This window comes from Loxodonta africana, chromosome X, assembly GCF_030014295.1.
Source record: "Loxodonta africana isolate mLoxAfr1 chromosome X, mLoxAfr1.hap2, whole genome shotgun sequence".
In the NCBI taxonomy this organism is placed as follows: Eukaryota; Metazoa; Chordata; class Mammalia; order Proboscidea; family Elephantidae; genus Loxodonta; species Loxodonta africana.
In genome coordinates, this window is record NC_087369.1 from 126,990,920 (window position 1) to 127,126,498 (window position 135,579).

The following is a 135,579-nucleotide window of genomic DNA, read 5'->3' on the forward strand; positions in this document are numbered from 1 at the left end:
TGATAGGAAGTATTTTCATTCTCGTTGCATTCTATGAATTTCCTTATTCCATCCTCGATGTCTTCTATAACCCAGTCTTTTTTCAGGAGGATATTGTTCAGTTTCCAAGTATTTGATTTCTTTTCCCTAGTTTTTCTGTTATTGATTTCTACTTTTATTGCCTTGTGGTCTGAGAAGATGCTTTGTAATATTTCGATGTTTTGGATTCTGCAAAGGTTTGTTTTATGACCTAGTATGTGGTCTATTCTAGAGAAAGTTCCATGTGCGCTAGAAAAAAAAGTATACTTTGCAGCAGTTGGGCGGAGAGTTCTGTATAAGTCAATGAGGTCAAGTTGGTTGATTGTTGTAATTAGGTCTTCCGTGTCTCTATTGAGCTTCTTACTGGATGTCCTGTCCTTCTCCGAAAGTGGTGTGTTGAAGTCTCCTACTATAATTGTGGAGCTGTCTATTTCACTTTTCAGTTCTGTTAAAGTTTGTTTTATGTATCTTCCAGTCCTGTCATTGGGTGCATAAATATTTAATATGGTTATGTCTTCCTGATCAATTGTCCCTTTTATCATTATGTAGTGTCCTTCTTTATCCTTTGTGGTGGATTTAAGTCTAAAGTCTATTTTCTCAGAAATTAATATTGCTACTCCTCTTCTTTTTTGCTTATTGTTTGCTTGATATATTTTTTTCCATCCTTTGAGTTTTAGTTTGTTTGTGTCTCTAAGTCTAAGGTGTGTCTCTTGTAGGCAGCATATAGACGGATCGTGTTTCTTTATCCAGTCTGAGACTCTCTGTCTCTTTATTGGTGCATTTAGTCCATTTACATTCAGCGTAATTATAGATATAAATGTTTAGTGTTGTCATTTTGATGCCTTTTTTGTGTGTTGTTGACAATTTCATTTTTCCACATACTTTTTTGTGCTGAGACGTTTTTCTTAGTAAATTGTGAGATTCTCATTTTCGTAGCGTTTGACTTTATGTTTGTTGAGTCGTTATGTTTTTCTTAGCTTTTATCTTGAGTTATGGAGTTGTTATACCTCTTTGTGGTTACCTTATTATTTACCCCTATTTTTCTAAGTAAAAACCTAACTTGTATTGTTCTCTATCACCTTGTATCACTCTCCATATGGCGGTTCTATGCCACCTGTATTTAGTCCCTCTTTTTGATTATTGTGATCTTTTACATATTGACTTCAATGATTCCCTGTTATGAGCGTTTTTTTAAATTAATCTTAATTTGTTTTTGTGATTTCCCTATTTGAGTTGATATCAGGATGTTCTGTTTTGTGACCTTGTGTTGTGCTGGTATCTGATATTATTGGTTTTCTGACCAAACAGTATCCTTTAGTATTTCTTGTAGCTTTGGTTTGGTTTTTGCAAATTCTCTAAACTTGTGTTTATCTGTAAATATCTTAATTTCACCTTCATATTTGAGAGAGAGTTTTGCTGGATATATGGTCCTTGGCTGGCAGTTTTTCTCCTTCAGTGTTCTGTATATGTTGTCCCATTCCCTTCTTGCCTGCATGGTTTCTGCTGAGTAGTCTGAACTTATTCTTATTGATTCTCCCTTGAAGGAGACCTTTCTTTTCTCCCTGGCTGGTTTTAAAATTTTCTCTTTATCTTTGGTTTTGGCAAGTTTGATGATAATATGTCTTGGTGTTTTTCTTTTTGGATCAATCTTATATGGGGTTCGATGAGCATCTTGGATAGATATCCTTTCGTCTTTCATGATGTCAGGGAAGTTTTCTGTCAGGAGATCTTCAACTATTTTCTCTGTGTTTTCTGTCCTCCCTCCCTGTTCTGGGACTCCAATCACACGCAAGTTATCCTTCTTAATAGAGTCCCACATGATTCTTAGGGTTTCTTCATTTTTTTTAATTCTTTTATCTGATTTTTTTTTCAGCTATGTTGGTGTTAATTCCCTGGTCCTCCAGATTTCCCAGTTTGCATTCTAATTGCTCGAGTCTGCTCCTCTGACTTTCTATTGCGTTGTCTAATTCTGTAATTTTATTGTTAATCTTTTGGATTTCTACATGCTGTCTCTCTATGGATTCTTGCAACTTATTAATTTTTCCACTATGTCCTTGAATAATCTTTTTGAGTTCTTCAACTGTTTTATCAGTGTGTTCCTTGGCTTTTTCTGCAGTTTCCCTTATTTCGTTTCTGATGTCTTGAAGCATTCTGTAAATTAGTTTTTTATATTCTGTATCTGATAATTCCAGGATAGTATCTTCATTTGGGAAAGATTTTGATTCTTTTGTTTGGGGGGTTGTAGAAGCTGTCATGGTCTGCTTCTTTATGTGGTTTGATATGGACTGCTGTCTCCAAGCCATCACTGGGAAACTAGTTTTTCCAGAAAATCCGCTGACTGGGACGCTGGCTCCAGGCTCAGAAAACAGTCGCTGCTTCCTCTTATTTGTTCGTTTTCCGTCTCTAAATCTGTGTTTGTTGTTCAGGGTTCGTAGATTGTTATGTATGTGATCGATTCACTTGTTTTTCCGAGTCTTTGTTGCAAGAGGGATCCGAGGTAGCGTCTACCTAGTCCGCCATCTTGGCCCCACCCCCTCACAAGCTTTTAAGATCCCAGATTCTACTCATCAAAGTAGGATGCAGAGTTTTGCCTTTATGAACTCTGTTGTGCCAACTGACATAGATGTCCCCTGAGTCTATGGGCCTTTGCCTTTGAGCCTAGGAACTTCATCCTGTGAGATGTTTGATTATGTCTAAGAAGTTGCCCTGACGGTGGCCCTTGTGTGCTCTATTGTCTATATTAATATACAAACAGCACCTATAGTTGTGTATGTAGAAATATCCATCACCAAACCTATATCTGAAGCTGGGTGTGTTCCCTTACACCCTCTCACACCTCTTAGCAGATCTATCTGCCTGTTTATGCATTTGTAAATTATTGTTTGTTAATACTATTGTTGCAGGATTGTCTAAGCTATAGTAGCTACTGTAGTTGCACTTTATTCTTGCATTCTTCTCAGAGTCCTCCCATGCTTGGCCATGTTTTCTGACTTCCCCCATATTGTCTATTGCCTTTCCCTTCACCAATATTAACATTTCTCTTCTATTTGTTAATTTTTCCCTCCCTCTCACTCCCATCTCTAGTAACCATTGGAGAGTCTTTTTTCCTGTGTATAAACCTTTTCTTGTTTCTTTGTAATAGTGATCTTATACAATATTTGTCCTTTTGTGATTGACTTATTGCACGCAGCGTAATGTTCTCCAAATTCATCCATGTTGTGAGATGTTCCACGGATTTGTCACTATTCTTTAATCATCGCATAGCATTCCATTGTGTGTATGTACCACAGTTTGTTAATCCATTCATCTGTTGATGGGCAGTTAGGTTATTTCCATCTTTTTGTTATTGTTAATAATGCTGCTGTGAACATGGGTGTGAATATATCTATTTGTGTCACAGCTCTTATTTTTTTAGAGTATATACCTAGGAGTGGAATTGCTGGATCATACGGTATTTCTATTTCTAGCATTTTAGGGAAGTGCCAAGCTGTTTTCCATAGTATTTGTACCATTTTACAATCCCACTAGCAGTGTATGAGACTTCCAATCTCCCCCAACCTCTCCAACGTTTTTTTTTGTTTTATTTATTTTTTATTAGTTCCAGTAATGTCAGGGTGAAATGGTACCTCATTGTAGTTTTGATTTGCATCTCTTTTTAATGGCTAATGATCATGAGCATTTCTTGATGTGTTTACTAGCTGTCTGAATGTCTTCTTTAGTCAAGTGTCTGTTCATATCTTTTTCCCATTTTTTTAATTGGATTGTTTGTCTTTTTTTTGTTGAGGTATTGATGTTTCCTACAAATTTTAGAGATTAGAACTTTATTGGATATGTCATAGCCAAATTTTTTTTCCCAGTTTGTAGGTTCCCTTTTTTTTATTCTTTTGGAGAAATGTTTTGATAAGCATAAGTGTTTAATTTTTGACAGGTCCCATTTATCCAGTTCATCTTCTGTTGTTTGTGCATTTTTAGTTACGTTTAACATACTATTTTTTGCCATACATTGGGGCCCTTAGCATTGATATTATTTTTTCTTCCATGATCTTTATAGTTTTAGGTTTTATATTTAGGTCTTTAATCCATGTTGAGTTAGTTTATGTGTATCATGTGAGGTATGGGTCCTGTTTTTTTTTTTTTTAACACATGGACATCCAGTTTCGCCAACACCATTTTTTAAAGAAACTACCTTTTCCCCATTTAGTGCACTTTGGCCATTTGCCAAAGATCAGCTCTCCATATGTGGATGGATTTATGTCTGGGTTCTTGATTCTGTTCCATTGGTCTATGTGTCCGTCATTGTACCAGTACCAGGCTATTTTGACTACTGTGGCTGTATAGTAGGTTCTGAGATCACGTAGTGTGAGGTCTCCTACTTTGTTCTTTTTCTTCAGTAATGCTTCGCTTGTCCAGGGCCTTGTTCCTTCCTATGTAAAGTTGGTGATTAGTTTTTCCATCTTGTTAGAGAATGCTGGAATTTGGATCAGGAATGCATTATACCTGTAGATCACTATGGGTAGTATTGACATTTTCACAATATTGAATCTTCCTATCCACGAACATGGTATGTTTTCCCATTTACGTAGGTATCCTGCAGTAGTATTTTATAGTTTTCTTTGTATAGGTCCTATACGTCCCGGGTTAGATTTATTCCTAAGTATTTTATCATTTCTAAAAAAAAAAAAAAAAAATTTTTTTTTAATTTTATCATTTCGGAGGCTACTGTAAATGTTATCATTTTCCTGATTTCCTTTTTGAAGTTCTCTTTGTTGGTATAGAGGAATCCAACTGATTTTTGTATGCTGATCTTGTTTCCTGCTACTTTGCTAATTCCTTCTATTAGTTCCAGTAGCTTTCTTGTGGAATCTTTGGGGTTTTCTATGCATAGGATCATAGCATCTGTGAATAGTGATAGTTTTACTTCTTCTTTACCAATTTGGATACGCTTTGTTTCTTTTTCTTGCCTTGTTGCTCCAGCTAGGACTTCCAGTACAATGCTGAATAAGAGTGGTGATAAAGGTCATCCTTGTCTGGTTCTTGTTTTCAAGGAGAATGTTTTCAGTGTCTCTGCATTGAAAATAATGTTGGCTGTTGGTTTTGTATAAACGTCCTTTATTATGTTGAGAAATTTCCCTTCTATTCTTATTTTGCTGAGAGTTTTTATCAGGAATGGTTGTTGGAATTTATCAAATGCCTTTTCAGTGTTGATCGAAATGATCATGTGATTCTTTTCTTTTGTTTTATTTATGTAGTGGATTACATTGATTGATTTTCTAATGTTGAACTATTCCTTGCATAAACCAAAACCACTGCTGTGTAGTTGATTCCGACTCATAGTGACCCTACAGGACAGAGTAAAACTACTCAATAGAGTTTCCAAGGAGCCCCTGGCAGATTTGAACTGCTGACCTCTTGGTTAGCAGCTGTAACACTTAACCACTACGCCATCAGCGTTTCCATTCCTTGCATACCTGGTATGATTGTTAAGGTTGTGTGTCCACTACACTGGCCCATGAATCTCAGTGGTTTGGCAGTTATGATGTAGTTTGGTAGTCGTATAATGATGTAATCACCTCCATGATGGGATCTGCTGTGAGTAGCCAATCAGTTAAAAAGTATTTTCCTTGGGAGTATGGCCTGCATTCAATGAAGGTGGACTTTCTGGCAAAGATTGTAGGCTTTTTCTCACTCTTATTTTTGCAGCTGGCTCCTGTTCATCTGACCTCTGGTTCTTGGAACTTGAGCTAGCAGCTTACCTGCTGATCTTGTAATTCATCAGCCTCTGCAGTCTGTAAGCCAGTTGTCTGACCTGCCGATCTTGGGTTCACCAGCCTCTGCAGCTACGTGAGTCAGGAGAAGCTTCCAGCTTGACCCACGGACTTGGGACTTTCCAGCCTCTACAACTGTGTGAGCCATTTCCTTGTTATAAATCTCTCTCTTTGTCTCTGTGTCTCTATGTTGTTGCTGTTGTCAGGTGCCATTGAGTTGGTTCCAACTTACAGCAACCGTATGTACAACAGAAGAAAACACTGCCCAGTCCTGTGCCATCCTCACAATTGTTATGCTTGAGCGCATTGTTGCAGCCACTGTGTCAGTTCATGTCGTTAAGAGTCTTCCTCTTTTTCGCTGGCCCTCTACTTTACCAAGCATGATGTTCTTCACCAGGGACTGATCCCTCCTGATAACATGTCCAAAGTATGTGAGACAGAGTCTCACCAACCTTGTTTCTAAGGAGCATTCTAGTTGTACTTCTTCCAAGACAGTTTTATTCATTCTTTTGGCAGTCCATGGTATATTCAATATTCTTCACCACCACCACAATTCAAAGGCGTCAGTTCTTCTTCGGTCTTCCTTATTCATTGTCCAGCTTTCATATGCATATGAGGCAATTGAAAACACCATGACTTGGGTCAGGCGCACCTTAGTCTTCAAGGTAACATCTTTCTTTTCAACACTTTAAAGAGGTCTTTTGAAGCAGATTTGTGCAATCCAATGCATCTTTTGATTCCTTGACTGCTGCTTCTATGGGTGTTGATTGTGGATCCAAGTAAAATGAAATCCTTGACAACTTCAATCTTTTCTCCGTTTATCATGATGTTGCTTATTGGTCCAGTTGTGAGGAATTTTTTTTATGTTGAGTTGTAATCTATACTGAGGGCTGTGGTCTTTGACCTTCATCAGTAAGTGCTTCACTTTCACTTTCAACAAGCAAGGTTGTGTCATCTGCATACCACAAGTTGTTAATGAGCCTTCCTCCAGTCCTGATGTCCCGTTCTTCATATAGTCCAGCTTTTCAGATTATTTTCTCAGCATACAGATTGAGTAAGTATGGTGAGATGATACAACCCTGACACACACCTTTCCTGACTTCAAACCACGCAGTATTCCCTTGTTCCATTCAAATGACTGTCTCTTGACCTATGTACAGGTTCCTCATGAGCACAATTAAGTGTTCTGGAATTCCCATTATTGGCAATGTTATCCATAATTTGTTATGATCCACACAGTCGAATGTCTTTGCATAGTCAATAAAACACAGGTTTTTTATATATATGTACTTATAAACAAAAAAAACAAACCTTTTGCCCTTGAATCAATTCTGACTCATAGTGGCCCTACAGGACAGAGTAGAACTGCCTCATAGTGTTTCCAAGGAGTGGCTGGTGAATATAAACTGCTGACCATTTTGATTAGCAGCCATAGCTCACCAAAGCTCTTAACCACTGCACCATCAGGGCTCCTGTATACATACATGTACACCAGAAGCCCTGGTGGAACAGTGGTTAAGAGAAGCTTCTAGAGAAGCAAAAGCAGTGAAGCATCTATCTATCTATCTATCTATCTATCTATCTATCTATCTATCTATCTATCTATCTATCTATCTATCTATCTATCTATCTATCTATCTATAATACATATGTATGTGTATATATGTGTGTATGTACGTGTGTGTATATATAGACACTTCTCTGCTTTTGCTTCTCTAAAGAACTCAGCTTAAGACACCTGATACGAATCCCACTTGGTCATCCTGTATTATTTTTTTAATATGCTGTTGAATTCTATTGGCTAGAATTTTGTTGGGAATTTTTGCGTCCATATTCATGAGGGATATAGGTCTGTAAATTTCTTTTTCTGTGGTGTTTTTGTCTGACTTTTGTATCAAAGTTATGTTGACTTCATAGAATGAATTCAGTATTCCTCCTTGTCTATACTCTGAAATAGTTTGAGTAGTATTGGTGTGAGCTCTTCTCTAAATATTTGGTAGAGTTCTCCAGTGAAGCCATGTGGGCCAGGGCTTTTTTCGGGGGGGGGGAGTTTTTTTTGTTTTGTTTTGTTTTTACCTTTTCAGGCTCTTATTTTGTTATGGGTCTGTTAGTTTTTCTACCTCAGTTTGTGTTAGTGTATGTAGGTAGTGTGTTTCTAGAAATTTGTCCATTTCCTCTAAATTTTCAAATTTGTTGGAGTACAATTTTTCATAGCATTCTGTTATGATCCTTTTAATTTCAGTTGGTTCTGTTGTAATGTTCCCCATCTCATTTCTTATTCAGGTTATTTGCTTCCTCTCCTGGTTTTCTTTTATCAGTTTGACTGATGGTTTTTCAATTTTATTGATCTTTTCAAAGAAATTACTTCTGGTCTTGTTGATTTTTTTCTGTATTCTATTTCATGTATTTCTGCCCTAATCTTTATTGTTTCCTTTCTTCTGGTGATTGTGGGCTTCTTTTGCTGTTCTCTTTCTATTAGTTTGAATTGTAGAGTTAATATTTTGATTTTGGCCCTTTCTTCTTTTTTAGATGTGCTTGTTTATTGCTATAAATTGACCTCTGAGTACTGCATTTGCTGCATCCCAAAGTTTGGGTAAGATGTGTCCTTATTCTCTTTTGATTCTGGGAATTCTTTTTATTCCATCTTTGATTTCTTCTATTACTCAGTGGTTTTTATGCAAGGTGTTATTCTATTTCCATGTGTTTGATTTTTTTTTTCCTTGCTATTCTTGTTATTGATCTCTACATTTATGGCATTTTGATCAGAGAAAATGTTTTGTGTTGTTTTGATGTTTTGGGCTTCGTTAAGGCTTGCCTTGTGGCCTAAAATTTGGTCTCGTCTGGAGAATGTTCCATGTGCATTGAAAAAGAATGTATACTTTGCTGCTGTTGGTTGAAGTGTTCTGTATAAGTCTATGAAATCGAGTTGGTTGATTGTGGCATTTAGACCTTCTGTATCTTTGGTGAGTTTCTTTCTAGATGTTCCATCCTTCCCTGAAAGTGGTGTGTTGAAGTCTTCTACTATTATTGTGGAACTCTGTATTTCTCTTTTCAATGCTGTTAGAGTTTGTTTTGTGTATTTTGGAGCCCTGTCATTGGGTGTGTATATATTTGTTATAGTTATGTCCTCCTGGTGGATTGACCCTTTAATCATTATATAGTGTCCTTCTTTATCTTTTATGGTGGATTTTGCCTTCAAGTCTATTTTATCAAAGATTAATATTGCCACTCCTGCACTTTTTTGGTTATTGTTTGCTTGATATATTTTTTCCATCCTTTGAGTTTTAGTTTTTTTTGTCTTCGTGTCCAAGGTGTGTCTCTTGCAGACAGCATATTGATGGGTCTTTTTTGTTTGTTTGTTTTTAATCCATTCTGCTACTCTCTGTCTCTTTACTGGTGCATTTAGTCCATTTACATTCAGTGTGCTTATCAATAATTATGAGTTTACTGCTGTCGTTTTGTTGTACTTTTTTTGTGATGTTGACAGTTTCTTTGTTCCATTTTAATTTTCTATGCTGAGTTCTTTTTGGTTGTGGATTTCCTTTTCATTTCTTCCATTGTTGATTTTGTGCTTGAGTCTTTGTGTTTTTCTTCTTTTTTTATTTTGATGAATTGGTTTGTTAACTTTCTTTGTGGTTAGCTTGAAATTTATCTTTAACTTCCTGAGTTTAAACCAGTCTTTTATTTCTTGATATCACCTTGATGTCCCATGTATATGAAAGTTCTATAACCAAACCATTTATTCACTCTTTTTTGTTTTGTTGCTGTTGTCATTTACCGATTGACATTTCTGAATTCCCTGTTTTCAGTCCTTTAGCTTTGTTCTTGTCTTGTTTTATTTGTTTTCTGTTTTTGTTGGTATTGGCTGGGGCTTCCCTTCTTCCTAATCTCAGGTTGTTGTCTGATGTTGTAGTTTCTCTATCCGAAGGACTGCCTTTAATATTTCTTATAAGTTTGGTCTGGATTTTACAAATTCCTTTAATTTCCATTTAATTTCTGGAAATGTCCTAATTTCACCATCATATTTGAGGGACAGTTTTGCTGGATATATAATTCATGGTTCGTAATTTTTTTTCATTCAAGGTTTTATATATGTCATCCCACTGCCTTCTAGCCTGCTTGGTTTCTGCCAAGTAATCAGAGCTTTGTCTTATTGGTTCCCCTTCGTAGGTAACTTTTGTTTTTCCCAAGATGCTCTCAGGATTCTTTCTTTGTCTTTGTTTTTTGCAAAGTTTGATTATAATATGTCTTGGTCACTTCTTTGGAGTCTATCCTGTATGGAGTTTGTTGAGATTCTTGGATGGATATCTTCTCACCTTTCATGATGTTAGAGGAGTTTTCTGCCAGCAAATCTCTGACAATTCTGTGTTTTCCATTGCCTCTCCCTGGTCTGGAACACCAACCACATGCAAATTTTTCTCTTGATATTGTCCCACATAATTTTTGGGCTTTCTTCATTCTTTTTTCTAGTTTTCCCTCAAATTGGTATCAGGGGATTTGTCTTCAAATTTGTTGGTTCTGTCTTTCATTTTTTTCAAATTTGCTCCTTAAACCTTCTGTTGAATTGTCCGTTTCTGAAATTTTGCTGTTTATCTTTTGGATTTCTAGTTGCTGTTTTGGTATGGTTTTTAATTGTCTATTTTGTTGTTTTGTTCTTGTATTGTTTTCCTGAATACTTCTATTGCTTTGTCTGTATTTTTCTTGATTTTATCTATGTTTTCCTTGGTTTTGTCTGTGTTTTCCCTGATCTCCTTCTTGATCTCTTGGAGACCCCTGTATATTAGCCTTTTGAATTTTTATCAGGTAGTTGCATTGATATTTCTTCCTCCAGAAGGTGTTCTGGTTCTTTATTTTGGTCACTTGCTGGAGACATTTTATCCTGCTTCTTTATGTGATTTGATATTGTCTGCTGTCTCCGAGGCATCAAGAAGTTATTATTTTTTTATTTATTGTGTATTTCTTTGCTGCATCCTGAATTTTTGTTTTGTTCTAATACATTCAAGTAGGCTGGGCTTGTGTGCTACTCTGGTTGCTAATCTGGCCTCATTGAAGTTCTCACCTCTTGTCTCTGGGTGGGTAGGGCAATGACTGGGTCTCTTTTCACCAGTCTTGTGAGGCTGCTGAGGATGTAGCTGGTGTTTCTGGTGAGGTGATGTATTTGTCCAGCTGGTCACCTGGCCATGGGTGCAGGAAGTGTTCTCCCAAGTTACCGGGTTGGGTGTTGTGTGTGCACCCTGACGATTGCTGGGTGGTCGAGCAAAGGTGTGCAGATCATTGGTCACCAGCTGAGTGGTACAGAAGCTCTCACCAATGGGCCCAGGGAGGCAGGGATGCATGGGGGTGTTCAAAGTGGGCACAAGCCTCCAGTTGCAAGGGAGGGGTGATGCAGGGCCATGGCAGGGGGGATGCCACCTGTCCTTGGATGCCTGGTGGGAAAGTGGCATGCCCCTATTCACTAGAGCACATTGCAGGGGAGGTTATGCAACCAGTTCTCTGATCCCCACTGTAGGTGGCTATAGGGAATAGGAGGCACTGCTGGTCCTCAGGTCTCTGGCACAGGTGGCTGGAGGGAGTGAGAGGCACCACCAGCCCTCAGGGCCCCATTTCAGGTGGCCAGAGGAGTTGGAGGCACCGCCGGCCTTCAGGCCCCTGACGCAGGTGGCCAGAGGGAGTAGGAGGCACCATCAGCCCTCAGGCCCTCAGGACGGGTGGCTGGAGGGAGTGGGATGCACTGCTGGCCCTCAGGCACCCAGCACAGGTGGCTGAAAGGAGTAGGAGGTGCTGTAGGTGCATGGGCCCACAGTGCAAGTGGCTGAGCAAAGGAGTGTGCACCTCCAGTCCATGGGCTCCTGGCTTAGGGGGTGAGGCAGTGGTGAATGCCACCGGACTGCAATCATGTGTAGGGAAGGGGGATAGGTGAGGATGGTGGGGGGACCCCACAGGCCCTTGGGCCTCCAGCACAGGGGGTTGGGGTGGGCATAGTGGGTGGAGTATGTGTACTTGACTTTCACAGCATAGGAAGCACTCCTGCCTGGCTCTGGACGTGAGTGCCGAGTCACTCTTGCTTGGTTGCACCAGGTGATGGGAATTTTGGCTGGGAACACTGCTTGCTTTGTATCCATATGGCCGTGCTATGCATGTTTGGCTAACAGGGCATCAGTGATCCATAATTTTCCGTGTCCACTGTTTTTATACTGTCTCTACTTCCACTTGGCACTCAGTCTGATTCTTCAGCCTTGCCTTTGATGCACAGGTTTCCAAAGCTGTCATCGCTATCTGATTCACTTGTTTTCTCAGGTGTTTGTTGTGAGACAGATGTTATGAAACGTCTGACTACTACACCATCTTGGACTGCCTCTCTGAATTCTTCTCTTTCTTTTTGCAGTTCTGTCAGTTTTTGCTTCATATATTTTGACACTCGACTGTTAGGCACATACACATTAAGGACTGCTATGTCTTCATTTAGAATTTACCCCTTTATCATTATGTAGTGACCTTCTTTGTCCTTGATAATTTTTCTTGCTCTGAAGTCTGCTTTGTTTGAAATTAATATAGCTAATCTAGCTTACTTTAAAAAAAAATTTTTTTTAGCTTACTTTTGGTTGGAGTTACTGTGGTATATCATTCTCCATCCTTTCACTTTTCATCTCTTTGTGTTATATTTAAAGTGGATTTATTATAGACAACTTATACACTTATAGTCTCTGTCTTTTAATTTGTGTATGTAGACCATTCACATATAAAGTGATTATTGATATAACTGGATTTATATCTACCATATTTGTAACTGTAAGGTTAAACCCCAAGCCCTCAATGATCTGACTTTGCACACTGGAGCAGGTCCCAAGGGATAGCTGGGTCATAGTTGCAGAAATGCTCACAGGGAAAAAGAAAGTGTTCTTATCTAGGATTTCCACAGTGAAGCTCTGGTTGAATGTAAAGTCAGTATTTTAGGAAGACATCTTATAGAGAGTGGCATTTTGTTGGGGGGAATGGCAGGTGGTTACTTTGCCTTCAGAGCTATTAGTTGGTATACAATTAGTTGTAGCATGAAGCCCAAGTATCAAGAAAACCAGATAGAGGAACAGTAGCATTTTGCAAGGAAAGTAATCAATAAAAGATGAGGTGAGAGAATCATTGGGGGAGCTTAGCTGGATGAAACACTCTCTGAGTCAGAAACACATAATAATATCCATCGTGATTAATAAAATAATAGCAAATGTTTGATGGTGTGCTCACTAAGGGCTGGGTGGAGGCCTCTCACCCCTGACAAACTGATGACACATGTAATGGATTCAGGGAGTATAAGTGGCTTGCCAAGGCAACAGAAATAATGCCATGGACTCTCTTTCATATATAATAGTGACATTATGAAAAGCTGTGAGAAATTGAATTTAAGGAAATTGAATTACATTTTTTATTTGAATCAGAGGAAGCCTTTCTGAGAGATAGGAATTCTTCTTCTGCATACATTATTCTTTGTAGACTAGAATTTTGGATTGTGTGTTTTTTAAATTTATTTGGCATTTTTAAGAAAAAATTATAATATTTGAGATAAGAGAACGTCTGTACTTCCTTTGCTTAAATTTTTTTTTCATGAAATATGTGTAATTTTAATGGAAGGGTGGTAGTTTATGGAGCCATTTATAAGGTTAATACCTAAAATCCATGCATTTCTGCAATGCATGGATGCCAGAGGATTATTTCCAAACACAAAATGTAACTGTCTGCATTTTAGATATTTCTTAATATCAGTATCATCTAAACAGTCATTTGTAAATTGTAAGGCATCTTAACACTATTATTCTTACACCAATGCACGTTATTTTTAAATTATTAGAGAGGGACCACAAAGATATGGTGTAAGATGCTCTGAGCCTGGAAGAGTGGAAGGCAACAGAATAAAGTGGTCATCTGTGAAATCCCCAATGACGGTGGCCATATACAGATTCCACATGAGCACAATTAAGTGTTCTGTAATTTCCATTCTTCATAATGTTATCTATAATTTATTACAATCTACACGGTTTAATACTTTCACATAGTCGACAAAAACACAGGTAAACATCTTTCTGGTATTTTCTGATTTTGGCCAAGATCCATCTGACATCAGCAATGTTATCTCTCATTTTGCATCCTCTTCTGAATCTGGCTTGAACTTCTGGGAGTTCCCTTTCTATGTATGGCTGCAATCGTTTTTTCATTATTTTCAGAAAATTTTTTCTAACATGTAATATTAATGATATTGCTTGATAATTTGGGCATTCCATTTGATTGCCTTTCTTCAGAATTGGCACAAATATGCATCTCCTCCAGTCAGTTAGCTAGGTAGTTGTCTTCTAAATTCCTTGACATAGATGAGTGAGCGCTTCCAGCATTGCATTTGTTTGTTGAGGGACCTCAACTTGTTTTCTATCATTTCCTGGAGGTTTGTTTTTCACCGCTGTCATCAGTGCAACTTGAACTTCTCCCTTCAGCACCAGCAATTCTTGATCATATGCTACCTCCTGAAATGGTTGAATATTGACCAATTATTTTGGGTACAGTGACTGTCTATATTCCTTCCATCTTCTTTAAATATTTCTTTATTCTTGTAAAAATGCTTGTAACACAATATTTGCCAATTCAGTAATTTCCAGGTGTACAACTTAGTGATACCAATTACTTTAATCATTCTGTGCAACCATAACCCATAATCATTGCCAAATTTCCCATCACCATAAACAGAAATTCACTGCTTCCTAAAAAATGATTCCTCCTTTCCTAGTCCCTCCCAGCCCTAAAAAAAAAAAACCTGTTGCTGTAGAGTCGATTCCCACTCATAGCGACCCTACTATAGGGCAGAATAGAACTGCACCATAGGGTTTCCAAGCAGTGCCTGGTGGATTCGAACTGCCGACCTTTTTGGTTAGCAGCTGTAGCTCTTAACCACTATGCCACCAAGGTTTCCTTCCCACCCTGGTCACCACTAATAAATGTTCTCTATACATTTGTCTATTCTTGTTATTTCTGTGTCATTGAATTTTTTTCCCCTAGTAACCTTCAGTACTTGAGGTTTGAATTTTCTCTTCAGTTCTTTCAGCTTGGGAAGTGCTGATCATGTGTTTCCCTTTTAGTTTTCTAACTCCAGATCTTTGTACATTCTATACAATACTTTGTCTTCTCGAGCCATCCTTTGAAATCTTCTGCTCAGCTCTTTTACTTCATCATTTCCTTTAGCTACTCTGCATTTAAGAGCAAATTTCAGACTCTCTTCTGAAATCCATTTTGGTCTTTTCCTTCTTTCCTGTTTTTTAATGACCTTTTTCTGGTCTGCAGTCATTAGTGTTCAGTGTGTCAAATCTATTCTTGAGATGGTTTCTAAATTCTGGAGTGATGCATTTATGGTTGCACTTTGGTTCTTGTGTACTTGCTTTAGTTTTCTTCAGCTTCATTTGAACTTGCACATGAGCAATTGATGATCTGTTTGTTCCACAGTAAGCCCCTGGCTTTGTCTTGACTGATGATATTGAGCTTCTCCATCATCTCTTTCCGCAGTTGTAATCGATTTGATTCCTGTGTAATCTATCAGTCAAGGTCCAAGGGGATAGTCATCGACTGTGTTGTTGAAAAAAGTATTTACAATGAATAAGTTGTTGGTCTTGCAGAATTCTATCATGTGATCTCCAGTGTTGTTTCTATCAAGGCCATATTTTCCAACTACGATCCTTCTTTATTTCCAGCTTTCATATTCCAATCATCAATAATTAATGCATCTTGATTTCGCACTCAATTTCAGATTGCAACAGTTCATAAAAATCTTTAGTTTCTTCATCTTTGCCACTCATGCTTGGTGCATAAATTTGAATAACGGTGGCATTAACTGGTCTTCTTTGTAGGCATGTAGATATTAACCTATCACTGACAGCATTGTATTTCAGGACAGATTTTGAAAGGTTCTTTTTAATGATGAATGCAGTGCCAAACCAAACCCAGTGCCGTGGAGTCTATTCCGACTCATAGCGACCCTATAGGACAGAGTAGAACTGCTCCATAGAGTTTCCAAGGAGCGCCTGGCAGATTCAAACTGCTGACCCTTTGGTTAGCAGCCATAGCACTTAACCATCACGCCACCAGGGTTTCAGAATGTAGTGCATTCCTGTTTAATTTGTCATTCCCGGTATAGTACAGCATATGATTTTTGGACTCAAAATGGCTAATACCAGCCCATTTCAGCTCACTAACACCCAGGATATTGATCTTCAAGTGTTCCCTTTCATTTTTGATAACTTCCAATTTTCCTTGATTCATACTTCTTATATCCCATCTTCTAATTACTAATGGATGTTTGAAGCAGTTACTTCTTATTTTGAGTACTGCCATAGCAGCAAATGAATTTCCCAAAGGCTTTACTCCATCCATGTCATTAAAGTCAGCTCTACTTTGAGGAGGAAGCTCTTCCCCAGCCATATTTTGAGTGTCTTCCAACTTGAGAGTCTCATCTTCCAGCGTTATATCAGACAATGTTCTGTTGTTATCCATAAGGTTTTCATTGATGAATTTTCAAAAGTAGATTGCTTTTCTTCCTTTTGTAGAAATTATTTATCCATTGGCTTGGAGGAGATGAATCAAAGGTAGCTTCTAACTCTAGACTTCTAATGCTGTATACATATATGTCTGCTTAGTGGGAAAACCATTCTATCCCATGGTCCCTAAAATCCCCTGTATTATGCCCTGGGTCACATCACTCCAAAAGAGGATGCAAAAGATGCCAAGGAGGGTGGAATCAAAATTCCATTCATACATCATTAACTGCGTACCAACAATGTGCAAAAAACCTGTGTGAGAAAAGAGCACTGGACTCAGTCAGAGATCTGAGTTCAATCTTGGCTCTGCCACCTTCTAACCCTAGTAGAAGTTGTAAGAACAATAGCAGCAGCAGCTACTCCTGCTGATTATTTACCATATGTAGGGTATGATGCAAAACATCTTGTTCCAAATACTTCAGGACTACATTTAGGATGTGCATGTGTTAAGTTTGTGCTCAGTGGTGGAGGCAAAGGGCATACTTTGGGTTAATCCTAGAAGCTGTCCATGGTGAGACTTGGATGTTCAGACTTTACCCTGAGAGTGTTGGGAGCCATTGGGGGATTTTAACAAGGCAGTGACTAGATAAAGGGTGATTATTCTGTGACATTGTTTCTTCTCAAGTAAACATAGACTGAGCTACTGTGTGAAAGGCACCACACTCAGCACTGAGGTTTCAGAGGCGAGTCATAAATATCATTCCTGAACCCATGAGATCTTTCTAACCACCTGGAACCCACTACGTCATTTGAATAGGAAAGGCCACACCTCACATAAAGGATGGTCACTGGTGTACGTGTCACATAGCAAGTCAGTGGCAAGCTCAGGTCTCCCAACTATGAGACCAGCCCATATCCATTCCTGGTAATGCAACACACAGTCGGTTCTCCCAGCTACAGCAAGTTTTTGCAGAAATAGGAAAAGGTCATCATAAAATTTCCAAACTTGTGCCCTCTGGTGGCATTGTCAGATAATTATACAGCCTTGTTTTCTGCACATCTAATTCATCTGGGGAAACCCTGGTGGCACAGTGGTTTAAAGCTACGGCCGCTAACCAAAAGGTTGGCAGTTAGAATCCACCAGGTGCTCCTTGGAAACCATATGAAGCAGTTCTACTCTGTTCTACAGGGTCGCTACAAGTCAAAATTGACTTGATGGCAATGGGTTTGGTTTTTGGTTTTTCAATTCATCTGGGCTTTGCTGTTGCTTTTGTTAGGAGCCATTGAGTCGATTTTCAACTCATAGCGACCCCTTGTGATGGAGTAGAACTGCTCCATAGGGTTTTCCAGGCTGCAAAGGCATACCTTGGAGATATTGCAGGTTTGGTTCCAGACCACCAAAATAAAGTGACTATCACAATAAAGCAAGTCACACAAATTTTTCTGGTTTCCCAGTTCATATAAAAGTTGTTTATACTATACTGTAGTCTATTAAGTGTGCAATAGCATTATGTCTACAAAAGCAATGAATGTACATACCTTAATTGAGAAATACTTTATTGCTAAAAAATGCTAGGCACCATCTGAGCCTTCAGCAAGTTGTAATCTTTTTCTTGGTGGAAGGTCTTTCCTTGATGTGGATGGCTGCTGACTGATCAGGATGGTGGTTGCTGAAGGTTGGGGTGGCTGTGGCAATTTCTTAAAATAAGACAACAATGAAGTTTGCTGTATTGATTGACTCTTCCTTTCACAAAAGATTTCTCTGTGGCATGAGATGCTGTTTGATAGTATTTTACCTACAGAACTTCTTTCAAAATTGGAGTCAATCCTCTCAAACCTTGCTGCTGCTTTATCAGATAAATTTATGTAATATATACTAAATCCTTTGTTGTCATTTCAACAATTTTCACAGCATCTTCACCAGGAGTAGATTCCATCACAAGAAACCACTTTCCTTGCTCATCTATAAGAAGCATCTCCTCATCCGTTAAAGTTCTATCATGAAATTGTAGCAATTCAGTCACGTCTTCAGGGTCCACTTCCACTTCTAGTTCTCTTGCTATTTCCACCACATTTTCAGTTACTTCCTCCACTAAACCCCTCAAAGTCATTCATGAGGGTTGGAATCAACTTCTTCCAAACTCCTGTCAATGTTGATATTTTGACCTCCTGCCATGAAACCCTGGTGGTGTAGTGTTAAGTGCTAAGGCTGCTAACTAAAGGGCCGGCAGGTGGAATCTGCCAGGCGCTCCTTGGAAACTCTATGGGGTAGTTCTGCCCTGTCCTATAGGGTCGCTATGAGTCGGAATCGACTCGACGGCACTGGGTTTGTTTTTTTTTGTTGTTGTTGTTTTTACCATGAATCACAAATGTTCTTAACGGCACCTAGAATGGCGAATTCTTTCCAGAAGGTTTTCAATTTACTTTGCCCAATCCATCAAAGGAATCACTAAGTGTGGCAGCTATAGCCTTACAAAATGTATTTCTTAAATAATAAGACTTATAAGCTGAAATTCCTCCTTGATTCATGGGCTGCAGAATGGATGTTGTGTTAACAGGCATGAAAACAACATTAATCTTGTACGTCTCCATCAGAGCTCTTGGGTGACCAGGTGCATTGTCAATGAGCAGTAATATTTTGAAAGGAATCTTTTTTTTCCTCAGCAGTAGGTCTCAGCAGTGAGCTTAAATAATCAGTAAACCATGTCGTAAACAGATGTGCTGTCATCCAGGCTTTGTTGTTCCATTTATAGAGCACAGGCAGAGTAGATTTAGCATAATTCTTAAGGGCTCTAGAATTTTTGGAATGGTAAATGAGCATTGGCTTCAACTTAAAGTCACCAGCTGCATTAGCCCCTAACAAGACAGTCAGCCTGTCCTTTGAAGCTTTGAAGCCAGACATTGACTTCTCTCTAGCTTTGAAAGTCCTAGATGGCATCTTCTTTGAATATAAGGCCGTTTCGTCTACATTGAAAATCTGTTGTTTAGTGTAGTCACCTTCATCGACTATCTTAACTAGATCTTCTGGATAACTTTCTGCAGCTTCTACATCAGCACTTGTTGCTTCATTTGCACTTTTATGTTATGGAGACTGCTTCTTTCCTTAAACCTCTTGAATCAACCTCCCCTAGCTTCAAACTTTTCTTCTGCAGCTTCTTCACCTCTCTTGGCCTTCATAGAATTGAAGAGAGCTAGGGCTTTGCTCTGGATTAGGCTTTGGCATGAGGGAATGTTGTGGCTGGTTTGATCTTCTATCCAGACCACTAAAACTTTCTCCTCATCAGCAATAGGGCTGTTTCACTTTGTTATCATTTGTGTGTTCACTGGAGTAGCACTTTTCATTTCCTTCAAGAACTTTTCCTTTGCATTCACAACTTGGCTAAGTGCTTGGCACAAGAGGCCTAGCTTTCAGCCTATCTCAGGTTTTGACATGCCTTCCTCCTAAGCTTAATCGTTCCTAGCTTTTGATTTAAATTGAGAGAAGTGTGACTCTTCCTCTCACTTGAACATTTAGAGGCCATTGTAGGGTTATTAACTGGCTTAATTTCAATATTGTTTTGTCTCAGGGAATAGGGAAGTTTGAGGAGAGGGAGAGAGATGGGGGAATAGCCGGTCAATGGAGCAGTCAGGACACACATAACATTTATCGATTAAGCTCACTGTCTTTTATGGGTGTGGTTTGTGGCACCCCAAAATAATTACAATGGTAATATCAAGGATCACTGATCACAGAGTACCATAACAGATGTGATAATAATGAAAAGGTATGAAATAGTACGAGAATTACCAAAATGTGACACAGAGACAGAAAGTGAGCACATGCTGTTGGAAAAAAATGGCGCCGATAGACTTGCTTGATGCAGGGTTGTCACTAACTTTCAATTTGTAAAAAGCACAATATCTGCGAAGTGCAATAAAGTGAAAAATCAGATTGGAGGCTTGCCTTTGTTTTGTCTCCACATTCCCTCCTCCCGAACTCCCTCAGGGCGGAAGGAGCCACCTAGGCAGTGTTGGTTAAAAGTATTTAAAGGCATGTACTACCCACAGCCACGTGGCGCAAGGGATGGTGGTTAGGGTAAGCAGAAGACAGGCCAAAAAGCCTGGGAAATAGGAGACTAGAGAGGAAGATACACAGGGGATTAAGGACTCTGAAGCACTTACACATACTCTGTGGAATCTGGAGGGCCACGTACATGCCCAGGACTGGAAGCGTGCTCAGAAAACACCTGAGAAGACCATAGGCTTGTACCTCTGGCTGATCTTTGGGCTCCAAATAAGCAGGAGCGAAAGGCTGAGGCAGAGTTGCAGGTGGCCTGGCTAAGCATTAAAGGAGAGCCCTACTCAGAGCCAATATGCAATGACCAGAAGAGTATTATGAGGTGTGTGTGCGTGTGTGTTTTCTTTTTCACTCCAAGCATTTAAGATAATCTATGTCAGACTGGAGAAACCCTGAGAATATGGCCCCCAGACACACCTTCAGCTCAGTAAGTCATTCCTGAGGTTTACCCTTCAGCCAAAGATTGGCCCATAAAACAGAATGACACTAAAGGGGCACACCAGCCCTGGGGCAAGGACTAGAAGGCAGGAGGGGACAGGAAAGCTGGTAATAGGGAACCCCAGGTTGAGAAGGGAGAGTGTTGACATGTCATGGGGTTGTTAACCAAAGTCATAAAACAATATGTGTACTAATTGTTTATTGAGAGGTAGTTTGTGCTGTAAACTTTCATCTAAAGTACAATAAAAAAAGATAATCTCTGTCATGTCACTGGATGAACACTGAGATAACAGAACAGAGACTTCAGTAACCACACAAAAAGAAATATAGTTTTTGAAAAAATAGCTTGGGAAGTACTCTGAACACACAAATGACTGTACTGCACTCCAAAACAAGCAACAACAGAAGATACTTTGGAAAGGAGAAAATTTAACTTACAAAGTTATGACATTATGATATTCAACATGTCCAGCTTTCAACAAAAAAGAATTAGATATGAAAAGAAACAGGAAAACGAGGCCCATTCACAGAAAAATAAAATAAATAGAAACAATTTCTGAGGAAGCCCAGACATTGGACTTAACAAACACAGACATTAAATCAGCTATGTTAAATATGCTCAGAGAGGTAACGCATTCATGGACAAAGAACCTAAAAACAAACACACACACACACACAAACCAGGAGAATGAAGTCTCGATAGAGAATATCAATAAAGAGGTAGAAATTATAGAAAGAAAACAAATAGAAAAATTAACTAGAGGTGTTGGTTAGCTTGTTTGCGCGGTAGAAGAAATAATGAGTGGACTTGAAGGTAGGTCAAATGAAATTATCTAGTCTGAGAAGTAGAGAAAAAGAAGAATGAATAAAAATGAACAGGGCTTAAGACACCAAAAAAGAGCTGACTGTCACCATCAAGTGCAGCAATATATTCATTATGAGAGTCCCAGAAGGAAAGAAGAGGGAAAAGAGGCTGAAAACTTCCTGAATTTGATGAAAGACATGAATCTACATGTCCAAGAAGTTCATCAAATTCCAAACAGGATAACTCCAAGATCTCCACAATGAGACACATTATAATCAACCTGTTGAAAGACAAAGACAATATTGAAAGCAACAACACGGAAGTGATTCAGCTTGTGCATGGGGTCCTCAATCAGATTAACAATTAACTTATCAGAAACCATGGAGACCAGACATATTTAAAGTGCCAAAAGGAAAAAAAAAACTTTCAATGAGAAATTTTTATCCAGCAAAACTATCCTTTTAAAAATGAAAGTGAAATTAAGCATTCCCAGTAAACAAAAAAGAAGAGGATTAGTCACTAGTAAACCTTCTGTAGGAGCCCTGGTGGTGCAGTGGTTAAGAGTTTGACTGTTAACTAAAAAGGGCAGCAGTTCAAATCCACCAGCTTATCCTTGGAAACCCTATGGGGCAGTTCTACTCTGTACTATAGGATAATTATGAGTTAGAATCGACTTGACGGCAACAGGTTAAACCTTCTCTACAAGAAATACTAAATTGAGTCCTTCAGGATAAAATATATGGACATTAGACAGTAATTTGAAATCATATGAAGAAATAAAAAACATTGATAAAGTTAACTAAATAGGTAAATATAAAAGCTGGTATTGAATTGTAGCTAATATATATTTTCTATATAATTTAAAAGACTCATACACAAAACAATAATTATAAATCCATGTTAATTGGTATGCAATGTATAAAGATGTAATTTGTGATAATAATGACATAAAGGAGGGAATAAAGATATATATTAAAGTCAAAACCAAACCAAACCTACTGCCGTCGAGTTGATTCCGACTCATAGCAACCATAGAGGACAGAGTAGAACTGCCCCATAGAGTTTCCAAGGAGCGCCTGGTGGATTCGAACTGCCGACCTTTTGGTTAGCAGCCATAGTACTTAACCACTATGCCACCAGGGTTTCCATATTGAAGTCAAGTTGGTATCAATTTAATCTAGATTGCTAGAAATTTAGGACGTTAATTATAATCACCAGAATAAACACTAAGAAAATAATTTAAAAATATGTGTAAAACAAAATGAAGGAATCTAAACGATACACTAAAAAAATCATTTAAACTCAAAGGAAGGCAGTAATGGAAAAATTGAGTAACAAAAAAAGATACAGTGAAAACTGTGAGAGCCAGAATTCGACAGTTTTTCCGGTCTCACAAGTTTTCCATCTTTGACAGGGTACAGTCACCACTTTTCTATTGCTCTCTATTTAGTGGAAAATATTTGCATTTTCCTTCTCTGACAGGTTTCCACTTTACACAGGTTCCAGCTTTGGCAGATTTTACTGTATAAGATATACAGAAAACAAATAACAAAATAGCAGAAGTTCTTTCTTATCAATAATCACTTTTAATGAAAATGGATAAAACTCTTCAATTAAAAGGCAGAATATGCAAAAACATATGCTGTCTAAAAGAGACTCACTTTAGAGCCAAAAACACAAATAGGTTGAAAATGAAAGGATGGAAAAAAAATTCCATGCAAATAATAACCAAAAAAGAGCTGAGATGGCTATACCAATATCAGATAAAAGATACTTTAAGTTAAAAATTGTTATAATACACAAAGAAGGACACTACATATTGATAAAAGGGTAAATTCATCAAGAAGATATAACAATTATGAAATATATGCACATAGCAACAAAGCCCCAAAATATAGGAAGCAAAAACTGACAGAATAATAAGAAAAATAGACAGTTATACAATATAGTTAGAGATATCAGTACCCCAATATCATAATGGATAATACAACTGGAAGAAGGTTAGAAAGGAGTTAGGGAACAAGAATAACACTATAAACCAACTAGACCTTAGAGATAGACACAGAACACACCACTCAACAGCAGAATACACACTCTTCCCCAGTGCACATGGAACATTCTCCAGGATAAACCATAAGTTAGGCCATGAAACAAGTCTGAATAAATTTTAAAATACTGAAATTATCCAGTTTTCTCCAACCACAATGTAATAAAACTCAAGATCAATAACAGAAGGAAAAAAACGTAAAATTCACAAATATGTGCAAACTAAACAGCACATTCATGGGTCAAAGGAGAAATTACATGGAATACTAGAAAATACTTTTGATACAAGTGAAAATGAGACAAAATATACCAAACATGTGGAATACAGCTAAGCAGTACTCAGAGGGAAATTTAGAGCTATAAATGCCTACATTAAAATAGAAGAGCTAAACCAATAACTTTACAGCTTAAGGAACTAGAAAAGCAAGAGAAAACTAAACCCAAAGCTAGTAGAAAAGAGGAAATAATGAAGATTAGAGCTAAGATAAACAAAATAGGGGAGAGAAAAGCAAAGGGTATAATCAAAGAAAGCAAAAGTTGGTTCTTTTAGAAGAGCAACAAAATTGACAAACCACTAGCTAGACTAAGACAACAAGACACAAATAACTAAAATGAGAAATTAAAATGGGAACATTATAACCAGTCTTACAGAAATAAAAGGGATTATAAGAAAATATTATAAACGACCGTATGCCAACAAATCAGATAATCCAGATAAAATGGACACATCCCTAGAAATTCACAAATTACTAAAACTAACTCAGGAAAAAATAGAAAATCTGAATAGACCTACAACAAATAAAGATACTGAATTAGTACTCAAAAACCTCCTAACAAAGAAAATCCCAGGACCAGATGGCTTCACTGATAAATTCTACCAAATGTTTAAAGAAGAATTAACACCAATCGTTCTCAAAATCTTGCAAAACAAACAAAGAGGAGAGAGCACTTCCTAACTCATTCCATTACCAAACTTTGCCCTGATACCAAAGCCAGACAGAAACATCACAAGAAGACCACCTAACAATATCCCTTGTGAATATAGATGCAAAAATCCTCAAGAAAATACTAGCAAGTTAAATCTAACAGCATACTAAAAGGATTATACACCACAACCAAGTGGGATTTATCCTAGGAATGGGAAAGTGGTTCAATTATACAAAATCAAATATGTAATAACCCCACATTAGTAGAATGAAGAAGACAAATGACATCAATTTATACAAAAAAAGAAAGAAAAAAAAAGCAATTGGCAAAATCCAACACTATTTCATGATTTAAAAAAGAAAAACAAAAACACTCAGCAAACTAGGAATATATGAGAACTTTCTGAACCTGATAAAGGACCATTAGAAAACACACACACGCATCTAACATCACACTCAGTGGTGAAAGACTGAAAGTTTTCTCTCTAAGATCAGAAATAGACAGGAAGTTCGCTTTCACCAATCCTAATCAACATTGTTCTGAATGTTCTAGGCAGAGGAATTAGGCAAGAAAAATAAATAAAAAGCATCCATATTGGAAAGGAAGAAGTAAAAAAATATCTCTGTTTCCAGAGGACGTGATCCAATATAGAGGAAAATCCTAGAGAACCCTCAAAAAACTATTAGATTTAATGAAAAAAAAAATCAGCCAAGTTGCAGGGCACCAAATCGTCACAAAGGAATCAGCTTTTTTTTTTTTTTTTACACTCTAGCAATGAACAATCCAAATATAAAATTAAGAAAAAAATTCCATTTACAATGGCATCAATAAGAATAAAATATTTAGGAATAAATTTATCCAAGGGGATGCAAAACTCAGACTATAAACTACAAAACATTGCTAAAAAGATTTTTAAAAGAACTAAATAAATGAAAAGATATCCTGTGTTCATGGATTGGAATATTTAATATTGTTAAGATGTAAATACTGCCCAAAGCAATCTACAGATTCAATGCAATCCCTATCAAAATCCCAAAAGTGTTCTTTGCAGAAATAGAAAAGTTGTTCCTAAAATTCATATGGAATTGCAAGGGACCCTGAATAGCCAAAACAATCTTGAAGAAGTAGAATAAAGTCAGAGGACTAATATTTCCCAATTTAAAAGCTTACGACAAAGCTACAGTATTCAAAATAGTTGCAGGATAGGTATATAAACCAATCCAACAGAATTTGAAATCCAGGTTTAAACCCATACATCTATGGCCAAATGGTTTTCAGCAAAGGTACCAAGATCATTCAATGCAGAAAGATGAGGCTCTTCATCAAATGATGCTGGGACAACTGGAAATCCTTATGTAAAATAATTAAGTTGGACTTTTAACTCATCGAATACATAAAAATTAACTCAAAATAAATAATAGACATAAATATAAGAGCTAAAACCATGAAACTCTTGGAAGAAAACAAAGTAATAAATCTTCATGACCTTGCATTTGGCAATGGAGTCTTAGATATGACACCAAAACCACAAGCAACAAAGGAAAAAATACATAAATTGGACTTCATAAAAATTAAAAACGTTTATTCATCAAAGGACATTATCAAGGGAGTGGAAAGACAACTCACAGAATGGGAGCAAATATTTGCACATCATATATCTGAAAAGGGTCTAGCATTTCAGAACACACAAAAAACGCATACAACAAACAACCCAATTAAAAGATGGAGGAAAGACTTGAATAGATATTTCTCCGAAGAAGACATACAAATGGTGAACAAGACATGAAAGGATGTGGTATTTCTGTTATACCACCACTACGAAGCTAAAACACCATTGCTTCTGCAAAAGTTTAAATTTACTGTTGTGGTTCTTGTTAGGTTGTTGTTAGGTGCCGTCGAGTCGGTTCCGACTCATAGCGACCCTATGCACAACAGAACGAAACACTGCCCAGTCCTGCGCCATCCCTAAAATTGTTGTTATGCTTGAGCCCATTGTTGCAGCCACTGTGTCAATCCACCTCGTTGAGGGTCTTCCTCTTTTCCGCTGACCCTGTACTCTGCCAAGCATGATGTCCTTCTCCAGGGACTGATCCCTCCTGACAACATGTCCAAAGTATGTAAGACGCAGTTTCGCCATCCTTGCTTCTAAGGAGCATTCTGGTTGTACTTCTTCTAAGACAGTTTTGTTCATTCTCTTGGCAGTCCATGGTATATTCAATATTCTTTGCCAACGCCACAATTCAAAGGTGTCAATTCTTCTTTGGTCTTCCTTATTCGTTGTCCAGCTTTCACATGCATATGATGCAATTGAAAATACCATGGCTTGGGTCAGACGCACCTTTAGTCTTCAAGGTGACATCTTTGCTTTTCAAAACTTTAAAGAGGTCCTTTGCAGCAGATTTACCCAACGCGGTGCATCGTTTGATTTCTTGACTGCTGCTTCCATGGCTGTTGATTGTGGATCCAAGTAAAATGAAATCCTTGACAACTTCAATCTTTTCTCCGTTTATCATGATGTTGCTCGTTGGTCCAGTTGTGAGGATTTTTGTTTTCTTTCTGTTGAGGTGCAATCCAAACTGAAGGCTGTGGTCTTTGATCTTCATTAGTAAGTGCTTCAGGTCCTCTTCACTTTCAGCAAGCAAGGTTGTGTCATCTGCATAATGCAGGTTGTTAATGAGTCTTCCTCCAATCTTGATGCCCTGTTCTTCTTCATATAGTCCAGCTTCTCGTGTTATTTGTTCAGCATACAGATTGAATAGGTGTGGTGAAAGAATACAACCCTGACGCACACCTTTCCTGACTTGAAACCAATCAGTATCCCCTTGTTCTGTATGAACAAACACCTCTTGATTTATGTAAAGGTTCCCGATGAGCACAGTTAAGTGTTCTGGAATTCCCATTCTTCGCAATGTTATCCAAAGTTTGTTATGATCCACACAGTCGAATGCCTTTGCATAGTCAATAAAACACAGGTAAACATCCTTCTGGTATTCTCTGTTTCAGCCAGGATCCATCTGACATCAGCAATGATATCCCTGGTTCCACGTCCTCTTCTGAAAAAAAAAAAAACCGGCCTGAATTTCTGGCAGTTCCCTGTCGATATACTGCTGCAGCCATTTTTCAATGACCTTCAGCAGAATTTTGCTTGCTTGTGATATTAATGATATTGTTCTATAATTTCCACATTTGGTTGGCTCATCTTTCTTGGGAATAGGCATAAATATGGATCTCTTCCAGTCAGTTGGCCAGGTAGCTGTCTTCCATATTTCTTGGCATAGACGAGAGAACACCTCCAGTGCTACATCTGTTTGTTGAAACATCTCAGTTGATATTCCACCAGTTCCTGAAGCCTTATTTTTCGCCAATGCCTTCAGAGCAGCTTGGACTTCTTCCTTCAGTACCATTGGTTCCTGATCATATGCCACCTCTTGAAATGGTTGAACATTGACTAATTCTTTTTGGTATAATGACTCTGTGTATTCCTTCCATCTTCTTTTGATGCTTCCTGCGTAATTTAATATTTTCTCCATGGAATCCTTCACTATTGCAACTCGAGGCTTGAATTTTTTCTTCAGTTCTTTCAGCTGGAGAAACGCCGAGTGTGTTCTTCCATTTTGGTTTTCCATCTCCAGCTCTTTGCACGTCATTATAACATTTTACTTTGTCTTCTTGAGACGCCCTTTCAAATCTTCTGTTCCGTTCTTTTATTTCATCAATTCTTCCCTTTGCTTTAGCTGCTCGATGTTCAAGAGCAAATTTCAGAGTCTCCTCTGACATCCATCTTTGTCTTTTCTTTCTTTCCTGTCTTTTCAATGACCTCTTGCTTTCTTCATGTATGACGTCCTTAATGTCATTCCACAACTTGTCTGGTCTTCGGTCACTAGTGTTCAATGCGTCAAATATGTTCCTCAGATGGTCTCTAAATTCAGGTGGGATATACTCAAGGTCATGTTTTGGCTCTCGTGGACTTGCTCTGATTTTCTTCAGTTTCAGCTTGAACGTGCATATGAGCAATTGATGGTCTGTTCCACAGTCGGCCCCTGACCTTGTTCTGACTGATGATATTGAGCTTTTCCATGGTCTCTTTCCACAGATGTAGTCAATTTGATTTCTGTGTGTTCCATCTGGCAAGGTCCATGTGTATAGTCGCCGTTTATGTTGGTGAAAGAAGGTATTTGCAGTGAAGACTTCGCTGGTCTTGCAAAATTCTATCATTTGATCTCCGGCATTGTTTCTATCACCAAGGCCATATTTTCCAACTACTGATCCTTCTTCTTTGTTTCCAACTTTCGCATTCCAATCACCAGTAGTTATCAATGCATCTTGATTGTATGTTCGATCAATTTCAGACTGCAGCAGCTGATAAAAATCTTCTATTTCTTCATCTTTGGCCCTAGTGGTTGGTGCGTAAATCTGGATAACAGTCGTATTAACTGGTCTTCCTTGTAGGTGTATGGATATTATCCTATCACTGACAGCGTTATACCTCAGGATACATCTTGAAACGTTCTTTTTGACGATGAATGCAACACCATTCCCTTTCAAGCTGTCATTCCCAGCATAGTAGACTGTACAATTGTCTGATTCAAAATGGCCAATACCAGTCCATTTCAGCTCACTAATGCCTAGGATATTGGTGTTTATGCGTTCCATTTCATTTTTGATGATTTCCTATTTTCCTAGATTCATACTTTGTACATTCCAGGTTCCGATTATTAATGGATGTTTGCAGCTGTTTCTTCTCATTTTGAGTCGTGCCACATCAGCAAATGAAGGCCCCGAAAGCTTTACTCCATCCATCTCATTAAGGTCGACTCTACTTTGAGGAGGCAGCTCTTCCCCAGTCATCTTTTGAGTGCCTTCCAACCTGGGGGGCTCATCTTCCAGCACTATATCAGACAATGTTCCCCTGCTATTCATAAGGTTTTCACTGGCTAATGCTTTTCAGAAGTAGACTGCCGGGCCCTTCTTCCTAGCCTGTCTTAGTCTGGAAGCTCAGATGAAACCTGTCCTCCATGGGTGACCGTGCTGGTGTCTGAATACCAGTGGCATAGCTTCCAGCTTCACAGCAACACACAAGCCCCTGCAGTACAACAAACTGACAGACACGTGGGGATTGTTGTTGTTAGGTGCCTTCAAGTCAATTCTGACTCATAGCAACCCTATGCACAACAGAAAAAAAAGCACTGTCCAGTCCTGTGCTATCCTCACAATCATTGCTACGTTTGAGCCCATCATTGCAGCCAATGTGGCAATCCATCTCATTGAGGGTCTTCCTCTTTTTCCCTGACCCTCTGTCTTAGGCTGGGTTCTCTAGAGAAGCAAAACCAGTAAAGCATATAAATACATATATAGAGAGAGAGATTTATATCAAGAAAATGGCTCACGCAGTTGTAGAGGCTGCAATGTCCCAAGTCCATGGGTCAGGAAAGAGGCTTCTCCAGATTCACGTAGCTGCAGGGTCTGGCAAACCCAAGATCGGCAGGTCAGAGAGCAGGGCTGTTGTTCCTACACGCTGTGAAGATCAACAAATCCCAAAATTGGCAGGCAAGACTGCAGGTAAGCTGTTAGCTCAAGTCCCAAGAACCAGAGGTCAGACAAACAGGAGCCAGCAAAAGCCCCCCACAAACTCTGCCTGAATGCCTACCCTGGCAACTCCTCTTCAACTAATTGGCTAGTCACAGCAGATCCATTATGGGAGTGATCACATATCAAATCTCAACAGGGAAGTGATCACAACATTATAGCACTGCCAAAACACTGAGAATCATGGCCCAGCCAAGCTGACATGCAGTCTTAACCATCACACCCTCTATTTTACCAGGCATGATGTCCTTCTCCAGGGACTGGTCCCTCTTGATAACACATCCAAAGTATGTGAGATGAAGTTGCCCCATTCTTGCTTCTAATGAGCATTCAGGCTGTACTACTTTAAAGACAGATTTTTTTTTTGGTTCTTCTAGCAGTACATGGTATATTCAATATTCCTCACCAACACCATAATTCAAAGACATCAATTCTTCTTCAGTCTTCCTTATGCATTGTCCAGCTTTTGCATGTTTATGCGGCTATTTTAAACACCAAGGCTTGGGTCAGGTGCAGCTTAATCCTCAAGGTGACATCTGTGATTTTTAAGACTTTAATGAGACCCCTTGCAGCAGATTTGCCCATTGAAATGCATAGTCTGATTTCTTGACTGTTTCTTCCATGGGTGTTGATTATGGATCCAAATAAAAAGAAATCCTTGACAGCTTCAATCTTTTCTGTTTATCAAGATGTTGCTTATTGGTCCAGTTGTGAGGATTTTTGTTTTATTTATGCTGAGATGTAATCCATACTAAAGCCTGTGGTCTTTGATCTTCATCAGTTAGTGCTTCAAGTCCTCTTCACTTTCAGCAAGCAAGGTCGTGTCATCTGCATAACCAAGGTTGTTAATGAGCCTTACTCCAATCCCGATGCCCTGTTCTTCTTCATATAGTAGTCTCTCCGATTATTTGCTTAGCATACAGATTGAATAAGTATGGTGAAAGATACAACCTGAAGCACACTTTTCCTTATATTAAACCACACGGTATTCCCTTATTCTGTTCGAATGACTGCCTCATGGTCTAAATACAGGTTCCTCATGAGTACAATTAAGTGTTCTGGAATTCCCATTCTTTGCAATGTTATCCATAATTTGTTAAAGTCCACAGAGTTGAATGACTTTGCGTAGTTAATAAAACACAGGTAAACATCTTTCTGGTATTCTCTGCTTTCAGCCGGGGTCCATCTGACACTAGCAATGATATCCCTTGTTCCATGTCGTCTTCTGAATCTGGCTTGAATTTCTGGCAGTTCCCTGTCAATGTACTGTTGTAACATCTTACTTGTTTGTGATTTTAATATTGTTGGATAGTGTCTGCATTCTGTTGGATCTCCTTTGGAATGGGTACAAATATAGATCTCTTCCAGTTGGCTGGCTAGGTAGCTGTCTTCCAAATTTCTTGGCATAGACGAGTGAATGCTTCCAGGGATGCATCCGTTTGTTGAAACATCTTAGTTGGTATTCTGTCATTTCCTGGAGCCTTGTTTTTCACCAAAGCCTTCGGTGCAGCTTGGACTTCTTTCAGTACAATTGATTCTTGGTCATATGCCATCTCCTGAAATGGTTGAACGTCAACCAATTCTTTTTGGTACAGTGACTCTGTGTATTCCTTTCACCTTATTTTGATGCTTCCTGGGTCATTTAGTATTTTCCCTGTAGAATCCTTCAGTATTGCAATTCTAGGCTTGATTTTTTTTCTTCAGTTCTTTCAGCTTGAAAAATGCTGAGTGTGTTCTTCCCTTTTGGTTTTCTATCTCCAGGTCTTTGCACATTTCATTATGCTACTTTACTTTGTCTTCTCAAGCCACCCTTTAAAATCTTCTGTTCAGCTCTTTTACTTCATCATTTCTTGCCTTCGCTTTAACTACTCTTACGTTCAAGAGCAACTTTCTGAGTCTTTTCTGACATCTATTTTGGTCTTTTCTTTCTTTCTTGTCTTTTTAATGACCTCTTGCTTTCCTCACATATGATGTCCTTGATGTCATTCTACAACTCGTCTGGTCTTTGATCATTTGTGTTCAATGTGTCAAATCTATTCTTGAGATGGTCTCTAAATTCAGGTGGGATACAGTCAAGGTCATACTTTGGCTCTCGTGGACTTCTAATTTTCTTCAACTTGAACTTGCATATGAGCAATTGATGGTCTGTTCCACGGTTTCTCCTGGCCTTTTTCTGACAGATGATATTGAGATTTTCCAATGTCTCTTTCCACAGATGTAGTCAATTTGATTCCTGTGTATTCTGTCTGGTGAGGTCCATACGTGTAGTCGCTGTTTATGTTGTTAAAGAAAGGCATTTGCAACGAAGTCATTGGCCTGGCAAAATTCTATCATGCAATCTCCAGCATCGTTTCTGTCACCAAGGCCATGTTTTCCAACTATCAATCCTTCTTTATTTCCAACTTTTCCAATCACCAGTAGTTATCAGTACATCCTGAGAGCATATTTGATTAATTTCAGATTGCAGAAGTTGGTAAAAATCTTCAATTTCTTCATCTTTGGCCTTAGTGGTTGGTGTGTAAATTTGAATAATAGTCCTATTAACTGGTTTTCCTTGTAGGTGTATGGATATTATCTTACCACTGACAGCATTGTACTTCAGGATAGATCTTGAAATGTTCTTTTTGACGATGAATGCAACGCCATTCCTCTTCATATTGTCATTTCCAGCACAGTAGACTATATGATTCAAAATGGCTAACACCAGTCCATTTCAGCTCACTAATGCCTGGGACACTGATGTTTATGCATTCCATTTCATTTTTTACGACTTCTAGTTTTCCTAGATTCATACTTTGTACGTTCCACATTCAATTACTAATGGATATTTGCAGCTGTTTCTTCTCATTTTGAGTGTTGCCACATCAGCAAACGAAGGTTTCAAAAGCTTAACTCCATCCAAGTCATTAAGGCTGACTCTACTTTGAGGAGGCAGCTCTTCCCTAGTGTTATTTTGAGTGCCTTCCAACCTAAGGGGTTCATCTTCTGGCACTATATCAGACAATGTTCTGCTGCTATTAATAAGGTTTTCACTGGCTGATTCTTTTCAGAAGTAAAATCTCCGGGTCCTTCTTCCTAGTCTTTCTTAGTCAGTGGGAATTCCTAGCTCTGAACCAATCAAGGGCTCGAATGGGCTACCTTGTTTTTGGTTTACCCAGGCAGCAACTCTCACAGCAGCAGCCCCTCTAAAAGTGTTTAAACTGTAGAGCAGGATCTACAAACTCGATTCACATTCCAGACTCCCCAAGTACTCAGAATCCCCTTCTCCACATTGCTGCATTCCCATAAGCATTTAAAGAAAATACCTTTAAAGAGAATTAGGAGGCCTTTTGATAGTTTCTGTATCATTAGTTTTTGTACTTCAAATATGGTTATATTTTAGTTATAGTTGTAGACGTAGTTGTAATTTTATAGTTATCGTTATCATTATTGTTACCATATTTATAGTTAAAGTTATGGTTAGTTATAGTTAGATATGGTCTATACAGTTATAGTGACTAACTAGTTGTATCTACTAGTAATATTTATGGTTAATTCTAGTTATGTATAGTTAACATTGACAGCTATCTTTTATTACCAGTTATGGCTACTAGCTAACTGTGGTAACCAATGATGACTACTAACCGATCATGATTACTAGTCATCATTACTAACTAGTTGTGGTAACTAGTTATGGCTACTGACTAGTCATTGTTTCTGGTCATGACTATTAACTAACTATGGTTACTGGCCATGGCTGCAAACCAGTTGTTACTAGTTGTGACTATAAACTAAATGTGATTACTAGTTATGATTGGTTGTAGCTGTGGTTACTGCTTATAGTCTATTTTAATTGTGATTAGTTTTAATTATGGTTATTTTTAGTTGGTGTCTTAGTTTCTTCGTGCTGCTATAACAGAAATATCAGAAGTGGGTGGCTTTAATGAACCAAATTTATTTTCTCACAGTTTAGGAGGCTTGAAGTGCAAATTTAGGGCACTGGCTATAGGAAAAGGTTTTCTCTCAGTCGGCTCTGGGGGGAAAATCCTTGTCTTAGCTTCTGTAGTCAGCCATCCTTGGAATTCCTGGGCTTGTAGGCTGTTTTGCCACCCTCGTCTTTAGCTTCTATCGGTCTTTTCCCATGTCTGATTTCTTCCATTCCCAATCTGCTCTTCAATATCTCAGAAGAGATTGGTTTAAGACATACTCTACACTAATATGGCCTCATTAACATAACAAAGAAAACTCTGTTCCCAAATGGGATTACATCTACAGATATAGGGATTAGGATTTATAACACATATTTTGGGAGGACACAATTCAATCCGTAACAGTTGGCTACAAGTATAGTTAAGAATAGGCACAAGTAGTTACAGGTAGTTATAGAGTGAGAGTGTTAGAGTTATAGTTCTTTGATCTGGAATGTAATCTACTCACAGTCTTATCTTCATATCTTCCAAAGCATTTATGACACCTACCTACTGGTCAATATGCATTTGATGTTTTATTTAATTACATTCATTTCACTCATTGTTACAAAAAACCTAAGGTGTAATTTCTCTTAACACAAATTCATGTATATTAGCTATTGTGGTGGTTGGATATGGTTCCCAATTATTTTAGATTACAAATTGTGACTACTAACTAGTTTTACTTGCTAGTTGTGGTTTGTAGTTATGGATGATAACTAGTCATAGTTACTCTAATGAATTGAAGCGTGTCCCCCCAAAATATGAGTTGTAAATCCTAACTTCTTTGTCTGTGGTTATAATCCCATTTGAGAATAAGTTATCTTTGTTATGTTAATGAGACAGGATTAGTGTAGGGAGTGTCTTGAGTCAATCTCTTACAAGATATAAAAAAAAAACAGATTAGACAAACAGAGATAGAGAAGAGAGATGCCAAGCCATATGAAGATAGTCCATGAGCAGAAGTTCAGAAGAGATAAGGACCTTCCTCCAGAGCCGACAAAGACAGAAAGCCTTCCCTTGGAGCTGGCACCTTGAATTCAGACTTCTAGCCTCCTAAATTGTGAGAAAATAAATTTCTGATTGTTAAAGCTCCCCACTTGTGGTATTTCTGTTATAGCAGCACTAGATAACTAGGATAGAATTTGGTACCAGGAGTGTGGTGCTGCTCTACCAGATACCTAAACTGTGGATATGGTTTTGGAATTGGGTAATGGGTAGAGACTGGAAGAGATTTAAGGTGCCTAGTAGTAAAAAAAAAAAAAAAATTTTTTTTTTTTTTTAGTAGTAAAAGCCTAGATTGCCTTGAAGAGACTGTTGATAGAATTGTGGACATCAAAGGCAATTCTGGTGAGGGCTCAGAAGAAAGTGAAGAGAGCTATAAAAAAAGTCTCTATTGTCTTAGAGAATACATATTGGTGCCAGCAAGAAAATGTTGCTAGAAATGTGTATGTTAAATGTGCTTCTAGTGAAAAAAGGAAATGATGAACATGTGCTTGGACAATGGAGAAAAGGTGATGCTTTTTATGCAGTGGCAAAGAACTTGTTTGAATTATGTTTAAATGTTTGGTGGAAGGTAGAACTTGTAAGTAACAAACTTGGATATTTGGCTGAGAAAATTTCTATGCAAGATCTTAAAGGGGATGCATGGTTTCTTCTTGCTGTTTATAGTAAAACACGAGAGGGAAGAGATGGACTTAAAAATGAACTGTGCAAAATGAAAACAAAACAAAGAATTAGAAAATTCTGTTGTACAAACTAAGGACAAATGTCCTAGAATGTTCACCAAGGATGTACACAATCCTTTTGTTAAAGAGATTAAGACTGTGAATGATGGATTTAACCAGCTACCACAGCAGAAAACCCATTAGTTTAGACTGAAGGGGACAGAGAAAGAGCGAAAAGAAAGAACACTATATGCCTCTTGGAATTTTACAGGCAGGAAACAAGCCAAAGGAGGTACATCTGTTTTTCTCCAAGAAAAGAAAAGGCCCATCCCTGGAGCAGCTCAGAGATCATCAGAACTGTTGGAAAGAGCATGGGAAGCTGGCCTGCGTCAGTTTCAAAGGGTGGAATCACAGCCTCCTAAGTTTAAAAGAGTCAGATCTTCACCAACTTGGTACCAGAGGGCATGGCCAACCCCGAGTCTGGAGGGTGGAGCCATTACCCAGACGGTCTCAGAAAACAGAGGATTATTTTCAAGACTTGAGAGCTGTTATAATTTGTTCTGCTGGGTTTTGGACTTGCTTGGTACCCGTTATCCCTTCTTTCCCTCCAATTTTTCCCATCTGTAATGGAAATGTCTACCTTTTGCCTATTCCACCATTGTCCCTTAGAAACAGATAACTCTTATTCTAGATTTTGCACGTTCACAAATGAAGAGGAATTTTGCCCCAGTGTGGAGTACACTTAAATTCTCACCCACATTTGATTTATATGATTCAGAAGATGAGATTTTAAACTGGGAGTTGATTTAATTTGGGGATGATGCGATGGGGTGAATGTGTTTTGCATGTGGCAAGGACATGAATTTTGGGGGCCAAAGGGTGGAATTTTATGGATTTTGTCCTAAAAAAAATACGTGTTGTAAATCCTAAGCTCTATGTCTGTAGTTAAACCCTGGTGATACAGTGGTTAAGAGCTACAGCTGCTAACCAAAAGGTCAGCAGCTTGAATCCACCAGGAACTCCTTGGAAACTCTATGGGGCAGTTCTACTCTGTCCTATAGTGTCACTATGAGTCAGAATAGACTCGACAGCAACGGGTTTATTTGTTTTTTGGGTTTTTTTTTTGGTATGCCTATTGTTATAACCCCATTTGGGAATAGGTTGTCTTTGTTATGTTAATGAGACAGGATTAGTGTAGGGTTTCTCTTGAGTCAGTCCCTTATAGAATATAAAAAGATCAGATTAGACAAGTACAGATGGGATAAGATAGATGTCAAGACACATGGAGATCTCCAAGGAACCAGGAAGCAGAAGCTGAAGAGACAAGGGCCTTCTGAGCCAACAGAAAATGCCTTTGGCCCTCTGGATTCAGACTTCTTGCCTCCTAAACTGTGAGAAAATAAATTTCTGTTTGTTAAAGCCACTCATTTACGGTATTTCTGTTATAGTAGCACTAGATAACTAAAGAGTTACTATGTATGGTTAGTTGTAGTTACGGTTAGTGTGATGGTTATTTTTATGTGTCAACTTGGTTAGGCTATGTTGTTTGACCAAACACTAGTCTAAGTGCTACTGTACGAGTATTTTGTAGATGAGGTTAAATTTACAATCAGATGACTTTAAGAAAAGGAGATTACCCTCAATAATGTGGATCAGCCTCAACCAATCAGTTGAAGATCTTAAGGACAAACAGTGTGGTTTCCTGGAGAAGAAGGAATTCTTCCTCAAGTCTGAAATGTAGAAATCCTGTTTGAGTTTCAAGCCTGCCAACCAAATTGCACTACAGATTTCAGGTTTCGGACTTGCTTGTCCCCACAATCACATTTATATATATATATATATATGTATGTATGTATGTATATCCTTCCATCCTATTGGTTCTGTTTCTTTGGAGAACCCTGACTGATATAGTTATTTATAATTTATAATTATGGTTGCTTATGATACGTAAATACTTGTGGTTTTTAGTCATGACTTATAACTTGTGATTATTCGTTATGACTACTTACTAACTTGGTTACTCACTATCTTAGTTATCTAGTACTTTTATAACAGAAATATAACAAATGAATGGCTTTACCAAACAGACATTTATTCTCTCACAGTCTAGGAGGCTAGAAGTCTGAATTCAGGGCACCAGCTCTGGTGAAAGCTTTCTCTCTGTGTTGGCTCTGGGAGAAGGTCCTTGTCTTCTTTCAAAATCTGTGGGCCTGGCATTCCTTGGAGATCTTCATGTGTCTTGGCATCAATCTTCCCCTGGGTCTAAGAGGTTCTCAGCACAGTGACCTCGGGACCAAAGGATGGACTCCACTCCTGGCTTTTCTTTCTTGGGGATAGTCAAGTCCCTCTTTCTCTGCTCGCTTCCCTCTCCTTTCATCTCTTGTAAGATAAAAGATGTGACTCAAATAAGGGTGGTGACTTGAATAAGGGGATGACTTAAGTAAGGGTGGTGAAAGCAAAGTGGTGACTCAAGATACATCCCACCCTAATCCTGCCTCATTAACACATAGTCAGGATTTACAATACATCACAAAATGTAGGCCTAACCAAGTTGACACATATTTTGGTGGGACACAATTCAATCCATGACACTCACTATGGATACCAACTATTTATGATACTGGTTACTGTTGTTTATTGGCTATAATTGATCGTTGTGGCTACTAACTAGTTATACTTATTAGATATGACTACTGTTATGGGTTGAATTATGTCCTCTAATAAGATATGTTGAATTCCTAATCTCCAATATCTGTCAATGCAACTTTATTTGGAAATAGGGTCTTTGTAGATGTAATCAAGTTAAAATGAGGTCATTAGGGTAAGGCCTAGTCACTGTACATGTGGTGTTCTTATAATAAGAGAAGATACATGGACAGTCACAGGGGGAAGACAGACATATGAAGACAGAGACAGAGACTGGAGTTTTACTCCCATAAACCAAGGAATGCCTGGGGCCACCAGAAGCTAAGAAAGAGGCATGGATAAGATTCTCCTTCAGAGTCCTCAGAAGGAATCAACACTGCTGACACCCTGATTTTGGACTTCTCATCTCCAGAACTGTGAGAGAATAAATTTATGTTGTTTTAAGCTACGCAGTTTGTGGTATTTTGTTATGACAGTCCTAGGAAACTATGTATGGTTAGTTGTAATTATGGATAGTTACGGTTGTGGTTGGTTATGGTTTCTGACTACTGGTAGTTGCTAGCACAACTACTAGCTTGTTCTGGTTAGTAGTTGTGACTGCTACCCAGTTGTGGTTACTAGCCATGACTACTAAATAGTTTTGATTAATACTTATTGCTAGCCATAACTATGGCTAGTCATCATTATAATTATAGTCAGTTATAGGGTCACTATGAGCTGGAAACAACTCAACATCAGTGGATTTGGTTTTTGCATTTATAGGTACAGTTAACTACAGTAGTTATAGCTATGGAGCCCTGGTGGCATAGTGGTTAAGAGCTTGGCTGCTAATCAAAAGGTTGGCAGTTCGAATTCACCAGCAGCTCCTTGGAAAACCTATGGGGCAGTTCTACTCTGTCCTATAGCATCACTGTGAGTTGGAATTGACTCATCAGCAATGTTTTTTTTTTGATAGTGTTATAGAGCATTAGAATGTTAGAGTTAGAATTAATAACTCCAGAACATAGAATGTAATCTACTTACAGACTTATCTTCAGGTATTCCAAAACTTTCATGATCCGTACTCACTGGGCAACATGTTTTTACTATTTAATTCTACTGCATTCATTTGACTATTTGTTACATACGAAGAACCTAAGATGTAATGTCTTCTAACACAGTCATGTATGTAAACTCTAGAGGTATTCCTTGCCCTCGTTCACCCTGTATGTTATGCTCAGACTCCAAGAGGCACCTGACAAGGGAAATGTCATCACCTGTGCAATCTTTATTCCCAGAAAGACCTCTTGCCCAGAATCCTCAGCTCCTGTCCAATCGCAAAGCCACATGAGCTGGAAAACTATCTTAGTTATCTAGTGCTGCTATAACAGAAATACCACAAGTGGATGGCTTTAAAAAAGATAAATTTATTCTTTCACAGTCTAGGAGGCTAGAAGTCCGAGTTCATGGTGCCAGCTCCAGGGGAAGGCTTTCTCTCTCTGTCAGCTATGGAGGAAGGTCCTTGTTATCAATCTTTCCCTGATCTAGGAGCATCTCAGTGCAGGGACCCCAGGTCCAAAGGACCCACTCTGCTCCTGGCACTACTTTCTTGGTGGTATGATGTCCCCACATCTCTCTGCTTGCTTCTCTCTTTTATATCTTAAAAGAGGCTGATTTAAGACACAACTTAATCTTGTAGATTGAGTCCTGACTCATTAACATAACTGCCTCTAATCCTGCCTCACTAACATCATAGAGGTAGGATTTATAACACATAGGAAAATCACTTCAGATGACAAAATGGTGGACAATCACACAATAATGGGAATCATAGCCTAGCCAAACTGATGCATATTTTTGGCACAATTCAATCCATAACAAAAACCTACAAAAAAAGCTGAAGATCCCATTTCCAATCCTTCTGAACCATCCCTGCCTGAGCATCTAGCCTAATGCTTTCTCTGTTAGGGACCTTTCCATGTCTCTTAAATTCAGAGCTACTAAAGCCCAATCTGGAGATCATGGCAGGAATGCAGGGAGGTAGAAGGCATTTTATGCTTTTTTTTCATTCACTAAGTCCAACTTGAGGTTGTCAGTCTTCTGTGGGAAGATCATATCCTAAATGTAATCTTTGCCCTGAGTAATTTTATTTAACTGAAAAATTTTACAGGGTGCCACACCATTATTCTAATTTTCCCCCTGAGACAATTTAGTAAGTTGAAACTATTTAATGGGCATTTGTCCCTTAAAATCTCCCTCTCTTTTTTTTTCCTTCAGGTTTTTGGTACGGCAATATTCTACTCCCAGAACCAGTTTCTGTATCAACCAGGATAGATTAGACTAGGCTATGGAATCAAACTGGATGGCAACAAACGGTACCACCATGTCAGTAGATAAACGCAACAAAAGCATATTTTTGACTTACAAATTACACTGTGGATTTAGACAACTCTCCTAGATACTGTGTAATAAGGCTGCTTCAAATTGAAGTCCCATCATTTCAACACAAGGCCTCCTCAGTTGCTACAGCTAAAGAACTGGCAAGAGAGTTGCACATTAGCAATGCAATGCTTCAACATGGAAAGGAAACACATCACTTCTGTTTACAACCCCTTGTCTAGAACTAGTAAAATGGCCCTGACTAATTACAAGGCATCTGGGAGTTATAGCTTTTCAGTACACATAAAATGGAGAGGAGCCAGATATTGTTGAACTCTAGTAATGTATGTCTCAGATACTATCAGAGGTAGTATAATCCATTGCCATTGAGTTGATTCCGACTTAAAGCAACCCTATAGGACAGAGTAGAACTGCCCCCATAGAGTCTCAAAGGAGCACCTGGTGGATCTGGACTGCCAACCTTTTGGTTAGTAGCCATAGCACTTGCTACGGGTAAAGAACGTATCTGGAGTCAAACAATCCCTGGACTCTGTCACTTGCTACCTGGCAAGTGGCTTAAAACCTAAACTTGGTTTAAAGTACAGGTAAATTGTTACCCAGAAATTACTTCCTGCCTAATTGGGTAGTTATTGGTGTTAAATGGTATTGTGCCTATACAATGTTTAGTATAGCTCCTAGCACACAGGAAGCATTCAATTAATGATTTGATATTATCATAGTGAATAAAGACATTGTGATCCACTCGGTTGTGATCATGACCAGTAAAAGTTGCCACAGACAATCTCAGGGACATCGAGGCAGTACCACTTGTAACATACACATTATGACGGTTCTCATTTACCAGTCTTTAACAGACTGGAAAAATTTGACACTGTTATGGTCTCCACGATAAATTAGAGGGAAGACCATGGTGATAGCCATGTGTTGACAAGAAGAAAATTGCTGTGACAGAGGTTATTTCGTGTTTCTAAAATATCATAAATTTTGTAGAACAATGGTCATTTACTATAATCAGGAGCTACTCCAAAGCTGCATGCTGAAATTGAAATTTGAAAAGTAAATGCACAGCAAGAGAAAGTAAATTACCCCAACAGAGCCTCTCAAAAGACCTGTTATAACATCCTCTTATTTGGTTTTCTGCAAACACTATTACAACACACCCTGATAAGTAATTTGAGTCAGAATCAACTCAACGGCAATGGGCTTCGGCTTAGCTATTATCAATGAGGATTTTTTTAATAAATAAAATTTCATAATTTCTATTATTGATTAATGTTTTGGCCCTTTTAAGGAAAGCAGTGTGCATTACCTAGTGAGATTTTTCTGTGAGAGAACTCATAAGTTAAAAATATTTATTATGTTTATAACACTACATATTCAGAGTTTATGCAATGTGTTATTTTTCCTATTTTTCGGTAATAAGTTTATTAAAAGTTTTAAACTTAAATGATGATAATAGACAATTTTTTCTAACTGATGTATCCATATTAAGCATAAGATTTTCTAATTTGTATATTTTTAAAACCTGCAATCAGAGTTATAAAATTAACATGTGTTAATTACAAGCAATGGAATTAAATAATACAATGTTATTATAAAAAATTATAATTTCACATCACACATACCCTTTCCCTCCTTACCTCCAAACTCCAGGCTATACGAATAATAATCATACTTTTCTCCATATTCATTCTGTATGTATATATTTAACAATACATCATTAACATCCCTTTAAGTCAATAATATAGATATAACTCACCCTTTCTCTAATAGCTGAAGAAAATGGCCCATTATGAATGTACCACAATTTATTCAAGCAGCCACCTATGTGTGAACAATCAGTTGGTTTCCAGTTTTTTGCCATCATAGACAATGCTTTGATAAGCATCCTTATGCTAATGGAGTATACCAGTAAAACATGAAACTCTCCTTGAAAGAAGGAGAGGGAGAAAGAGAGAAAGGCTTACATTTCCACTGGTATAGAGTCTTAAATAAAAAATATTTGGAATAATACATACAAAACTGTTTATAGAGACTATTTTGGAAAGGGACCTAGCAGTGGGATGACAGGGCAATTAAATCCTGTTTTACAAATTTCCCAAACTATTTGCTTATCTAAAACACACACAACTTGTCTAGGCAGAAAAATGAAATTTAAATTTTGAAGACATGCAGAAATTATTCTTTTAAAAGTGATTCACACAATAATGATATAGACAGTGTGAGCATGGAAGGATGTGAAACATACTGTTACGTTTAAAGGAAAAATGACTGAAATTGTTTATAAAAATGTATGAGTAGAGGGGGGTTATTACTTATGGAGTACTGAGTTTCGGTTTACAGCTATGAAAAAAATCACACTGATTAAGTGTAGGATTGCACATCCAATTACTATAATTGATGTCAATAAGTTGTACATCTGTAAAAAGTTGAATTGACAAAAGTTGTGTGATAGATATATTTACAACAAGAAGAAAAATAAGAGTAGCTGCTGAGCCTGCTTATGTACAACTATCTTAGTTATCTAGTGCTGCTATAACAGAAATACCACAAGTGGATGGCTTTAACAAACAGAATTTTATTCTGTCACAGTTTAGTAGGCTAGAAGTCCGAATTCAGGGTGCTAGCTCAAGGGGAAGGCTTCCTCTCTCTGTCGGCTCAGGAAGAAGGTCCTTGTCATCAATCTTTCCTGGTTGAGGAGCTTCTGAGTGCAGGGACCCCAGGTCCAAAGGACGAACTGTTCTCCTGGCTCTCGTTTCTAATTGGTATGAGGTCCTCCGGTCTCTCTGCTCACTTCTCTCTTTTATATCTCAAAAGAGATTGACTTAAGACACGACCTCATCTTGTAGATTGAGTCCTGCCTCATTAACATAACTGACGCTAATTCCAACTCATCAACATCATAGAGATCAGATTTACAACACAGGAAAATCACATCAGATGACAAAATGGTGGGAATCACACAATACTAGGAATCATGGCTAGCCACATTGACAGACATTTTGGGGGGATACAATTCAATCCATGCAAACGACCAAAAGCTTCACAGGACTTGGGTCCTTTTTTTGGAGGTTTAGGGTCATGGTTTCATGGGACATCCCAGTTAACTGGCCTGATAATGTATTTAGTGCTTCTGTTCTATCTCCTAGTTTATTGCATAGTGCCTGGGGGCTTAAAAGTTTGCAAGTGGCCATCCAAGGCACAGCAATTGGTCTCCATTCACCTGGAGCAACAGAGGAAGAAGAAGCATCAAGAATAGAAGGAGGAAATCAGAACATGTGGCTAATTGCCTCCATGAACAACTGCCTCCTTTGCCATGAGACCAGAAGAACTGGATGGTGCCCAGCTACCATTACTGAACATTTTGATCAAAGATTCTATAGTAGAATCCTGATCAAAAGGGGAGAAATGTAGAGAAGAAATTCAAATTCTCATGGAATCCAGAATTTCTGGAGACATGGTGGATGAATAAATCCTTGAAAATATTACCCTAAGATAATCTTTAAACCTTAAACCAAAAATAACCCCTGAAGTCTTCTTAAAACCAAAGCATAGTTTAGTTTAGCTTAACTAGTAAAGAATGTCTGCCTTGAGCATTATTCTCTTTTAAGATCTATCTATATGGGATTAAATTGACAGCAGCAACTCGAAAGATTAGAGAGAAACCATAGAAGTGAATGAGTTTATATTAACAGGGTAATGAGGGAGGAACAACTCAGGAAAGGAAGGTGAGAATGGTTGCACAACTCAAAGAATGTGATTAATGTCACTGACATGTATATTTAGAAACTTGATTTGGTGTGTGTTTTTGCTGTGTATATTCTCACCAACAACTAGAAAATAAAATAATTTAAAAAATGTATGAGTAGAATAAAAATTGACATCTATAGGCCCAAAGGTTAACACCAAACATTTCTGAGTGATGAGATTACTGATGATATATATTCCGTTCTTTGTAATTTTCAGCATCTTTTTAAATTTTTCAGTAAACATTTATAAAATCAGGAAAAAATAGAGCTGAAAATAGCATATCCGATTTTGTTACACACACAAACACACATACACGGCCTTATCTTTAGGTGAGAATGGAATTTTACATGGGGCCAGAGAGTAGTGCTGCATGTGACTTGATGTCACGAGTTGTCTGACTGCTTGAAGTGTGTTTCTCTTGCTGTCTCATTGTTCGGGTCACAATATTAAAATCATAGAAGAAGGAGCTAAAAATGGCATATCCTATTGTGTTACACACTGTACCCTCTCATACATAAATACATATACGTAAGAATGGGATTTCCCATGGAATGAACAGTGCAACCTATGTATCTATTGTCTGTAGTCACCCGATCTCCCTGGGTGTGTCTCCCTCGTCATCTAGCTCTGTAGACTACCAGCTCCCATCAACAGCTGCTATTTATCAGCATTTCTATGCTTCCCAAAGAGAGACAGAGAAAGGGAGAGGAAGACAGAGAGACAGGGAGTCAGAAGGAGAGAGAACATTACATTTCGAATGGTTAGGATTCAGTATGGCACCTAATGCATACATAAGTACATACAATGGGATAATAAAGCACCTGATAAAACGAATGAGGTAGAACTCTGAAGTTATATGGAAAGATGTCAAATTATATGAAAGAAGCAAATTTAAGAACAGTATGTTTGAAAAATCCCATTTGTGGGGAGATAATACAATGATACTTAAGAAGATTCCAATGTCATTAAAATCATAATCAGATAGGCTACTAATACTATTGTCATAATACCCATTCTTTATGTCTATCATTGGAAACCACTGACTCCATGCCACACAGTGCAGGATTTCAGGAACTTGGGGTACAAAGTGTATTAATTTAAATCAGTCCATTTATTCAATATTGTGGATGCAATGGATTGCTTTTGTATAGTCTTTCTCACCAAGGTCTTGTAATTCCCACCCAAGTGATTGGGCAGGACTGTGTGAATAAGGTAATTGTGGTCTACAAAATGGATTGGTCAGTTTTGTTATCCCAGAAGGCTTAAAATGAACCATCCCAGAGTTGGGAGAGGGAAAGGATCTCACCACCACCAAGGAAGAAGAGCCAGGAGCAGAGGGCATCTTTCGGGCCCAGGATTCCCATGCTGAGAAGCTCCTGGAACCAGGAGACCGAGAAAGAGAGCTGAATCACTGAAAATGGGAAAAAGCAGCAGCAGAGAAACAGCAGCAGAACCAGGAGACCGGCAGGATATGTCACAGCAGGCTTCCAGGCCCATGGAGTGAGAAGGCTGAGTGACTTTGGGCAAGAGGCTTGCTTGTGGAGTAGGGCGCCTCTGGGCACTTGGTGGAGCTAGGTTTGCCGACCCACAGAGCTAGAGCTGAGTGCTTTCAGGCCAGGGTTTACTGGTGGAGTGGGGTTCCTCTGGGCACTTACTGACAGAGCAAAAAGAGCTTTAAAACACTTTCCCAAGCAGGGCAGAGGTCAATAGGCCAGAGAGAGACCTGTCTGTGGACATGGCTGAGAAGAAGCTGTCCTGATGGAAGAGCTGTACCCTGAGTGTTCCTGAACCTGAATTGTAACCTGTTACTTCCCTAATAAACCCCATAATTGTGAATATTGTCTGTGAATTCTGTGTGGCCATTGCAATGCATTAGTGAACCCAGCAGAGAAGTAGAGAGTGCTGTGGGAGGGACAGTTGATGTCAGAATTGGTAGAGATGGTAGAGAAAGAAGCCATGTCTGACCTCTGCCTCATAGGAATCTGCTTTGGGTGATTGATCTTGATCTTCCTTCCCCCTCGTGAAGGTAGAGGAGGTCAGATGCCACTGCCAAGCCATTTTTACAAATATGTAATTATCTGCACACCTAATTTTCCCAGATTTCATCCATAAACCATGATTGGAGACACATAGAGACTCTGACATTCAGTTATACATACTTTCTATACATTCTTTGATTGAAAGTGCCAACAGCCAAGACAGACTCAAAAGAGACAGAGCCAGTGTCCTCTGAACACTTAGTGAAGAGGTGGGGATGGGGAGAACCTGAGAGAAAACATTCCAAACAGTAGTTAATTGGCAAGTGGAAGTTCCTGTCTTAACTTTTGTTGACCCCCAACAAGCCTTTTATACTACACATAGTTTGAATAACTTGGCAGCACTGTTATCTCAAAAAACTCTGGGGAGAAAAGTCCTATGACATTTACTATAAGGATTCTATCTTATAATGAGGCCTCATATATAATTCAAAAAATAGTCTTCAAGACTTAAATGGTCTATTACAGATAACTTTAAAGAAAAATATCATCCCATTACACATGTATTAATTTGACAGTGATTCATTGACTGCTTATCATGTGTGCTACACTGGGGATACTGTGATGAAACACAGTCCATGATACCAATTTTGAAGATGCTGGGTAGGGCCACTAACAATAATGTGATCTTTAAATATGATCTTTGACTCAGAGTTAAGTTAAATTAAACACTTATAAATATAATTTGTAAATAAACTTCACAATGAGTTTTCTTCTTTAAAATTTAGCACAAGGAAACTTTCTGAACTGTGGAGTAATGAAAAACCAAATCAAACCCGTTGCCAATGAGTTGATCCCAACTCATAGTGACTCCATAGGACAGAGCAGAACTGCCCCCACAGGGTTTCCAAGGAAGAGCTAGTGGATTCAAACTGCTGACCTTTTGGTTAGCAGCCGTAGTGAACCATAGCTCTTAACCACTGTGAGCAAAAGTTTTGAACAGACACCTCACCAAAGAAGATATATGGACGGCAAAAAGACATGAAAAGATTTTCAACACCATTAGTCATCAGAGAAACACAAATAAAACTAAAATGTGGTACTACATACATATTAAAATGACTTTAAAAATTAAACTGGTGCTGGTGAGAATGCAGAGCATTTGCAACTCTCATATATTGCTGGTAAGAATGTAAAATGGTGCAGACACTTTGGGAAAAAGTTTGGCAGTTCTTCAAAAAGTTAAACAGAGTTACCATATTACCCAGCAATTCCTCTTCTAGGTATGTACACAAGAGAATTGAAAACATGTTCACATAAGACCTTGTACATGAATATTCATATCAGCATTATTCATAATCACCAAAAAAGTAGAGCAACCCAAAGGTCCATCTGCTGACGAATGGATAAACAAAATGAGGTGTATCCATACGATGGGATAACATCCAGTTATAAAAAGGAATGAAGTACTGATACAAACGATAACATGGATGACTCTTGAAAACATTATGCTTAGTGAAAGAAGCCAGGCACAAAAGGCCGCATAGTGTGTGAATACATTTGTATCAAATATCCAGAACAGAGAAATCCATAGTGACAGAAAATAGATTAGTGGTTGCCAGGGGCTGAGGTTAGGAGTGGGAGTAGGGAATGACTGCTAATGTGTATAGGGTTCTTTCTTTCTGATGATGAAAATGTTCTAAAATCAGATTGTGGTGATGGTTGCACAACTCTTTGAATATACTAAAAACTACTGAATTTTCTACTCTAACTGGGTAAATTGCATGTTATGTGAATCATATCTTAATAAAACTTAAAACTGTTATTGGAAAAAATTAACAATTATTATCTTTGGATAAATATCCCACAGGGAACTCAATTTTCTGGTTCAGCTCTATTTCAGGCAAGGCAATCCAATATACACAGTGTTGCTTGGATTTCCAAAATGTGATCAAATTTTAGCCACACTTTACTAAACAGAAATCTTTAAGAGGAGGAACATTAACATTAGGATGGCAAATTAGGATAAGAGATAAAAAGTTAATTTGTAGACTCCTGGAAGATTACTGGCAGTCCCCCTTTCTCTAATGGTCAGATAAAAGAAATAAATTGAAAATGAGTAAATCCATATTCTACAATCTAAATCTCTTACAGATATATAATATTGAGAAGAAATATATAATATTGAAGAAAAGTTAGCACACTGAGATCTGTATGAAAAATAGAAATAGGATATTAATAGAAAGAAGGGAAGGGGAAAGAACCACAATCAACCAACCATTTATCGTGCATCTAATATGTGCTCGGGCTAAGCAAAGACATGGAGACATTTGTTTGATATACTGAAGGGCAAAAAGGAGTATGGAACCACTGGGCTGGTGAGACTGTGTAAGGGACTTCTGTTTAAGCACTTCCAGCAAATAAATCAAACCATACTTGACATCTGATAGAATAATAACATAGAAACACCTTTAATTCCAATGAGGTAGAGGGTATTATAAGCTATGCAGATCCATCCTTGTATACAGAGGCACTTTAGTTAATATAATTATCAAGAGCAGCTTTAAAAGGGAAACCGAAATAAACCAAACCCACTGCCGTCAAGTCGATTCCAACTCATAGTGACCCTATAGGACAGAGTAGAACTGCCCATGGAGTTTCCAATGAGCGCCTGGCAGATTTGAACTGCTGACCTTTTGGTTCGCAGCCGTAGCACTTAACCACTATGCCACCAGGGTTTCCTTAAAAGGGAAAGATGTTGGAAAAAGGCAGCACCAAGCTGCAGGTTGTATTGTTCTGATTGCCAGGCAGCCACCTCAGGCATCCTCTTGTTACCTTGGTGATGCTTGGAGAGCTTACCTAAATACTCTTTGAAATAAGAACTCTTCACATCCTTTTAGGGCAAGCTAATCTTGGTACTTCTTTTTCCTCCTTCCCCACAACTCCACCCACAGTCTCATAACCTTACGAAGTTGAGGAACTTATAAGTGTACCTCCAATGCCCAAGGCCAGAGAATGATGCTGATTTGCCTACCCCAGGCAGTTAATGAAAGGATAACTCAATGAATGAAAGGATAGGCCAAAACAAGGTTCTTAAAATCAAAAATTGATATAATTGGGGGATAATCCAGGGTCTGTTCAACTTAATGTAATGGAAAGGGCATTGTCTTGCTAATCAGAAGGCTTGGCTTGTAGTTCTGATGCTCTGCCATTTAACAATGTGTGATTTTAATCATCCTAGTCTCATCGTCTGGGCTTCAGTTCCTTCATTTGTAATAAGAGGGGATTTAAGTATAGCAACTGACCCAACGAACCCAGTGCCACTGGGTCTATGCCAACTCATAGTGACCCTGTACGACAGAGTAGAGTTGCCCCATAGGATTTCCAAGGCTGTAAATCTTTACGGGAGCAGACTGCTACATCTTTCTCCCACTGAGTGTCTGGCGGGTTCAAACCACAGATCTTTTGGTTAGTAGCCAAGAGCTTTTGGCCAGGACCTATAGTAACAATACATTTTACATCACAACCCCGTATACCTGTATACATACCAAAAAAATCTGAAACAAAAATTTTATGAAACAATCCCTACTCTTGATATGTGTGATGCACTCTGGTATTTTCTGTTCCATTGTTTTTCATATTTTTAATTGTTGGTTATGATCCAATAAATTGATTTGATGACCTCATTAATGCTTTATGATTTGAAGAACACTGAATTAATGGGTATCTAGGGGCTCTGTATACTTCTTGCATTCTATGATTTTATGTTATGCCCTATCTTCCTTTTAAAATAATAGTACCAATAGCTAGCATTTACCAAAGTCTTACTACATGCCACGCACTGTTTTAAGCAATCCACCTGTATGAAATAAATTAATTTTCAACAACCATATATACTTTTATTAGTCCAATTTTACAGATGAGGAAAATCAATGTGATTAAAATCAGCACCAAATTTAATGGACTACCAAAATATATTTCATGACGTATTTTAAATGTTTTGAATACCTTGGAACATTGTCATTTTATAAAATAAGGTATTATCTTGCCTGTTTTTTCCATTATAAGCTCAGGAGGACACTGTAACAGTAGAGATTGTTTATATTTAATGAACTCTGCAGTAAATGCAATAATCATACTTTCTCTCATTCATTCAACAATTACTATTGAGCACCTACTACAGTAAAACCTGTCAGAGCTGGAACTCGACAAGGCTGACTCATTTTTCCAGGTCTCGAAAGCTTTCTACCTTTGACAGGATGCAGTCTTACTGCATCACTCCTTTGTCAGTTTGTTGTACTGTGGGGGCTTGTGCGTTATGCCACTGGTATTTCAAATACCAGCCAGGTCACCCATTGTGGACAGATTTCAGCAGTGCTTCATACTAAAAGAGACAGAGAAGAAGGACCTGGTGATTAATTATGAAAAAATTAGCCATTGAAAACCTTGTGGATAGCAGTGGAACATTTTTAGATATAGTGCTAGAAGATGAACTCCTCAGGTTGGAAGGCACTCAAAATATGACTAGAGAAGAGCTGTCTCCTCCAAGTAGAGTCGATCTTAATGACATGGATGGAGAAAAACATTCAGGACCTTCATTTGCTGATGTGGCGTGACTCAAAATGAGAAGAAACAGCTGTAAACATCCATTAATAATAAGAACATGGAATGCAAGAACAATGAATCTAGGAAAATTAGAAGTCGTCAAAAAGGAAACGGAACACACAAAGAGCAATATACTAGGCATTAGTGAGCTGAAATGGACTGGTATTGGCCATTTTGAATCAGACAATTATATGGTCTACTATGTTAGGAATGACAACTTGAAGAGGAATGGCATTGCATTCATCGTCAAAAAGAACATTTCAAGATCTATTCTGAAGTACAACACTGTCAGTGATAGGATAATATCCATGTGCCTACAAGGAAGACCAGTTAATACAACTATTACTCAAATTTACGCACCAACCACTAATGCCAAAGATGAAGAAATAGAAGATTTTTACCAACTTCTGCAGTCTGAAATTGATCGAACATGCAATCAGGATACACTGACAATTACTGGCGATTGGAATGCTAAAGTTGGAAACAAAGAAGAAGGATTGGTAGTTGGAAAATATGGCCTTGGTGACAGAAACAAGGACAGAGAACTAATGATAGGATTTTGCAAGACCAATGACTTAATTGTAAATGTTTTTTTAAACAATATAAAAGGCCACCATACACATGGATTTCACCAGATGGAATACACAGGAGTCAAATTGACTACATCTGTGGATAGAGATGATGGAGAAGCTTAATATCATCAGTCAGAACAAGACCAGGGGCCGACTGTGGAACAGACCATCAATTGCTAACATGGAAGTTAAAGTTGAAGCTGAAGAAAATGAAAACAAGTACAGGGGAGCCAAAATATGACCTGCAGTATATCCCACCTGAATTTAGAGACCATCTCAATAACAGATTTGACACATTGAACACTAATGACCCAAAGATCAGACAAATTGTGGGATGACATCAAAGACATCATACATGAAGAAAGCAAAACATTTTTTAAAAGATAGGAGAGAAATAAAAGACCCAAATGGATGTCAGAAGAGGCTCATGAAACCTGCTCTTGAACATAAAGAGAAAGGAAGAAATGGTGAAGTAAGATTTGGACAGAAGATTTCAAAGAGCAGCTCCAGAAGACAGTGTCAAGCATAATAATGAAGTGTGCAAAGATCTGGACTTAGAAAACCAAAAGGGAAGAACATTCTCCACATTTGCCAAGCTGAAGGAACTGAAGAAACAATTCAAGCCTCAAGTTGCAATACTGAAGGGTTCTATAGGCAAAATATTGAAAGACGCAGGAAGCATCAAAAGACGGAAAGAATACACAGTCACTGTACCAAAAAGAACTGGTCGACATTCAACCGTTTCAGGAGGTAGCATGTGATCTAGAACCGATGGTACTAAAGGAGGAAGCCCAAGCTGCACTGAAGACATTGGTGAAAAACAAGGCTCCAGGAATTGATGGGCTACCCGTTGAAATGTTTCAACAAACTGATGCAACAACGCTGGAAGCACTCACTCGTCTATGCTGAGAAATTTGGAAGGTAGCTACCTCGACAACCAACTGGAAGAGATCCATATTTGTGCCCATTCCAAAGAAAGGTGATCAAACAGAATGCAGAAAAATCATTGAATAATATCATTAGTATCATACGCGAGTAAAATTTTGCTGAAGATCATTCAAAAGCGGCTGCAGCAGTACATTGACAGAGAACTGCTGGAAAATCAAGCCAAATTCAGAAGAGGTCGTGGTGTCAGATGAATCCTGGCTGAAAGCAGAGAATACCAGAAAGATGTTTACCTGTGTTCCATTGACTATGCAAAGTTATTTGACTGTGTGGTTTATAACAAATTATGGATAACATTGCAAAGAATGGGAATTCCAGAACACTTAATTGTGCTTATGAGGAACCTGTGCATAGACCAAGATGCAGCCATTCGAACAGAACAAGGGGAAACTGCATGGTATAAAATCAGGAGAGGTGTGTGCCTTGTTCATCTAGCTCTGCTGTAAAAGAAATACAAGTGGATGGCTCTAACGAAGAGAAATTTATCCTCTCACAGTCTAAAAAAAATATATATATATATTTTTAGGGTACAAATCCAAATTCAGGGCATCGGCTCCAGGGGAAAGCTTTCTCTCTCTGTCAGCTCTGGAGGAAGGTCCTTGTTATCGATCTTTCCCTGGTTGAGGAGCTTTTTAGGCACAGGGACACCGGGTCCAAAGGACACACTCTGCTCCCAGTGCTGCTTTCTTGGTGGTATGAGGTCCCCATGTCTCTCTGCTTGCTTCTCTCTTTTAAATCTCAGAAAAGATTAGCTTAGGACACTATCTAATCTTGTAGATTTCATCAGCATAACTGCCACTAATCCATCTCATTACATCATAGTGACAGGATTTATAACACATAGGGAAATCAGATGACAAAATGGTAGACAATCATACAATACTGGGAATCATGACCTAGCCAAGCTGACAGATATTTTTGTGTGACACAATTCAATTAAGACAGTGTGCATTAGGGTTCTATCCTTTCACTAGACTTATTCAATCTATATACTGAGCAAATAATCCAAGGTGTTGGACCATATGAAGAATGAAGCATCAGGACTGGAGGAAGATTAACAACCTGTAGTATGTAGATAACACTACCTTGCTTGCTGAAAGTGAAGAGGACTTGAAGCACTTATGGATAAAAATCAAAGTGTACAGCCTTCAGTATGGATTATATTTCAACATAAAGAAAACAAAAATCCTCACAACTGGACCAGCAAGCAACATCATGATAAACGGAGAAAAGGTTGAAATTGTCAAGGATTTCGTTTAACTTGGATCCACGATCAGCGCCCATGGAAGCAGCAGTCAAGAAATTAAACAACATATTGCATTGTGCAAATCTGCTGCAAAAGACTTCCTAAAAGTGTTGAAAAGCAAAGATATCATCTTGAAGACTAAGGTGCTCCTGACCCAAGCCATGGTATTTTCAATCGCCTTATATGCATGTGGAAGCTGGGCAATGAATACAGAAGGCCAAAGAAGAATCAATGCCTTTGAATTGTGGTGTTGGCGAAGAATATTGAATATGCCTTGGACCGCCAGAGGAGTGAACAAATCTGTCTTGGAAGAAGTACAGCTAGAACGCTCCTTAGAAGCAAGGATAGTGAGATTTGGTCTTGTTTACCTTGGTCATGTTATCAGGAGGGACCAGTCCCTGTAGAAGGCCACCATGCTTGGTAAAGTAGAAGATCAGGGAAAAAAAGGAAGCCCCTCAACAAGATGAATTGACACAGTGGCTTTAACGATGGGCTCAAACATAGCAACAATTATGAGGATGGTGCAGAACTGGGCAGTGTTTTGTTTTGTTTTGTTTTGTTTTGTTGTGCATGGGGTCACTGTGAGTAGAACTGACTTGACAGCACCTAACAACAGCAACAGTCTTACTACTTTTCTATCACCCATTTTAGTGGGAAATATTTTAATTTTCCTTCTCTGACAGGTTTTTGCCTTACATAGGTTCCATCTTTTGCAGGTTTTACTGTATATGCAGATACTGATTTTGGCACTGGGGATTCAGAAATGAATATAGCAAAGTAGCTGCACTCAGGGAACTTATTTTATGTCTTGTAAATTTGAATTTTTGTATATCGTATTTGTTTACTTATTTCTTTAGGGAGAGATACATTGGTATATTACCTTTGGTAGAGAGGTAATAAGAATTACATGTTTCATTTATTTAAAATGTTTATTAAGTGCATTTTACACATAAACCTGTTGCTATTGAGTCAATTCCGATTCATACCAACCCTATAGGACAAGTAGAGCTGCCCCATTGGGTTTCCAAGGAGCAGCTGGTGGAGTCAAACTGCTAAGCTTTTGGTTAGCGGCCAAAGCTCATCGTAGCTCTGTGCCACCAGGGCTCCAATAGCATGGCAGCAGTGTCAGACCTCCTCCTCTAACTTCACAAAAAAAAGGGGGGAAGAGATAATCATTATCAGCATCAGCAGCCCAAGGCTGATTCCTATGAGGCGTAGGTCAGACATACTTCCTCTCTCCAACCTTTTGAGCAATTCTGACACCAGCCATCCCTCCCACAACACATTCTATTTCTCTGCTAGGTTTGGTAATTCATTGCAATGGCTACACAGAACTTATAGACAATTGTCACAACTATGGGGTTTATTAGGGAAGTAGCAGGTTACAATTCAGTATCGGAAATGACTCAGGATACAGTTCTTCAATCAGGACAGCCTCTTCCCAGCTGTGCCCACTGGCAGGCCTCTTTCTCCCACCCTCAGCCCCTCCGCCCAGCCTCTGCCCTGCTCAGGCAAGTGTAACAAATTGCTTTTGCTCTGCCAATAAGTGCCCAGAGGCACCCTGCTCTGCCAGTAAACCTCGGCCAGAAGGTGCTCAGCTCTGTTGCTCCAGGGTTCAGTAAGCCGAGCTCCATTAAAAAGTGCCTGAAGGCACCCCACTCTGCCAGGGACCCTCCTACTTGAAGGTACTCAGCTCTCTCCATGGGCTGGCACACCCACTGTAGTTGCCTCACTCTGTGGGCTGTGAAGTCCACGGCGCCACCTTGCAGCAGTCTCCTGGTTCTGGTTCTGCTGCGACTGTTCTCTGCCCTACCTGCCATCACTTCTCACCATCTTGTGCCATCTCTGATGTTACAGCTCTCTGTCTTCTGGATCTAGGAGGTTGTTAGCCCAGGGATCCTGGGTCCAAGGGACATGCTGCACTCCTACCTAGCACTTCCTCTTGGTAGCAGTGGGTCCCCCACCCCCTGCTCCCTTCTCTCTCCTTTCATCTCTTGTAAGATAAAAGGTGTGGCTCAAATAAGGGCATGACTTAAATAAGGGTGGTAATGTTTTTTTTTTAATGGTGGTGACTTGAGTCACACCCTTTAGTAAGGTGGTGACTCAAGATACATCCTACACTAATCCTGTCCCATTAACCATAACTGACAGCTCACTCCCAACTGGGACCAAAACCACAGGCATAGAGGCTAGGATTTACAACACATCACAAAATGGAGGATAATTACATCAAATCACAAAACGGAGGATGACTATATCATACATAACTGCCAGATTACATCATTATATAACTGCCATACCACTGATAATCATGGCCCAGCCAAGATGACACATAACTTTAACCATCACAGTTTCCATACACCTTATGTGCATAGTCACTGTGTGGGAGTCACAAAGACTATGGCTAGAAGCGTCATACTAAGTAATTCACTGCACCGTGGCAGTACTGAAGGAACTATAAGCAAAAAAAAAAAAAAAACATTCCTGTCATGTCGATTCCGACCCATGGCAACCCTATAGGACAGAGTAGAACAGTCCCACATGGTTTCCAAGGAGCGGCTGGTAGATTTGAACTGCCAACCTTTTGGTTAGCAGCCGAGTTCTTAACCACTGTGTCACCAAGGCACCACAAAGGAACTATAGGAAACAAAAAATCAGTTTCTGCTGTCAAAAGGTTTACAGTCTAGTTAAATCAGTGGTTTCCAACCAGGGGCTATTTTGGCCCCCAGAGGACACTTGGCAATGTCTGGAGACATTTTGAGATGTCACAGCTAGAAGAACGGGTGGTACTAGCATATAGTGAGTAGAGGCCAGGGATGCTGCTAAACACCCTACAACGCACAGGACAGCCCCACAACAAATAATTTTCTGGCCCAAAATGTCAAGAGTGTGGAGGTTGAGAAACCCTGAGTTAGAGAGATGAGTAACCAGTGAGTCGATTCCAACTCTGTCCAGAGTAGAACTGCCCCCATATGGCTTCCAAGGCTATAATCTTTATGGACGTAGACTGACATATTTTTTCTCCCACAGAAAGGCTGGTGGGTTCGAACTAATGATCTCTCAGTTAGCACCTTAGTGCTTAACCACTGCACCATGAGACAGGATACATATATTAAAAGTTTTTATTTTAATTACGAGATATTAGGTAATAAATGTTAAATGAATGGTGTATACAAGGCAATATAGAGAGAAGAAAGATCATGCTAGACTGAAGTGATAGGGGAGGCTTCAAGAAGGAAGTACAATTCAAGTTGAGGCGTCATGTCACTCTTTGCTCAAACCAGAGGAAAACCTATTGCTCTCTCTCTGACCTCATTGCCTACTACTCTCCCCCTTGCCCCTTCACTCCAGCCAACTGGCCTTTGTGTTTCCCTGAAAATGTCAAGCATGCTGTCTCATGGAATCTACCCTTGCTGCTGCCTCTGACTCAAATATCTGTTCCCTAGATATTCACATGGAAACCCTGGTGGCGTAGTGGTTAAGTGCTATGGCTGCTAACCAAAGGGCCAGCAGTTTAATTCCGTCAGGCCCTCCTTGGAAACTCTGTGGGGCGGTTCTACTCTGTCCTATAGGGTCGCTATGAGTCAGAATCGAATTGCTGGCACTGGGTTTGGTTTGGGTTTTTTTTTTAGATATTCACATTGGAAACCTTGGTGGCGTAGTAGTTAAGTGCTATGGTTGCTAACCAAAAGACCAGCACTTCAAATCCACCAGGTGCTCCTTGGAAACTCTATAGGGCAGTTCTACTCTGTCCTATAGGGTTGCTATGAGTCAGAATAGACTCGACAGCAATGGGTTTGGTTTGGCTTTTTTTTTTTTTAGATATTCACATAGCTCACTCCCTCACTTTCTGCAGGTCTCTGTTCTGTTCAATATCTTACTAGAGGGCCTTTCTCTAACCATACTCTACATAAAATGTTGACTCCTACCCCAACCACTGCCTTTCCCCTTATGATTTTTTCTTCAAAGCAGAACAGAGCAGACACTCAAGAAACATGTATTAAATGAGTGAATCAGTTAAATATGAATAATGGTAGGTTCTTGAGTCTACACAATGAAAAGAAGCTTGAATAGTGTCTGGTTCATAGTACCAATTGTCACTGAGGGAGCATGACATTTTCAAGGAAATGCAAAGGCCAGTTGCCTGGAGTGGAGGGGTGAAGAGAAGAGTTGTAGACAAGGTCAGAGACAGAGCAATGTGTGTCAGAGTAGAACTGTGCTCCATAGGGTGGCTCATAGTAGGCACTTCATAAATAGTAAATAATGATAAAATAGACAGCAAAGGGAGATTAATATGATTAATATCATAATTTGATTAATATCAAAATAAACCTATAACCATCTTTAAAAATTACCCTTAGGACTATTACAATACTACATTCTCTGTATACTGTCATATCTGGGCACATCATATAAATGTTTTATTCTTAATTCTGACTATTCTTATTAGTTTTTTTTCAGTTTACTTTCATTTTCTATATATTTCTTCTAGTTCAATTCCTTCTTAAATTCTATATCCCAGCTGTATGTTAAGCCAAGTATTGCATAATAAATTAATTTTTAAGAAGTTTAATCTAACACTGGCTCTTTACCAAGCCAATTCTATAATTTTCTTTTTCATTTGCACTTAATCACTGATTCACCCACCCACGGACTCAGGGAGCCACTACAGGCGATTATGCAAATACTAGGGTGTCTATGAGTCAGAATAGGCTGGAGGCACACAACAACCCTAAAAAAAAAAAAAAAGTAATAGCAGCTAACATTTCTTGGGGAGTTTTTGTGTTAGGGACTGTCCTGAAGGCTCTCCATACATTATCTGATTTAGTTCATACTACAGGAGATTCATGTTATCACATGCCTGTATATATATATATATGTATATATATATGTGTATATATATATGTATATATATATATATGTATATATATATATTATTCTGTTTATTTTTTAACTTTATTTTGTTTACACAGAACACAAATCCTGATACATACAAATAAGTAGTTGTAAATAGTAACAGTGTTTGAAAACTTGCAATCTTAGGATTCTCTTTTTTTTTTAATAATTTTTGTGCTTTAAGTGAAAGTTTACAAATCAAGTCTGTCTGTCACATATAAGCTTATATACACCTTACTCCATACTCCCACTTACTCTAGGATTCTCTTTTATCTTTTTAAAAATAATTTATTTTTTGTTGTTGAAAATATACACAGCAGAGCATACAGCAATTCAACAACTTCTAACATGCATAGTTCAGTGACATTGATTGTATTCTTCAAGTTGTGCACAACCACTCTCACCTTCCTTTTCCCAACTGTTCCTCCTCCTTTAACATAAACTCACTGCCCCCTAAGTTTCTTATCTACTCTTTCAAGTGGCTGATGTCAATTGGATCCCATTTAGATAGTTCTCTAAAACCCTTTGGCGACTCTTGGGACAGTGGGGCATATTGTAAGCCAACTACTTTTTATGCCTCTGGAGGTAGGTAGGCTGATTTTAAGATGTTTAGCTTCAAGGTGGGAGCCTTTTAAAAATGCGTGAAACTCAAGAACCTTGAGTTGGAGCTTCATTATTATGCAGAATGAGCACTGCATTAGGTGACCTCTCCTGGGTGTGTGAATTTTGTAAACGTTTGACAGGTTTGCCTTTATTTCTGTGAGATAAAACTCCTCACTATGTTTCCCGGTTGTATACTGGTGGTGTAGTGGTTAAGTGCTATGGCTGCTAACCAAAAAAAAGGTCAGCAGTTCAAATCCACCAGGTGCTCCTTGGAAGCTCTATGGGGCTGTTCTACTCTGTCCTGTAGGGTCGCTATGAGTCGGAATCGACTCGACGGCAACGAGTATGTTCACTTACTTACCGCAAAAATAAGCTATTAGGAGCCCTGGGGGCACAGCGGTTAAGCATTTGGCTGCTAACCAAAAGGTCAGCAGCTCTACTCTGTCCTGTAGGGTTCCTATGAGTTGGAACCAACTTGACCGCTACGGGTTTTTTTGTTTGTTTGTTTTTGGTTTGGTTAGTCTTCATTCAATCATAGTGGCCATATTCTCCCTGACAGGATTCACTGTTTTTAGGTGTTACTGGCTCCCTGCTCTGCTTTGAGTCTTTGCTCTGCAATTTTTTCAGGACTGCTTTTCTAGCTTCTGAACAGTAAGTAATGCTTTTGCAATAAGGAAAAATTCACTGCAGTAGTATTTTTCAAGAGGCTCCAACTCTTATTAAATTACTGTTGCATTCAGTCTTAGGAGCCAATCATTGCTTCCACATGTAGCAGCAGACTGAACCACTGTGAGCAGGTCTGCGATATTCCAGGGCAGCTGTTTTTGCTTCTTAGCTGTGAGAATACATACCCATAAACCTATTGCCGTGGAGTCGATTCCAACTCATAGTAACCCTCTAGGACAGAGAAGAACTGCCCCATAGAGTTTCCAAGGAGCACCTGGTGGATTCAAACTGCAGATCTCTTGGTTAGCAGACATAGCTCTTAACCACTACCCAGCAGTGTTTCAGTGATAATTATTCTGAGATTCAAATTCATTTAATTTTATTTTTTTGAACTGTAATTCATTTAATTGTATTTTTTTTTTTTTGCAGTAAGGAAGAATGCATTGCAGTAGTAATTCTCCTTAGATGAAAAATCCTTTGGCTTTATTTCTTTAGGCTGTTTAAGTACAGCTTTTGCAGTAAGGGAGAATACATTCTACCATGTTTTGAAAAGTTTCACAAAAAATAATAAAAAGGCTAAGAAGGAGGTTAGAGTAAAATGTATGTACAGTGATTGCCAGGTGTCTTCATGTTTTACCTCATATTTTGCAAATTTTCCAGAAGTAAAATTTTAAAAATGTTAAGAAACAGCTTTATCATTAACTCATATGGGTAGGATTTACTACATCCAGCATCTGCAAGGACACATGTGATCTCGGATAATGGGTATCAAAATCTACAAATCATAACAAAAATTTTTATTTGGTTCTTTAATCAGCATTCCTTCCTTCCATTAGTGAAATCACACAGTATTAACCAAAAAATCAAAGGAGAAAATAATTGGGTCACCAAAGGGCTAAAGGAGCGCAATGTTCAAAGTCACATGCATGTATATTAACCTATGCCCTGTGAGTAAGGAACCCACCAGACGGCAACAGGTTTGGTTTTTGGTTTTGAATTTAGTTTCCATTGCTGGGCCGAATTCCCAAACTCTTGAGATATGACTACCTGCACCATACTTTCAGACACTTCCCCTTTTCCACTGCCATCTAGGCTGTCTCCTTTCTAGGAGAGACAAGAGCATTCCTCCCTTTCCCTCCTGCTGTTCTTTGGGAACCAAGGCGACCGCCGCCTTCCCTTACCTCTCCCCTGCTCCCCCTCCCTCAGGCAGCAATCAGGCGGGGAAATAGTCTGGGGATCTGCTACTTAACCCGCTCAGGATGACTGCCTAGTAACAGCGCTTCAGGGAAGCAGGCGGGGGAGCAATGGGCAGGGCGGGAGCGCTGGCGCACGCGCATAACGTCTTTGTAGTTCTATAAGTAGGCACCTTTCCAGTCAACAGGCGCCAGAGCGCGCATTTTCTTTTACCTCAGCTTGAGGACGAAGCAAACTAGCTTTTGGAAGTGGAGAGGCTACAGAATTTCTCCCCAATGTCTGGTAAATCAGGCCAGCCTGAGGCTGGCCCCTCACATGCTGGACAAGACCAGCGGAGACGTGAGAGAGATCGGGCTGGGGTCTCGGGAGGGGTGATCCGAAGGGCCGGTGCCCAAGGGCCCAGGTCCTGGATACAAAAGGTTTTTGAGCAAATTATTGACACACCTCGCCAGTGGGTCAGCCTCTCGGAGGTGGTGCCTGTCGCTGTGCTGGCCGTCCAAAGGTACTTGTTAGAGGATGAGCCACGCGACATGCTGCCCAAGCTTCCCCTTTACTGCTATGATGTGACGATCTCAGACGGGGTGTACCAGGAGAAGTGCTACCTGGATCCCCGCCTAAACTCTCTCGTATATAAAAATATTCTTAAAGTTGGCAAAGAAGTGAGAATTACCAGAGTCTCGTGTGTTTACAACGAGAAAAGGATAGGCCAAGGGACCCTATGCATAAATAAAGTCCACTGTGGGGAGACCTTGAAAGCTATCTCTTTAGAAACTCCCTTCAGAAATCGCGCTCATGAGCAGAAACCAGAGAGGCCCTTAAGGGGCGGGAAGAGTCACTACATGGCGCTCTGGAATAACGAAGATCCATATGGTGATATCTGGTTAACCAGCAAGCGAGCTAAGGAATACAATTTAAGCAGTAAGTAATTGGAGGGATCAACAGAGGGTAAAAAAATTATTATTTTTCTGAAGCTTGTGTTAACGGGAAAGGAAATAAAGGCACTTTTGTATTCCTAGTAACACACCAGGAATTATAATAGGCAAATTTTTATGAATGACAGAGAGACGACGCTCTCTTAATGAAATTTGCACAATCTGTCTTGCTTTCATTATAAAGTGGCCATTCAGGAAGTGTCTGAATGCATCTTAAATTTAATCTGGCAAATGTACTGATGTTGAAGTCAGTATTCCTCATGTGTTCGATATACGTTTGACTACAGTGAAATTAATCTTAGTTTCTAGTTGTGGAGGTAGTACAGTCTACCGGTTGAAGAGTGTATAGATTCCAACCGAGCAAAAAAATTTGGCAGCGTTTGCAACGTGTGTTTTAACCTTCATTCAAAAAGGATGTTTTGTGAGTTATTAATAATTTACAGTAACAGAAATGCCACATTTATGTCTTTGCATTTAACGGTTAGGTAAATATCACTGTTTGAATGTGGGATTTTGTGAGAAGGCTTGGAATTCTCATTTTAATGTTTCTTATTACCACGGTCAGTGCTGATCTGAGTTCAATTTTTCTGTGTATGTAGTAGGAAGTTAACCTGAAAATGCCAGTTTGTCATCAGCAAGTAGTCCAAAACATTTTTTTTCAATAAGAGATGGAATTAAGGGGAATGATAGTACTGTAGGCATGTACATCTAGGCAATGGGGAAAAAATTAAAATGCAAAAAAAAAAATAGTGGAAGAAAGATGATCATCTACATTTACTGTTTTTCAGTCGTTTCTTTAAGTTGTAGTCACAACGTTATATCATAGATAATCTTACTATCATGTGTAACAGCAGCAAACTTGAAAGTGAAAAGATAATTGGGTCAAAATATACGCAATTATAGTTATATCGAGTTATGAGAAAAAAAGATGATTGAAATAACTACATTTTAAAAGCAAGATGGTCATTTCGGGTATAAAATAATGGAAGTGATTTTATCTCACCCATGGAACAAGGCAGTAGTGCATTAATATATTCTTCCGTTCCTTTTTATTTTTAGAATTGTATATTGTTGTTGGTGGCTGTGGAGTAGCCCTAACTCTTGGTGACCCCATGTGTCACAGAGTGGAACTGCTCCACAGGGTTTTCTTGGCTGTAATCTTTATGGAAGCCATCCTGCTAGGCCTTTCTTGAGAGGAGCCACTGGGTGGGTTCAAACAGCCAACCTTTAGGTTAACAGCCAATCGCAAACTTCTTTCGCCACCCAGGCTCCTGAGAATTGAATATAAAAAATGAAAACTTGGACCCTAGAAGAAGAATTAAGAGGATATTAATTTGTAAAAGTATATTTTGGTTTTGTTCTGACTATGAAAGTAATATCTATTCATTTATTGAAAACCTATTTTTATTACAAAAGGTAATATGTCCATGTGCTACAAAAATCCAAACCACATTTTTAAAAGTATATTGTGTAAAAAGTGTAAGACCCAAGTATAAAAAGTAACATGTTAATGGTGAAATACAGTATGTGGGTATATTGGTGTTCACTGTAAAATTTTTTCAGGTTTGCTGTATGTTTGAAATTTTTAATGATAAGATGTTGGGGTGGAGTGAAAGATCCTTTTCACTCCACCCCAATGCCTCCAACTTTCCTCTCAAAACTGGAAACTCATCAGTTTTGTGTGTATCTTTGGGAAAAAAAGTAATGATATGGCATTGGGAAATTTGCTATTTCCATTTAATATACCTCAGGCATCTTTCATGTACATCTGCACATACCATATTCCATAGTGTGGATGTACCGTAATTTATGTAATCATTCCGTCGTGAATGGGTAATTTGCAATTTTAGGCAATTGTTAGTTTTTCACTATTAGATACAGTGCTTGAACATCATTAGGATGTACATATATTTTTGTTCATTATGTTCAAGTGTTTCTGTTGAATACATGGATTCCTAGAAGTGAAATTGCCTGGTTAAAGGATATTTGAATTTTTTTTTAATTTAATGGGTCCTGACAAATGACATTCTATAAAGATTGTACTAATTTACAATCCCACCAGCATATATATGAGAGTACCCATTTTTCTCTATTCTTACTAAGTCTGAATGTCATCAGCCTTTTTAATTTATGCTCATCTCAAGAGTAAGAATGGCATTTTATTTCTTCTGCAAATCTCTGGTTACTGGTGAGGGTGAGCATCCTTTAATATGTTTACTGGCCACTTGCATATATTTCTCTGAATTGCTTGCTTATATCTTTGACTATTTGGAATTTGTATCATTTAGTTTTTCTTTTGCTAATGTGTATTAAATTCGTATTTGCTATGTACTGCAAATTATTTTCTCATGTTCTGTCTCTTTCCTCTTAACTTTGTTTATGGTGCTTTTTGTGCTTCTGAGATTTAATTTTTGTGTAGTCAAATCTGTAAGCCTTATGGTTTCTAGTTTGGAGGCCTTGCTTAGGAATGCCAACTTTAACCAAAGATTATGAGAAAATGTTCATATATTTTCTTCTAATATTTTAATTGTTTATATTTAACTCTTTAATTGACTTGGTCATTATTTTGTGTGGGTTGCAGTAAGAAATCTAACTTTAGCTTTTTCATGTGGTTTTGTATCCAACCCATCACCAAGACTAATAGATTTGAAATCGGTACATTTCTCTTCATCTCTACTGCTACCACCCATGATTAGTCTGAGCATATTCTAAAGGAAATCAGTTACCTTAGATCAAATATTAGGACTTGTGATCCTATGTTTGTAATGTATTAGGAGAATCTGGAAGGAAAATTATATAAGGCATATTAGTAATACTGAAAATAATATTTTTTTGGTATAGCACTAATTATAAAATACCATTTAAATGCCTATTAAGGAGATATTACAGTAAAACCTGTGAAATCCAGAACCTGTGTAAAGTGGAAACCTAACAGAGAAGGAAAACTCAAATATTTTCCACTAATAGAAAGGAATAGAAAAATGGTAAGACTGCACCCTGTCAAAGGTGAAAAACATGCGAGACCCGAAAAAACAAGGCATTTCATTGAGTTCTGGATCTCAAAGGTCTCACTGTACAAGCATGATTTTAATGCTACAATGTTAACTGGATAATACTTTCGTAAATAGAAATGAAAGATGCCTTAGCGAAATAAATATTGAAACTAATGCAAATTCAGGTCTTAAAAGTTGGGACTATGGGCTATGGGAGAGCAAAAAGTGGAGAGAATTGTAGGTGCAATCCCTCTTAACTCAAGGGAGAATAAAATTCAAAGTTTAAGTTAATCCTGTAAAGATGGTGAAAAACTATTGAGCAGCTTTTGTGCTCGCCAGCAGGCTTGAAGATTAAAACATTTCAAAGTAAATGATGTGGTATATTAGAAGATAAATGCTATGTAGAAAAATAAAGTGGGACAGAGGATAAGTGAAGGGGTCAGTTTTCAATAGGGTGGTTAGGGATAACATCACTGAGAAAGTGACCTCTGAGCAGAACTTGAAGGAGGGGAAAGAGTACTTCACTCAGGTATCCAGGGGGAAGACATTCCACACAGAGGGAACAGCAAGTGCACAGGCCCTGATTTAAGAGCATGTCTGCTGTGTTTGGTAGAGATGGAACTTAAATGTATGAAACCAATGTGAGAACAATAAAGAAATACATCCCACCAAATTTCCTTGTTTTTAAACTGTGCTTTAGATGAAGGTTTACAGAGCAAATTAGTTTCTCATTAAACAGTTAGTATACGTGTGGTTGTATTACATTGGTTAACAACCCCATGACATGTCAACACTCTCCCTTCTCAACCTTGGGTTCCCTATTACCAGTTTTCCTGTCCCCTCCTGCCTTCTCATCCTTGCCTATGGGCTGGTGTGTCCCTTTAGTCTTGTTTTGTTTTATGGGCCTGTTTAGTCTTTGGCTGAAGGGTGAACCTCAGGAGTGACTTCAGTACTGAGTTTAAAGGGTGTCCAGGGGCCATACTCTTGGGGTTTCTCTAGTCTCTGTCAGAACAGTAAGTCTGGCCTTTTTTTTTTTTTTTTTTTGAGTTTGAATTTTTTTTCTACATTTTTCTCCAGCTCTGTCTGGAACCCTCTATGGTGATCCCTGTCAGAGGAGTGAGTAGGGGTAGCCAGGCACCATCTAGTTATGCTAAACTCAGTCTGGTGGAGGCTGTGGTAGTTGTGGCCCATTAATTATTAATTAATTATTGGGCTAATCTTTCCATTGTGGTTTGGTTTTCCTCATTCTCCCTTGCTCCAGTTGGGGTGAGACCAGTGGAGTATCTTATATGGCTGTTCATAAGCTTTTAAGACCCCGGACACTACTTACCAAAGTAGGATGTAGAATATTTTCTTTATAAATTATGTTATGCCAGTTGAGCTAGATGTCCCCTGAGACCATGGTCCCCAGCCCTCAGACCAGTAATTTGGTCACTCATGGAGCTTGGATATGTCTATGAAGCTTCCATGACCTTGCCCTGGTCAAGTTGTGCTGACTTCCCCAGTATTGTGTACTGTCTGACCCTTCACCAAAGCTACCACTTATCTATTGTCTAGTTGTGTTTTTCCTTCCTCACCCTCCCCTCCCTCATAACCATCAAAGATTGTTTCTCTCTGAGTGTAAACCTTTTTGTGAGTTTTTGTAATAGTGGTCTCATGCAGTATTTGTCCTTTTGTGATTGACTTATTTCACTCAGGACAGTACCCTCCAGATTCATCTACGTCGTGAGATGTTTTGCAGATTCATCATTGTTCTTTATTGTTGCACAGTATTGCATTGTGTGTATGTACCATAGTTTGTTTATCCATTCATCTGTTGATGGGCGCTTAGGTTGTTTCCATCTTCTTGTTATTGTGAATAATGCTGCATTGAACATGGGTACGTATATGTCTATTCATGTGACGGCTGTTATATCTCTAGGATATATTCCTAGGAGTGGGATTGCTGGATCATATGGTATTTCTATTTCTAGCTTTTTAAGGAAGCACCATATCATTTTCCAAAATGGTTGTACCATTTTATATTCCCACCAGCAGTGCGTTTGAGTTCTAGTCTCCTTGCAGCCTCTCTAACATTTGTTACTTTCTGTTTTTTTGATTAGTGTAAGTAATGACAGTGTGAGATGGTATCTCATTGTAGTTTTGATTTGCATTTCTCTAATGGCTAGTGATTGTGAACATTTCCTCATGTGCCTGTGTCTGTTAGCTGCCTGAATGTCTTCTTTGGTAAAGTGTCTGTTCATATCCATTGCCCATTTTTTAATTGGATTATTTGACTTTTTGTAGTAGAGGTGTTGGATTTTCCTACAGATTTTAGAGCTTAGAACTTTCTCGGATTTCTTATAGCTGAAATTTTTTCCCTAGTCTGCAGGTTCTCTTTTTACTCTTTTGGTGAAGTCTTTTGATGAGCATAAGTGTTTAATTTTTGGAAGATCCTAATCTACCTTATCTTCTGGTGTTGTATATTGTTAATTATGGCTTGTATCCTGTCTATGCCGTGTAGTAGGGCCTATAGCACTGACCCTATTTTTTCTTCTATGACCTTAATAGTTTTTCATTTTATATTTAGGTCTTTGATCCAGTTGGAATTAGTTTTTGTGTATGGTGTGAAGTATGGGTACTGTTTCATTTCTTTGCAGATGGGCATCCAGTTTTGCCAGCACCACTTGTTAATAAAGACTGTCTTTTTCCCCTTTAATGGACTTTGGGCCTTTGTCAAAGATCAGGTGACCTTAGGTGAATGGACTTAACAACTGGGTTCTAGATTTTGTTCCATTGATCAACGTGTTAGTCATTGTACCAGCACCAGGCTGTTTTGACTACCCTAGCTGTATAGTAGGTTCTCACGTTAGGTAGTGTGGGTCCTCCTACCTTGTTCTTCTTCAGTAGTGCTTTACTTATCTGAGGACTCTATCCTTTCCATATAAAGTTAATGATTAGTTTTTCCATCTCGTTAAAGAATGCTGTTGGTATTTGGATTGGGATTGCATTGTATTTGTAGATTGCTTTAGGTAGAACTGACGTTTTCTCAATGTTGAGTCTGCCTATCCATAAGCATGGTGTGTTTTTCCATTTATGTAGGTCTCTTTTGATTTCTTGCAGTAGTGTTTTGTAGTTTTATTTGTATAGGTCTTTTACGTCCCTGGTTAGATTTATTCCTAAGTATTTTTTTTTTTTAGGGGCTATTATAAATGGTATTGCTTTCCTGATTTCCCTTTTGTAGTTCTCTTTACTGATGTAGGAATCCAGCTGATTTTTGTATGTTTATCTTGTATCCTGCTAATCTGCTGAATCTTTCTGTTCCAGTAGTTTTCCTGTGGAGTCTTTTGGTTTCTTCACGATAGAATCATATCATCTGCAAATAGGGATAGTTTTACTTCTTCTTTACCAATTTGAATATGCTCTTGTTTCTTTTTCCTGCCTTATTGCTCTTGCTCAGGCTTCCAGCAAAATGTTAAATAGCAGTGGTGATAAAGGGCATCCTTGTCTTGTTCTGGTTCTCAGGGGAAATGTTTTCAGTCTCTGTTAAAAATTATGTTGGCTGTTGGTTTTGTATAGATGCCCTTTATTATGTTGAGGAATTTTCCTTCTGTACCTGTTGTACTGAGATTTTTTTTTTTTTTTAAATCAGGAATGGGCCCTGGTCTTTATCAAATGCCTTTTCTGCATCGGTTAAGATGATCACGTGATTATTTCGTTTTATCGATGTGCTGGATTATGTTCATATATTTTCTAATGTTGAACCACCCTTGCAAACCTGGTGTGAATCCCACTTGGTTAGGGTGTTTTTTTTTTTTTTTATATGATGCTGAATTCTATCGGCTAAAATTTTGTTGAGAGTTTTTGCATCTATATTCATGAGAGATATTGGTCTGTAGTTTTCTTGTGGTGTCTCTGCCTGGTTTTGGTATCAGGGTTATGCTGGCTTCATAAAATGAATTTGGAAATAGCCCTTCCTTTTCTATGTTCTGAAATAGTTTGACTAATGTTTGGTAGAATTCTCCAGTGAAGCCATCTGGGCCAGGACTTTTTTTTTTTTAATTACCTTTTCAATCTCTTCTCTTGTTAATGGGTCTGTTCAGATTTTCAACCTCAGTTTCTGTTAGTTTAGGTAGGTAGTATGTTTCTAAAAATGTATCCATTTCCGGTAGGTTTTCAAATTTGTTGGAGTAGTTTTTCGTAGTACTCTGTTATGATCCTTTTTATTTCAGGTGGGTCTGTTGTAATGTCCCCCATTTCATTTCTTATTTGGGTTATTTGAGTCCTCTCCTGTTTTTCTTTTGTCAGTTTGGCCAATGGTTTGTCAATTTTGTTGCTCCTTTCAGAGAACCAACTTTTGGTTTTTGTTGATTCCTTCTATTGTTTTTCTAGTCTCTATTTCAATCTTTTTTTTTATTTCATTTATTTCTGCTCTGATCTTTATATTTTCTTTCTTCTGGTGGCTGTGGGCTTCTTTTTGCTGTTCTCTTTCTCTTTGTTCGAGTTGTATAGCTAATGTTCTGACTTTTTCCCTTTCTTCTTTTTTGATGTGTGCATCTGTTGTTGTAAATTGACCTCTGAGCACTGCCTGTGCTGTGTCCCAAAAGTTTTGGTATGGTATGTTTTCATTCTCATTTGATTCTAGGAATTTTTGATTCCATCTTTGATTTTTTCTATTACCTGGTGATTTTTAAGCAGGGTGTTGTTCAGTTTCCATGTATTTGATTTTTTTTCCCTTGCTCTTTCTGTTATTAATTTCTACTTTTATGGTGTTGTCATCAGAGAAGATGCTTTATATAATCTCAGTGTTTTGGATTTTGTTGAGGGTTGCTTTGTGGCCTAAGATGTGATCTATTCTGGAGAACGTTCCATGTGCATTGGAAAAGAATGTGTACATTGCCGCTGTTGGGTGGAGTGTTCTGTATGTGTCTATGAGGTCAAGTTGGTTAACTGCAGCTTTAGGTATTCTGTATCTTTGTTGAGTTTCTTTATAGATGTTCTGTCTTTATGGAGAGTGGTGTGTTGAAGTCTCCTACTATTCTCGTGGAACTGTCACTTTCTCTTTTTAGTGCCATTAGAGTTTGTTTTATGTATTTTGGAGCCCTGTCATTGGTTGCATAGATATTTATTATGGTTATGTCCTCATGATGGATTATCCCTTTAATCATTATATAATCTTCTTCCTTGTCTTTTACGGTGGATTTTGATTTAAAGTGTATTTTATCTGAGATTAGTATTGTCACTCCTGATCTTTTTTGGTAGCTGTTTGCTTGACATATTTGTTCCCATCCTTTGATTTTTAATATACTTGTGTCTTTGTTTCTAAGGTGTGTATCTTGTAGACAGCATATTGATGGGTCCTGATTTTTTTTAATCCATTCTGTTATTCTCTTTCTTTGTAGGTGCATGTAAGCCATTTACATTCAGTGTGATTATTGATAGGTGTGAGTTTATTGCTGTAGTTTTGTAGTGCTTTTTTTGTGGTGCTGCCTTCTTTGTTCCTCTTACACTTCTGTGCTGAATTTTTTTTGTTTGTGGGGTTTTTTTCTTTTGTTTTTGTACATTTTGTGTTTACTGAGACTTTATGTTTTTCTTTATTTTGATGAATTGTTGTTGTTGTTAGGTGCCGTCGAGTCGGTTCCGACTCATATCGACCCTATGCACAACAGAATGAAACACTGCCCAGTCCTGCGCCATCCTTACAGTTGTTGTTATGCTTGAGCCCATTGTTGCAGCCACTGTGTCAATCCACCTCGTTGAGGGTCTTCCTCTTTTCCGCTGACCCTGCACTTTGCCAAGCATGATGTCCTTCTCCAGAGACTGATCCCTCCTGACAACATGTCCAAAGTATGTAAGATGCAGTTTTGCCATCCTTGCTTCTAAGGAGCATTCTGGTTGTACTTCTTCTAAGACAGATTTATTCATTCTTCTGGCAGTCGCCAACACAATTCAAAGGCATCAATTCTTCTTCGGTCTTCCTTATTCATTGTCCAGCTTTCACATGCATATGATGCGATTCAAAATACCATGGCTTGGGTCAGGCACACCTTAGTCTTCAAGGTGACAGCTTTGCTCATCAACACTTTATAACGAGGTCCTTTGCGGCAGATTTACCTGATGCAATGCGTCTTTTGATTTCTTGACTGCTGCTCCCATGGCTGTTGATTGTGGATCCAAGTAAAATGAAATCCTTGATTTTGATGAATAGGGTTTGTTAACTTTCTTTTTGGTTACCTTGAAATTTACCCCTGATTTCCTAAGTTTAAACCAGTTTTTTATTACTTGATATCTCCATGACTTCCTGTCCATTTGAAAGTTCTATACCCACATCATTTATTCCCTCTTTTATCGTTTTGACGTTGTTGTCATTTACAGATTGACTTCTCTGGTTCCCTGTTGTAAATCTTTTAGTTTTATTTTATCCTTGAGAGTTCATTCCCTGGATTGGTATCTGGCTGATGCTGTCCTGTGTCCTAGATTCAGGTTGTTGTCTGATCTTGGTTCTCTAACTGAAGGACTCCCTGTAATAATTCTTGTAAGTTTGGTTTGGTTGTTACATATTCCCTTAATTTCTGTTTATCTGGAAATGTCCTAATTTCACCATCATATGTGAGCAAGAGTTTTGCAGGATATATTATTCTTGGTTGGTGTTTTTTTTTCTTTCAAGGTTTTTACATACGTCATCCCATTACCTTTTTGCCTGCATGGTTTCTGCCAAGTAATCAGAGCTTAGTCTTATTGTTTCCCCTTTGTGTGTGACTTTTCATTTTTCTTGAGCTGCTCTCAGGATTCTTTGTCTTTGGTTTTGAGTTTGATTATGATATATCATGTTGATTTTCTTTTGGAGTCTATCCTGTACGGGGTTTGTTGAGCTTCTTGGATGGCCAGCTTTTCATATTTCATGATATTAGGGAAATTTTCTGTCAGCAAATCTTCAGTGGCCCTGTCTGTGTTTTCCATTTTCTCCCCCTGCTCTGGAACTCCGATCACAAAGAGATTTTTACTTTTGATTATATTCCACGTTGTTCTCGGGGTTTCTTCACTCTTTTCTCTGATTTTTCCTCAAAGTGGTATCCAAGGATTTGTCTTCAATTTTGCCGATCCTATCTTTCATTGTTTCCAATTTACTTCTAAAACCTTCTGTTGCAGTATTTCTGAAATCTTGTTGTCTTTTGGATTTCTAATTGCTGTTTTTGTATGATTTCTAGTTGTTTAATTTGAAATTTTGTTCATATATTATTTTTCTGAATTCTTCTATTGCTTTGTCTTTGTTTTCCCTGATTTTGTCTGTATTTTCCATGATTTTGTGTATTTTTTTCCTGCATTTTCCTTCATCTTGCTCCTAATCTCTTGGAGAGCCGTGAATATTAGAGTTCTGAATTCCCAATCAGGTAGTTCCAGTGCCTTTTACTCTATTGGAAGGTCATCCAGTGTTTTATTTTGGTTGCTTTCTGGAGCCATCCTGTCCTGTTTTTTTTAATATATTTTGATGTTGTCTGCCTTCTCCAGGACATTAAGGAGTTATTTTCTTCATTTATTGATTGTAAATTTGTTTGATTTGTTCTGTTCTGCTTTTTTGTTGTATTTGGTTATTTCTAGGCAGGCAGGCTGGGCAGGTTTTGTTGCTTGCTCGTCTGTGGGCATGATATTTCTCACCACTTTGTCTAGGTGGGCAGAGCTGGTCACTCAACTGTGGTGCAGCAGGGCAGGTCCTCTGGGGAGGGGGAGGAGCAGCGATGGCTCATTTGCAGAACAAACTGGGGCCAATGGGCCAGGGCCAGGGGGCAGTGAAGGGCGGTGTCCAGGGGTCTACACCAGTGCTATCAGGGGCACAGCGCTGGGTGTGCAGTGCAGATTGGAAGGAGGGAAGGGAGAGGGTGTGATGTTTGAAGCTAAATGGGTGAGAGAAAGAAGAGAAACAGAAGTAAAAGAAATGAAGGGAAAAAAGAGAAAGTAAGTAAGTAAAATGGCAGCTCACAGGATTTGGCAAGTGGAGGCAGGGCTGTCTAGCGAGCAGTGCGACCCGGCCTGGTGAGAATGGGCGTGGGTGGCGCATGGGGCTAGGTAGGTGGGAAAAAGGAAAGGAAAGAGAGAGAAGAAACAAACCAAAAAAAAAAAAAGCGACAATAACAAAAAATAAATATGTTGCTGGGGGAGCTGGCCATTGACCGCAGGGCAGAACTGGGGTGGTGGCGAGCTGATGTCTCTCTTGCTGGGCAGTGTGGCAAGGCCTGTCAAGAAGTGTCAGAGGTAGCGCAGGGCCTAGGTGGGTGGGAGAAGGAAAAGGAAAAAGGGGAAATGAAAGATAAAGAAAAAAAATGGTGCTGAGGGAGCCCACCTGTGGGGGCAGCGCAGACCCAGGGAGGCTATGTGCCAGAGGCTCTCTAGCCAAGTGGTACAGCACAACCCGTCAAGAAGGGGTGGTGCAGTACATGGGGCTAGGTGGGTGGGAGAAAGGAAAGGAAGGGAGGGAGAGAGAGAAGAAACAACAACAAAAGATGGCACTGAGGGAGCCATTCAGTGATGGCAGCACAGACCCGGGAAGGCAGTGTGCCAGTGACTCTAGCTGAGTGTTGCAGCATAGCCCTTCAAGAAGGGGCAGGGGCGGCATACAGGGCTAGATGGGCAGGAGAAAGGAAAGGAAGGAAGGCAAAGAGAAGAAACAGAAAAGAACAAAGCAAACAAACAAAAAATATAGCTCTGAGGTAACTGGTTGGTGGGGGCAGCACAGAATGGAGAAGCCATATGCTAGTGCCTCTTTAGCCTAGTGATGTGGTAAGGCGCTTTGAGAAGGAGTTGGGGCTAGGTGTGTGGGCAACAGGAAAGGAAGGAAGGGAGAGAGAGAAGAAACAAAAAACAAACAAGCAAAACAGAACAAACAAACAAATATGGCACTGAGGGAGCCAGCCAGTGGGGCAGCATGGACTCAGGGCAGCTGCATGCCATGTTGACTCTACCTGCTAACTCCACAAAATTTCTTAAAGGAGGTAAGTTTAGATCCAAGTGCTCCAGGAAGTAATTCCACAGCTTGGCAAAATGGAGAACATTCTAGATGGAACAATGTGTGCAAAAATCTAGAGACGTGTATTATTAAGTTTTATATGGAGGAAGTATATAGATTGACTTTGCTGGCAAGAAATAGCTACTTTGGGCCTGTCAGTGGCCATTTAAGATACTCCACTGGTCTTGCCCCTTAAGGACAAGGGAGAATAAAGGAAACTAAAGACACAAGGAAAAGATCAGTCCAAAGGACTAATTGACCACAACTACCACACCTTGTACCAGACTGAGTCTAGTACAACTAGATAGTGCCCAGCTACCACCACTGACTGCTCTGATAGGGATCACAATACAGAATCCTGGACAGAGCTGGAGAAAAATGTAGGACAAAATTCTAACTCACAAAAAAAGACCAGACTTACCGGCCTGACAGAGACTGAAGAAACCCCGAGAGTATGGCCCCCAGACACCCTTTTAGCTCAGTAATGAAGTCACTCCTGAGGTTCACTCTTCAGCCAAAGATTAAAAAAACAAAAACCCATTGCCGTTGAGACAATTTTGACTCATGCAAACCTATAGGACAGAGTAGAACTGCCCCATACGGTTTCTAAGGAGCACCTGGTGGATTCGAACTGCCAGCCTTTTGATTAGCAGCCATAGCTCTTAACCACTACCCCACCAGGGTTTCCAGCCAAAGGTTAGACAGGCTCATAAAATAAAACAAGACTAAAGGGACACACTAGCCCCAGGGCAAGGGCTAGAAGGCAGGAGGAGCCAGGAAAGCTGGTAATAGGGAACTCAAGGTCGAGAAGGGAGAGTGTTGACGTGTCGTGAGATTGTTAACCAATGTCATAAAACAATATGTGTACTAACTGTTTAAAGAGAAGCTAGTTTGTTCTGTAAACCTTCATCTAAAAAAAAAAAAAGAAAAAAAGGATCTGCTTTGGGTATAATTTGGTTATTGTAATTTTTAACCATTAAAATAAACCTTTGAAGTTACCATGATGTGTTAAATAGGATGTTTTTCTTTTTTTTTTTTATATTCTAGCTATCAAAATAATTTCTCTTTCTCACCTTGAAATGACCTGGTCTACCAGAAAGAATTTTCCTGCATTGCTTGTAAGAATCTTATATAAATCGAAACTGCGATACTATGGGAAACCTGATAAAAAGATAACTGAGCCATACCAGGTACAATGATATTATATGTTAAAGTTTATAGATTATAATTTACAGGCCTGACTCCATATTGGGATAATTTTATTTTTAAATAATATTTTATAACTTAACTAAATAGAAATACACATAAATATATATTTTTCCTGTGTAGTTTCTTGTACAAAAAAATTTCTCTCTGTGTTGGTGCCCTTAAGTTCCCTGATCCAACTGATCGCCTTCACTCCTTTTTCTGTATCTTCTACTATTTCTTCTGTACTGGTGCTTTTCACACGAGCATATAAACATACCCTGTTCTCCCACTTTAAAAAAAGAAATTTTATTTCACTAAAGTATTTTCCATTTCTGTTTCTATTTATAAAAGTATTATCTAGTTAACATTTTAGCATTAAAATCATACTTATACAGTGAAACGTGTGAGAGCTGGAATTGAATGGAATTGCTTTGTTTTTCTGGGGTCTCACAAATTTTCCGCCTTTGACAGGGTGCAGTCTTACCACTTTTCTATTGCTGCCTATTAGTGGAAAATGTTTGAATTTTCTTTTTCTGACAGGTTCCATTACCTTATGACTCTGTTTCCTCTCTCCTTCTCTTCAGGCCAAGCTCCTTGAAGAAGTAGTCTATACTAGATGTTTTCACTTTCTTGCCTTCCATTTACTTCTCAACATAAATTAGTTTGGCTTCTTTCTTCAGTTCACCGTTCGCTACTAAACCAAACCCACTGCCGTTGAGTCAATTCTGACTCATAGCGACCCTATGGGACACAGTGTAACTGCCCCATAGGGTTTTCAAGGCTGTAAATTTTTACAGAATTAGACTGCCACATCTTTCTCCTACGGAGCCGGTGGTGGTTTCGAACTGTGATGTTTCAGTTAGCAGTCGATCGCTTTAACTACTGTGCCACCAAGTTTCCTCCCGTTTACTACTAGTGATCTTCTAAGTGTCAAATCTAACTGACACTTCTCTATTATCTTGACTCTGTGGCATATAAGGCTGATGAGAACTTCTTTCATAATAAGTTTGTGACCTTTTTTTTAACTTAACGTTTTACTGTGTTTCCCCACGTTACCAAGAATTATTTTAGGTATTTTATTTAATTTTTTATTACAAAAGTTATACGTTCTTATTATAGAGAATTTGAAAAATGTAGAAAGCTTATAAAGAGAATATTACCACCTCAAATCCTACCAATCAGAGAGAGCTGCTGTTAACAGTAGGGTATGTTTTATTCCCTGTTTTGTGTGTGTATACACACACACATACACATGTATTTCATATATACATCTATCTATCACATCACAAAAAATACCAAACCCATTGCCATCGAGCCAGTTCTGATTCATGGTGACCCCATATGTTACAGAGTAGAACTGGGCTCCATAGGGTTTTCTTGGCTGTAATCTTTATGGAAACAGGCCTTTCTTCTACAGCACTGCTGGGTAGGTTTGAACCACTAGCCTTTCAATTAGCAGCTTAATGCAAACCATTTGCACCATATGTATACCACATATATGTTTATGCACATATACTGTATATTACCTGTGAATGACTATGTTTGTCATATATCACATTATTTTACAAAAGGGGAATTGTGTTGGACATATAATTTTGTATCTTGCTTTCTCATTTAACATTATCTTAAGTATTTCCTCATATCATTAAAAATTCTTCATTTATAATTTTTCAGTTATAGATTCTGTCAAAGAAATATCATAAACTATTCAATAATGCCCCTATAGTTTTTTGCTTCTTCATTCTTGAAATACTTTCTTCCTTGGCTTTTTAACTTCACTTGCTCATTTGCCTTCCTACCCTTTGTGTCTCCATCATGTTGCCCCTGCTTCTCCCTGGTCTCTCCCCTCCTGAACTCTCCATACCCAATAACAGCCAAATTTCCCTACCTAAAATTTCCTAAAAGTAAAAAAAAAAAAAAAATTCTACCTTTCATGCCTTTGCTTATGTTTTTCCTCCTGTCTTAGTTTGCTGCGGTAACAGAAATGCTGCAGGTGGGTGGCTTTAACGAACAGAAATTTAGGAGGCTGTTGTTGTTGTTGTTAGATACCGTTGAGGCGGTTCTGATTCATAGCGAGCCTGTGTACAACAGAACAAAACACTGCTGGTTCCTGCTCCATCCTCACAATCATTGCTGTTTAAACCCACTGTTGGCAGCCACTTTGTCAGCCAATCTCGTTAAGGGTCTTCCTCTTTTTCACTGACCCTGTACTTTACCACGCATGATGTCCTTCTCTAGGGACTGGTCCTTCCTGATAACATGTCCAAAATACATGAGGTGATGTCTTACCATCCTCGTGTCTAAGGAGCATTCTAGCTGTACTTCTTCCAAGACATGTTTGTTTGTTCTTCTGGCAGTCCATGGTATATTCAATATTCTTCACCAACACTATAATTCAAATGCATCAATTCTTCTTCAGTCTTCCTTATTCATTGTCCATTCCTTATTCATTAAAAATCCGTTGCCATCAAGTCATTCTGACTCATAGCAGCCCTATAGGACAGGGTAGAGCTGCCCCACAGGGTTTCCAAGGAGTGGCTGGTGGGTTTGAACTGTCCACCTTTTGGTTAGCAGCCTGAACTCTTAACCACTGTGCCACCAGGGCTCCTGAGGCTGTTGTTGTTGTTGTTGTTAGGTGCTGTCGAGTCGGTTCTGACTCATAGCGACCCAATGCACCACAGAACGAAACACTGCCCCGTCCTGAGCCATCCTTACAATCGTTGTTATGCTTGAGCCCATTGTTGCAGCCACTGTGTCAATCCACCTCCTTGAAGGTCTTCCGCTTTTCCGCTGACCCTGTACTCTGCCAAGCATGATGTCCTTCTCCAGGGACTGATCCCTCCTGACAACATGTCCAAAGTCTGTAAGACGCAGTCTCGCCATCCTTGCCTCTAAGGAGCATTCTGGTTGTACTCTTCCAAGACAGATTTATTCGTTCTTCTGTCAGTCCATGGTATATTCAATATTCTTCGCCAACACCACAATTCAAAGGCATCAATTCTTCTTCAGGCTTCCTTATTCATTGTCCACCTTTCACATGCATATGATGCAATTGAAAATACCATGGCTTGGGTCAGGCACACCTTAAGCTTCAAGGTGACATCTTTGCTCTTCAACACTTTGAAGAGGTCCTTTGCAGCAGATTTACCCAATGCGGTGCGTCGTTTGATTTCTTGACTGCTGCTTCCATGGCTGTTGATTGTGGATCCAAGTAGAATGAAATCCTTGACAGCTTAAATCTTTTCTCCATTTATCATGATGTTGCTCATTGGTCCAGTTGTGAGGATTTTTGTTTTCTTTATGTTGAGGTGCAATCCATACTGAAGGCTGTGGCTAGAAGTCCAAATTCAAGGTACTAGCTCTAGGGGAAGGCTGTCTCTCCATTAACTCTGGGGGAAAATCCTTGTGTCAGCTTCCCTAGGCCCTGTGTTCCTCGGTTCCTTGATGATTTGCACATGGCACCTATCTTTCCCCTATTTGTGCTTACTTGCTTCTGTACCTGATCTGCTCTTTTTGTATCTCAAAAGTGATTAGGTTTAAGACATACCCTACACTAATATGGCCTCATTAACATAACAGAAAACACTGTTCCTAAATGGGTTATACCCACAGGTATAGAAGTTAGGATTCTAACACATTTGTGGGGGAGGGAGGGACACAATTCAATCCATAAGATACGTCTTTCTAAAATTCTGTAATATAAATATCAGGGCTCCCCAACACTTCACAATACCAAGAATCAAGTCAGAATCTACACTTACAATCTCTAAAATGTGACTTGTCTGATTCATTTGACAAGTGTATTATGTGATTACTCTGTGCAAGGCGCTGTGCTAAACTTTATGGGAGAACCAAAGATAAAGATCTGACCTGTACTCTTAGAGTTTATAATCACACATAAGTTAGTAGTACATTCCGGACTTGAAGGCATCTAGTAACAATCTCTCCTTTAGATCACCAGTACTTAGCAGAGTTGACAACTGAATCATTAGTAATAAAGAATTAAAATCGAGGTGTTATTTTATATCAGTCTAAATTATCACAGATAATTATCATCTGTGTAGATATAAGGAACAAATATGTATGTTATTTTACTCTTTTTTTCTTTTCTAGACCTTTTTGGAAGTTGCTGACAGTTCAGGGATGGTTTCAGTCATTATGTGGAATGCCCTGTGTCCTGAGTGGTATAAATCTTTGCAGGTCGGTTTAGTTCTTCTGCTTCGACATTATACCGTTAAGAAGAGTTATCCGTTCAGGATGCAGCCTCCCCCTGTGGATCCACAGATGAAAATAATTTCTAAAATTGGTTAAGTATTCAATGAATTTGTCTTATGGCTATTTTGTTTGTATAAATTTGCAAAGAACCATATCAGGTAAAGGCTCCTGAAAATTACGGAAGCTGTTAAAACTTGAGAAACCTTCAAATTCTTTTATCCATAAAATTTACATTTTTCAGGCAGTCATGTAACTTAATAAGTACATTTACTTATTATTGCATTTATTAAGAAAAATCATCTGATATTAATTGTTGAGTAACAAATTAGCTCCACTTGTGATGTACTTATTTTTGTTTTGTTTTATTTTTTATCATATAATATTAAGTAAATGACAAGTATATTTTGCTGTTAGTATTCGGTGCCATCTTGAAACGATTTGTTAACTTATTTTGAAATAATTTCAAACTTATGTAAAAGTTTAAATAATAGTACAAGGAACTCCCATGTGTCCTTCACCCACATTTAACAATTGTCAACATTCACCTTTCCTTTATCATTCTCTGTGTATGTGTGCGTCTCTTTCTCTCTGTCTCTCTCTGCCTCTCTCTCTCTCTCTACATATACACATACACACGTATATATACACACATATGTACATATTTTTTCCTCTGAATTCCTAAATACTTCAATAATATTTAAGTGTGTATTTCCTAAGAACAAGAACATTCTATTATGTAACCATAGTACATTTATCAAAATCAGGTAATTTACAGTTGATACAATACAAATATCTAACCTATAGTTAATATTTCAAATCTTGCAAGTTGCTACAATCTTGAAAGGGCTTTTCTTAACTAGCATTGAAATTAAAGTTTTGACATCTTGGCATCCCAAATATTTTGGGAACATTAGAATTAATACATTACATGATTGTTTTAACATATGAGTCTGATTTTTTTTTGCATTTTTATTTTTCAGAACTGTAGATAATGGTAGTTAACAAGTTTCTGTTGTTTTGGCTTATAGTACTTTATTACTGGACCTGTGTTTCTGTGTATTCTAATTTCCCCTGCTAATCCATTAAACTTAATTACGTGGAGAATGTTCACATAAATACAGCACTTGGTCATTGTTTTCTGAAATATATGCTTATTTAAGAAAACCTTATATGACCCTTTCTTAAAGTGCTGAGCATTTTGCAGACATTGCTCACATCCTGCTAGATGAAGAAGTTATTATCTTGATAGTTTTGTACAGTTAACCCATTATCTAACTACTCCTTACAATAGAAAGGTGAGAAATGAAACTAATAGAGCCATGACTTACTTGAGAAAATACAGTAAAAGTTGTCAAGAGGAAGATAATTCACAACATGTATTATTATGTCTATTAAATTATAAATTTTGTCCCACAACCAAGCATATCCAGGTGACAAAATTGCTTTTTATAAAACTGTGGTATTTATCACAGTGTGGTGTTGGTACAGGTGTAGACAAATTGACTAGTGAGTCACAATACAGAGTTCAGAAACAGCCTTAGACATATAGAACTTTAATATATGACAGATGTGCCATATAGATAATCAGGGAATCAGGAACTATTCAGTAAATAGTATTGGGACAATTGATTATATATATATATACATATGGAAAAATATGACATTATATCCCTAATCTCACACCATATAAAAACCAATTTCAGATATATTAAATACTTAAATGTAAAAGGCAAAACTTTTAGCAGAACTTATAGAACATATCATTTTAACCTTGGGATAAGGAAGAAATTCTTGGGTAGGACACAAGAAATAGTAACCATCAAAAAAAGTTTAATAAACCTAACTACATTAAAATTATGAACTTTTTTCCATTCAAATGACATCTTAAAGAGAATGAAAAAACAAACCACAAAGTAGGTGAAGATATTTGCAACTATATAATCCACAAAGGATTAGTATCCAAAATATATGATGAACTCCTGCAAATAAATAAGAAAAAAACAAACAATCCAACAGAAAAATGGAGAAAAAACACAAACAGGCATTTCACAGGAGAGGGAGCGTGTATGGACCATAAGCATATAAAATGCTGTTCAGTGTAATTAGTAATAAGAAAATTGCAAAGTAGGACCACAAAAAATTATTATTTTGCATCACTAAACCAAACCAGGGAAACCCTGATGGCATAGTGGTTAAGTGCTGTGGTTGCTAACCAAAAGGTAGGCAGTTCAAATACACCAGACACTCCTTTGAAACTCTATGGGGCAGTTGTACCCTGTCCTGTAGAGTCTCTCTAAATCGGAATTGACTCGATGGCAGTGGGTTTTGTGTTTGAGACCAAACCAAACCCATTATCATTGAGCCGATTCTGATTAAAGTAAGATATTTGATAATTCCAAAATTTGGAGAGGCTATGGAGCATTGCAACAGTTTTCTTTTCTAAGGGATCATTGCTAGTAGGAATATAAATAGATACATTTCTTAGAGATAATTTAAGATTATCTTGTAGAGTTGAACATTTGTGTGTCTTACAACCCAGGGTTTCCATTCCTAGGAATATAACTTAGAAAAATTCTTTGCTGTGAGCACAGGGAGACATGTACAATAATGTTCATAGCAACCCTGTGTGTAACATCAAAAAGCCTGGAAATAATCCAGATGACACCAATATGATGATAGATAAATATATTGTGGTATATTAGCACCGTGGAATATTAGTCAGCAGTAAAAATGAAAAAAAAAAAACCTGCTACATTAAGCTACAGGGAATAAATCTTAGGACAATAAAGTTGAGTAAAAAAGTAGTCCTAGAAGACTTATATGATATGATTTCACTCACATAAAGTTTAAAAGTAAACCAAACAAAATAATATTTTGTTTGGGCAAAAATACATAAGTGATAAAAACCTTTTTTTTTTTAAATTAAGGAAATAATAAACCACAAAATTCAAGGTATGGTTAACCTTTGGTGGGAGATAAGTGAAAGTGATAGTTGAACATAGAAGAAAGACTAGTTCTTGGGTTTAATAGTGGGTTCGCAAGTGTTGAGTATACTATTTTGCTTGTAATTTATACATATATATCCTTTTGCATCTGTTAAATATCATGTTAATGTACTTGTTTTTCAGAAATCTGCCTGAACCTCCAAGATCCTCCAGCTAATATAAAAATCATTCCGGAAACGCAGGTGCAATCAGAATGGAGATTGCCACAATTAAATCACCGATTTGTCACAAGGTAAAATAGTTTCTTGTGTCTTAAATGTTTAATTATCAGGATTAGTCACAAACATAATGCATTATAATCTGCTCAAAATCTACCCAAATATATGCTGTAGCAATTATGCATTGTCATAATTGTAATTGTAGAATGCTTTTTCACTGTTTAAAGATACAGTATTTATTTAACAATTTTGCTTTTTTAGATCAGAACTGGATAATTTGCCAGAAAATCATCTCTGTGATGTTATTGGGATTTTAGTTTTTGTAGGAAGGGTCCAGCGGTTAAAAAAGAAAGGTAAGGTTTTTAACTCGAAAGTCATAAACTGTATTTCAGTGAATAGTTTTGTGTTCATATGTGTATAATCAGTTACCTTCATTTATTTTAATGTTTTATCCATATAGAAAACAGTGAAGATTTTTGGACATATCGCTGGATTCATATTGCTGATGGGACTTCAGAACAACCATTTATTGTGGAATTGTTTTCTACATCTCAGCCAGAAATCTTTGAAAATCTTTACCCAAGTACTCAGTTCTTATATTTTTATAATTTAATTTTGGAAGTGGGGGGTATTAGCTTTAAGAAAAAGTGGTAAACTGACCTATGGAAGTAGTGTGATACTGAGTTAGCAAATTTAAGCATTCTGACAGCATGTCTAAATCTTTTTCTATATTAATATCATATGTGGTATTATGTATATTAACCACCTACTTTGGAGAAGATTATACTGGTTGTCTATTCAGAATTATTTTGGAGTTGAAACCAGTTTTTTCAGAAAACAGGTGCTTTTGTCAGTTATCATTGTTAGCATTTCATACATAAAAGTCTTAAGAGTCAGTAAAACTAAAACATGGCCAGTCAGTTTCCTTTGTATCCATTTGGAAGTTGACTAAGTAGAACCCATTAAGGACATTGAAGATTTTACTAATGTGGAATTAATTGGTAGAGGATAGACAGACATACTGTATAATTAAATAATGACAATGGTAAGTATGATTCTGTTTGAATACTAAATTAATATTAGATTGATGATGTTATACCAATGTTTTGCTTACTTTGGCATTAACTTTTGCCCTAAAAAAAAAAAAAACCAAACCCAGTGCCGTTGAGTCGATTCTGACTCATAGCAACCCTATAGGACAGAGCAGAACTGCCCCATAGAGTTTCCAAGGAGCGCCTGGCGGATTCAAACTGCCGACCCTTTGGTTAGCAGCCATAGCACTTAACCAGTACGCCACCAGGGTTTCCACTTTTGCCCTATATATGTTTTATTTCTTGTGATAATATGAAATTTAACTTTCTAAGAAAGGTATGTACAGACTCTGGTGAGATTTATTATAGTACAGTAGTTGACAACAGTCACAATTTATTTTCAACTTCTGACCATTAGTGAAGGTATAATACCAAAATCCTTTGGTAGTAGGACATCTTTTTTTTTTTTTCTAATTTTGCTTAAAGGAATGTTAAAAACCAAAGAGAACTAATACTGTGTATTTATAATATACCAGTTGCTTATAGATGTTATCTCATCTTGTATTCCCAGTTACCTTTTAAAGAGTTGATGTTTTTACACATTTGCAGATGAGGCAACTAAGGTCCAGAGGGTTTAAGTAATTTTCTGGATGTCAAACAGCTAGAAAGTGTTAGATTTGACTGATTTTAATGGCCATGAACTTAGAATTAAAGAGTTCTTTAATATTCGTATGTCAACCCCTTTAACCATTAATAGGCACATGTTTGTACAGTTTTTTAAATAAAGGAAAAGTGATATAAATCAATAGAATTATTCTTAGTCATTTGAAAATATTTCCTTTTTTTCATTGTTACAGAATAAAGAACTGGTAAATATGAAGTTTAGGACATGAATTTCTAGTTATCTTGCTGTAAAGAAATTTTTATTCTTAAATGAGAACTTAACTGTTACTGTGTTACTGCAAGTATTTATATTGTAAATATTTCTTCTTTTCCTAGTTTGTAATACCATAACTTTTTTGTGTGTGTAATCAGTTAAAATAAAAAATAATGTTGGATTAATGAACCTAACAACATGTAGGCAGTTAAAAACAATCAATAGCTTTTGAAACTATGTGAAGTCTAAAGACATTATCTCATTTTCAGGGATTTTTTTTTCAGACTATCAAGTTAGTTAGCAAGGAGAAAAGAAAATAAAGAGGTGGCATAAGCCCTGCCAATGAGGCTTAAAGTCTAATTAAGATACACACATGAGAAACATAAACCATTTGTATAAACCCACCACATAAGCAAATACAATTTAATACTGTATCGACCTTTCTACTGGAAAACCAAAACCAAACCAAACCTGTTCCATCAAGTTGATTCAGACTCATAATGACCCTATATGGCAGAGCAGAACTGCCCCATAGGGTTTCCAAGGAGCAGCTGATGAATTCGAACTGCTGACCTTTTGGTTAGCAGCCGAACACTTAAGTACTGGGCCACCAGGGCTCCTTCAGGAGTCAGTAATTTAGGGATCAGTGTTAGATTGGGTTAATCAGTGAAAGCATCGTGGAGAAACTACGATTTTATCTTTGTAGAAATGACTGTTGACAGTTGAGTGCCCTATTAGAATGGCTCTTGCACTCTTCAACTGTGCAGCAAGCAAATGACTTCACTTAGATGCAGTTGGTACTTTCTAAAGGAAAGGTCTCTCATAGAACATAGACTAATAAATGATAGATCCTCGTTGCTCAAAGTGTGGTCAGAGGAACCTATGAGTTTGTTATTAGCACCAGGATCACCTATGAGTTTATTAGAAATGCAGAATCTCATGCCCCACCCTAGACCTTACTGAGTCATAATTTTGCATTTTGACAATAGCCCCAGGTGATGTGATATTTGGGAAATGTTCATTTCATTATGCTCTTTTAAGTTTGAGAAGTATTGTGTTAGGTCCTGATCTTGGCATGTCCTCTTTGAAATATAAAAGTAATTTCATAAGTGTTTTCATTTTCTACAGTGACATATGTCCTGTGTACTCAGTTGAAAGTTGTGAGAAATAATGACCAAGTACCTAAACTGCTTTACCTCACTACTACAAATGAGAGTCAAGTGTTTATTACTGGTGAGTAATTTCTTGGTATGCACTTTATTGGAAAGATATTTTCTTTTCACTAGAACCCTTTAGCGCATATTAAATTAACTTTTACATTACAGCGTTCAAGCACAGGATAACTTTATCTTGATCCCCATTTATCACTATAGGAAACCCTGGTGGCGTAGTGGTTAAGTGCTGCAGCTGCTAACCAAAAGGTTGGTAGTTTGAATCCACCAGGCGCTCCTTGGAAAGTCTATGGGGCAGTTCTACTCTGTCCTATAGGGTTGCTATGAGTTGGAATTGACTCAACAGCAACGGGTTTGGTTTTGGATTTTTTATGGCTATAAGAATGTCTTAACAAAGACTGTTTAGCCAATGGAATATATTGCTCCTGACTTATTTATGATTGAAGCAATGATTTTGTGACTCACTGGAGAGCTGTGTTTATATCCTTTGGGTAACTTTAACCCTTCATTGATGTAGAATGTAGGTATAAATTGCTTGATAGATTTAAGACTGTTAGGCCCTGTACCACAATTCAGTTAACTATATTTTAAAATACTAAATTAAATAAAATGCATCAGATTTCAGCCCCAGAATCTCATATTTTATTTATATAGCAAGAAGAGTTTTGCTATTTGCCTATAAGTACATTACTTTTCTCGAGGCCCTCTGATGACAGGATCCAAATAATAAAGATAAAATTTACCAAATGAGACCATGAGGGAATAGTGTGGAATGGGGTGTTTACCAGAAAGCTACCATGTTAGTAATCAGGAAATTTGCCAAAAAGAAGACACCTAGGAAAGGTATAACACACATCTTTGCCGTGTCCTTGTTTTATATAAGTACTAATAATACCAGATATAAATATGGCATTTTAAGTGTGCTTTAAGACTATAAATTTAAATGCTGAACTATGGCAGTTTGTACGTGATGCCACGCATCTGGGCTAATACATGATTTATAAAAAAATCAGTTTTTTAGAATATGCTAAACATTTGGATTGTTAGAAAAATCCAGATTATTAGTTTTGTTTTGTTTCTTGTGGCTTTTCAGCATCCTGTAGCCAGCTACAGATTAGTCCACTTGAACTCTAATATATCTGATTTCCTTACTATGTTTGGGTAATTTTTGTACGCATATTAAGTATAATTATCAGCTACATAGTAAGGAAGTGAACTTGACTGTTTTGATATTTTTAAACTGTTTTTTGTATTAAAAAGTTTGTGCAGTTTATTATAGGGATTTTTTTTTTCTTTTTCACTTTTCATGCTTTATCCATTTTCACAAGGAGGTCAAAAAGGCCAGCCGTATGCCTACGATGTCAAGGTAAAAAATATTACTCAGTGGATTAAAACAAAGACTGATGCTGGGGAAATGAAGAATACTGTTTTTGGTGGCTATTACCCCTATCCACCAGTGCCGGAGACATTTTCGAAGTACAGTAGTTCTGTTAAAGGTATTAATATAAATGCCAGTCCTTTGTGATATGTTTATAAGCTTTAAGGATAGTATGTACCATTTCAGTTAGTCAACTTTATTTATTTATTTTATTCTTTTTATTGTGCTTTAGGTGAAAGTTTACAGCTCAAGTTAATTTCTTATTCAAAAATTTATACACATACTGTTTTGTGACATTAATTGCAATCCCCACAATGTGACAGCACGCTCCCTCCTGTTCACCTTGGGCTGCCTGTGTCCATTCAACTGGTTACTGTCCATTCTTGCCTTCTCATCCTGTTTTTGGACAGGAGCTGCCCATTTGGTCTCGTATATTTGATTGAACTAAGAAGCACATTCCTCACGTGTGTTATTTTTTGTTTTATAGGTCTATCTAATCTTTGACTGAAAAGTGGGCTTTGGGAATGATTTCAGTTCTGGGTTAGCAGAGCGTCTGGGGGCCATAGTTTCGGGGGTTCCTCCAGTCTGGTCTTTCTATGTGAATTTGCGTTCTGTTCTACATTTTTCTCCTGCTTTGTCCGGGACTTGCTGTTGTATTCCCTGTCAGAGCAGTCAGTGGTGGTGGCTGGTCACCATCTGGTGCTTCTGATCTCAGGCTGGTGAAGTCTCTGGCTCATGTGGTCCTTTAGTCCTTTGGGCTAATATTTTCTTTGTGTCTTTGGTTCTGTCCATTCTCCTTTGCTCCAGCTGGGATGGAACCAATAGGTGTATCTTAAATGGCTGCTCGCAGGCTTTGGAGACCCCAGACACTACCTACCAAAGTGGGATGTAGAACATTTTTTTTATAAACTTTGTTATGCCGATTGACCTAGATGTTCCCCGAGACTATAGTCCCCACGCCCCAGACCCAGTTACTTGATCCCTTAAAGTGTTTGGATGTGTCTAAGAAACTTCTTAGCTTTTGCTTTGGTCCCGTTGTGCTGACTTCCCCTATATTTTGTGTTGTCCTTCCTGTCACCAGAGTTGACACTTGTCTACCTAGTTAGTGCCTTCCGCTTCCCCTCCCTCCCCACCCTATTGATTTTATTTGAGTGAGACAAAGTACACTTACCGGTAATCATTCTGTCTTTATGCAGACCAAAAAATACATGTCATGACCCCTAAAGGTTAATATTTTGATTTTTAATTAGATTGATGAAGAGAGAATGCAGAAGATGACTAATTGGAGATACTAATCTTGATTTAATGCCAGTGAGATCAGATCTAACCTTGGTAGATTTCAACTGCTATGAAGTTATAGAGAGAGACACTGAGAAATTTGATATCCAGATACTGACAACTGTATGTTGCTATTCTTGTGAAATTATATATATTGTGTATAACACAATATAGTGTTAGCTTTAAAAAAAAATGACACCAAGGTAAGTGAGATGCTGAGTTGGAATTAAAGTACTCGTGAGAGGCCTAACATTAATTTACTTTTTAGTAGAATTAAGATATAATCATTGAAAAGTTTAACATAACTATGTTCTTTTTTAAAAGCTGTGGGATAATTGTGTGGTTTCAAAAGAACCTTTGAAATGCTGACTTATGATCATGTAAATATTGGCATCCTCTTGTACTTCATATACTAATGAGATATAGTATATGGGAGGAAATAATTAAAATTTGTGTTTCTGTGCAATAGACGGGCAACACTTTATAGTTTGGAATATGATATATAAATTAGGTTCAATATATAAAGTTTCTAAAGCACAATAAAAATTAAAAAAAAAGTTTCTGTTGCAAATGAAAACTCCAGGCTGGAAGTCTGTATTACAGTTTAACTGATAAAAGCATTTTGCCTATTTTCCAAAAATTACATAAGGGGATGCCAAATATAAACACAAAGACTTACAAATTTCAGTTAATGTAGCAAGTTTTTAATTTTATGTTGTGAAATTGCATTGCAAATCTAATTCTTATTTTTATCATTTCAGTTCTTTAAACCTTACGGTGTCCTTGGAATTATTACTCTTTTGCAGTTGAGTCGCTGTTGACAGCTATAAGTGAAGTGCGGAAGGAGATTGAAGACTTGCAGTATAGGGAACAAAAGCGCATAGCAATTCAGGGGATAATTACTGTTATAAAGTACATCCCCGATCGCCGTGCAACTGAAAGTGCTTCAACATCAGAAACACTTCGGGTATGGTGCCAGAGAATTAACAGTACATCACTGAAAGCACTGTGATAATTACAGTTGGTACCTTGTACATTTGATTTGGAACACACATGTATTGCCTCAATGACGTAAACCTAACAGTAAGAAAAAAAGTTCATGTTTTGTTTTTTGTTTCCTTTTTCTGTCATTTATTTTGGGGCAGGCTAGGCTGAACATCACACAGCCTCTGACATTGCCCAAGTTCCTCAATACTCAGTATCTTGTTTTTGCACTTACTGTCTTATTTTTGCTTTCTGCCTAACTTGAGTATATTATGATTATCTGTTTAAATTCCCAGGTAGTATACATGATTCTTTTCCTACTTTTTGTCCAGGCCAGAACTACAGGAAGGCTTCTTCTCTTGGAAGTTTTACCTCTATATCTCTGGCACGGTAGCCTTCCTCAGGTTCTATAAGAGGTAGCAATGACTCTTGTAGGTTACATGATCTAATAAGAAGAGGCTAGTTCTGGAATCTAGACACAATCAAGATAAATTAGTTAATTTATTCCATGAGTTTATCTTTTTTAAAACTATTTTTAAGATTATTACTGTTCATATGGAAATAATCATCTAATTGAACTTTTCTATTATACTAGGTATAAGTAAGAAGGGTTTTTTGTTTATCTTCCTTTTTAAAGTACTTAATAGCCAGATGGATTCGGATAAATCATGTTCGTAAAAGCACTGTTACAAATGCAAATTCCTATTACAACTCTCAAGATTATGAAAAATGGGTAAACTAAAATTGTCTTTGGAAGGAGAAATAATTTTTGAGAATTAGTTTTAAATGTTTTCTCTGAATCGTTGATTTTAGAATGCTAACCTCCCCACAACATCCCAAGCAGCAAGAGGAGAAAGTCAAAGTCAAGAAAGAGATGGTAAACGGCATCATCATGACGGTGATCCTGTGAGTTCTCAAACGACATCTTCAAGTTTGAGTCCTAGCAAGAAAAAAAGAGTTCTGCAAGGCCCAGATGCTAAAGTGTAAGTCATTTGCATTAAGTATAGTATACCATGTTTTTTCCCTTTGGGTTCTGTCTCTAACCTATAAAATGATCTGTTATAGTAGAAGCCCGCTTATCTGCAATGCTCAGCATGACTAATTGAGAATATGTTTAAAATGGAGAGTTATAAAACTATACATACCGCACTAAGCAAGGGGCATGGTGGGTAAATCCCACCTTCATTGCCTCATAAGGATCAGCATGAATCCAATTTCCAAAGCGTGAAGATGGATCCACTTCTCACCTGCCCACTTCTCCTCCTTGTCACCAGCCACTCACGTGACACACTCTCAACTCCAGCCACCCAGAGCTGGAACAGAGCTCACAAGTTAGATGGACACTGTCTTTCAGCCCTAGCCACTCAGAGCTAGGTCAGAGTTCACATGTTAGAAGGATGCCTTCTTTCAGACTGCCAAGTAGGCAGAGACACCAGTCCCTGCTAGCCCTCACCACCACTGTGCGCTTGTTAATTTGCTGGAACGACTTACAGAATTCATGAAAAGTACACTATACTTACAGCTACAAGATTACAACCAAAAGGGATACAAACAGACACATAGGGGTGAGGTCTGGGAGAGGTCACAGCATCGAGCTTCCATGTCCCAGGGAGGGATGTGCTACCCTCTCCCATGCATGGTCATCAACAGGAGTGGATTAACCAGTAAGCAAGATACGCATGGGCTTAATTGTGTTCACTAATCTGTAGTGCACAATTTCACATGGGCTTCACCACATCTTTGATGTGATAAAAAAACAAATGAAATTATGCAGTACAGATTAGTAAGTAAGTTCAAAGAAGCCTGGGCCTACCTTATTTATTGGGTAATTCGTCCCTGTATCAACCATGAAACTCATCTGAGCCTTAGGGCTCAGGGCTCTTATTGGACTCCCCAAGTGGCCATGATAGATTACATCATGCCTCCTGAGGCTTAGTCAGCATTAAGCCTCCAGGTGTTCCCTCTTGGTCTGGTCAGCCCTAACTCACTGGCCTCAGGTGAAGCAAGAATAAAAGGCTAAAATTGCTTTCTGCAAGGTGATTGCACACCTCACACATACCTTCAACATTTATTAAATTTTATGTAAGCATTTTAACTTAAAACATTATAAAAAAATAAAACAGTTTATATTTATTTACCAACTGATTGAGGATATGTCTTTCCTACATAAACCACATACATAATGAATTGTATATGATTAACAGTTCTGATTTCTTTAAAGTGGCAGGAAAGCCCAGACACTTATGCAGCAGGTAGAATGCAGAATCATTTTTAACTCTAATCTTTTATAGTACCTGTACCCAATTGGGCAGCAGTTTTTGGTATTATACTGACCTTGTATCCAACAATCTTGACAAATTCACTTACTAATTCTAAAAGTATGTACATTTTAAAACTTCTCTATGTACAAGTCATGTAATATGCAAATAATGGTACTTATTCCCGCCCAATCATTTTGCCTTTTATTTCTTTTTCTTGTGTTATTGTACTGGTTAAGATCTTCAGTACAATTAACAGAATTGGTATTCAATGAATAAAATTGGCAGAGTGCATCTCTTTCTCATCTCTGATCTCAGAAAATTCTCTGGATCTCACTTTCTGTAATATTTTGGTGCATAATTTTTGTCACATTAAGGAAGTTTCCTTCCAATCATAATTTGCTCAGTTTTTCTCATGAATGTGAGTTGAATTTTGCTAAATGTGTATTCTGAACATATTTATCTATTGAGTTCTCCTTTTTTCTTTTCATATAATTAAGTAGATTGATTTCTCAAATGTTAAATTGCTCATTCCTAGAATAAATCTTACTTGTTGTTGTTGTTAGGTGCCATCAAGTTGATTCTGACACATAGAATGAAACACTGCCTGGTCCTGTATCATCCTCACAATCGTTGTTAGGCTTAAGCCCATTGTTGTAGCCACTGTGTCAGTCCATCTCGTTGAGGGTCTTCCTCTTTTTCACTGACTCTCTACTTTACTAAGCATGATGTCCTTCTCCAGGGGCTGATCCTTCCTGATAACATGTCCAAAGTATGTGAGTCATAGTCTTGCCATCCTTGCTTTCTAAAGAGCATTGCGGTCATACTTCTTCCAAGACAGATTTGTTCATTCTTTTCGCAGTCCATGGTATATCCAATATTCTTCTCCAACACCACAATTCACACGTGTCAATTCTTCTTCCGTCTTCCTTATTCAACATCCAGCTTTCACATGCATATGAGGCGATTGAAAACACCATGGCTTGAGTCAGGCACACCTTAGTCTTCAAGGTGACATCTTTGCTTTTCAACACTTCAAAGAGGTCTTTTGCAGCAGATTTGCCCAATGCAAAACTTCATTTGATTTCTTGACTGCTGTTTCTAAGAGTGTTGATTGTGGATCCAGGTAAAATGAAACCCTTTACAACTTCAATCTTTTCTCTGTTTATCATGATGTTGCTTATTGGTCCAGTTGTGAGGATTTTTGTTTTCTTTATGTTGAGGTATAATCCATACTGAAAGGTGAGGTCTTTGGTCTTCATCAGTAAGTGCTTCAAGTCCTCTTTACTTTCAGCAAGCAGGGTTGTGTCATCTGCATAACACAGATTGTCAATGAGTCTTCCTTCCATCCTGATGCCCTGTTCTTCTTCATATAGTCCAGCTTCTCAGATTATTTGCTCAGTATATAAATTAAATAGGTATGGTGAAAGGATACAGCCCTGATGCACACCTTTCCTGGCTTTAAACCATGCAGTATCCCCTGTTTGAACAAGTGCCTCTTGATCTACGTACAGGTTCCTCACGAGCACAATTAAGTGTTCTGGAATTCCCATTCTTCTCAATGCTATCCATAATTTGTTATGATCCACACAGTCGAATGCCTTTGCATGGTCAATAAAACACAGATAAACATCTTTCCAGTATTCTTTGTTTTCAGCCAGGATCAATCTGACATCGGCAATAATATCCATGGTTCCACATCCTCTTCTGAATCCGGCTTGAATTTCTGGCAGTTCCCTGTCGATATACTGCTGCAGCCGTTTTTGAATGATCTTCAGCAGAATTTTGCTTGCGTGTGATACTATTGATATTGTTCTATAATTTCCACATTTGGTTGGATCACCGTTCTTGGGAATAGGCATAAATATGGATCTCTTCCAGTCAGTTGGCCAGGTAGCTGTCTTCCAAATTTCTTGACATAGACAAGTACGCACCTCCAGTGCTGCATCCATTTGTTGAAACATCCCAGTTGGTATTTGGTCTATTCCAGGAGCCTTGTTTTTTGTCAGTGCCTTCAGTGCAGCTTAGACTTCTTCCTTCAGTACCATTGGTTCTTGATCATATGCTACCTACTTAAATGGTTGAATGTCAAACAGTTCTTTTTGGTGCAATGACTCCGTGTATTCCTTCCATCTTCTTTAGATGCTCCCTGCATCATTTAATATTTTCCCCATAGAATCCTTCAGTATTGCAACTCAAGGCTTGGATTTTTTCTTTAGTTCTTTCAGCTTGAGAAATGCTGAGCATATTCTTCCCTTTTGGCTTACTACCTCTAAGTCTTTGCCCATTTCATTATAACACTTTACTTTGTCTTCTCAAGCCACCCTTTGGAACCTTCTATTCAGCTCTTTTACTTCATCATTATTCCTTTTGCTTTAGCTAGTCAACATTCAAGAGCAAGTTTCAGAGTCTCTTCTGACATTGATTTTGGTCTTTTCTTTCTTTTCTGTCTTTTAAATGACCTCTTGCTCTCTTCGTGTATGATGTCCTTGAAGTCATTCTACAGCTCACCTGATCTTTGGTCATTACTGTTCAAGACATCAAATCTATTCTTGAGATTGTCTCTAAATTCAGGTGGGATATACTCAAGTTCATCCTTTGGCTTTTGTGGACTTGTTCTAATTTTCTTGAATTTCAGCCTGAATTTGCATATGAGCCAGAAGGCACTCAGCTCTCTCGCTCCGTGGGTCAGCAAGACTAGTTCCACCAATAAGTGCCCAGAAACACTGCACTCTGTCAGGAAGCCTTCTGCCTGAAGGCTCTCGGCTCTTTTGCTCTGTGGGTCAGCTCTCACGGTGTCTCGCGGTAGTCACCTGATTCTACTGCTGCTGCTTCTCAACATCTGTGCCATCTCCAGTGTTACAGCTCTCCTCACTTCCTTCTGAGCCCTCACCAGAATTGTCTTTGCTGCCCACAGTTCCACTAACAGTCTCTTCAAGGCAATCTAGGCTTTTACTATTAAAAAAAAATACATTATTCAATTCCAGAATCACCTCCATATTGTAGGTATCTGTTAGAGCAGCACTCTACTCTCCTTGTACCAAATTCTGTCTTAGTTATCCAGTGCTGCTATAACAGAAATACCACAAGTGGAAGGTTTTAACAAACGGAAATTTATTCTCTCACAGTTTGGGAGGATAGAAGTCTGAATTCAGGGCACCAAGGAAAGGTTTTCTGTCTCCCTTGGCTCTGGGGTAAGGTCCTTGTCACCAATCTTCCCCTAATCTAGGAGCTTCTCAGTGCAGAGACCCCAGGTCTAAAGGATGTGCTCCATTCCTGGCTCTTCTTTCTAGGTCGTATGAGGTCCCTCTCCTCTCTGCTTGCTTCTCTCTTTTATATCTCAAAAGAGATTGACTCAAGATACAACCTAATGCTGTAGATTGTGTCCTGCCTTATTAGCATAACTGCCTGTAATCAGGCCTCATGAACATCATAGAAGTTAGGATTTATACACATAGTATAATAACATCAGATCACAAAATGGAGGACAACCACATAGCACTGGGAGTTATGGCCTAGCCAAGCTGACACACATTTTTGTGGGACACAATTCAGTCCATAACAGGCAGTTTAAATATGATGTGTCAAGGAGTGATTTTTTTTTCTTTTAATATATACTGCCTTGGGTTGGCAGAGCTTCTTGAGTCTTTGGATTGATTCATTTTGTTAGTTTTGGAAAATTATCAGCAATTATCTCTTCAAACATTGTTCCTGCCCCATTATCTCCTGTCTTTCTGGAGCTCCAAAAACACGTATATTATCACTTTTAACTGTTACCCACAAGTTTCTTATACTCTATTCTGATATCTGTCTAGCTATCTATATCTATCAGTTTCTCTGTCTCTCTGTCTATGTACCTATCTGTCTATTCCATTCTTTTTTGCCTTTGTGCTTTCGTTGGTTTATTTTCTATTGACCGGTCTCTCAATTTACTCTTTTGCTGTGTCCAATCTGCTATTAAACTTATCAATTGAGTTCATTAAGTTCTTAATTCCGCTATGCTATTTGTCAGTTCTAGAAAGAGATTTGAATCTTTTTTAGGTATCCTCTTTTATTTTGGTATCTTTTTTACCTTTTCCTCTATTTTGTATATCTTTCCCTCTGTTTTCTTTAGCATATTAGTCATAGTATTTTAAAATACTTGTCTGCCAACTCTAGTGTCTGCATCACCTGTTTGTCTGTTTTTGTTAGTACAATAAGAGTAAATATGACCATTTAAGAGCTTATCTCAACCAACATTTTAATTAATAGTGGTAGAGAGTCAACATAAGTAATAGATACTCTATTGCTCTGTTAGATTTTTAAATGCTAAAACTTAAGAAATGAAGTATAATAAATGGGCATTAAAACCTCTTGATTTCATTCTACTAATAACATTTACTCCATAAACAGAGAATATAAACAGTATCAAGCATAGACAAATTTTAAAAATTATTTTTAGGGTATCCTCCTAAGAAAAGCAGAAGGCACTATAGGAAAGATTTTTAAATAATGTTTCTTATCTGAAAAGCATTTGCCATTTTGAATTAATGATCTTGAAGACTTTAGCATTTTTAATCAGCTATTTCTAATTTGCTTATATTAACAACTCAAAACTGTTTATATTCTTGTTCTTTTCCTATAGTGCCTTCTGTTTTTCTTAGGAGGAGGCATTGAAAATATTCCTTCAGTTGACTGTACAGAGCATTTCAGTATACAAAGCAAGGTCACTTATGTTACCTTATTTGGTCCTCAGCATCCCTGTAAGTTAGCTAAAGGATAATTATCTCAGTTTTATAGTTGAGGAATCTGAAGTTTCAGAGAAGATAAAATAAATGATTTATACATGTGTATATATCTTAAATACTTTTTATTTCTTTGAATGAAAGATACTATGACAATTTTAATTATAGTCCTGTTATATAGATGAGGGAATGGCATATGATAGAATCTATATGACTTGTCTAGGAGCCCTGGTGGTGCAGTGGTTAAAGCGCTTGGTTGCTAACCAACATCGGCGGTTCGAACCCACCAGCCACTCCGTGGGAGAAAGATGTGGCAGTTGGCTTCTGTAAAGATTTACAGCCTTGGAAACCCTATGGGACAGTTCTACTCTGTCCTGTAGGATCTCTGTGAGTCAGCATCGACTCAATGGCAGTGGGTTTTTTTTAGATTACATGACTTGTATCTAAAGTCAATAAATTGGTAATAATGAGGGGAAGTATAGAATACAACTTGTGGCCCCTGGCATAATTTTTGTAATATTTTTCCACTACTCATCATATGTAGCTACTTCTTCTTTTCGCCTTCTTTTCCCTTTACCTCCTCAGTTATCCTTCTGCTCTTCTTTTAATTTTTCCTCTTTCAGTTTCCTCAGTTGATACCCATAGACATTGTTTAGCTCTACTTCTTTCTTTCAGGTTGCTTGTTCACTTAGCCCCTCACTTTTAAGACATTTAAGTCGTACAAATGGATGATTACATATTCCAGTGAGAATCTCCCAAGCCACTTTTTAAAAATTCCATTAAATATAATGATAATGTTAGAGTTTGGAAAACTGTTTCTTTTAATTTATCTAAAATGGGGAAAAATCATTTTGTACCCATACTTTTTATATAAGTATATATAAGATATGTTTTTGTCGTTAAGTGCTGTGGAGTCGGTTACACTCGTGGCGAACCTATGTACAACAGAACGAAACGCTGCCTGGTCCTGTGCCATCCTCACAGTCGTTGTTGTGCTTGAGCCCATTGTTGTAGCCTCTGTGTCAGTCCATCTCGTTGAGGGTCTTCCTCTTTTCCACTGACCCTCTCTTTTACCAAGCACGATGTCCTTCTCCAGGGACCAAGCCCTCCTGATAACATGTCCAAAGTATGTGAGACAGTCTTGCCACCCTTGCTTCTAAGGAGCATTCTGGTTGTACTTCTTACAAGACAGATTTGTTGTTTGTGTGTTAGGATCTCAAAATACATGTAATTTAACTATGTTTTGGTTTTTAGCATTGGTATTTCCTCATTACTAATTTCTAGAAATGCTATGTTTTCATTAATTGAAAAAATTTGAAACTACAACTATAAAATATGTATTTATTTGCCAGAGTTTTGTAGCTAAATGGGTGTATTTTTCCTTCATGAAAGCTACTTCTTTCTAGTTCACTAATAACTGAGTAATAAATGAAGACTACTACTATTAGAAAAGAAAAATTTATTGATAAAAAATGTTAAGCTATATTATGTGGCATTCTACAACATGACATTTCTTTTTCACTTTATGCCTTTAGCTTTAGAAATAAAAATAGGAAAACTCACCACAGAAATATACGAAAAGCCCATATGATGAAAACCTTTCCTTACAAAGGCAGGCTTCTCCTTGGCTTCAAAATAATAATGCTTCCCCTTTCCTCCATTCATTTCAGTTCAGTAAACAATTACTGAGTGCATACCACATGGAGATGCAAAAATAAATAAAATTAAGTCTATACCTTTGCAGAGCTCACAGTCTGGTAAGAGGAGACTGACATATAAACCTGTTATTCCAATTTAGTGTGATAAATGCTGTGATGGAAGTTTATTCATGATGCTTATGACAGCACACACAAGGAGCAGTTAACCCTGACTAGAGATCAGGGGAAGCTTCTTGGAGGGAATAATGCCTGAGCTAAATTTCAAAGGATAATAAGTTAACCAGGCAAAGGTAAGGAGGCATAGGGTTGTTTTAGGTGGAAGGAAAAGCATGAGCGAAAGCATGAAGATTTGAAGTAGCATGGGACTTATAGAAAACTATGAGCAATGTTATTATTGCTGGGATAGTTGACAGTGTGGAAAGTGGGAAATGGTAAGAAATGAAGCTAGAGAAATAGGCTAGATGGTTTTCCAGTATATTTTATGAAAGCAAGTGTGAAAATTGAGCCATTAAACTAATTTTTAAATTTCCTTTATAGAGAATTAAAATATATTTTATTTATAGCTAATGCTTCATAAAGTTGAATATTTTCTTTAGTGAAATACTCCTTAAAAGAAAACTTAAATCTGTTACAGTATTTGAATTATATTATGAATGAATACTTGTTCATAATTATAAGTATATTTTTCTTAAAATTTTAATGCATTCCTTTAAAAACCTAAACCTATATATTTTTTAAATGTATTAAATAAGGATAAATTCTGAATGGAACCAATTAGTAGGTTGTTTGGTTTGTTTGTTTTTTACCATTTAAGTATCTTTTTATAGCTATTAGTTATCCTTTTTTCATCTTTTGTAGAGTTGCTGTACCTCAGCCAGAAACTTCTTCACAAGCAAAAGGAAATAAACCAGACATGCCAAGCACTGTTCGACGTATGTTGCTGTTGTTTATTATTATTGTTTATAAAACCTTTATGGGACAATATTATATGCAGAGTACTGTTGACTTGATTCTGTATTTTTGTGCCATGCCTGCCACCAGTATAAAATAAGTGCTTTATATAGATATATAGTTTTTGTTTTTTAATTTCATTTATTTTAGCTTAAATTCTTGTCAAAATTACTGATCCCAACTTTAGAGCAATCTAGGTAAAAAAAAAATCATCCCAAAAATGAAAGTATAAACAAACTTACCAGTTTATTTCTTTTGTAATGCATCCCTTCAAAGGTACTATTTTTAATTACCAGAAGAATAAGTAGGAAATTTAATTTTTAATTAACAGTAAATTTTTTTTTATGGGCAAATTTTTAAAAAGATAGTTGTACTTCCTTTCTTTGCTGTTTGTTTAGCTGATTTGAACTTTGGATTTATTTCCGAAGTGATTTCATAGTATAATTTAGTTCTGGTAGGGTGTCCCTAGAGTGATTTGGTTTAAATCAGATCTTAAGAGGGGTAATCTGTTTGGACTAGACTCTTTAACAGTTTATCTCCTTCTTGCTTTTGGTATTATTTTGTTTTCATCCTCCACTTAGAACTGATACTGTCATTTTATTCTTTACTGTCTTGTTAAATTTGACGTCTTCATGAACCTTTCTAAATTATTTTAATATGGTTTTTGTTGATTATTACATAATATAAATTTGCACATTTGGAACAACTACATTCTAAGATTTTAAAATATTATTTTTATTTTAATAGTACCAGTCTGAACTAACTTTCTGGAGCCCTGGTGGTGCAGTGGTTAAGAGCTCAGCTGCTAACCAAAGGGTCAGCAGTTCGAATCCACCAGCCACTCCTTGGGAACCCTATGGGCTTGTTCTACTCTATCCTATAGGGTCACTGTGAGTCAAAATTGACTCACTGGCAATGCTTTTGGGTTTGTTTTTTTCTTTGTACTAACTTTATATCATTAGCTAATAATAGATTATCGTTCATTTCTCCTGCCATATTTTAGACAGACTGTTCTTTGAATGGAATCCCTGGTGGCCTAGTGGTTAAGTGCTAGGGCTGCTAACCAAAAGGTCGGCAGTTTGAATGCACCAGCGGCTCCTTGGAAACTCTATGGGGCAGTTCTATTCTGTCCTATAGGGTCGCTATGAGTCGGAATCAACTCGACGGCACTGGGTTTGTTTTGGTTCTCTGAATAAAGGAAAGAAACCCTGGTGGCATAGTGGTAAGAGCTACAGCTGCTAACCAAAAGGTCGGCAGTTCAGATCCACCAGGCACTCCTTAGAAACTCTACGGGGCAGTTCCACCCTGTCCTATAGAGTCGCTACGAGTCAGAATCCACTCAACGGCAACAGGTCTTATGGGTTCTTTGAATAAAGCTGAACACTTTGTCCAAAAGTTTCAATGAGAATTTGAAATGGTTTCAGTAAAAAATGTAATCTTGGATCTCATGAAGAAAAAAATTATTTTTCTTAACTAACCATAATTTGAAATAATAAATGTTTCTCAAAAAATGGATCTTACCTGGACTCTAAATCTACCAATGAAAACAAAAACATAAATGTTCTTAAGCTTTGTGATATTCTGCTGAATATCCACACACACACACACAAAAGATCAGACTTACTGGTCTGACAGAGACTGGAGAAACCCCAAGAGTATGGCCCCCCGACACCCTTATAGTTCAGTAATGAAGTCACTCCCAAGGTTCATCCTTCAGTCAAAGATTAGACAGGCCCATAAAACGAAACGAGACTAAATGAGCACACCAGCTCAGGGGCAGGGATGAGAAGGCAGGAGGGGACAGGAAAGCTGGTAACGGGGAACCCAAGGTTGGGGTGGGCGGAGTGTTGACATATCGTAGGGTTGGCAACCAATGTCACAAAACAGTAAGTGTGTTAATTGTTTAATGAGAAACTAGTTAAACCTTCATCTAAAGTACAATTTAAAAAAAAAGCCTACTAGACCAGTAGTAAAAGGAGGGATTGACTTCTAGTCATTCTGGCAGGTTGAGAAACTTCCAAAAGATCTGAGATCTGTCCCCCCTCTCCAAAAAAAAAAAAAAGGAAATTAAGGGAAAAAACTACAAAACAAATACATACACAAGCTCAAAACAAGAGTGAAAAATCTCCAGATGCCAGAAACAAATAAAAAAGAACTTAAATTCAGTAGTAAGAATGAAAACTAAAACTGTGTATGGACATTTCAGAACTAGAGACCTTCATGCTTACAGGCTGAGGAATAATGACCACATGGGAAGGAGAGTCCAGTCTAGGGCGTCCTACGTGTGAAAAAGTAGAACTAATGTAAAGTTGGGAGGTTATGAAGGGCCATAGAAATTAGGCCCACAAGCATGGGTCAATATCAATGAGTTTCCTGTCCCCCTTGGATCATGGGAAGGAAAAAGCCACAGTGTGACTAAAATGGTGAAGACACTGAGCTAAGGAATTAAATGAGTATCTGGTCCAAAAATGGGTGAAACCCCCAAGGTCTTGGCAAAGACAAGTGTGAAACTGCTTAAAGACAGTCTTGTATAACCAGGGTGCTTAGGATTCCCATGGAAAACAACCTCTACAGAAAATGAATTCATGATTTAAAAAAAAAAAAAAAACTTCTCAAGGAAATAAACTACTTTGAGGCAATGTGATCAGATGTAATAAGTGGAAAAAGTTATACCCTGGGAACTAGAGATACTACACCAGTAAGAAAGAGACTTTAAAATAGTTATGTTCAGAAAGTTAAAGGAATAATCAAATGATGTATTGCATGGGGCAAATCTGCTGCAGAAGACCTCTCTAAGGTGTTAAAAAGCAAAGGTGTCACTTTGAGGACTAAAGGTCACCTGACCCAAGTGATGGTATTTTCAGTCGCCTCATATGCTTGTGAAAACTGAACAACAAATAGGGAAAACTGAAAAAGAATTGATGCCTTTGAATTATGGTGTTGGGGAAGAATATTGACTATACCATGGACTACCAGAAGAACAAACAAATCTGTCTCAGAAGAATTACAGCCAGAATGCTCCTTAGAAGGAAGGATGGTGAGACTGTGTCACATACTTTGAATATGTTGTCAGGAGGGACTGGGTCAGTGAAAAAGAGGAAGATCCTCAACGAGATGAATTGGCACATTGTCTGCAACAGTGGGCTCAAACATAATAGCAATGATTGTGAGAATGGCACAGGAGCAGGCAGTGTTTTGTTCTGTTTTACGTAGGGCTACTGTAAGTCGGAATCGACTCTACGGCACCTAACAGCAACAGAACAACAACAAGTCTCCGGCTAGATTTAAGAAACCAAGCAATAGTCTAGGAATACGGAATAAAGCCTGAAAAGGAAAGTGGTCCATTAGCCACACCAAAACCTTGCTGTTAAAGCCACCTTCTGCCTCAGCAAGGTTTTTTTGTTTTGTTTTATTTTTAATGCTAGGACAAGAATCAACTCCAGGGCAATGAAGCAACTCAGCAACCTTAGTAAACTCTGAAACGGCTAGCAGATCTGATAACATGAGAGTCTTGTTCCAAAATATATTTTTTCTGATTCTACTATGTCTTTAGTTCTCAGGGTGTATTATTCAGTTAATTGTCATTTGTACCAAATTCCTTAACACAGTGTCTGGCACATAATGGGTGCTCAATAATTATTAGTTGAATAAACGAATGAATGCCATAATGTGTAGGAGAGAAATTACATTCTCCCTTACTACCTAAATGTGTTAAATAAATTTTAGATAAATGACAAATTGACTTTTGATGATAGAGAACAATCAAGAATTGAGGGGTCTTTCGATTTAGTTCCCTCTTTTATTTCCCATATGTTATTTATATCTGAAAGGAGTGTCATATATAATAAATAAATGGCCCTTTAGGGGGAGAGATGTATATAGGAAAATACTTGATTTTTCAGGCTACTTTTAGCAGAGATTAACAAAAATTTATTTGAAGTTCAAATTCTACAAATAGTAGTGATAAAGTCCCATCTGTAAGGGTTCTATTCTCATGAATTTTAACTTGAATTTGTCCCCGAATATAATAGGAATATGTGTTTATTTAAGAGCACTTGAAAAATATAGAAAAATTATAAAGAAGATAATTACAAATCTTCATAATTCCAATAACAGAGAAAACATTATCACTTTTAATATTTTGGAGTAAATTTTAATACTCTTTGGGATACTCTTCTTATGTTTTATGAGTGGCTGTTTGATTTTAAGTTAATTAGACAATTTCTCATTAATATGTGCTTTTTTATTGTACTTTGGATGAAGGTTTACAGAACAAACTAGTTTCTCATCAAACAGTTAGTACACACAATGTTCTATGACACTGGTTAACAACCCCATGACATGTCAACACTCTCCCTTCTCAACCCTGGGTTCTCTATCACCAGTTTTCCTGTTCCCTTCTGCCTTCTAGTCCTCGTCCCTGGGCTGACGAGCCCTTTTAGTCTCACTTTGTTTTATGGGCCTGTCCAATATTTGCTAAAGGGTGAACCTCAGGAGTCGCTTCATTACTGAGCTGAAAGGGTGCCCGGGGGCCATACTCTCAGGGTTTCTCCTGTCTCTGTCAGGCCAGCAAGTCTGGTCTTTCTTTTTGAGTTAGAATTTTGTTCTACATTTTCTTCAGCTCTGTCGGGGACCCTCTATTGTGATCCTTGTCAGAGCAGTCAGTGGTGGTAGCCAGGCACCATCTAGTTGTACTGGACTCAGTCTAGTGTGGCTGTGGTAGTTGTGGTCCATTAGTTGTGCTTTTTTTAATAGTAAATGACTTAATTTTGTTAGTTTATAGGTCAACTGTTTCTATTTCTTTGTGTCTTTAACAGGTCAAGAAAGCACAAGCACTCATTCCCTAGGGAAAGCCAGAAAACCTATAAGTGATAAGTGGGAGAGTCAGCTATGGAGAGAAAAAAGGTTTCGTTTAATAGATCACCTACATTATAGCCACGTTTATCCTGAAAGTATTCCACGGAGATTTATTTTCGAACACAGGGAGTTTCTCACTCAGCAGTATAATACTCAACCTTCAAAATATATACCACCAGAAGAAGGGTCCCCAAAACTTGAAGATTTTAAGAGTGCCTGTAGCCTTGGACACTTTGAAGTAACCATCCTAGGTAAGTCAACTATTCTTCCCTTTGAATAGTATTTAAATATAGATGGAAATATTTTGCTTTAGAAAATAAAGCCCAAGATCAGAGGCTTCTATTTGTCTCAAACAAAAGGACTGGAGCCCTAGTTCTCAAAGAAATGAAGCTGTAATTGTGGACTTATTTTAAACAGTGGCAAGTCTATTGGAAAATATTTGGAGAGAGAATAGGAACCAGAGGAACCTTCCTCACCCCTGACTATCTGACTACTTCTTAGACTGTTCTGTTCTCATTTAGCCACCACTTTCTTGCTCATATTCTCTGCCTTTTTCTCAGTGTATCTGAATCATTGAAGGGTAAAGTGTAGGTTAAAGAGAAAAGGGGATACTAACTGAGAGAAGCACCTATGAACAGAGGTCTATTTAACTCTTGAAGAAAATACAATTCTCAAGTAACTTAGGTCAAACAGAGAGAAGCTATTGAAAAGAGCTCTCTTGTATTGGCAAGCTAAAAAGCATAACTGATTTTCCCAGATTGTTCAAAAGTGAGAAGTAGCTGTAGAATGTACAGAACTTTAAAGGAATCAAAACATTTTTAAAGTTAGATTTATTTTTTTAAGTTTGTTTCTAATAAATGTAAAATGTACAGAAAAAAATTACTTCAAAAATCTTAGCCAAAATGAGTTGCTACAGGAGTCAAGGAAAAATTTCATTTGTGTTTATACATTAAAGGAAGATTTTAGCACTGGGTCTGGTTACTGTAACATAAAGGGACAAGAAAAAAACATGAGCAAATTAATTAATATCCGAAAGACAATGCAGTTCATGGATATTTTAGATCTGTAGTACTGGAATGAATTGCGTGACCTTATCAAGATTCTTTTTTCCCCTTTACTCTGTCCCACTCCTTCATATATACATATATGGAAACCCTGGTGGTGTAGTGGTTAAGTGCTACAGCTAATAACCAAAGGGTCGGCAGTTCAAATCCGCCAGCCGCTCCTTGGAAACTCTATGGGGCAGTTCTACCCTATCCTGTAGGGTCGCTATGAGTCGGAATCGATTCGACGGCACTAGGTTTGGTTTGTTTTTTTATATATATATATCTCATAGAAATGATGAGTTTGTCTAGAAACATAGTAATCGAATATTTTTCTTCCTTTTAATGTTACTGATCCATTAAAACAGATTGACTAAGACATCTCAGCTGTCTTATAAGTAATTGTAAACTTTTGTAGCTTCTGGCTACAAAAACAGGAATCAAACGTGAAGAAGACAAATTTATCATTCTTTCTATCAACTCTAATATTAGAAGTATGATTTTTTTTTTCGATTTTATATCCTACCTGTTTTTAAGTAGACTAAGGTGGTTGCAGGGTTAAGGGGCAGTGAAAAATACTCCATTTGTGGATAAAGCAAAAAATGAATGTTCCAAAAAAAAATGTTTCAAAAGGAAGCAGGAAAAGTAGGTGTTACTGAGTACCTGCCAATAACCAAATTACTACCATTTAGCAGTAAATTTCTCTGAGCTTTCTGGCAGAAAGGGAGAGAGGTGAGATTTTTTTTCTGATTAGGTATTTAATTTTAGAGCTGAAACAAACTTGGATGTCCCTGGCTAAGTAGAGGCCAGGACATGATTAGAAAGCAGGCCTCCCGAGTCTCTAAACATATCTTTTCTTGCAGAGAAAACATAAACTCATATGAAGGAACCCAGTTGTTTTTTTCCTTGAACAAAACTCAAGCCTGAATTATTGTATAAATAGCACAGAATAACAAAGCGGGTTGATGTCTTCAACTAGAGTTTTCTTTTTTAAAGATATGCAAATATTCTTCAGATAGTTGATTCTTGCATCAACCTTGTTGTCGTCATTAGGTGCCACGGAGTTGGTTCGGACTCATAGCAATCCTACGTACAACAGAACGAAATACTGCCCAGTCCTGCGCCAGCCATCCTCACAATTATTGCTATGCTTGAGCCCATTGTTGCAGCCACTGTTTCCATCAATCTCGTTGAGGGTCTTCCTCTTTTTCACTGACCCTCTACTTTACCAAGCATGATGTCCTTCTCCAGGCACTGGTCCCTCCTGATAACATGTCCAAAGTAGGTGACACAAAGTCTCCCCATCCTCCCTTCTAAGGAGGATTCTGGCCATACTTCTTCCAAGACAGATGTGTTCATTCTTCTAGCAATCCGTAGTATTTTCAGTATTCTTTGCCAACGCCATAATTCAAAGGTGTCACTTCTTCAGTCTTCCTTATTCATCGTCCAGCTTTCACATGCATATGAGACAACTGAAAATACCATGGTTTGGGTCAGGTGCATCAACTTAATAGTATGTAACCAGTATATAATCATTAGTCACATATTAGTAAGGCATTTCTCTAAAGGAGTATATTTTCTTTTTTTTTATTATATAATAATTATAAAACTTCTCTCTCTAAAGGTTTAACTTGATACAGGGATAGAATCTAGAGAATTAAGATGAATGGCACTAGACTCAGTGATTCTCAGTCATCATTGCTTGGAGGGGGTGGCCTATCAAAATCATTTGAGGGATATGTCCCCACACTTCTTGAAATTCTGGTACACTCTCTGCCCTTTTGAAGGGACACTTATTGCCGCAGTGAACCACTGACAGGAATGTGACCTGTTTGTCAGGTATGCAATAGTAGAAAAAAGGTTGAGAATTACTCCTCTCTCAGTAGTGCCTGAAAGATAGATATTCTATGATGCTGGTTACAATGAGAGCTGGACATCAGATATGAAAGTGGCAAATTTATCATATCTCTTGTGAAAGTATGAACCCGAGTTGTATTACAAAATCAGACAAATGGCCTACACATTTTAAGCATGGGCATAAGCAGTGAACTGAGAAGATGGGATTAAACCTCCTATTAATTTACCATTCCTTAAAAGAATCTGGAGCTGGAAGAGAGGTTTTAAGTGGACCCTGTATTCTAGACCAGGAGGCAAATTTGTTCTGTAAAAGACCAGTTAGTAAATGTTTTAGGCTTTGCAGGCCATACAGTTTCTGTCACAACTACTCAGCTGTGCTTTTAAGACCAAAAGCAGCCGTAGACAACACATAACTGAATGTGTATGACCGTATTTCAATAAAACTTTATTTATGGACATTGAAATTTGAATTTCATATAATTTTCACGTAACAGGAAACAATTCTTTCCATTCTTTTCAACCATTTAGAAATATAAAAACCGTCTAGCTCATAGGCTGTACAAAACCAGAAGCAGGTTGTATTTGGCCCTTTGATCGTAGTTTACTGACTTCTGTTCTTAAGATAAGACTGCTGAAACCAATCCAGGCAGATAAATCTGTATGACTTTTAAAGGCTGTCAAAGTACAAAGATTGTCCACCCTACATTGATACTATCTTCTAGTGGCTTATAATTGCTTTTCAGTACTGTGCTGATTTCTAGAGGACCCAGAAATTTTGAAGTGCCTTATTCTTAGAGCCGGAAAAGTTATTCAGACCGTAACCCTATTATTTGGCTATTAACTCTGACCGGTCTAGGGTGAATCATTATTAAGAATGTTGAACAGGATTATTAGACCTTCCCACAATTCTAATGACTTCCAACAGCCAGCTGGATACTGTGGTAATATCAGAAACCTATCCTGGAAATATCAGTTCTTGTGTTAAAATCCTTGCTACACCACTCCCCTTGTCTCAAATCAATAGATATTATTGTTGCTGTTAGCTGCCATTGAGTCAGTCCCTTACTTGTGGCAACCCCATGCACAGCAGAACAAAATACTGCACCATCCCCTTGACTGGTCGTAGATCAGACCGTTGTGATCCATAGACAGTATTAATAGCTACTAAAACCTCTATTCTTTGCCAGCCATGTAAGACCACATACTTTAAAGTGAAGGTATTGACATAGAATAACAAATTTTCAGTGCCCTTAGCCCAGGTACAAAATTTAAAAATCCATTGGTCATTCTCTCCTTATCTTAAGGATTATTTCTTACCTTAAATATGAGAACCCAAAAACCAATATGAGAAGACACTTTTAAAAAGTTTGATTGGACCTAAGATGACATTGGTATATCATTGGCTCTACTAACACTAATTAGTTACCTGTGAAATCTTCTGAGTCAAAGTTTAAGAGCCCTCTCTTCTATTTGCATTTGACTTAGGCAATGAGGAACATAATACAACCAGCCTTTTGCAGGCCTCTGGACACCCTCTGTCTTTTGGAAATAGAGATATAAACCTCAGTAACAATAACAATGGCTATGATGTAAGGAGGGCTGGTAAAATAATCTTTTCTGAACTTTTTGTCAAAAGATTGGTAAATTGTCATATGGCTTATTCTTCTCATTTTCTCTAAAATACACATAAATGATCATTTCAAACTTTTAATAGCATTCATTGTGCTATCAAGGCCAGTTAATATGCTATAGTTACATTGAAATAATCAGGCTTTACTTATCTTGATTTTTTTCTGCTATTAAAGCAACCAAGCAGACCCACATAATTCCTGTCCTACTTGGTACTAGCCTGTGGGCACAGGACCAATTATTTGTACCCCTGAGGTTTGCCTTCTTCCTTGTTGAAGCTCACTTGAAACTATTAGCTAAGTAGTACTGGGGTCTCTCACTGGCTATGTCCTCAGTATATCCTATCCCACTGGAATATGCTTATTACTCATATCTCGAGTGGAGCAACACGCTTGATTTTATGAGTTCCAGAGCTGAATTACAGCTGCCACACCTTGCCTGTCCTTTATTCTATTGCGTAAAGAAAGTGATTTAATCACTAAACATTAAGTACCTACTATCAAATTTCATCAGTGTAATACATGCTTGTTTTCCCAACATTTTAACATCTTTGAAGATCAGTATACATTTTACATTTGATGTCGTGCCATTGTTTAGTTGGAAGCATTTTTCTCTCCTCAAACCAAACCAAACTCATCACTGTCAATTCCAATTTATAGTGGCCCTATAGGACAGAGTAGAACTGCCCGTGGATTTTCCAAGGAGCAGCTGGCAGATTTGAACTGCCGACCTTTTGGTTAGCAGCAAGTGGTATATAAAATAGTGGTTATCTTATAATCATTGACATGTTAGATTCAGTGAAATGTAGATTTCAAGCACCTTGCTAGATTCTGGAATTACAAATCTTACACACACACCATAGTTTTCATTGGAAAAGAAACTCAGTGATAACAGAATTGAGGAGGAAGATATAAGAGTTGCATATAATATACTTTGTTGTTGTTGTTAGGTGTGGTCGAGTCAGTTCCAACTCATAGTGACCTTGTGTACAACAACAAAATAATATATACTTTACAAGAGAGGAATATGCTCTTGTTTGATTTTGTATTGCCCTATAAACTGGAAAAAAGCCCAAGTACCTTGACAGTAGATTGTAAACTATTTAATTAACACATACTCATTAACAGTAAATCACCATGAAGTGCATTTTACATGCACTTTGTGGGGAAGTTTTTTGTGTTCATCTCATTTGGCAATGAGAATATGAATGAATTCATATTCGAACAGTAATATACTAATATCTTAAAGTGTCCTGTTGGAAAATTGTAAGTAAACATACATAAATGTACATTTCATTTACTCAATTTAACAAATATTTGCAAAGCATCGACTGTATGCCCAACACTATTCTAGATGCTGGGGTTATATGCTGTGAGCACCAAAGATAAAAATCGCTGCCCTAAAAGAACTTACAGAAGAGTGATACAGTGTTAAGTGCTAGTAAAAGGGGCTGCGGAGTACTGTAGTAGGAAGAGGTTAAACTTTAAATAAAGTGATCAAGGGAGGTATCCCTGAGAAAAATAACATTTCACCAAAAACCTGATGGAGGTGAAGGAGCAACCCATGTGGTTATCTGGGGAAACAGCATCCTAGGCACAGGAACAAGTACAGAGGCCCTGAGGCCTACTTTTACATTTGCACTATAAACTCTAGTTTTAACCAAATAACTCAGAACAAGTTTTATTAAGAATGTTGAAGCTAAATCACAGTGTTTTATCATTGAGACAGCAACTCAGAAGAGTATTATTGACACACTGATAATAAAACTACCTTCCTGAAAATATCAGGATTTCCAACTTCTGGTATTTTCTCAATTCTAAAGCATACTTTATTTTTTCACATTTCCAAGTTGCAATGAATCTTACAGTCAATGAGTACATTTAATGCAGCTTCCTTTTTATCAAAAATTGTTATTAAATTGCTGGTATATCTGAGAGGTGAATTTAGTCTTAGAATCAAGGAAATAAGATACCAGCATGTATACATCCACAGTGGTTTTGTAGCATTGCTAAGAGTTGTGGGGTAGCTACATTTCTTACAATACTGAATTGAAATCCTCAGTAAATTCTAGATAACATGATTATTTTAGTTTATGAATACTAAATTTTAGTAATCCTTAAAAAGCATCAAGTGACTCTTAGTTGTATATTAAATTAAAGCTATTAGATTTAGTGTCATTTTCCCATAAAAAGCAAGGAAGGGACTTGCATTTCCAGATCAGTTTGGAGCTTAACAGGAAAACTTTGTTTACCCATCAGTAACATATTCTTCGGTACTTTGAAGCTTAACTGGAAAACTTTGTTTACCTGGGGTAAATAGGGGCAATATTAAGGTGTCCTTAATCTATAGACTAAGAATCTGTAGAACCCAGTGACTGACTATCAGGGAAGAGTGAGATGGAGGAGTTAAGGATAACTACCAGATTGCTGATTTAGGTGACTGGGTGGATTTCATAGAGTTTTAAAGCTGTCCTGTGTGTTCACCCTTGCTCCAACAAGGATGGTCTCTTTACTCTGGCCTATACCTTTGTCTTGTGCTACTCTCTATTCTGCCTGAAATGCTTTCCTTTCTGTTCATCCAAATGCTATCCACCCTTCAGTGCCCAGCTCAAACCCTTGTCTTCCTCTAGGAAGTCTGTTTGAATTCACAGTAGCTGACGTTGACCCACAGAAAGAGATGACAGTCATAGGTCAGGATTCACTTCAGTTGTTCGCCCTTAGCCCTTTTTCTACTACAACTCTACTGACAAGTGAGTGAAACTTGACTTTTATGTTTGAGAACAGATAGGATCTAGTTACTACTATCTTTGGCCTTGCTTGCGTCAGACATTCTTAAGTTCTAATAGCAATGAAGGAACCAATAGCCACCTCTGAATTCTCCTATCCTGTGTTGGTACCTGTCATAAATGACCAAGAAAATTCAGTTGACATGTCTTCATTTACGTGACCAGGCTGTCTTCTGGACAGGAAGATTTCAACCTTCCATCCCTTGGAAAAACATTTTTTTTCCAGCAGTGGTGATAGGTTGTACTGAACTCTTTCAACCAATGGCATGTATTCAGTTTTGAAACAGGTTTTTACAGGTGGTAAGTTAGAATCAAACCAGCAGACTTGACCTCATTAACATCATATACTAACCTACTGAACTTTCAGTGAAGTGCATTTTTTTCTATAACAGGTCTGAACCATGAGATAGCAATCGATGTTGCATTCCTGCCCATGTACTGTCCTGAAGATGTCCAAACATCACAAATAGACACATTACTAACCTGCATGAATTACAGCTGTGTGTTTCCACCAGAAGTGACTGGCAATGACAGACTCCTAGGTCCAAGAGCACTTGCAGGTAAGACAGTCTTAGTGATAAGTGTACTGATTGTTCTTTTCACTTAGAAAATAAAATTAATAAATATTATTAATGGTCCTAATCTTAAGACTTTATTGTGTAAATAGTCCTAGCTTTAAAATTTAACACAGTTTAATGAATGGGTTATTCAGTAAATGTACCCCAAGACTTATAAGTGAGAATATAGTTTTTAAATAAGTTGAATAAATGAATTAAATTCCAGGCAGACATTGAAAATGTTCTCTTAAAATGCAATCCTACATATAAGTATTTCATTAGATGTAAGCGGTATGCACATGGAGCAGTGCAAATTCTACTCTTCTTTTAACTCGGGCAAGATAATTTGCCCTTTTCCCTTATAATTATCCGAGATCATAATACCCCCATAGTATAGTATGTTACAATTGTTTTCTCTTATAAATGTTTAGTTATTCAAGTGCTATGCAATAAATTCCTTAAGGACTACTAGGAGTGTATGTAATCCCAAGAGTGAAACTCTTCAACCAACTAATTGTTCAGGCTCTGCTGCTGCACAAATATATAGAACTTTATATTTACATACACTTTATAAAGTGACTGTCTATGTCCAATTGTACTTACTCTATTCACTTTCTGTTACTTCTATTTCCTAAGCATGTGATAAAATTTCCAGCAGTTTACATTGAGTTTATCAAGAGTACATTTAAAAAGAGCTTTTAAGAAAGCTTTTATTATCTTGGGATTTTGTGGTGGGTTTTTCTAAGCTGATGAAACTCTTGAGTATATGTTGTTTTTAAACCTGAGTCTTGTGAGCATGTATTCAGTTTTGAAACAGGTTTGATGAAGTAACTTTTGGCAGTAATGGTTACTGCAAGTCGAATTTGAGTAGCCAACTTTCTAAGAGATGAGTTTTTTTTTAATTTTGCCCGCAGTCCATTTTAGAGATGATATATTAGTTGACTTGCAATATTATTTCCTAATTGCAGCTCCTTCGACTTCCAGAAATTCCAAATTCCTTTAAGCTGTGCCCTAATACGTAGTTTAAATATTTGTGCAGTCTTGTTCTTGCTTCATCTAACATTCTCTTCAGTCACATTTATTCTGCTATATGTATATGTTATTAGTGATATAAAATATCAGGTCAAAGTTCTCAGCTACCTGTTAATTGCTAGTGCTAACATTCTTCCAGTAGTCACTAGCAGAGTCACTTGAAAAATACCTGGTACCATTCTGTCAAAGCAGTTAATATGTGGGACATGAAGGACAAGTATCACTAGAGGAGAAAAGTGGAGTGGTTATCAAAAGCTTCATTATGAGTAGAATGCCATGTTTTTCATGACAAGGCATTAATAGTAATAACAATAATAATAACACCAGTTAGCTGTGTGCCAGACACTGTGCTGGGCATTTTACATACATGATAATTAATCCTACCAAGAACCTTGCAAGATGAACACTGATGTCTGCTATTTATAGATAATTAAACTGAAAATCAGAGAGATTCACCAGCATGGGTAACAGAGCTAGGATTTGAACCCAGATCTGTGTGATTCCAAACTTATCCATTCCTTCCATGATTCCAAACTGAAAGATAAAAATATTTACAGAATGGTGTAACAAAGTGCCTCATAATATGACCTTGTTGTTGTCTTTTAAAAACATTTTTCATAGTTCCTTTTTATTAAAAAAAAAATCCATACATGCACATAACTTAAAAATTCAAACAGTACGGAAAGGTACAGAGTAAAAGTGAGAGTTCCCTTCTTTGCCTTCCCAGGTCCAGCCCCCTCCACCAACCCACTCTCCTGAGATAACCAATATCAATTTTCTTTGAAACCTCTTAGAAATTATTTTTGTATATAACGGTATATGCACTCACACACAAACACAAACATATGAATTCACACAAATGGAATAACACTAAACAGATGGCTGCACTGCCAGCTTTTTCCCTTTGACAACATATCTTGGACGTGCTCCATATAAGTATGTAGAAAACTATGTCATTCTTTTTAATAACTACAAAGTATTCCACTATGTGAATGTACCACAATTTATTTAACCAAAAATCCTCTAGTGATGGGCATTTAGATTGTTTCAAAATGTTTTTGCAATCAGCAAACAGTACTGTAATGGGTATCCATATATATATATATATATGTGTATATCCATATATATATATCTGTGTATATCCATATATGTATCTGTGTATATCCATATATATATCTGTGTATATCCATATATATATCTGTATATATCCATATATATATATCTGTGTATATCCATATATGTATCTGTGTATATCCATATATATATCTGTGTATATCCATATATATATCTGTATATATCCATATATATATATCTGTGCATATCTATATATATATCTGTGTATATCCATATATATATATGTGTATATCCTTATATATATGTGTGTGTATATCTTTGTGCGCTTATACAAATACATCTGTAAGATAAATTCCTAAAAGGTGCTGACTTAAAAGGTGTATGCATTTAAAATTTTGGCAGATATTATCAAATTGTCCTCCAAAAAAAGTTATACCAATTTATACATTTAACCAAAAGCAAGAGTACCAGTTTGCTCACACCCTTATAAACGGTAGGTATTATCAGTTTTGTTAATCTTGGCAGACTGATAGGCAAAAAAATAATACCTCATTATTTTCATTTTTAATTTTTTAATGATTTCTAAGTCCAAACATCTTCATATGTTTGTTGGCCATTTGTATTTTTTCTTTCTATGAACTGGTAGTTTTATTTTTTCCATTTTTCGTAAGACTGTTTTTTTCTTATTAATTTGTGTGTTATTTTTACATATTTAAAAAAAATGAGCCCTTTGTTATGTGTTGCAAATACTTTTACCTACTTTGACATTTATTCAATGGGAGGTTTATTTTGGTCTTTTAAGAAAATTTTTAGGTACTCAAGTTTATCAGTCTTTTATTTTGTGGCTGCTGGTTTTACATTATGCTCAGAAAAGCATCACCCAGTCCAAAATTATTTTTTAAAATTCAATGGCGATTTTATGCTTTCATTTTTATAACTTAAAATTGTAATCCGTTTGGAATTTATTTGATAAAGAAAGTGAGATAAGTATCCAGCTTTTTTGTTTTTTTCCAAATGGTTAGCCATTTGGAAAGTCATTTATTGAATAATACTTATCGATATGATATCCTAATTGCTGTTGTCTTTAACTATGAAGTATATGAATATATATGCTTCCCACTCTTTGAAAGCATTGAGTTAACTTACCCAATGATAAATATTTCAGAAGTATAACATGGTTCAGAAGGATTAACACATGTAAGAAAACAAAAAATATTATTATTCTCTCAGTAATCAGGGTGTCCCATAGCCTTCCCGTAGACAGGCTTTTCCCAGCCATGATTCAGGAATACTCCTGCTTCCATCTGGTTGCTGTCTCAAGTGGAACAAATACCTTCCAGGATTGCCAGGCAGGGGAAGAAAGAGATGGAGGAGAAACTGGCTTTTAATTGTGTTGAACCAGAAGTCACATATCATTTCCATTCTCATTCTCATTTGCCAGAATTCAGTTATATGATCCCAACCTAGCTGCAAGGGAGGGCAGGGCACTTTGTCTTCCCATGTGACCATGAAGGTAAGCAACAGAGTGGAGAACACAAAGCATTGTCTTTGCCACACTCACCTTATGCATTTGTGATGTTCCTAAAAATGTGCAGTTTTGTAATTTTAACATTTTAAAATGCAAAGTAGATAAGTTCATTATATAGGTAAAATCTGCAGCCCTTTTTAAAGAATTCTTATGTGATATGAGTAATAACATCTTAATTTCATGATAGATTTTCTGTAAGTAAAAAATGATCATTGCTAATATTTGAGTGCTTGCTATATGTCAGCCACCATTCTAGGTGCTTTCCACGTATTTAATTCTCACGACACCCTATGAGGTAAGTCTGGATGAGCAAAATTGAGGCATAGAGAGGTTGTCATTTGCTCAAGGTATTACACAACTAATCAGAGTCACCTAAACAGAAGACTTACTTACATTTTATGATGAAGGTAGTATGTAAGTTATTATTTGTAAAAGTCAAAGTATAACAGCAATTAGTATTATGAAGGCTTGAGTTGCTGCTGCTAGCATCAAATGTGAAAATCTTGAAATCTTTCCAAAGCATCTGGATTAAAGTCCATCCTACTGAACAAAGAAAATTATACAGTGTTAACCGTTGTTATGTTCATTACACTTCAGTGAACTTGCACAATTTTAAGTCATTCATGAGATTTTGTGATGTTACAGCAAAGGTGAATTTACTCTGAACCTAATGAAGCCTAAGCTTGAAGACCTCTCACTTGCATAGGCCCCTTCCAAGGCTTTCTTTGTATTGTTTTGTATTTTGTATTATTTTTCATAAAGAGAGACTCCAAATAGTATTTCCCTTCAGGCCCCCACAAAGCCTAGCTCTACCTCTGGCTCTTAGCATAATTTTGTGGAGATGCAACTCTGGCATAAAGGTTAAAAGTACGTGCTTTGAAGCCAGCCTGTCTGGATTAGAATCACTCTGTGACTTTGGGTAAGTTATTTAACCTATAAGGGTTTCCATTTTCAAATATTTAAAAAGAGGTTAATAATGAATAAAAATTTAAAAAAATAAGACGATCGCGATAAGGATTAAATGGCCTAATACATATAAAACCCTCACAGCCATGTCGTGCATGTAGTAAATACTTAAAACATGCTTGCCATTAATCAGCATCATTATTATCACAATTACTGACTAGGTCTTAGTGTAATTAACAAGATAGAAAGCCTCCAACAAAAGTGATCATTGGAAACAGCCTACTGAAATGGGAGGAAATAACAACAACAAAAACTCCCCCCAAAAGATTTGATTTTCCATATGGTCCTTTAAGTGCCTATAAAATAATTTGTGGTATCGTCACCTTGTCCTTATTTTATATGTGCTTTGTTACATGTAGAGTAGGTAATTATTTGTCTAATACTGTTTGGCATAGATTTCAGTCTTGCTCCATTATTTCTTTAAGAGCTGTTGAAGATTTGACTCAGCTTCTACTTGTTTAAATCTGTTCGTGGGGAAAAATTGCTGGCAAAAATTTTTCCTCTTTTAAAAAAAGTTGTATTCATTGTCTCTGGAACTAAGAGAGTACTTTAGCAATTTTTATTTATTGAGATAAAAGTCACATAAAGTTAACCATTTTAAAATGTATAATTCAGGGGCATCTAGCACATTCACAGTGTTGTGCAACCATCACCTCTGTCTAGTTCCAGTATGTTTTCACCACCCCAAAAGAAAACCGGTACCCATTAAACAATCACTCCCCAGACGCTGGAAACCACCAATCTGCTTTCTGTTTCAATAGATTTGCCTTGTCTGGAGATTTCATGGCAGACATAATACAATATGTGACCTTTTGTGCCTCGCTTCTTTCACTTAACATAATGTTTCAGAAGTTCATCCATGTCGTAGCATGTATAAGTACATCATTCCTTTTTATGGCTGAATAAAATTCCATTGTATGGATATACCACAATTTGTTTATCCATTCATCAGTTGGTGGACGTTTATGTTGTTTCCGCTTCTTAGCTATTGTGAACCTGCTGCTAGGAACATTTATATAAAAGTTTTTGAATATCTTTTTTCTATTCTTTCGAGTATGTACCTAGGAGTGGAATTTCTAGGTAATATGGTAATTCTATTAACTTTCTGAGGAACTGCCAAACTGTTTACCACAGTGACTGCACCATCTTTTATCCCCACCAGCAACATAAGAGGTTTCCAATTTTTCCATATCCTCACCAAAACTTGTTATTTTCCGTTTCTTTTATTATAGCCACCCTAGTGGGTGTGAAGTAGTATCTCATTGTGGTTTTTAATTGCATTTCTCTAATGACTAATGACGTTCAGTACCTTTTTATACACTTGTCGGCCATTTGTATATCTTCTTTGAAGACATGTCTATTCTAGTCCTTTGCCCATTTTATAATTGAGTTATCTTTTTATTGTTGAGTCATAGGAGTTCTTTATATATTCTGGATACCAAACTGAAAACCTATTGCTGTTGAGTCGATTCCAACTCATAGTGACCCTAGAGGGTAGAGTAGAAATGCCCCAGCTGGTTTCCAAGACTGTACCCTTTACAGAAGCAGACTGCCACATCTTTCCCCCATAGGATAGCTGATGGGTTTGAACTGCCAACTTTTCAGTTAGCAGCCAAGCTCTTTAACCACTGTGCCACCAGGGCTCTTTGTATTCTGGATAGTAAACCTTTATCAGATAAATGATTTGCAAATATTTGCTACTTTTAATTGGAGAGTTTAATCCATTTACACTTAAAGTAATTACTGATAAGGGAGGACTTCTGCCATTTTGCTATTTGTTTTCTGTATGTCATATCCTTTTTGTTCAATTCCTTCATTACTGCCACCTTTTCTGATTAATTGATTTTTTCTAGTATACCATTTTGACTCCCTTCTTGTTTTTTTTCTGTATATTTGTTAGGTTTTTTTTTTTTCCTTAGTGGCTATCCTGGGGATTACAATTAACATCTTAATTTCTTAACAATCAAGTTTGAATTAATATCAATTTAGTTTCAGTAGTACATGAAGACTGCTCCATTACAGAATTAATAACAACTTACTTTTGATGGTATACAAAAACTGCTCCATACAGCTCTGTTCCCCCCTTTATGTTGTTATTGTTACAAATTGTATGTTATACATTGTGTGCCCATTAACACAGATTTATAATAATTGTTCATTCATTAGTCTTTTAAATCATGTATTTAAAAAGAGGAGTTACAAACCAAAAAGGCAATAATACTGGCGTTTATATTAACTATGTAGCTAACTTTACCCATTGTTCTTTATTTCTTCATGTGGATTTAGATTACTGTCTAGTGTTCTTTCATTTCAGCCTGAAGGGCTCCCTTTAGCATTGCTTCCAAGTCAGGTCTCCTCGCAACAAAATCTCTGTTCTTGCTTATTTGGCAATGTGTTATTTCCTTCTTCATTTTTTGAAGGATAGTTTTGGTTGACAGTTTTTATTTCTTTCAGCATTTTGAATGTGTCATCACAATGCTTTCTGGCCTCCATGGTTTTGATGAGAAGTCAGCTGTTAATCTCATTGAGAATCCCTTGTACATAATGAGTCTCTTCTCTTTTGCTGCTTTCAAGAGTCTCTCTTTGTCTTTGTCTTTTGAAAATTTGATTAAGATGTGTCTACGTATGGCTTTTTTTCAGTTTATGGCACTTGGAGCTCATTGAGCTTCTTGAATGTATAAAGTTTTTCATCAAATTTGGGAAGTTCTCAACCATGAATTCTTCAAATATTCTTTTTTGCCCTTTTCCCTCTCTACCTTCCTGGGACTCCAATAATGCTTATGGTGGCTTGCTTTGTGGTGTCCTACAGGTCTCTTAGGTTCTGTTCGTTTTTCTTCATTCTTTTTTCTTTCTGTTACTCAGACTGGATAATCTCAATTGACCTAGCTTCAAGTTCACTGATTCTTCAAGTTCCCTGTTCAAATCTGCTGTTGAACTCCTCTAGTTAATTTTTCATCCCAGTTATTGTCTTTTTCAGCTCTGGAATTTCTATCTGATTCCTTTTTATAATTTCTATCTCTTTATTGATATTCTTTGTTTGGTGAGATGTCTTTCTCCTAGTTTCACTTAGCTCATTTAGCATATTTAAGATTAAAAAAAAACCAAACCCAGTGCCTTCGAGTCTATTCCTACTCATAGCGACCCTATGGGACAGAGTAGAACTGCCCCATAGAGTTTCCAAGGAGCGCCTGGTGGATTTGAACCGCCAACTCTTTGGTTAGCAGCCGTAGCACTTAACCACTATACCACCAGGGTTTCCATATTTAAGATAGTTGACTTAAAATCTTTGTCTAGTAAGTCCAATGCCTGGGCTTCCTCAAGAACATTTTTTATTAATATTTTTTTCCTGTGAATGGGTTGTATGCTTTTTGCTTCTTTTCATGCCTCATATTACTATATGTGGCAACTCTGGAAATCATATTCTCCTCCTTCTCTGGAGTTTGTTGTTGCTACTTGTTGTGAGTTGTTGCTGTTTCTTTAGTGACTATTCCCATCTATTTTTGTAAAGTCTGTGTTCTTTGTCATGTGTGGCCACTGAAGTCTGTGTTCCATTACTTTAGTACTGGTCAGCAAACATTTTGATAGAGTTTCCTTAAACACCTAGATCCAAGAAAAGGGGAAAAAAATACTATCCCAGCCTTTGTAGACTGGCTCTATGTTGCAATGCTCCTTCAATGCCTAGCCAGACCATTTAACATTCTTCTATAGCCTTCAGTTCTTGCTTGTGCAGAGTCTGAAGGTCAGCCATAGGTGAAAGCTTAGGGTCTTCTCAAGCCTTTTCTGAGCATTTGACCAGCCCTAGACACGTGTGTGGCCTTCTTATTTCTCTTGTATATGCAGGAGCTTTTAAAAGTCATTATTCCTCCATGTTTCTGCATTCTCAACCTCTTCCTTACCAGGCTTTTTGGCCTGTCTGTTTCCTCTCCCAACTTTATACCTTGCCCCGGTGCTCTGGCCAATACTATTGCCTTTAAATGCTTTCAGCAAAAGCTGCCTCTGAACCTGCCCCAGCCCTGAGAATGCCTCAAGTTAGGTTAAAAATAAAAAAAGGAAGTCCTTGCACTAGTCCTTTAGGGATCCATCAGACAGGTCAAAACACACAGCCACAATTCTTTAAGAATAGGGCTGCATTGTTCCCTCTGGTACTAGCAACCTGCACCAGGAGTGTGAGCTGCCATCTTTGTGACCTCCATAGATCTGGGGAGGGGGGTAGACTGGCAATTTAAAATACCACAGTGGTTTTACCACAAGGCAGCATCTTCTTTCTTCATTATTTTTCCCCTGGTTGTTGCTTTTGACTATATTCCAGAGTTGTGCAAAAGTTGATTCTGAATGTTTTTACCATCTTATTAGTTGTTTTAGTGGAGGGATGGAGCCCTGGAATTCCCTACTCCATTTTCAGTGGCATCACTCACTTCATCCATTATTGACAAAGCTTCTTAAGAGTATACTAAAATAAGTCTTAGTTAATAAAGCCATTTCAAATGAAATACACTTAAAAAGAAGCTTTAATTACCTATAGTTTTTTGCTTTATTGCTTGTAGATTTTACAAAGAATTGATAAGTCAATTTCAAAATAGAAAAATTAGTCTGTGCACATACTTGAAGTGTAATGGTAACTTTTTGTTTTTTAATTTGGAACCACATAAATGACCTGGAAAATATGTAGATTTACTCAGCTCTACTTAAAAAAAAGAAAAAAAAATACATGGCTCTGGAGTACCAGCCCATATCTTGACATTATTGGTGGCATCTGTTGGATGTGTTCATCTTTATCTTCAGAAGTTACTATAACATAATTTTGGTAAATCTGTGTGAGGAATTAGAGGGAAGAGGAAAGAAATGAAGGATAGTGTTCATATTGTAAGAAAAAAAGTCATCAGTTTATATGATGCCAAATTCAAGTAAATATTTAACTATTTTTCAATACTTACCATCTGCTTTTTACTTTTAGGTGATATTATCAAAGCAGTAACTGAATTGAATAGAGTACATATCATCGGTATCTTGGATATCTGTAATTTGGGTGATGATAAAATAGAAGTCTGTTTGCAGAAAATTTATACTCCAGAGAATATTTATTAAAAGTTGGCAGATGAAATTATTACAGGCGGGGAGCACGGCTTTGAAGCTATTCTGTCATTTCATTGGTAATTTCAGTAGCTGTTTTTCAGCAAAAATTACATGAGCTCTAAAGTTATTAAATGGTTTTATGTTTGTCTTGTATTTAGTGATGACACATTTCATTGTAGATTCAATATTGAAAAGGTCATCAAAACACAATTTTTGTCTATCAAGAAAACTTACTTTTCTTCTACATGACTATTATCTTGACTTGTAAGAATTTATGTTCACTGTCCCATTTGTGAAGTGCACTATTATCCTAAATCATTAGGCATCTGCATGTACAAGATCAACTTTTCATGGATATTTAACATCCTCCCAGATTTAATCACGTGTAATGAGAAAATTTGAATTGCCAATTTGAAGGTTGGATTCTCCTAAGATAGTCAACTTGTGTTGCTCACAACCAAGGTAGATTGTATCATCTTCAAAAGCACACATGGATTGCTATGGTCTAATTGCCCCTGGTCTTTAGTTTGTCAGCTGTAAAATGAGTATGTCAAATTAAATTATGTCTTAAGGTTTCTTTTCACCCCCTGTGGTGACTTCACATGGTTTAAACTTTTTAAATATTTTGATCAGTATATGATGTTAAAGCCGTAGTCTGCTGTATGTCTATATTCCTGCTATATTTGTTTGTATTTTGGTATATGTAATGTTAGGTTAAATAGTTAAATTTTATCTCATGTTAACATTTTATGTGCTCATATTGAAAATAGAAAACAGTAACTAAGGGAATTGATTTTATTCTTGTTGTCTGTTATACTTCATTTTAACTGTAAGTGGCCATGCCACATTTGGGGGCTCTGTGGGTGACATCTGTGTGATTAGTTAGATAAGCCAATATGACCATCATATGAATTTAAAGATTATTCTGTATCAAAATGAATCTGATTGCAATTAAGCTTATAGGATTTCCTTTTAACCCTATAGTTCTGTGACTTTATATGCTATATATTTCAAATGTGCTGGGAAGTCCGTGAACCTAAAGCAGATGCTACAGTTTGTTCATAAATGTGCTCAGTCTTTTGTTATTTATAACTAAGTTTAAATGTTAATTAAAATAGTGGCTCCTCATGTTAAAATTTTGAGTGTACTATTAAAGAAGTTAAAATGCAGTAACTTTTGGTCTGCTGTCTCATTTTGAATGTATTTATAGGGCCCCTCCATATTTTTGCCCTATGATAGATCTGTATGTACTTGCTAGGTAAGCCAAGATGATTCTTCCAAATGGAATTGAAGGCTGTTGTTTATCAAACTGAATCTGGGTTTTTGTGTTAAGGTATTATAAATTTAAAATGGCAGTTCAATTTTAGCGTCAAATAGATGCTGGAGAAGATAAAAATTAACACTTAACAGATAACTATTGACTGTAAACCTCAGACTGAGATTTCAAAACTACACACTTTAGCAGGTTTAATTTTTGCTCATATTGAATGAGAAATAGGAACCATTTAAAAATATTTAGGGGCTTTAAAAACATCTTCCCTGGCAATTTATTTTATGTTCTAATAATGCTTCCATCCAAATTTGGAGTTAAAATCCGTGCCCACATCTGATTGTTGCAAAATTGGGTGGTTACAATGGCAGTTTCTTAAGAAAAATAGCAAACTACCATCAGAATTTATCTTCAAGTGTTAATATGCAGTCATTAAATCCAAAGCAACATAAATATACTACAGTGATGTCACCTTCATATTATCAAATCAATTATTAAATTATGAAAATATTTCATAGTCTACTTGAGGATCACAGCCTTTCACTGAAAAGTTTGTAGTTTTAGGTGGCCCATGAGATATATACATTGAAATCCTTTGCTAAGCTATTAAAGGAAGAATTTGAGCACATGTTCTCTCTGCCAAACACTTTTATTTCTTTGTTGGAACTATCCTGCAATCACTTTATTCATATTAACAAAAGAATTTTTAAGGAATTTGAAATCCTTATCTGGTGATGCTAACAATGTTGTTTGATGTTCTTAGCTAGATAAGGAAAATTTCTGTTAATACAGACTCTAAACTGTAACAAATTATATTATTCTAAAGTCATTTATATGGTTTATAATTAGACTGGCTGCTGTTTCACTGGTTACCTTTTCAGGTACATTTACTTTTTTTAAGCTTTGTTATCCAAGAATTTGCAGGTAAATTGATGGGAGGTGGACTATGTATTAGTCAATCCTGCTTATTTCAGTAATCAACTGTTTTAAAGGATTGTTAAGAAAAGAGGTTACAAAATAATGGTTAAATGAGATTTGGGGATTATCTGAAGATTTCAGTTATTTGAGATTATATTTGAGTCTGGGTAAAGTCTCCAAAATAGAAATATTAGATATAAATTTATCTCGTCCAAGTTATACCATCCTTCATCCTTAACATTGTTATGTTGACACCACTTCTAGCCCCAAGTATTTCTTTTCCCTCGTACTAAAAAATAACAGTAGATTTTGAAATGAATAGATTTAACGTTAGCCATAGCTCTGCCCCTAAGTCCCTGTGGAACCTTAAGTAAAGCCACTCAATATGCTGGGCCTCAGGCTCCAAATTTGTAAAATTTGCAAAATAATGGTCCCATCAGGTTCTGTGATTCTCTTGGTCTATTAATGTAGTTATTAGAACACTGAAAATATCTTGGCATTGTTTTCATGTGTTTCATAAAAATGTGGTTTTCTATGAAGAACAATTTAAAATTTGGATTAGACCACTATTAGTTATAGCAGCTGTCTTAGTTATCTAGTGCTGCTATAACAGAAATACCACAAGTGAATGGCTTTAACAAAGAGAAATTTATTCTCTCACAGTCTAGTAGGCTGGAAGTCCAAATTCAGGGCGTCAGCTCCAGGGGAAGGCTTTCTCTCTCTGTTGGCTCTGGAGGAAGGTCTTTCTCGTCAATCTTCCCTGGACTAGGAGCTTCTCTGTACAGGAACCTCGGGTCTAAAGGCCACTCTCTGCTCCTGGTACTTCTTTCTTGGTGATGGGGTCCCCAACTCTCCGCTTGCTTTTCTTTCCTTTTATCTCTTAAGAGATAAAAGGTGGTGCAGGCCACACCGCAGGGAAACTCCCTTTACATTGGCTCTGGGAGGTGACCTGAGAAAGGGTGGTATTACAATCCCACCCTAATCCTCTTAACATAAAATTACAATCACAAAATGGAGGACAACCATGCAATACTGGGAATCATGGCCTAACCAAGTGGATACACACATTGTTGGTGAGAAATAATTCAATCCGTGACGGCAGCTCATTATAACAAAAAGTAAATAAACGTTTAAATCTTTTTAATCCCAGTTATTTTTACTGATAGTGTTCTTCCTAATTTGTTGCCTGTTCAGTGTTTACATATACATACAATGATCTTACAAAACATAAATCTAAAATACTTCAGCTTTCTTTTTGAAATGATATGTACATTTTCAGTGAAAAGCAAGTAATACTTTTTTTTTTTAACAACTCAAGTACCTCTGATGTTATTCTGAGGTTATTGCATCTGATTTCTAGTAGTTTAAGATCTGGAAGTTTTTCCTGACACAGCATTAGTATCTGTTTTGTATATGGGGAACTTAAAGTGAAACAGACAATGTAAAATAGTCAAAGCAACCAAATTATAAGGTTAAGCTTATAACTTCAAAGTCTATTTCTTTAAACACTAATTTGAGCACAAAGTAAAATTTTTGAATGATAAAAAAATTTCATTTAGTGTAGTTGGGCCACTGTGAGATAAACTTCTCTAAAATCTGGGGGCTCAGAAAAGGATGAGTCAAATTAGTGCAGCATGTATCCAAATGTTTGAGCAGCCACTCTGTACTGAGCGCTGGGTAATCACTAGGGACCACAGTACAAGTAAAAACAAACATGGGCCCTACTGTCATGGAACTTAGTGTTGTGCAGGAGAAAGACATTATTCCAATAATTACACAAATTAGTGAGATAAATGCCACAAAGAAAAGGTATGCACTTTATATTAGACTTTTAAACAAAAAAGGGGAGAGCATCAGAGAAGTTTTTCCAGAGGAAGTGAACTTGAATAGTGATCTAAGGGATGGGGCCATTCCAGACAGATAACGGCATACACAGAGGCCACCAAGCAGAAAATGTGAGGAGTTGAATGAGGTCTGATGTTGCTGGGGTGCAGAAAATGGGATACAAGATGAGGCTAGCAAACGGGTAAGGACTCTTGCAGACTATGCAGAGTCATAGACCTTGGTAAGGATTTTAGTTTTTATCTTAAGAGCACTGGGAAGCCATTAAATGGTTTGTGGCCAGGATATGCCATGACTTGATTCATGTTTTAAAGTGTCATTGTCTCCCAGGAGGAGAATATATTAAAAGGAGGTTGGCAGAGCCTGTTAGTTGTACCCTAACACCTGCTTCCCCCTTGTATAGTAATAAACCAAAAACCCATTGCCAGCAAGTCCATTCTGACTCATAGTGACCCTAAAGGACAGAGTAGAACTGCCCCATAGGGTTTCCAAGGAGTGCCTGGTGGATTCGAACTGCCGACCTTTTGGTTAGCAGCCGTAGCTCTTAACCACTACGCCACCAGGGTTTCCTCCATAGTAATAGATCCCTCAATTTGTATCTGGGCAAATGGCTGCCTACAATAAAGAATACTTTCCCCAGCTTCCTCCGTAGCTAGATATGGCCTTGTGTGTGACTAAGCTGTGGCCAATGGGAAGTGTGATATGTACAATTTCTGAACTATTCCCTCAAATGTAAGGGAGGGATGTTCTCTTTGCTTTTCCCCCTTACTGCTGGTTAGAATGTGAACATAGTAGTGAGACATCTTTGATCATGTAGACAATGAGGAGTACCTTAGGGTTGGCAGAAGAACCCAGGAGCCTAGGCCCCTGATACTGTAGAGCTGTCATGCTGGTTTTGGACTGCTTACCGTCAGGCAGTTACATGAGAAAAAAATAAACTTCTATTTTGTTTAAGTCACCATTATTTTTGTCTCTGAACAGCAGTCAAACCTGTATTTGACTACTGCAAAAGGCAAAAATAAAAGCAACGGACCAGCTAGGAGACTTACAATAGCCCAAGCAAGAGACAATAGTGGCAAATAAAATGGAGAAAAGTGGATATAACTCAATATAAATTTTGGAGGTAACATTGAAATACAGATTCTGGCATCTTGCCTAATTCTAATGGTCTAATTCTTTCTTTAAAAATTCCAACACTCAAAAAAATTTCCCCCAAAAAATCACAAAGACAATTTAAAAGAGTAAAATATAGACGACTTTCAGGTATCTTTGCTGTCATATAGTTATACCATGTTTGGCTTTGAACATCAAATTATTTTATAATATTAGATCTTTGTTATTCCTTTAATTTGACTTGGGCTAATATTAAAATTAATTTTTGTTCCTTTTGAAAATACACCAAGTGAGAGTCACCCAGCCCAGAATTAAAAGCTTGCTATGAATGATCAAGTGTTACCTGTATTCCATTAGAAACACATCCCTGTACTTCCTCATCTTTAAATGGGTTGGCCATAGCTGCTTTCAACCATGTGGAAAAAAATGGAAACATTCCTTGTCCCTTCTCTATGTCTTTATTAAGTTACTTCACCAAGTGATTAAAAAGTCTATAATATTAACAAATGTTTAAAGCAGTGCTATATAGCAGTGGTTCTCAAACTTGTCTTTGTGTTGGTATGATGGAGCTTTAAAAATTACTATGCTTAGGTCTCACCCCTGAGCCTTTAATTAGGGCGCAGCCTGGACATCGGGATAGTTAGAAGTTCCTTTCCTGATTCTGACATGCAGACAAATTTGAGAACCATTTGGTATATATATATAGTACTATCTCAAGCAATTGTTAGTTTTATTAGAGCTCATGCTTTATCTAATACTTTTGTTACCAGAATAAGGTTCTTGCCTCTCAGTGGTCAAGAATGAGCAGGTAAGGCACGTAGTTTTCCACACGAGGAAAGCTTTATTGAAGAGACTTGCAAGCGGAGATGAGGAGGGCTTAGAAGCAACGCTTACCCTCATCTCACAGAACAAAAGATGGGCCTGAGTTTTTAAAAGTTCTTGGGCGGGAAAAGATTCATGTTTATTCATAGGCATAGGCGGGGATATGTTAACTAACGTGCGCCTGTAGTAGCTTTCCGGAGATGGTTCCTGTCCTGGAGACCTCTGGGATTCGTAGCAAGACTTATTATGGGGTATCATGCCTGCGCAGTCTCCCGCTGTCAGGGTTCAATTCCCCAACTGCGGCTGTAGCCTCTCACTGCCCCTGGTGGAAGGTCACACAGCGGTCACAGGTGGATGTTCTGCACATGCCCCTGGGCCTGGTTTTCTCCAGCTGCTTCTGAAAGGCAACTTTAAAGAAGTTTGCAGACTATTTTTAGATACTCTGCCCCATTGTTCTGTGGAAAGGCTTTGTTTCTGCGCCCTGACCCATTTCTTGTTACTTTGTTTGCAGATTTGGGGGCTCCTCTGTTCCTTGTCTTAGAAGTCTCTAGGTTCCACACTCAACCCACTATTACCTCCCTTATAGTATAGTCTATTTCTCTTTTTACTTGTTTCTCCTCTAACCGCACCAGTCTCTTCGCTATTTTTCAAAAGGCATCCTCTGATCTCAGGGCCTTTGCTCCCTGTCTTACTTTGAACTTACCTCCTATTTAGGTGCTACAAGCTCGTCTGCTCTCAATACAGCTTTGAGGATGAGATGAAAGATTTCAGTGCTTCATCATGAATTATACTAATAGAAAGGAAAAAATAAAATTGATTGTTTCTAAAGAACTTCCATTGTCATAGAATTCTAGCATGTCAGATCCCAAAAGTATAGATAAATTGTAGCCCAACCTCTTTTATTGTACAAATGAGGAAACAGGCCCAGAGTGATTTGGATTTTTCTGAGGATACAATACTAGTTGTTGCAGAGTCAGTACATAAGATACTTCATAAATGTTCACAGTACCACCAAAAGTAAAAATAAACACGAAACCTTTATACATTGGAAGTTGAAGCACAATGAGGTTGAAATAAAATGACAGCAACAAATCTGTCAAAATCAGGCTAAATTCAGTACTATCCATCATACAAGCTTATGATCTAAAGTTCTTAAGCTTTAAAGTGTATTAATAGTCACCTGGAGAGCTTACTTACAATGCAAACTCCTAGATTTTCCTCCCAGAGATTCTGATTCAGGATGACTGGGCATGGGACCCAGGAATCTTCATTTTTAATAAGCTCCCAAGTGATTCTGATGTATGTGTTCCTCAGACAAAACTTTAGAAACACTGACTAAACACTAGACCAGTCATCCTCCAGCAAATTACCTTAAGACTTAATAGGAAACTTGCATGGTTGGGTATTTATTGTTGTAGGACTAATTTTATTCAACTGCACATTTTTAAAAATCAATCCACAGTTACTTTGTAAATTATGACTTTCTCTGAAAGCCATTAAAGGAAAACATAAAAAAGCACTTATATACAAGGTATGTAATGGTGGTTATCGTATCAAGTCATGCACTTCAACCTCCAGGGCAATTTTACCTAACATTTTAGTAAAGTCTCTTTAATACACCAGCGCTGCCACAAAGTATTGTTGGAAAGTTGTCGTTTTTAAGGCATATAATGATGTAACTTGTGCAAAAATATAAAAATCTGAAACTAGTATGTTAGGATTATTTTGCAAAATTTTTGACTTCTAATAGACTTAGCTTACTTCTCACTAGTCTGTTTGTAAACTGTTTCATGAGAAATTCTTCCTAAAAACAATTAAATAACTGGCAGGAAAAAGTTAAATCAGATTTCTAGAACTTTACTAACTATCTGCATGTGAAATGCTAGTGTTGAATTTATCACAGGTGTTTGTCCATTAGCAATCAGCAAACTAATGGTTTTGAAGATAATAATCTGCTTTCAGCTTGATGGTTGGTTGGCTGGTTTTTGTTTTTTGTCTTGTGGGTACAGGCTTTATTATGAACTCTCACACATCAAAATGTTAGTGCTAGTACCAAAATAATAAACTGTTTATGTTTACTCTTAAGTAGGTCATAAGCTAATACACATGATCTTTAAACTTTTCAGTTTAATTCCATAAACAGTTATTAAAGTGATGAATGTGTATAAGGTGCTACTGTGCCAAATACTGTGGGGGAATACACAGATGAGTAATTCGTAGCTATGATAAAAAAAAAAAAAAAAACCATTGCCATTGAGTCGGTTCCGACTCATAGATAGAAAGGTTTATATTTGTATTGTGCATCTGTGGGAATTTATTTAGCAGATTCTGCTGCTAATTCCCTGAATTCCTCCCCTCTAACTTGGTTCCCACCTGCAGGATCCACTCCAACATTAATCTCTCAGGTGCCTAGGGGGAGTAGACAGTCTTATGGGTCATCTCCTTCAACAGTGTCTCCTATTTTCCTATCTTCTGTGGCCCTGTCCCCTTGACTCCAGTGGTCTTCCTGATCCTAGGCGACTTGTCTCGGACTTTGGCTCTTTATGCCTGCCTTCCTTTTGACCTGGTGGCTTTTCGCTTCTCTGACAGCCTGATGCCTGTTTGTCTACTTTGCTGACTCTTGCCCAGACTCCTGATACCTCTGTTTGTTTTGGTGCACCTACTCCTTCACCGGACCTTGGTACACATTGCAATCTCCCTATCCCAGCAATTTGCGCAGGTGCTGCTAGGGTCCAATGTACTCCTGATTAAAAATAGAGTTTAAATAAAGGAGGCAGTAAAATAAAACTGCCTATACATTTGAAAGAACTAAGCTGAAAAGTTCTAAATGTTAAAAATTAAACCTTGAAGAGTCTGTTTTTTAGAGTGTAACACATGGGACGTAAAAATTAATGGAATGCAGCAATGCATAGATATCAGTCAATCAACAAATACTTGAGTCTCTACCATGGGCAAGATGAGGATGACAGAGCACGGGGCAGTGTTTCCTTGTGTTGTACATGGGATTGCTGTGAATTGGAACCTTCTGGACAGTGCCTACGAACAACAACATTAAGGGCAAGGCACTGTACTTGAGAGGAAAGAATCTCTAGCCACTGAGATACATTTACTTTTCAAAGAATAAACAAGGCAGCAGAGGATATTCCTTGGGGAGCCTGCAAAGAAAAAAATACACGAAGCAGTAAGAGGGGAAAAGGCTGTAAAAATAAATTTGATTAATACTATAGTGGTGGTTATAGCCATTAAAATTGCCGATCTTAACTTACTCCTGGCTGAACTGGTTGACAGCGTATTTCAGCAGGGCTTGGAAAACCAGTTTGGTGTTTTAGATATTCCGAGAGAGGTGACTTTCAGCCCTGTCACGTGGGATTCCCAAGAGTCCAGTTCCTCATTCCGATCCACTCCATGTTTGTGAAAGTGCATTGGCTGGAACAGTAAGAAGGAAAAAACTTCAGTGCAGGAAGCCATCCAATCCTGATAAGTTGACATGTAGAATAAAGTTGATGGCGTTATTTATTGCTAAGGTAGTCCTGGTTAAGGGTTATGTGTGTGTACAATTGGAGGAGGGGCAGGCAAAGGGAAATTTAGATAAAGTGAAACAGAGCTGATGTATTCAGAGCTTATATTGCTAGAGGTGGGATCTGTTACCTGCTTGCAACTGAAATTTCAAACTTAGCAGGGACGTGAGTGGACAATGGTGACTGATTGTTGGAAATATCAGCAGACATCTTAAATTTTATGCTCAAACAAACGAGCAATGAACCAGAAGAATAAATTTAGTTTTTTCCTGCTTCATGTAATTATCTTTTTATTTAAGATTCCAGCCTCTTTTTCAATGAATGCCTATGTGACTGTGACTTATTACAATGAAACCAGCAACTATACTACAACAGAGACATGTGAATGTGGTGTTTATGGATTAGCCTCACCAGTGACTAACGCTATGGGGGTAGTGGGCATCCCAAAGAACAATAACAACCAGGCTTGTGACTACAACACTGAGTTTACTAACGCTAAGAAGCCATGGATTGCGCTGATAGAAAGAGGTAATTGTACATTTTCAGAAAAAATTCAAGCAGCGGGCAGAAAAAATGCTCATGCTGTTGTGATTTACAATGTTCCACAGACTGGCAACCAAACGATACAGATGGCAAATTTTGGTAAGTAATAACTAACTCCCAAAGAGGGTTCATGTCTTTGTTTATCTTAAAATCGTGTTTCCATCTAGAATTACCTGAGGACCTGGAAGTGAGGTTGAAAAACAATTTTACCTTAAATTTTCTTGCCTTGAACTACTTGGAGTTACTTGATATTTTTAATGAATTTGTCCAAGGATGAGAGCAATTTGCGAAGTGGTTATTTTCTCTCGGGTTTTCTTAGCTGTATTTGTTTTCTAAGTGTGTATTATTTAATTGCTTTTTCAATAAACTGTGTCTCTACCTGTTAATATTAAAGGAAAGATATTTGAATTTCATTATTAATTTGACCTTTTCAGTTTGTTTCATTTTCTCATTCCAAAGACTACATGTATTCGAGTATGTGGCACCTGAAAAACTGATTCATTACTATGAATAAACGATAGCATATTGTGTGTAAAATATTACAGGAATGAGAATTCAACTATATACCATATGCATGCAGGATTTGAATCTATTTGTGGGACTGATACATATAGAACTACTCTGTAAGAGTCATTATCCATTGAAAAGTGTTTGACAGAAATAGAATGTAACTGTAATTTCCATCAAAAGTAAAGGTTTTCCTTATAAATGTTTACTTATCACTTCTTAAGTAAATAGAATCATCTAATTTATTATTTTTGTAAAGGAATTTACTTCTGAGAATTATTATTTTATTTTGTAAAAATGCCACTTTGCAAGTAATATTTTTTAAACCAGGGAAGAAATAGACTTCTGGCCCAAGTTTTCTATGCTGGGGTTATGTATAATTTTTTGTTCCAGATTTGGCAAAAGAAAAAAAAATGGGATAATTTCAAAAAGGAAAGAGCTGATGGTAAATGAATACATAATTGGTGTTATCACCACCAAATTTGGTCTCAGTGAAAACTAAGGCAAATGAAATTAAACAAATTTCAGAATCGTAAAAGAAAGAAAATCAAATTTCTGTTAAGAATGGAGTATTGGTTGGATCATTCCAGGTTCTATACGTACAATGTGGCAGTTTAGTACTAATGTTTGAAAACTAAGCTATTTGTTTCTCTCGGTATCAAAAAAAGAAAGAAAAACCGGGTAAGATGGTCTTTCAGAAGCACAGAATTATTGTAAACATATACAACTCTATGTTGTACCTTTTGTAGCACATTCTGGACATTGCCAGAACTAGGCGTTCTTTTTTTTCCCCAAGTTGAGAGCATTTCATAAGCATTCTCTGCACGTGCCTATATTTTTAGAAGTGACTTTCATTTTTGTAGAAATAAAAATGAGGCAGCTTTCTGATGGAAATTGGGAATCAAACGTTTTATACGGAAGCTACTTCCTTTATATTTAATTTAGAAATTCTGTGTATTCTAGGTTTCCTTTGCATGGACAATTGCATCCTGCTTGTTCACTCCCCTGCTATTTTTTAAAGGATAAAGAGTATCAAACTAAACAATAGCCCAGCTTTCAAAACTTACTTATAACCTGAAGTAGGGACCAACATCTAGTGGAAAGTAGGTACTCAACCATGGAATTTAGAAGATTTACCAAAGGTCACTTAGAGTAAATCTCACCAGAAGACAGATGTAAGTTAGTCATTTGAGTGTATGACTCTGAACAAAGTTTTAAAAGCAAGGCAATTAGACTTATCATTCAAAATATACCTCCAATATAATCAAGGAGATATGATTAAAGACATTTTTAAAATAATTTTATTGTGCTTTAAGTGAAAGTTTACAAATCAAGTCAGTCTGTCACATATAAGCTTATATATACCTTATTCCATACTCCCACTTACTCTCCCCCTAATGAGTCAGCCCGCTCCCTCCTTCCAGTCTCTCCTTTCGTGACAATTTTGCCAGTTTCTAACCCTCTCTACCCTCCTATCTCCCCTCCAGACAGGAGATGCCAACACAGTCTCAAGTGTCCACCTGATACAAGTAGCTCACTCTTCGTCAGCATCTCTCTCCAACCCATTGTCTAGTCCCTTCCATGTCTGATGAGTTGTCTTCGGGGATGGTTCCTGTCCTGTGCCGACAGAAGGTCTGGGGACCATGACCGCCGGGATTCTTCTAGTCTCAGTCAGACCATTAAGTATGGTCTTTTTATGAGAATTTGGGGTCTGCATCCCACTGATCTCCCGCTCCCTCAGGGGTTCTCTGTTGTGCTCCCTGTCAGGGCAGTCATCAGTTGTGGCCGGGCACCATCTAGTTCTTCTGGTCTCAGGATGATGTAAGTCTCTGGTTCCTGTGGCCCTTTCTGTCTCTTGGGCTCATAGTTATCATGTGACCTTGGTGTTCATTCTCCTTTGATCCAGGTGGGTTGAGACCAATTGATGCATCTTAGATGGCCGCTTGTTAGCATTTAAGACCCCAGACGCCACATTTCAAAGTGGGGTGCAGAATGTTTTCATAATAGCATTATTTTGCCAATTGACTTAGAAGTCCCCTTAAGCCATAGTCCCCAAACCCCCGCCTTTGCTCCGCTGACCTTCAAAGCATTCAGTTTATCTCGGAAGCTTCTTTGCTTTTGGTCCAGTCCAGTAAAAACATTTTTTAAAGCTTCAGTATTGCTCCTGTTTTAAAATAAACATGTTAATAAAGATTACAATATTGTTGTTGTTAGGTGCCCTTGAGTTGATTGTGACTCATAGCGACCTACATACATACAACAGAATGAAACGCTGCTCAGTCCTGCGCTATCCTCACAATCGTTGCTGTGCTTGAGCCCATTGTTGCACCCACTGTGTCAATCCATCTCATTGAGGGTCTTCCTCTTTTCCACTGACCCTCTGCTTTACCAGGCATTGTGTCCTTCTCCAGGGACTGGTCCCTCCTGATAACATGTCCAAAGTATGTGAGACGAAGTCTCGCCGTCCTCGTTTCTAAGGAGCATTGTGGCTGTACTTCTTCCAAGACAGATTCATTCGTTCTTCTGGCAGTCCATGGTATATTCAATATTCTTTACCAACACCATAATTCAAAGGCATCAACTCTTCTTCAGTCTTCCTTATTCATTGTTCAGCTTTCATATACGTATGAGGCAATTGAAAATGCCATGGCTTGGGTCAGGCGCACCTTAGTCTTCAAGGTGACATCTTTGCTTTTCAACACTTGAGAGAGGGCAGATTTGCCCAATGCAATACGTCGTTTGATTTCTTGACTGCTGCTTCCATGGGCGTTGACTGTGTATCCAAGTAAAATGAAATCCTTGACAATTTCAACCTTTTCTCGGTTTACCATGATGTTGCTTATTGGTCCAGTTGTGAGGATTTTTGTTTTCTTTATGTTGAGGTGCAATCCAAACTGAAGGCTGTAGTCTTTGATCTTCAACAGTAAGTGCTTCAAGTCCACTTTGCTTTCAGCAAACAAGGTAGTGTCATCTGCATATTACAGATTGTTAATAAGTCTTCCTGATGCCACATTCTTCTTCATATAGTCCAGCTTCTGGGATTATTTGCTCAGCATACAGATTAAATAATCATAGGGAAAGGATACAACCCTGACATACACCTTGTTCTCTTTGAATGACTGCCTCTTGGTCTGTACAGGTTCCTCATGAGCACAATTAGGCATCTGGAATTCCCATTCTTTGTGATGTTTCCATAATTATGATTTATACAGTCGAATGCCTTCACATAGTCAATAAAACACATGTAAACATCTTTCTGGTATTCTCTGCTTTCAGCCAAGATTACATTACATTAGACTAGCATAATGATAGAATTGTAATAGTTAACATTTATTGACACTTACTATGTGCCAGGCACTGTTTTAGGGACTTTATTTAATGAATATTGATCTTTGTTTTACTGTGGTAAAAATATATATAACAAGACATTTACCATTTCATCACATGTTACATATACAATTCAGTGACATAAACTGCATTCATCATGTGCAACCATCACCACTCTCCATTTCCAATTTTTTCCATCACCCTTAACAGAAACTCAGTGCCTCCTAAGCAATGATTCCCCTTTTCCCTCCTCCCTCCCACTCCTGCTAACCACTAATGAACTTTGTTCTTTATACA

General features: G+C 37.6%; 1 protein-coding gene and 1 pseudogene across 2 annotated transcripts; one reads left to right on the forward strand and one right to left on the reverse strand.

Moving 5' to 3' along the window:
* Positions 1-17,757: 17,757 nt before the first annotated feature.
* On the reverse strand, positions 17,758-19,809 carry LOC135228887 (tigger transposable element-derived protein 1-like; annotated as a pseudogene).
* Positions 19,810-61,514: 41,705 nt separating this feature from the next.
* On the forward strand, positions 61,515-121,678 carry RADX (RPA1 related single stranded DNA binding protein, X-linked). 2 transcript variants are annotated; one of them, XM_003414870.4, is made up of 14 exons: positions 61,515-62,157; positions 75,192-75,334; positions 79,446-79,638; positions 82,676-82,784; positions 82,972-83,063; positions 83,171-83,293; positions 85,747-85,851; positions 87,122-87,286; positions 89,253-89,413; positions 90,244-90,413; positions 98,929-99,002; positions 103,839-104,129; positions 111,585-111,752; positions 121,304-121,678. In XM_003414870.4, the coding sequence occupies exons 1-14, from the start codon at positions 61,515-61,517 to the stop codon at positions 121,432-121,434; spliced, it is 2,568 nt and encodes an 855-aa protein (XP_003414918.1). In that variant the 3' UTR covers positions 121,435-121,678. The 2 variants fall into 2 exon arrangements, with proteins under 2 accessions (XP_003414918.1, XP_023409690.1); XM_023553922.2 differs by lacking the exon at positions 89,253-89,413 and having other exon boundaries at positions 87,122-87,156.
* Positions 121,679-135,579: the final 13,901 nt, after the last annotated feature.

What these genes read in the sequence shown, in the direction of transcription:
- RADX (XM_003414870.4), top strand. Translation starts at nt 61,515, where the DNA reads ATGTCTGGTAAATCAGGCCAGCCTGAGGCTGGCCCCTCACATGCTGGA. An exon ending in GTACAGTAGTTCTGTTAAAG is followed by an intron (nt 87,287 to 89,252) that starts GTATTAATATAA and finishes ACTCTTTTGCAG; the next exon opens with TTGAGTCGCTGTTGACAGCT. An exon ending in AGGTCCAAGAGCACTTGCAG is followed by an intron (nt 111,753 to 121,303) that starts GTAAGACAGTCT and finishes TTTTACTTTTAG; the next exon opens with GTGATATTATCAAAGCAGTA.